Source organism: Cyprinus carpio, chromosome A25 (assembly GCF_018340385.1).
Source record: "Cyprinus carpio isolate SPL01 chromosome A25, ASM1834038v1, whole genome shotgun sequence".
Taxonomy (NCBI): domain Eukaryota; kingdom Metazoa; phylum Chordata; class Actinopteri; order Cypriniformes; family Cyprinidae; genus Cyprinus; species Cyprinus carpio.
Window position 1 is genome coordinate 7,258,250 of NC_056596.1, and position 144,179 is coordinate 7,402,428.

The 144,179-nt window shown below is 37.2% G+C and overlaps 11 protein-coding genes across 18 annotated transcripts in view; 5 read left to right on the forward strand and 6 right to left on the reverse strand.

Moving 5' to 3' along the window:
- LOC109080347 (sphingomyelin phosphodiesterase 3-like) overlaps positions 1-18,612 on the reverse strand; it is a 38,894-nt gene extending 20,282 nt beyond the window's left edge. Inside the window, exons 1-4 of one of the 4 annotated variants that reach the window (XM_042715194.1) lie at positions 18,452-18,612; positions 3,345-3,447; positions 2,798-2,834; positions 71-1,781 (exon numbers count right to left, since the gene is read on the reverse strand). In XM_042715194.1, coding sequence (XP_042571128.1) covers positions 71-1,480 — 1,410 coding nt within the window. In that variant the 5' untranslated portion in view covers positions 1,481-1,781; positions 2,798-2,834; positions 3,345-3,447; positions 18,452-18,612. Of the gene's footprint in view, positions 1-70; positions 1,782-2,797; positions 2,835-3,344; positions 3,448-18,451 lie in introns of those variants that run through there. The other 3 variants (XM_042715193.1, XM_042715192.1, XM_042715195.1) reach the window with 3 other exon arrangements.
- An 11,709-nt stretch (positions 18,613-30,321) lies between these two features.
- On the reverse strand, positions 30,322-32,362 carry LOC109051153 (olfactomedin-4-like). The gene is made up of 5 exons (XM_042715196.1): positions 32,204-32,362; positions 31,922-32,085; positions 31,597-31,804; positions 31,335-31,467; positions 30,322-31,186 (listed from the first exon to the last, which is right to left on the reverse strand). The coding sequence occupies exons 1-5, from the start codon at positions 32,234-32,236 to the stop codon at positions 30,375-30,377; spliced, it is 1,350 nt and encodes a 449-aa protein (XP_042571130.1). The 5' UTR covers positions 32,237-32,362; the 3' UTR covers positions 30,322-30,374.
- A 1,922-nt stretch (positions 32,363-34,284) lies between these two features.
- Positions 34,285-36,960, forward strand: LOC109051154 (olfactomedin-4-like). Its single transcript, XM_019068710.2, has 5 exons — positions 34,285-34,444; positions 34,614-34,742; positions 34,884-35,102; positions 35,746-35,899; positions 35,987-36,960. The coding sequence occupies exons 1-5, from the start codon at positions 34,331-34,333 to the stop codon at positions 36,853-36,855; spliced, it is 1,485 nt and encodes a 494-aa protein (XP_018924255.2). The 5' UTR covers positions 34,285-34,330; the 3' UTR covers positions 36,856-36,960.
- An 844-nt stretch (positions 36,961-37,804) lies between these two features.
- On the forward strand, positions 37,805-40,956 carry LOC109051342 (olfactomedin-4-like). Its single transcript, XM_042715955.1, has 5 exons — positions 37,805-38,215; positions 38,372-38,494; positions 38,614-38,829; positions 39,174-39,324; positions 39,712-40,956. The coding sequence occupies exons 1-5, from the start codon at positions 38,159-38,161 to the stop codon at positions 40,539-40,541; spliced, it is 1,377 nt and encodes a 458-aa protein (XP_042571889.1). The 5' UTR covers positions 37,805-38,158; the 3' UTR covers positions 40,542-40,956.
- Positions 40,957-41,682: 726 nt separating this feature from the next.
- On the reverse strand, positions 41,683-44,605 carry LOC109051170 (olfactomedin-4-like). Its single transcript, XM_042715197.1, has 5 exons — positions 44,494-44,605; positions 43,904-44,062; positions 43,611-43,823; positions 42,864-42,996; positions 41,683-42,696 (listed from the first exon to the last, which is right to left on the reverse strand). The coding sequence occupies exons 1-5, from the start codon at positions 44,524-44,526 to the stop codon at positions 41,885-41,887; spliced, it is 1,350 nt and encodes a 449-aa protein (XP_042571131.1). The 5' UTR covers positions 44,527-44,605; the 3' UTR covers positions 41,683-41,884.
- Positions 44,606-44,687: 82 nt separating this feature from the next.
- LOC109051158 (olfactomedin-4-like) lies at positions 44,688-47,475 on the forward strand. Its single transcript, XM_019068714.2, has 5 exons — positions 44,688-44,943; positions 45,090-45,212; positions 45,330-45,548; positions 45,916-46,069; positions 46,161-47,475. Exons 1-5 carry the CDS (start codon positions 44,887-44,889, stop codon positions 46,988-46,990), a joined length of 1,383 nt encoding a protein of 460 aa, XP_018924259.1. The 5' UTR covers positions 44,688-44,886; the 3' UTR covers positions 46,991-47,475.
- A 2,607-nt stretch (positions 47,476-50,082) lies between these two features.
- On the reverse strand, positions 50,083-73,132 carry LOC109051162 (protein NDRG4). Of its 5 annotated transcripts, XM_042715198.1 has the most exons (17): positions 72,978-73,132; positions 71,415-71,488; positions 66,169-66,259; positions 63,472-63,510; positions 58,872-58,977; positions 56,435-56,555; positions 55,803-55,865; positions 55,664-55,724; positions 55,419-55,562; positions 55,060-55,163; positions 54,892-54,948; positions 54,764-54,815; positions 53,446-53,493; positions 53,308-53,343; positions 53,077-53,128; positions 52,759-52,797; positions 50,083-51,877 (listed from the first exon to the last, which is right to left on the reverse strand). In XM_042715198.1, the coding sequence occupies exons 2-17, from the start codon at positions 71,486-71,488 to the stop codon at positions 51,723-51,725; spliced, it is 1,242 nt and encodes a 413-aa protein (XP_042571132.1). In that variant the 5' UTR covers positions 72,978-73,132; the 3' UTR covers positions 50,083-51,722. The 5 variants fall into 5 exon arrangements, with proteins under 5 accessions (XP_042571132.1, XP_042571133.1, XP_042571134.1 ...); XM_042715199.1 differs by lacking the exon at positions 52,759-52,797; XM_042715200.1 differs by lacking the exon at positions 71,415-71,488 and having other exon boundaries at positions 72,978-73,130.
- Positions 73,133-76,647: 3,515 nt separating this feature from the next.
- Positions 76,648-82,593, reverse strand: LOC109051343 (DNA replication complex GINS protein PSF3-like). Its single transcript, XM_019068892.2, has 4 exons — positions 82,292-82,593; positions 81,296-81,514; positions 80,363-80,634; positions 76,648-76,687 (listed from the first exon to the last, which is right to left on the reverse strand). Exons 1-3 carry the CDS (start codon positions 82,460-82,462, stop codon positions 80,404-80,406), a joined length of 621 nt encoding a protein of 206 aa, XP_018924437.2. The 5' UTR covers positions 82,463-82,593; the 3' UTR covers positions 76,648-76,687; positions 80,363-80,403.
- Positions 82,594-84,641: 2,048 nt separating this feature from the next.
- Positions 84,642-114,006, forward strand: LOC109051185 (E3 ubiquitin-protein ligase znrf1-like). The gene is made up of 5 exons (XM_019068739.2): positions 84,642-85,742; positions 102,458-102,553; positions 109,233-109,338; positions 110,172-110,263; positions 112,273-114,006. Exons 1-4 carry the CDS (start codon positions 85,355-85,357, stop codon positions 110,227-110,229), a joined length of 648 nt encoding a protein of 215 aa, XP_018924284.1. The 5' UTR covers positions 84,642-85,354; the 3' UTR covers positions 110,230-110,263; positions 112,273-114,006.
- Positions 114,007-114,095: 89 nt separating this feature from the next.
- Positions 114,096-121,279, reverse strand: LOC109051297 (probable D-lactate dehydrogenase, mitochondrial). Its single transcript, XM_042715203.1, has 11 exons — positions 121,066-121,279; positions 120,536-120,648; positions 119,836-119,977; positions 119,495-119,636; positions 119,082-119,241; positions 118,788-118,987; positions 118,167-118,295; positions 117,630-117,757; positions 116,648-116,738; positions 116,449-116,560; positions 114,096-114,750 (listed from the first exon to the last, which is right to left on the reverse strand). The coding sequence occupies exons 1-11, from the start codon at positions 121,144-121,146 to the stop codon at positions 114,585-114,587; spliced, it is 1,464 nt and encodes a 487-aa protein (XP_042571137.1). The 5' UTR covers positions 121,147-121,279; the 3' UTR covers positions 114,096-114,584.
- A 2,594-nt stretch (positions 121,280-123,873) lies between these two features.
- Positions 123,874-144,179, forward strand: part of LOC109051186 (SNF-related serine/threonine-protein kinase-like) — a 21,775-nt gene continuing 1,469 nt past the window's right edge. Inside the window, exons 1-6 of the mRNA XM_042715204.1 lie at positions 123,874-124,143; positions 130,939-131,614; positions 138,992-139,133; positions 141,653-141,865; positions 141,976-142,092; positions 142,243-144,179. The exon at positions 142,243-144,179 is cut by the window's right edge and continues 1,469 nt beyond it. Coding sequence (XP_042571138.1) covers positions 131,026-131,614; positions 138,992-139,133; positions 141,653-141,865; positions 141,976-142,092; positions 142,243-143,428 — 2,247 coding nt within the window. The 5' untranslated portion in view covers positions 123,874-124,143; positions 130,939-131,025 and the 3' untranslated portion in view covers positions 143,429-144,179. The remainder of the gene's footprint in view (positions 124,144-130,938; positions 131,615-138,991; positions 139,134-141,652; positions 141,866-141,975; positions 142,093-142,242) is intronic.

Here is a 144,179-nt window from a genome sequence, read left to right on the forward strand (position 1 = left end):
AGAAAAATGGCTTAAAATTTGACGCTCTAAGTCTAAATAAAGCCATAAGTAAGGAGTATAACAAGCTCACCTTGGCAAAAAGAACTCCTTTAGCAGCCAGAGCATCCTCGCTGCGCCCATTAGGGAAGCACTCATAATGGGCATCCAGAATAGGGTAACGACTGGCCAACAGAAGCCCGCTGTTCAAGAACTTGAACTGGGAGCAACAGCCTTTCCAGCCATAGCGTCCCACGTCGCTCAGCACAAAGGGAAAATAGCGGTGCAGCTGCCTCCTGAGCCTGTCTGCAGCTCGCCTTTCGAAGACTTCCTGCAGACAAAGAAAGTCCAGGTTGGCTGGAAAGAAAGCAGAGATCTCATGGTCAAAGCCGTCGTCTCCATGACGGCGTTTGCGCCCAATCGGCCTTTTAAAGACTGAGGTGCGGTATTGTGAAAGGGTGTTGTTGGGGGAGATGCCTCCATCAGCTGCGTGGAAGCGAATTAGGGATTCCCGGGAGGCCGTACGGCTTTCTAGGTTACCCATATCCCCATCCCCAGTCTGATGGTTTCCTTTTTCAGCCTCAGTCGGCTCAGAATCAGGAGAGGTTATGCTAATTTGCACTCCAGCCGGATGGAGAGGACAGTCTTCTGAGTTCTGGATGATGTTGCTATGTACTGGACACTCAACAGAGGAGTGTGGGTCTGCAAACTGGTGGACGGCACAGTCAGGAGCATGCTCTTCTCCATTGGGGTGGAGAGGACACTCTGAGGAATTCTGGGCCCCAGTGCTGTGGACGGGGCAATCCGAGCCTGTACCTCCTGAGGGGTGAACAGGACATTCAGTTAAGGCCTCAGTCTCAGTTTCAGTGGTGACCACAGGCTCGGGACGATGGTCCAAAGATGAGGTGCGGCGGAAGCCCTGGGTGGCCAAACTGCAGAAGGATGCCGCACTAATTGATGTATTAGTTGGCGAGTCAATGTATATCTTGATCTGGGGTCTGCTGGCACCATTACGGATTCGCTTGCCCACTTCACGAGCTCGGCGTTGAGTGTCCGCAAGGTTGTTGAAGCGTGCGAGTGAGTCTGGCAGCAGGCAAACATTAGCACTGCCAAAACAAAAGCTGCGACCTTGTGGACGCCACTCAGCAAGTGCTGCCCTGGTTCCAGCCGATGTTCCTTGCTCAGCGCCATGCTTGTCTGCTTTCTGATGAGAGTAGATGTAGGGGTTCCTGACGGTCTGCAGTGGGGCCCAAAACAGGAAGCCAATAAAAGCAAAGGGTAAGGATGCCAGTAACAGCACCAAGTAGAGCGGTGTAGAGATCAGGACCCCGAGTGCCAAAAAAGAACAGGGATCTTGGGAGCGTCTACGCTTTTCTAGTGATGTTGCTACACAGGAGGCCAACAACCGGTCCAACAGCCAGTAGCAAGGGAAAACAAAGGCCCAAGACAGACGGCTCAGAAAGCTGAGGAAGGCACTAGGGTAGGGAAAGGTGTGCAAAACCATTTCTGGCTCACCTTGTAGACCAACTCCCAGCCAAAAAAAAAAAACAGTACAAAAAAGAACTACAAAGTTAACCCTCCCCCCTGTGGCAGAAAGAGTCACACTACATGGTTCTTGGGTCCTTCGCTATGTCCGACTGAATTTGGGATATACAGGGTTCTGTGCCCAGCCTCTTCCCTCCTTGGTGGAGTTCTGTAGTGCTAGAGTCTCCTGAAGAATCTGATCATGGTGACGACAAAAAAATCTCCTCCTGGGATCCAGAATATTTCAGGCATGGAAAGGGGAGGCCTCGTCAGTGCAGAGCCTGCAGACAAGCAAAGGGAGGGGGAAACAGAATACACAGGCAATCAGATGAAAGTAGAGGATAATGTGCAATCAACAAATTGGATTCCAGTAAAATTTCAAATGTTTGAAAATCATGATGAAGAATAAATAATAATAGCTTTTCACAGAACGCAGAGTGTCAGGTCACCAAATGTAGCCTGCTTGTAAGAATGTAGTTTTTGCTACTAAAAGACACATTTGTGTCACAGATGTATGTTTTTTGAATTGGTTTGGTAAAATATGTCATTTAAAATAGCGTATTGTTTGTAAATAAAATAAAAACTTGTATGAAATACAAGTGACCTTATAAATGCTTGTTATTCAAATCTGTGCAACCACAGTGGGATTTTTTAGAAGGAGGTTCTACCAGATGTGGCTTATTATCCCAAATGACCTTCTGACTTTAACAAAGGAGAAATTAGGATAATTATCATTTAAAAAGCTACCACTGCACAGGTGTGTCAGGCTATAAAATATGACAGAGTGGTGGTGATTTTGTAGTTGTTCCTCATGAAATAGACAGAAACAGGCCTATACAAACAAATGGAGCAAATGATGAGGAAGATTAGACTACAACCTCACATGAAGACAATTACATGGATTAGTTGAAAAGATGATACAGAAAAATTTTCTCTGTCTTTGTCAAAAGGAAGTACCAATTAAATGTGCCTTGTTCTTAAACAAAGAACTCAGATAGGTGTTATGGTTCTTTTGTTTTAGACCCTTTATTCAGTGTGATTTAAAATAGCAATATTTTAAATAGCAAAATTCTAAAAATATAATTAATATAAATATAATTAAATATAGACTGAAATGGAGCTTAACATAAGAAAAAACATTTAAAATTGTTTTAAAACAAACCTGACAATTAAAAACAAGACTTTTTTCCATAATTTTCGAGATTCTCATTATAATAATAAATCTAAAGAGCTATAAAACTTTGTTTTAAAAGCAACCATTGACTTAGCTGTCCTTTTATGTTGAGATGCTGGATACCTTTTTTTTGGCAGATGCTCCTGTTCGAAACCCTGACCTAAATCATCAAAAGATTTACCACAGATCAATGAGGACAGGTCAGTCTTTGACACAACCAGGAAATGTATTTGTTACTGTTGTGGTTTTCTAACTGGGTTGACAGTTGACACTAATATCAAGAGACTAATTAACAAAAAAACGGAAAGACAATTTCACAAGTCGTGACTTAACATCATATTCAAATTGTCACTATCTAGTTAATCCCCAGTAGATAAAATCAAGTCCCATCACATATATTTCTCATTGAATATGCTGTTTCACTCAGAAATACACCACATTACAGTATTATAATAGGTTGTGAATACTGAATACCATTTAATGTAGATCAGCAAAGACACCTCTTGCACATTTACACATACGAATGACCTTTCTCAGACAAAGTCCTCTAAAAATTCTACTAAAGCGCAGATATAAGTCTGTATTTTACCCCATAAGAGTACAGCAGTTTCCCTAGATATGCATAACACAAAGCTTGACGTACAAATAATCCCTTTGCATCCACACTCACCTCATCTGCACACACACTCAATCTGTGGAATAATAATTTCCAGGGTTTTATCCATCACCACCACCTAATCTGCGCTGGACTGCTGTGTCGACTGCATAGTAGCCTAGACGTGAAGAAAAAAATCATTGGTTTTTTTTTCTGATTTTGACAGCATGCTGTGAGCACAGGGTTATGCTCGGGAGAATTTGAGCCGTCCAACTCATAGAGTGAAAGACGGCCGTCAGTGCACGAGAACAGGAAGAGGAAGAGTGTAGCAAATGAATGTGTGGTAGTTTGCAGCTGTGCATGCTGTATACATGCGCATTACCACACACACACACACACACGTGGGAGGGGGGTTAAGCGACCGTGTCTTTAGGTTGAGCTTGCCTACTGTTGAGCAGCTTTCAGGTCACACACAAGCAAACACACATACACAAAGCTTGCAAAAGGAATCTGGTGCAACAACAATATCCTTCACTCTTCAAAGATTCCCAGAGACTGTCCTGCTGTTTTGCCCCTGAACTGAGCTGCCATATGGTTGTGTAAAACACACATATACCTAACCACAAATTCACACTTAACTCTTTACTGAAACTGAGAGTTAAACAGATGTAAATCAGTCCCCAGTTAGATAATCTGGGCCAGCCCAGAGGAACATTTTATTGCCTAAAGATTGCAATTTAATAGCTTTGGAGATATATAAGTTCACTTTTATTTCATTTATTTCTTTTTGTTTCACTTCTTGCTTCCCATATATGGGCTGTCCTGTTAATATTCAAAATGTCTGATAGATAGAAAATGCCTAAACAAAAAAATCTGACACATCTAATTCACTTAATTCAGTTATGTCAGATGCAATATAATATGCATATTTGTATGCCATTCCATAAAAAATACTTGGAGCAACTTTCAATTAACATGCACAGCATAGCTCAGATAATTTTGGAATTTGGTAGAATTTGGTAAGAAATATAAATTCATGTTAGTTTTATTTTACCTTATTTACATATTATAGTATTTATTCACATTTTGAATAAAAAAACATCTATTAAAATTTCTTAAGTGCTTTATCAATTTTATCAGTTTCTTTTTATATTGCTATTTAGCTTGAATTCTTATTTTATTATTTACATACTGTTCTAGTATTTGTTAATGTTTTGATTTACATTTTAAAATACTTCAATTTGGCTTTATTTGTTTTTGTTTTAGTACTTTAACTTATTTTTAAGTTAGTTGCAGTATTTTTGTTTTAGTTTTTCATCTAATATTTTTATTTCATTTTATTTCAATTGTACCTATCAGCTAATCAGGCAGAAATCATTGCCTTTTCCTCATTATTGGCTAGGCGCCTGATTCTTCTCAGCTGTAAAAAGGCAAGGCCACCATCTCACAAACACTGGGTAGTAGAGGTCATGTCTTATCTTAAACTTGAGCACCTTAAGTATAATATCCGAGGCTCCTCTGGAAAGTTTTACAGGGTCTGGCAGCCTTTATTTTCTTACGCTGAATCCTTATGGGACACTATTTCACAACTGATCATATTAAAAAATTTGTAAAGGGGTGTGTTCGTGTTTGTTGTTATGTATTTTGGTGTGAAATATGTGATTTAAGAAGACTGTTGTATATGTTTGTGTGGCTGGGATAATAATGAAAATCAATAAAAATATTTGAATAATAATTATTTTATTTTAATTCAATTTATTTTAATTCCTAAAAATGATTTTAAAGGTTTTAGTTAACAACAAAACAACCACAACATTACCGAGATCTCATTTTTCCTTCCTATAGCAGATATCATCTGTTTTCTCTGGTTGAAACAGTTCTCATTGTGTTCAGGAGACTTCTACCTGTGGTTTTCAACAACCGTGCCCCTGCTCTGTGTGTTTACTTTAAGTGTATGCACTTAAATGTTATGTGTACCTTCAATAAGTTTCCTATGTGAGTCAATATTGCTCCAGTACAGACCAGAAGCCTGATAACCAAGGCAATAAACTAAATGAATGCAGGCACCAACAGGAAGTCTGTTAGCTATTGCTATAGATCTGTTTAAACACGAATCCTTCACTTTAAAATCAATACTGATCACAACTTTCCCCATGAGGAAAGAGAGAGACACTGACAAAAGTCACGTCAATGACTGTGACTGTTTACCAGCCAATTTAAACCTATAAACACAGAATTTGTTTTGTAGAAGCTAATAATGGTTTTTGATTAAGTATTTGATCGAAGTGACTTACAAAAGTTGTCAAGAACATGTCTGGGTCAAATATTTACCAAAAAAAAGAATATATATACATATATATATATATATATATGAATATATATATAAAACTAAAATTAGAGATTAGTTTAGCGATATGTAAATTACCTCCAATTAAGACAATAAAAGTGATAAGGTTACACTGTCTCTTCAAGAGAATGTTTTGTTTAAAGAGAATAATTAAGAGAATGTTTCTCTTTAAGAGATGTATTTCATTAAGAATGCATATGAATACTGCTGTACATATGTGCATGTTTTAGTGTTGGCCTTCCAGTGAACTCACTAATTAATTTGTTTGTGTGTGGACAGTCTTGGTGTTTGTGTGTGTGTGTGTGTGTGTGTGTGTGATAAGGCTGATAAGTGTACTTGAGGTGCTGGTTTTGTATCATGTAGCTTCAGAGATCAATGCAAACTCATCAGCAGCTGTGCTACTTTTCTATTGGTTCATTATTAATGAACCACAGGAAGAGAGAGATAGCCATAAAGGAAGAAAGAAACAGCTTCAACTTTAAAGGCCTGAAACATGATTTGTACAGATATTTTACTTTTTCTTTCAAAGAATCAACAAGGATAGCTCAATAAAACATACTGTGACATATGCACAAGCTTAGAGGTGCTTTTTAATTCACTTTTATGACAGGTTCATATATCTCATCTTTTAATTTCCTTTGCTTATTCTTTACTAGTGTGTGTGTGTGTGTGTGTGTGTGTGTGTGTGTGTGTGTGTGTGTGTGTGTGTGTGTGTGTGTGCGTGTGTGCACCAGAGCAAGCGAGTGACACAGCGCTGAGCACACTCAAGGGAGTTTGTTGCCATGGCGACACTGCACTCACTCATGAACAGTATTGGAGTTGTCTATCAGTCTGGTCAATGCCCCTTTTGTAAGACACAAACACACACACACACACACACACACACACACACACAAAGACATTTTTTAACTCTTTCCCCGCCATTGACGAGTTATCTCGTCATTTTGAAGACAACGCTTCCCCGCAAGAGACAAGTTTTTACGACTTTACATGTTTTCATTGTTATACACTTGGGGGCGCTATTACACATCTTTTAAACAAGTACAAAACCTCCCGAACAAAAAACACACGTGAACAGGATGGAAAAACTAGCGATATCTTATGTAAAGAGATGCATATGATAAATAATGCGATCAGAATACAAAAGAATGCAAAAAAATAATACAAACCTACTTCCATGGTACAAGTCCAAAAACATTGTAGTATTGCCATGGTATACAGGCATAAAATAAACAGTAGACCTTTACAAGCAGAAGTTGCCATATAAAACAAATTTTGTGCTGTAAAAATAAGCCTTGTTAATTATCAAATATAAAGCTGCCAAATTAAAGTTACCCATTCATATAAAGAGTTCACTAATTTGTGAATCAAATTAAACATTGATTTGTCGGAAAATTGTCATTCTCCACATAGTTTAAATTATCTGAAAACCATTTAAAATATGTTCTGTTCATGTTTAAATAAATTACTATTAATATTCATGTACAAGTGAAATAAACACAGAATTTATCACATACAATACAGACAATGGGATTTATATATTTAACAAGGTTTTTCACAGTATAAAACGCGCATGAACATCTCATAAAAAACATAAAGTTCTATGTTAATTGTAAATAAATAAATACAGACTCACGTTAGTAATAGTAATATTTGGTCACATAATATTTGGGCAACAACTATTGTTAAAACATCTGAACGTTTTGACCAGGCAAGAGTCTTCAAATCCCATGTATTCAAGGTGTTAATGGAACTGGGTACAGCTCTATGGCACTCATTTAGCCATACACATTACACAATTTTAATGAGAAGAGGAAATTCCAGTCAAAGCATTGCCTCTCTTGAGTATTCTCTGACTGCTACCAAATATAGGCTATTGCAGTAGTAAAATGGTTGTGATATAATTTAATCCATCAACAGATCAAATGGCATTTCCTCTGCATGGTAGATAAAGCTCATTTCAGATGCTAATCAATGTGCCACCTTTGTGGAGGGATTATGACCATCAGATCCTCAATAATCTGCCATTGATCAATGCAGGTGTGATCCTTATCAATCTGGCAACCATGGGCTCTTTCAAAAACAAACCTCCTACTGTTTTATGGTTTAATTGTGATAATAAATTTAAGCTAGTAAAGAAAAAATTGAGAGGTGCTTGACTGTGCAAAAGTCACCATCGTAGGTGCTGTGCGTGTTTTTTTTTTTTAACATGTTGCTATGGATATTCTTTATTTTTACAATAAAAACTGAATAAATGTAATTATTTATATATTATTAAAGTTATATTTGTAACATTGATATATATATATATATATATATATATATATATATATATATATATATATATATATACATACATTTATATATTAATACATTTACATTTTTTAATACATTTATGAAAATAAAATAAAATAATGAAACCTTAATATGTTAACATTATGTTATGTTACATTATGAGGCAAGGCAGGGTCTGTCCCTCCTTTGAAGAGTTTTACCTTAAACTAGTCCTGAATTTAAAGCTGTTTTTACTTCCGTTAGAGGAATGATCATCATGATTATCTGTTTTCCAAAGAGCAGCAGTAACTCAAGTCTGATTGGGCCACCATTTTCATTGAGCAGGGAGCGACCATTACTCACCCAGACTCCCTGACACCTGGTTACACAAGGTGATGAGTGCTTTTACTGTGTGGGTGTTTTTGAGATTGAGTGGCATCCAGGGGCAAGACAGACAGTGAGTGTTTGAGTGAAGAAGTGCGTGGGATGGCAGAGGAGAGCCAAGGTGCTATTAGATATGGCTGAGCTAGTTTTTCTCACTGTTCATTTCTTGTGATTTGGGTATGAACATACTGTACAGTGGGGTCCAACACTGTGAGAGCACAATGAAAATTAATTTATACAAATATATAATTTTTGTTAATATTAACAAAAAAGAGTTTATGATCTAAAATGAACAAGAAATATTTAAGACCTTACACTATTTCTAGGTCACAAATCAAAATGTAAGCAGATTTGTGACTTTGACTATGTTAAGTCCTTTGTACAAAAGGTCAGAACAACAGAGCAGATGCTCTAAAACATTTTTTGAGTCATGCTGGATAACATGGATCACCAGGTTTCGAAATACTAATTAAAATTAATTTGCAAATCAATTAAAATTACTAAATATTTTAATATAAATATTTTAAATAAAAAATAGATTTAAACTTAACTAAAAGCCAAATATTTTATAAATGCAACTTTCACTTAAATTGTTGATTAAAAAATATATTTATAAAAAAATTAAAAAAAATGCAACAAGTATTTTCTCATGCAGGCCCCGTTGTACTTATGTGTTTGTATTTAAAGGAATAAAGCTGATATGCACAGATCCTTCAGTTTGAGGAATGATGGCAGAGGATTATGATGATGATTCAGTATTACCCATCATGCTCTTGGGCAGTGGCCCATATGGGCCCCCCCATCTCTACTGGGTGTTTGCTCTAAATATACTCTCAAATCTAGATCATGCTGGATCAATACTCTGCTACACACACAAGCACACACTTTACACTACTATACGTATCATACTGTGTCTACTAGAGGAATAATTCCTCCATGACATTTTCTCTGTGGTCATTTAACCTGGATCTCCTCCTCCCCCCGCTCACATCTCTCAACATCTCGATTGCTTTTTCCATCTGTATGCGTGACCCTAAGTGACCCAACACAAACACAAATTGCTTTCAGACTTCTGTGGCTGAACACAAAGACAACTTGCAAATCAATAAACCCTGACCTGCCTTCGAAAGCACACATGTGAGAGCAAATGAAAATAAAATACGTTTGCATGCACACACACATAAATACAACAAAAACACAACACAAGTTCAAATCCATATACTCTCTCAAGGAAAAAGGCTATAGATTTATGATGTGGATTGATTTGCTCTATATCACTCAGGTTGACTTTTTTTTTTTTTCCAGTTTTTCCAGTAGATTTAATATGGTCAAAGGTATTTTGAAGACAGATTGAATACAGTGTACAGTCAACACAGTGTCATCCAAACATGAACAGGAAGGGAAAACAAGCCACAATCAAACATCTCATCCAAATGTTGCTCAGCTCTGATGCAAATGAGTCATTTGCTTACTTTATTCTTCCAGGATTTTTCCCACAAAATGCAGAGCACAGACATGGCATTCTGACTGATACCAGTAGTCAATTATTTGTATGACTAATAACCATGACAAAATTATAAATATGTATTGTTTGGTCTGTAAAAAAACAGTTATATCTCAAATCTAAAATTTCATATGCTTAAAGTAGATAATACTACAAAACAAACAACAAAGACTGAAAAAGTGCAGCATTTTTGTAACCTGGAAAAAACACTTTAAAAAAGGGGAAAACATATACCCTGATATTATCTGCTTCTGAAACCTGGCAACTACAAAAAGAAAGAAACAAAATATATAATACTGACCAATAGCAGGATGTCCATGGTACATGCTTAAACAAAACAAAACAAAAAACAAAACATTCCATAACATAATATAACATAACATAACATAACATAACATAACATAACATAACATAACATAACATAAAACAAAACAAAACAAAACAAAACAAAAAACAAAACAAAACAAAAAACAAAACAAAACAAATATAAATGCCAAAAATAATATCTAAAAAACAGAAATAATGTCGCTATATCTGTTTATAACAGCAAATAAGACATACAGAAATATTGGGATTTTGAATTTAAAATTTTACATCCTTTCTCAAGAACTAGCTATAATGATGAGGCTGTTGGTAAATTTTGGAACAGGCACCAGGCTATAAATAGGCTAAGACAATAATATCAAAATAGCATGACTCTAATCTGTCTGGTTAAAAATACTGGCCTATAATTTAGGGCCTATAACCAGATTTCTCATGATGGAATACAGGATGGGTGGTCAAGGGGTGGGCAATATGACCACGATATGAGAAATTTGATTTCATGATATCTAGTATATGATATTCATATAGTTATTTTTGTTATATAATCAGTAGCAAAGAAGCAAATTACAAACCATTAGACAAAATAAAATCATTTTTCAGTAGGTTTATTTAAAATGTATACATTTATGTATCATCTTTTGTTGTTTGATTAATATTAATGCCAGACAGGTATAGCCTATTTAATGAAAATGCTGTCCCTTTAAAACCAAATGCATGGATGCAATATACTGACACAACTCTATGTGTAGCCTATTTGACAATTCAGGTGCAAGGAGAACTATCAGAGAACCAGGATCGCGCGCTTATGGATGTGTGTCATTCAGCATGATTCCACCTTCAACTGCAAGTTAATTGATAACGAATTGTGACTGGATAGTAATTTTGTAATACGATGAGCTTGATTACCTTTGATTAGGTTGTTCTCGCTTGACAGAGCACTAGGCCTACTACTACTCGCTCTGATCACCCAGTCCAGTGTTGCCAAGTCTGCTGTTTTCCTGTGGAATTGGGCTACTTTAACATGTTTTTCATGTCCGTGGGTTGAAGCGACCCCAATAACGTGATATTTAGCCCTTGGAATGCAAATTGTACCAGGGGAACCCCGCCAAAAAAAGTGAATTTTACCCACCGAACGCAATTTTTAGTGGGGGACCCCCCTCGAAACGCGATTGGGCCACTGATCTATAATAGATAATATATAGATCAGTGGATTGAGCTAGTTTTGGGCTATCTTTGAGTGGCAATTGGGCGGGGTTTTTTCAGAAAACCTGGCAACCCTGACCCAGTCGCAGATACTTTTTGAAATATGAGACAGAACACGATTTTTTCAAAATAAGTCGGGACACTAAAAATAAAGCTGAAATACAGGACGTCTGGTCACCGTACTATAACTACTTTGCGGTTCCTCAGTATCTCAGTGAGTTCATCATGCGGTTTCAGACAGTCAGAGTTGATGTGTCTCGTTGAGAGCACCTGATCCTTCATGTCTTATTACATCACAGCTACAGCAGATGAAAAGAAGAAGACAGGCGCAGCCCAGAGTGCCAGCAGAGGACGGGAGGGGTGGAAAGGGGGCGGCTCTGTCAGAGCGAACTCAAGCATACAAGAACAGAGTTGCCAGGGAAACCGCCCTAAAACCCAAACGGCAAAGGAAACAGAGGTGAGCGGTAGGTCATATGACCATGTGGCAGGAAAAGAGAGAGAGAGGTGGCCCAGCAGGGCAGAGATGATACACATGTTCTTTTGGTTTTCCTGCTGGTCAGAACAAGTTATGTGACAGCATATCAGCACCTACGACACCCTCTCCTGCTGCCTGGCACTGCAGCAGCCCACATTAACATCCGTATGTCTCTGATGTGTAGAACTGCTACTGATTTATAATAGCAGGAGACCATCAAGTTTAATTACACACACACATATACACTTGCCTTTAACTTGCCTTTACCATACATACAGTGGCCTAAAAAGTATTTATAACCCAACCTTAGTATAAAAACACATAAATCATCACATTAGATTATAAAATGTCACAACAAATGGCAGAAAAAAACATTTATTTCATAAATAGATTTTGCCCTTTTTTAATTTACTTCAATGAAAGGTTACATTTTTTCTGATATTTTTAAATGAAAGATCAAAAAAAAAAAAAAAAAAACATTTTATAATGAAACTCAAGAATAATGAATTATCATGTAAAATAATAATATTAACATTAATAATAATAATTTCTTACATTGTCAGAGTGGCCCAAGACATATCCAATATCTAAATTAATACAAAATTATAATTTATCTCAATGTTAAGCGATGATAATATCTCATTAAATTATTATTAAATAGCGCTAAAAACTAAATAAGCACAAAAGTTACAGTACACATCAGACACTTGCGAATATACAGTTTTTTCCTGCATACTCAATGTGCTCCAAAATGGAAATGTAACAGCATCAGCCACTAGGGGCGTCACACCCACAAAAACTGGACCCCCAGAAAGTCATTTGATAATTTGCACACTAGCACACATTTCCAACCCCGACCTGCACACATTCACATCTCTTCACCAGAAAAGCCTCTCATCTGTTTTGAGGTCAGTTCATATCCTGCAGGTAATGACAGACCTCATCCCTGAACCGAGCGGCCCCTGACAGAAAGAGCAGGGTGCATTAGGGTGGTTCTGAACCGAAGTGCCCTCTGTAATCTACCAGCAGCCATGGCCTTGAGTGCATACACCCACAACCAGGCTGGGCTGAGAGTCTTAACTGGAGGTTCTCCCATAACCACAGCCCTAAAATAGGGACGGAGACAGAGTTAGATAGAACAAACACTGAGCACGAATCCTAATCACATACTCCAGCTACCAATCATGTCAAACAAATGTTACCTCTATCTATCTATACAAGTGTTTCCCACAATTATTATGATTATCATTGTCACACAGCTAAAGCCATCCTATATCAAAATAACATATCACTTCACCAAATGCGTGTCAATCCACTAATGGATGGATGACTAGGTAGTGTTAAAACCAGAGATGAGCACAGAGCCGATGTTCTATAAATGACCTACAAGGACACACACACACAATCGTATCGCGCTGCTCTGACAGATTAACTGAACAAAAACCAAATCCTTCTCTTTCGTTGCATTCATATTTCCCTGTGTACCAGTGCAGGACAACTAATCTCTTCATGTTAATGCAGACTGTTCACAGAGCACTGCCAACTTCAGCCAACACACATATACCCACAGGAGAGAGGTCTGGCTCAGAAATGGTAAGGTAAATATCGCTCTTTGGGGAGATTTAAAGGGATAGTCCACCTAAAAATTAAAGGCTGCCGTTATTTACTCTCCCAGATGTCATTCCATTTTTTGCAAAACACAGAGATTTTTGCAGAACACAAAGGGAGTATTTTTCACACACTTTTACATGCAATAACAATGAACGGACACTGAAGATTCAAAAAGGTTGCAGAAACACCATATTCAGCACCAATATCTCCCCCAGTGACAATCACATTCATAAAACATAAGACGTATCATGGCACTGTGCATATGCATATTTTTTAATCCAACTGAAAAAGTAGCCTGATTAAAAGGTTTACACAATTCAGATCTTCCTGTTAAACTTATTTAAAGAGATAGTCCAACAAAGAGTTTTGGGTCCCACTGACTAACAAAATATTTTTTATCCATTCCATACTGTGGAAGTCAATGAGAGCCAAAACCATTTGCTTATCAGCTAAGGTTTGGAAAAAACATGAGGGAGGTTTTTTTTTTTTTTTTTTTTTTTTGGACTATCCCTTTAAGATCTATATCACCCCTTTCAATCTGAATGACATATTATTTGAATCAAGCTCAGTCGGATTGATTAATGAAGGCTTTCCAATGTGACTGAGCCATAAATTAAATCTGATCATTAATAGATTTATTAATGTCGACATGAGCTGAACTAGAGAACCAAATCAGTGAATGAATCATTCTCATTTGTTTTGTGAATCAAACCAGTTCATTTATGATTGTTAATGAATCAGACATTGCTGTTTGATTCATAAGTGAATAATGTTATTTTATTTTGGTGTTTTCAATATGGCAATATGCAATATGGCATGGCCTCAGAATTGCATTAAATATTTTTGAGAAGTTTATGACAAAAATGCACGAATAAGTACTAAATGCATCATCCTCCAAAACTCACTAGAAAATTCCCATTTGAAAATTTGTCAGGACTGAAATCAATATCAATCGGACTGATTTTTTTAATCCAATCAGCTGATTCAAATGAGCGGTTCACTGAATTGGACATTGCTGCTTGGATATAGGCTTGAATTTTGGTGTTTTTGGTGAATTTTGGTCCTTGCACAGCACAATCAGAATGGCTCAGAATGTTGCACTCAAATCATGTGGATCATGTTTATGATACTTTTATGAAGCCTGCGAAATAGAAATGCATGAATAGGTTCCAGAATCAGCCATTAGGGGTATCATCCTTTAAAATCTCATTTGATTATTTGTGAATGAATCATTTGGACTGGTTTTGTGAATCAAATCAGCTGACTCAAATGAGTAATTCATTGCATCAGACATTACTGCTTTATTATCAGCTTGAATTTTGGTGTGTTCTACCCATAGCGCTATCATACAGCTTCAGAATGACCTGCAACATAGTGCACAAGTCATACAGACCATGGTTATGATACTTTTATGATTTGTAAAACTTCAAAACCTCAATGCCCTTTCTTTGTAATTTTACAGGAAAGAGCAATCAGCACAGTGTTCAGAATATCTCCTTTTTTGAGAAAGAAATTCATACAGGTAGTGATATACAGGAGTAGCACAGTTAGTACAGGAGTAGTGAGTAAATGATGACAAAATTGTAATATCTGGATGATCTATCCCTTTTAAAACCATGTCTCAAAACTAAGATTTCAAGCATGTATTTTTGAATATATTTGTCTACCAAATTTCCATGTGCAAACATTGCTTTTACCCCTCACAGAAAACCTCACACAGAATGGATTCACTGTTCCCGCCATGTCATTCAGCACAGTGAATGAGCCTGAACAAGCTGTGCCCAAACTCACACATTCACACAAACACAAGTGTACTCTTGTGCTATACCTGCCCTATTTCTGGCCCAGCACACGCCTATTGTAACATCTGTTGACCTGTAGACCTGTAAACCTGTCCTAAAAATAGACTGCCACGTCAATAGACTGTTTAGTTAATGCAAATGGCCTTGCACAAAACTCTTGCATACAATCCAAAGATTTTACAGCATGATCCGTGCAAACTTTTGCAAATTCAGCAACTAGTTGTTGTGGAACACAAGCCATCTGAAACGAGATCTAAGCAAATCCAGTCCATGTTGTTGAATTATAACCACTCCAGAGATGCCAGGGAGACAGTAGTCACACTTTCCATTCATGATCAAGCTAAAACACAATAAAACAGAGTAATAAAAAAAAGAAGCAAATCATGTGGATATATGGATGATTCTTCAATTAGAGGAACTGTCCCCTAGGATGGTATTAGAAGAAAACAATAATTTTAGTTTTCATGGATATGTTGTAATAGAGTGCAGCAGTTGTTTTTTTTCCAGAAGTAAAAATTCCATTAATTTTCTCATATGGGGAATTGATTTTTTTAAGATAACTTCTAAACCATTAAAGACAGTTTAATCAGTTTAGTCGATGGAATGTGCTTTAGCCTGCATTATTTATGCATCAGCCTGCATTATTTCAACTTATTTTATAAATAATCATATTTAACAGCAGAATTCCAGGTGAAAAGCTACATTATACATTTAATTCAATTACGTCATTCATTCAATGCTTTTTGGGGTTGTAGTTCTTTGCAAAGTACACAGTATTGTACATTTATCTATTAGTCTGATTTTCAAATATTTTTGCTTCAAATCAAAGTTTGTAATTGTGAGATTCTATAACAAATAAACACTGTGCTACATATAGGCTATTTTCAGCTGATTTAGTACTTTAGTACATCAACAATGGTAAAAAAAAAATACAAAAAAATACAAATGTTAATGAAAAAACAATCCATTTTTCTATTTTAATAATAAAGTTCTTAATTAACTGACAGATAACTAACTTCAAAGTCAAAAACTATGTATCAATCTATGTATCTAACTTTCTCCAAAAAGTGGTTTACAGGATAAAAATGAATAAAATGATGCAAACAGAAGAAACAAGAAAACTGAAGAGTGTAACTGAACTTTAAGAATTACATTATGTCATTCAAAAGAGTATCTATTTATTTTGTGGCTTCCACTGAAGCACATCCTGCTCAGGCAGATTAAATGTATCATGCTTTTCAGCTCTTAAAAAGCATATTAGGATGACACAATCTCCTCTCAGCTGTTCTTCTAATGGTTTCGGCATAACTATTGGGGGTATGGCCATCTGCCTGAGAAACCCACGTGAACACTTCCTGATAGCTGTTTTGGCACACTGACCATAGTATTTGACATGAACCGGTGTTGTTTGATGTACTCAGCTTGTCTCACATTCAGATAATGTGCACTAATGAAGAAACTTCAGCAAATCCATTGAGAAAATGACCAGCTGTGTCGGATTTGCACTGCATCATCACTCATTTCAATACAGTGACCACATTTCCCTCGCCCACTGTCGTGACTTGGCCTAATGCCTATCTTGAGAGGCTCTCTAAAGACTGGAGGAAAAATGGACCGCTATAAATCTGGAAATAACATGGGAGGTTTAATGGCTAAGCCAAAGCTATCTACCAATAATGATGCTTAACATTACGCAGGTGGGGAAACGGCAATAGTCTATTAGTGAGAAGTGCACCTTAAAGGGACAGTTCAGCCAAAAAAGAAAATGCTTTATTTATTCACCCCAAGGTTGCTCCAAACCTGTACCAATTTTTATCTCACAAAAATCTAAATGACTTTGAAGGCTTGAAAGTCAATAGAGCACCAGTCATATGAACTATTAACAACATTTTTGTTGCATTTATGTGGAAAAAATAACTGAAAATTCTCCTTTTGTGCTCCATGGAAAAAAGAAAATCAGGTTTGGAACCACATGAGGTGAGTAAATAATGCCAGAATGTATTTGAATTGCATATAAAATACCCACCCATTTGGATTATACGGTTTTAACTTCAACAAGCTAATAAACTTAACGTGATGCATATTTGTCATACATAAATGAAACTGGTAAGAAACAGGTGAGATTTCTGCACTAATAGTTTATTATTACTATTATTATTATTATTTGCATCTATCTGATTTTCTAGATTTTTATTAATATATTTTCGATAATCATTTTCAAAATGAATTTATTCAAATTGCAATTAGTTAGCATGAAAACAATTACATTTATTCAGTTAAAAAGTATTAACATTCAGCATTCAGTTGTATATAAATATAAGAATAAATGCATTCAGTTTATTATACTATCACAGAAATCTTACCCGTTTCATTTATGTATGACTGACAAAAAAGTTTGTTTATGCTAAAACTGTGTGATCTAAATACAATTCAAATAAATAAATCTTTAGGACTGAATATATTTTTTCATGGTTTGTGGAAGTAGATGGGAAGCTTGGTCAGAATCTCACACCAACAAGACTTTTAGAGAGTATGTTGTTCAAGACTGCAACTATCAGTCCCTTGTCACTGTGAATAATGTACCTCTTTTTAGCTGGTAACATTCTAAAGACTAGACAAATAGGGTTAAAGAAACACAGATGCTGTAGCTGCCACACCTTGATCTGTGGTTTAAAATGAAACACTAAATCACGCCATTGCACAACACTACTCAATTCTATGCAGTCTTATTTGACAGTATTCATATGAAAACATGGATTTAAGCTAAAAACACTTAATTTCATGTTGCAACTGAAAATTCACCTTTCATTTTTCAATTAAAAAAAACAGTAAACACTGACATTTACCTACACGTCAAAATATATGCTGTAAAGCATACCTGACTCTAAATGCATGCCTTTCCTCAAACTGATGGCTGTTGGTGGCAACTCCATTTGTCAGAAAAGCATGGCTTTCTGGATAAGTGATCAACCATACGAGTCTAACACAGACAGGTTCAAGCACATGCAAATATTATTCAAATCGCTTCCCTCCAATAGTACCACGAAAATAAGGCTTTAAAGCCAGAGACTGAGCATTTCTGTGAAACAAATAATCAATAAACAGCCTAACAGTTAAATAGAACAAACCCCTTCCAGGCGCACAAAGAAGCCTGGTAGGTGATGCTGAAACACTCGCAGGCAAAGCCTTCTTCCCGTTTCAGCTCGCTTCTTAACTTTTCCTTTTAAACAGGTCGAATGGGGGATTTTCAGTACTCACAATTCAGTAGACTAACAGGTGAGTGTCTCCTTTTGCGCTATTTCCGTGCCAGTTTCCAGTTATATGGTTTCCCTCGCCGTGGTCCGCCTCTCCGCCCCGCGTTGGAACTGCTGACGACGACGCTGAGTTTCTTTCCAGCACCAGCGCGCTTTGAACAGCTCCACTGACGTCACTCCCCGCGAAGCCAACCGACGCCACGCCTATCAGGCTCCAATCCGCGAGCCGGAGACCCCACCCAACACACACTAGCGGTGGAGATTCCGATTCATCTACACGATTCGAATCTTTTGAATCAATTCACTAAAAGATTTGTGCAGTGACTGAACGTGGACTAGCATAGGGGCCGACTAATCTTACGAACTGTTATATATATATATATATATATATATATATATATATATATATATATATATATATATATATATATATATATATATATATATATATATATTTGTTTTTGGCATGTTGATTATTAATTAAAGGTTTTTTTTTGTTTTTTGTTTTTTGTTTTTTACAAATGGTCTGAATATGGTACTATAGTAACAGCAATGTTACATTTATGTGCATTTTGATTTGACTAAAATACCACTTTTAAGACCCGTTCATAAGTTTATAGCATCCACACTAACCAACAAAAGCATTCTGCTTATTTTATACGTTCACTGCAGTTTTTTTTTCCTTGTGTGTTTATTGTAATAGTTTTGGTGTGGGCTATTCTCATAGACTTTGTAGTTATGGTCCTTGGTGTAAATATTCCTTTATACCACCTAAGGCCTGTTTACACCATGCCCAGTCAACAATTTGATCTCACCGTGAGCTCTCAGGATACTCATGATGTGGTCACAATGTGAGGTCACAGTGGGCTAAAATAGTAACCTCACAGTGCACTTGCTGTGTGCTTAAACTATGGCCACAATGTGAGGTCACATCTGCACTCACTGAGCACTCATACTGTGAGCTCACCGTGATATCTCGTGAGTTGTGTGAGTTCACTGTGATCTAAAATTTCTCTTAATATCAGTCTTTTATATCACAAACATCATGCAGAAGTTCATCACCAACAAAGAATTAAAAAAAAAAAACCAGTTTCCTTGTTTAATTTGTATTCTTTTCAGCCTGGTGTTGGCATTTGACACAAAATTGCTATCATTCTCAGTGTAAACCGACCTTCTGCTATAAATCCGATCTACTCATCCCGCACACTGTATGCAGTACAATGGTGTTCACTTCTTTATTTATGCTAATACGAAGCTAAAGTTGAACACTCTCTTGAACGCCCCATATGCCAATTGGCGTTTGAGTTTGATGATTCATCCATTTATACTGCATATGTTTAATTCATGATTGCTCACTCACGTGAAGATTAACGCACTCTGCGGCTGTCATATACCTAAACTCTATATCATTATAATGTACCCTTCGTTTTTAACAGACAAAAAGAAAGTGATGTTTGATGTTATATTATGGCAGAATTTAAATTTTTTGGTGAACTATCACTTTAAGAACCATCAAGAGGGGAAGAAAGCATTGGAACATACCATCAGAGGTGTTGTGTTGGCATTGCATGTTCATTATTGGGGACTCCAAATGTCCGATGCCGAGGCGGTGCCCGATGCCGAGGCGGTGCCCGAGGCGGTGCCTGATGCGGTGGCCGAGGCGGTTCCCGATGCAATGTCCGATGCCGAGGCGGTGCCCGATGCCGAGGCGGTGGCCGAGGCGGTGCCCGATGCCGAGGCGGTGCCTGATGCGGTGGCCGAGGTGGTTCCCGATGCAATGTCCGATGCCGAGGTGGTGCCCGATGCCGAGGCGGTGCCCGAGGCGGTGCCTGAGGCGGTGCCCGAGGCGGTTCCCGATGCAATGGCCGAGGCGGTGCCCGATGCCGAGGCGGTGCCCGTTGCCGAGGTGGTGCCCGATGCCGAGGCGGTGGCCGAGGCGGTGCCCGATGCCGAGGCGGTGCCCGATGCGGTGGCAGAGAGTGGCCGAGAGACGGTTCCCGATGTAATGCCCGAGACTGAGGCTGTTCTGGAGGTCAGGGCGGTGCCCGATGCCGTTCTGGAGGTCGAGGCGGTGCCCGATGCCGTTCCCGATGCGGAGGCGGTGCCCGATGCCGTTCCGCAGGTCGAGGCGGTGCCCGATGTTGTTCCAGAGACCGAGGCGGTGCCCGAGTTGGTTCCGGAGGCCGAGGCCGTGCCCGAGGCGGTGCCCGATGCGCAGGCAGAGGTCGTTCCCGAGGCGGTGGCCGATGCGCAGGCCGAGGTCGTTCCTGAGGTGGTGCCCGATGCAGAGGTCATCCCGAGGCGGTGCCCGATGCCAAGGCCGTTCCCGAGGCGGTGCCCGAAGTCGAGCCCGAGGTCGTTCCCGAGGCGGTTGTCCGCCGTTCCCTTGGCCCAAGGCCGTTCCCGAGGCTGTGCCCGATGCCGAGGCCGTTTCCGAGGCGGTGCCCGATGCCGAGGCCGTTCCCGAGGCGGTGCCCGAGGCCGAGCCCGAGGCCGTTCCCGAGGCGGTGTCCTTGTCCGAGGCCGTTCCCGAGGCCGTTCCCGAGGCGGAGCCCGAGGTCGTGCCCGAGGCCGTTCCCGTGGCGGTGTCCTTGTCCAATGCCGTTCCTGAGGCCGTTCCTGAGACCGTTCCCGAGGCGGTGCCCGATGCCGAGGTCGTTCCCGAGGCGGTGTCCTTGTCCGATGCCGTTCCTGAGGCCATTCCCGAGGTGGTGCCCGATGCTGTTCCGGAGGCCGATGCGGGGCCCGAGATGGTTCCGGAGGCGATACCCGTGTCCAAGGCCGTTCCCGAGGCGGTGCCCTTGTCTGAGGCCGTTCCCGGTGCCGTTCCCAATGCCGTGACCTGGCCATCGCCACAGCCTGCTCCTTACTGGCTCCCCGATTGGCAGGTTCCATTCGGGCCACTCAAATGGCGAATTCCTCCCTGGCCGTCTGCACAACGAGAATGGACTGATCCACCGTGGCCACCTGAACTGCCTGGCCCCTCGTGGTCCCCTGAACTTTCGGGTCCACCGTGGCCACCTGAACTGCCTGGTCCCTCGTGGTCCCCTGAACTTTCGGGTCCACCGTGGCCACCTGAACTGCCTGGTCCCTCGTGGTCCCCTGAACTTTCGGGTCCACCATGGCCACCTGAACTGCCGGGTCCCTCGTGGTCCCCGGAACTTTCGGGTCCACCATGGCCACCTGAACTGCCTGGTCCCTCGTGGTCCCCTGAACTTTCGGGTCCACCATGGCCCCCTGATCTGACCAAGCCACCTGGGCTGCCAGGGGAGCCATCGCTGCCGGTCCCAGTTCCCCTACACGGGCCTGGCCCGCCATCCCTCCCCCTGTTCTGCCTCCACCAGTCCACCTCCCTCCTGGTCTCTTTGTTTTGTGTTTATTTGGTTCTGAGGAGCATCTGGAAGCTGCTCCTTAGAGGGAGGGGGTAGTGTCACGGTGTCTGTTCTGTGTCTCCCTGGGTGGCCACTAGAGGTCTCACTTCCCCTTATTGTCACCTTCGTCAGAACTTCATTTCCCACTAGCCTTAGCTGCTCATCACTGTTCATTGTATTCAGCTGTCACCACTTACCTTGTTTGCACCTGTCTTTAAATACCCTGGTTGTTTCTGTCATTGTTACGGAGTCCTTGTTTAATGTCACCCTGGTTTCGTGTTTCCTTGCTGTGTTCGTGTTTCTTGTTTTGGACTGATTACCTGGATTTTGACCATTGCCTGGCTAAGTTTATGATATTTGGATTGCCCCAATAAAACATACTGCACTTGGATCTACCTTTTTGTGTGCGTGTCGTGACTCTTACTAAATAACTTGACTAATATCACACTAGAAGTCCAAAATAAACTTTATTTGCCACACTGGTAGCCATTTATAATTAGATATAACTGGGTGGGTAGTTAAATACCTGTTGATTAATCTTCTGGGGCCTGTAAACACAATGTGGGCTGAGATGTGAAATACTGTTGTAAGGATTACAAGCATCCCACCAAACAATGTAAATATCACAAGACATTTGAGTGTTATTTTGGATTTGGAAAGGCCAAATCTGTGCAGGTTTGGTTCACATCCTAAATACATTATAGCATAGCAAAATATACACCAGCAAATTACTACAAACAGACTTTCATTATCTGAAGCCTAGTAAGCAGCCTTGCTTTCACATTTTTCAATATAAAATTACAGATATTTAATGAAATATAATTTTATTAATATGTGTTTTATTAGAATGTACTGTAAGATCATCACTCTCAGCTGGTCTGCCATTGGATTTATTTTTCACTGAGATTGTTGCAATACTTTCTGGGATTGCCATCTCCACCAAGGATATATACAATAGAATTTGGCCCCAAAAAGGTATCTTAGGCAACATAATTAAGTTGTGTACCTTCTGGAAAAGTCTTTGCATCAGAAATGTTCCTTAAAATGCTTCCTCCGTTGGCAGCTGACTTGATTTTAGAAAAGCATAAATATCCCAAATTGCCTCATACATGCCTATACATTTACACCCACACACACGCTAATTCATTTCAATCCCACTTAGCCTCTTTTATTATCTTGCTTGCTTTCCCTTCATTGATGTTTATTGATTACTGAGTGCTGTATTCCACTTCCTTTCTGCATATTAACTCCGTCCATGTTGTTGAAATATTATCTGAGCTTTTATTGCTCTTACTCCACAAAATATGAAATTGTAGAGCTAGCACGATCGGGAATATAGTTCACGTTTCAGCCTCCCATCGTGTTGTCCAGGAACTCCCAGTCTTAATTGAATGGATTTTTTCCCAGCCAGAGCTCTGCAAACATCGGTGTGGGGGGTGGGTCGCCTTGCACTGGCTTGCACCAGATCTATGAGTGTTCTTGAGTCTTCTGCTTTTTTTTACATGACTTTTCTACAGGCAGATGTTCTGATTTTTTGTGCTTTGATGACATATACATGCATATATTTGTGTGAGCATGTATGAATATGTAGATTGTCTTGATCTTGCAGATAAAGAATGAGGATGTTCTGCGGGCTGTGGTGGCTCTGTTGGACAAATCCTTGCCTGATATTGGCCCCAGAGGTGTGCACGAAACTGTGCACTACCCTGGGATGCATACTATTATTTTGTCACGAGACCATGCAGGCACAGTGGGTACGGAAAGTATTCAGACCCCCTTAAATTTTTCACTCTTTGTTATATTGCAGCCATTTGCTAAAATCATTTAAGTTCTTTTTTTTCACTCATTAATGTACACACAGCACCCCATACTGACAGAAAAACACAGAATTGTTGACAGTTTTGCACATTTATTAAAAAAGAAAAACTGAAATATCACATTGTCCTAAGTATTCAGACCCTTTGCTCAGTATTTAGTAGAAGCACCCTTTTGATCTAATACAGCCAGGAGTCTTTTTGGGAAAGATGCAACAAGTTTTTTGGGGATCCTCTGCCATTCCTCCTTGCAGATCCTCTCCAGTTCTGTCAGGTTGGATGGTAAACGTTGGTGGACAGCCATTTTCAGGTCTGTCCAGAGATGCTCAGTTGGGTTTAAGTCAGGGCTCTGGCTGTACCATTCAAGAACAGTCACTGAGTTGTTGTGAAGCCACTCCTTCATTATTTTAGCTGTGTTCTTAGGGTCATTGTCTTGTTGGAAGGTGAACCTTTGGCCCAGTCTGAGGTCCTGAGCACTCTGGAGAAGGTTTTCGTCCAGGATATCCCTGTACTTGGCCGCATTCATCTTTCCTTCGATTGCACAAATCCCACAGCATGATGCTGCCACCACCATGCTTCACTGTTGGGACTGTATTGGACAGGTGATGAGCAGTGCCTGGTTTTCTCCGCACATACCGCTTAGAATTAAGGCCAAAAAGTTCTATCTTGGTCTCATCAGACCCAGAGAATCTTATTTCTCTGTTTTTTAGCAAACTCCATGCGGGCTTTCATGTGTTTTGCACTGAGGAGAGGCTTCCGTCTGGCCACTCTGCCATAAAGCCCCGACTGGTGGAGGGCCGCAGTGATGGTTGACTTTCTACAACTTTCTCCCATCTCCCGACTGCATCTCTGGAGCTCAGCCACAGTGATCTTTGGGTTCTTCTTTACCTCTCTCACCAAGGCTCTTGTCCCCCGATAGCTCAGTTTGGCCGGACGGCCAGCTCTAGGAAGGGTTCTGGTCATCCGAAACGTCTTCCATTTAAGGATTATGGAGGTCACTGTGCTCTTAGGAACCTTAAGTGCAGCAGAATTTTTTTTGTAACCTTTGCCATATCTGTGCCTTTCCACAATTCTGTCTCTGAGCTCTTCAGGCAGTTCCTTTGACCTCATGATTCTCATTTGCTCTGACAGGCACTGTGAGCTGTAAGGTCTTAAATAGACAGGTGTGTGGCTTTCCTAATCAAGTCCAATCAGTATAATCAAACACAGCTGGACTCAAATGAAGGTGTAGAACCATCTCACAAGGATGATCAGAAGAAATGGACAGCACCTGAGATAAATATATGAGTGTCACAGCAAAGGGTCTGAATACTTAGGACAATGTGATATTTCAGTTTTTCTTTTTTAATAAATCTGTAAAAATCTCAACAATTCTGTGTTTTTCTGTCAATATGGGGTGCTGTGTGTACATTAATGAGGGAAAAAAATTAACTTAAATGAATTTAGCAAATGGCTGCAATATAACAGAGTGAAAAATTTAAGGGAGTCTGAATACTTTCCGTACCCACTGTATGTACTTCACCTTGGTTGGGCAATAGAGCATAAATTATGCTAGTGTCAGAAATAACCTACATGATTCCAAATATACAATGGGCGTTGGCCTGAGGCTTTTTTATGATGATTTCTCTTTGCAGATGTTTTAGAGGACTATAGAGGGATAGCATCCCAAACAGGGGTTAAGTTTGAGACCAGTATTCTGTAAAACAACAGTCAAAGCTGATTCCACACGCAAGCTGTTGGCTGAGCTATAAAGCGACTCTGAAGAGAGATAATAGGAACAGAGACAAGTTTTTATAAGTAATTTTAAGTGTGGTCACATTTGCCATTGTCCTGCAAATTTTTGTGTGCGAAATTCAGTTATTTGGAATCCACGTAACTGGGAATTTCACATGAGAGCGAAAGATTTCCCCATGCCGATTTCGCAACAGTTTCAAGTTGGTCACATGGAAAATTGCTGAGTTTGTAAGTTACATTTTTGTGAGTGGTGTTTCATACTTCACTACATGTTGACAGCGGACAATTTTTTGCCAGGAATATTTTGCTAATGTGACTGCGCCTTAACTTTGAACTTCAAATGAACAGTAAATCATAAATTAAACCTTTTTCAACATTTACTGAACTTTTTGTTCTTCTGTGAAACACACAAGGCAGAATGTCTGAGCTGCTCTTCCCCATACATTCTTAAAAATAAAGGTTCCAAAAATGGGTTTTAACAGTGAAGCAATAGAAGAACCATTTTGGGTTCCCCAAAGAACCTTCCAGTAAACAGTTCTTAAAAGAACCATTATTTTCTTCTTGTGAAGAGCATTTGAATAATCAGAAGAACCTTTTTCCCAATAAAGAACTGTTTATGAAATGGAAAGGTTCCATGGATGTCAAAGGTTCTTCATGGAACCAAAAAAGCTAATAAAGACCCTTTATTTTTAAGAGTGTACAACAAAAGTGGATGGTGGTTTATAATGTCAAGCTTCAAAACAGATTTAAAAACACTATATAAGTACCATAAAAAGGACTATGTTCAAAGTCTTCTGAAGTCGTATGATAACTTTGTGTGAGAAACTGAGTGAAAATTAAGTCATTCACCGAGTCATGTTTGAGAATGAATAAGAGTGAATATGACATGACTCGGCACAAATCGTTTATTGATTCTGTTAAAGATATTGAGATTACAAAGGCTTTTTACCAGATCCACTCTGGCAAACATTTTGCCAAGTGTTCCTTATCAGCTTTATCTCTCCTCTTATAAGCATAGATCTGGAATGAAGTGAAGTTTTATATATTTATTCATTACATTTTGCAAGGACATTGAACAGAGATCATCATGACCTTATTATGGTCAATTACAATGACAAATGTCACCATGCATTTATGTTTCTATGACAACAACTGTGTCATACAGGTTTAGTGACAATTGTATCCTATTATGGTCACTTACTGAGATGATATTAGTGCATAGTGTGACAGAATATTGTTGCAAATGATTAAAATTTGGTTTTGTACAAAATTTCTACCCATATTCACAAAATGAATACAATTTTTACTTGGATTATAGTTAAAGTATAGAAATGTGAATATCCAAATAATTATTTAAAATTTTGAATGCAGTCATAATGTTGTTGGAGCCTTAACATACATTGAGCTTTGGTGCTCATGTGGGAAATGGAGGTTCAGACCTGTCCTAATCCCGTTTCCTCTGTCTGTTCTTATAGTTTAAATTCAAGTGTTTTCGTTACTGTTCTGTTACTAAAAAAAAAAAAATTCAAGAACATTTTTTAAAATAAAGTTTGTTCTCTGTTCTCCATAGTTGGTCTTGGGAGCAATTCTGTGAAGGCCTACAGGAATTTATGGATGGAGTAAAGCATAGGAAAGAAAGAAGAGCAGTACAAGAAGAAGATAGAGAGATCCCACCATCCTTAGGAGCTGAATCCCTGACCGTGGCTGCTGCTTGCTATGAACTCAAGATAATGTAAGCAAAGTACAAGCACTGCGCATGATTCAATCAAACAGCTGTGAAAGAGCCATATAATACTATTTTGTGAAATAAAACACTAATGCTTTAAAGCAAGATACTTTTCTTCTGTTAGCATCCCATAACATCATCTGACAATGCAGTAGGCCTAAATCTTTGTCAATTGCATTTTATAGTCATTTTTGCAATAAAGAGGAAGTTACAAAGGGAAAATATGGATATTACACAAAACGTAAAGTATGGTCAGATAAACTTATTATTTATTGCATTCTATTTATTGCATTCTACAAATCATTTATATATATATATATATATATATATATATATATATATATATATATATATATATATATATATATATATATATATATATAATGTATTATATATTTTAATCAATTTTATTAAAAACAAAAGCCCTGGTGTGTGACAAAATACATGATTTTGCATACTTAAAATTTATAATGACAATCCCTTAAAACTCCACAACTGTTCACATACGTTTCTTTGTAATTGACGGATTTATAGAATTATTTTGTCTACCTCACAGAATATTTTCTGTACAGAATCATCTTCTACCTACAATCCACATAGCCAAATCAAACTATGTCTAACTGTAAGAACAAGCGCCTGATTGTCCCTCCCATAGCTTCAGTCAGCATTTCAGCTCTTTATGAGTGGATTCCATCCAGGATTCCTAAAAAAGACTTTATTTATATAATCAAACTGAAACGAGCCTTGTCATTATGAGATCCCACTGAACGATGTTGCTCCACCCTGAGTCTATTTCCAGTCCAAAGGGGCTGAAGAGTGGAGAAACCTGCCCTGCCCTGCTGGCTGTGGGGTGTTATTACGAGTCAATGAGAGACTATGGCTTCCTGTCTCTCTTTTTTCCATGTCCTGCACTCTGTATTTTTGCCAATGGCTTCCACATGGCCTGTGGTTTAGTTTAACCTCAAGTTTCTGCCATACACACATCCTTACTAGAACGTCTCGTTGTGACAGTTAAAATGGATGTTTCTCAGAAATGTAATGTGAATTAAATCAAGAAATAGGCTGATTTAATAAGAACAATGATATGGAGTCTGTTGTTTCTGTCTGTGAAATTGTAGATCTACAGGAGACATGGTTCTTCAGCTGTCTCTTTTGGCTGTTAGGAAACACCACCAGCACCTTTGGATTGTCAGCTACATCATTGTTCTACTTTGTAAATGACGTATATCAGTTCTGCTGATTTGTCTTTACAAATTACTTAATGAACAGAGCCTAGAAGCTTGTATATTGCATAGATACTGCCCTCTGTTGTTTGCATTTAGTTTAGTTCTTTTTTTTTTTTTACTTGTTTTTCCCATATTTTTTGATTCAGCTTTTGAAGACTCAGTCTGTAGTAGGGAAATATGATACACTTGTTGCCCACGCTGACACTGATGCAATAGGTTTCTTCAAATGTCACAGGCTCATTGATGACCCACTGCTAAATGACCAGTTCAAGTACCAATAATGCATACCACAGTCACACGGATGTTGGAATTTAAATCTAAATGTATAGCAATAATTATCTATATACAACTTTCTAATGCATATCGCACAAAAAAGTATATAAAAAGGTTTCTCAAAATGCCAGTTATATTTATCACTTGGCCCATGTATCATATAAAACAAGGCAGTTGAACATATTAAACAGATGGTTGATCTGAGTGGCTCGTTCTTGGCCAGAAAACTGACTTCAAACTAGACTTTATGCTGACCATTAAACATCTGGTTCTGTCTGTGAGACCAATATGACAGCGGAAATGAGGCAGCCAGGGGTTTCTGATTTTTTTATTGTTTAAACAAACAGTGCCATCTATAGGCCAGGTGGTATATGACTGGTAGCACATTTTAAAGTTTTGTCCCTTATCTCAAGAATCAGTGATTTTGAGTCTCTCAAAACTTCATTCCCTAACTCTAAATTAATTCTGAGTGTTAGATGATAGAAAAGGTCGTCCAAATGTAAGAATAGAAGAAAACAAGATGCACGATTAAATATCCCTCATCAGACAATACTGCTAAATTATAAAATATTAGCTAAAAGTTTACAGATTAAAATGTTTTTTTTTCTTTTTTAAGAAATTATTAAAAAGATTACTGAACAATTTATTTTATTCTTATTTACACAATCTGTAGAAAATTGATGTACAGACTGAAGAACACACAAGAATTGTTATATAATATACCCTCAGACTTAGGTGAGTGTTTGTTTTTTTTTTTTCTTTTTTCTTCAGCTGTAACCAACACATATGAATTGTGATACACTCCAATCTCAGCAGAAAAACAGTTGCTTTGAAATGCTCATGTGCTATAATGGTTACCCACAAGATCCCTGCCTGTCATATTGACTCAGCAACCATGCTGTTCTTTTGAAGCACCTGAACAATAACAAGCTCAGTCTGACTTTTGCTCACACCTCCAATTATAAGAGCCACTTGTCTTCTAGCCTGTGACTCATAGAGCAGTGTGCCGAGTTATAATGACTCATAAAGCACTACTGGCTCCACAGTAAAGGACAAAGAAAAACCCATAAGTTTGATCCTGTCTATAAAATCAAAGCGAAGAGAGGCACAATAATGAGTGCCCTAAATTCACTGTACAAAGAGGTCCACATGGCCAGTTTTCTCCAGTCAAACTAAGAAGACATTTATTGAAGTAATGAGCAATTTTAGGCAGAACATGAAGTGGAGTATATGATTAAAGATACCAGTGTTCGATAAAAAAATACTCATAATCACAATAAACAATTCTTTCGACCATGTAAAAAAAGCAGCAGATGATGTGTGGTCACAAGAGAGTGAACATCACCTATTGTACTACAGATTCAAATATGGCATATCCAATAATATGCTTTGTAATTGCCTCAGTAAAGCTAACGTTGAGTTGTAAGTACTGACATTAAGCATGAAGTTTGTAGAATATGTTGGATTGTCTTTGCATTTTCGAGATGATCAGGAACAGAACAACAAGAGCATTCACAACCAGAAACACAAGACCAAGAAACAGCACAGTCTGTAGAGCCTTCCATCCAAACACCAGAGGGCTCCAAATATCAATTCTTTGATGTCCATTCTCACATTTTTGCTTTTATAGTTTCTGAATGTCATGTTTTTAAGAGGCACTCTCTTAATTGCGAGTAGTAAGACATTTCTGAACCATCTACATAAAAGCTGTGTGAAACAAAACAGACTAGTTTTGAATTTGAAACAACACACTTTTTATTGGGTAACTGCATTTGAAACACCCTTAGAAGAAGGTATCATATGATAAAAGATAGGCATCATTATACAAGTAGAGTTTCCCATCAACAGGATTGTAGTTCAGATTAGCTATTCCAGAAGAAACCTTCTCAAAGGGCAAAGACAGAGAGCTTATCTCTTGACCAGTGGTTGTATCAAAAGCATAAAACACCTCTTCTTGGAAAGTATTAACAAAGCGTGTAGCATACAGGACCCCGCACACCATAAACGTGCTGGTGACGGACCTCTTGAAGAGATGCGTCTTCCAGGTATGTGTGATATTGAGCTCCAGCGGATCTAAACGGCTCACAACAATGTTGCCGTGGTTCTCCTCGGTGGCGTATATCACCCACACGGCGTCCGGATCAGCCTCCAGGTCGATGTCTGTCCAATCACGGCAGCTGTAGTAGCAGAAAGGGAACTTGTTGTCGATTCCAGCCCCATCCAGTTTCATACGCTTGGTTGTTTTTGTAGTTATGTTGAAGCTGCAGATCTCAGCGGTGCCGTAGCATTGGTAAAATACAGTGTTGTCGTACAATATAGTCCCAGAGCCCTGAACAGCATTTTTGTCGCTGTATGATGGTGCTATCTGTTCGTCCTTGTAGTTCCTGTTAGCCATGAAGTCTTCACGTGAGGTGTACATCCTGATTGTGTTGCCATGCTTGTGTCCACTCACCAGACAGTGTTCCCAGTAGTGTTCCTTACTGCTTAGCAGGGCATCACGGCCCCAAGCACCTGAAATATAGGACTTGCTGATGGAATTGAGCTTGGTCATGCTTGGAGAACTTATTCTGGTCATGATGCGCTGGTGGCAGGTACCTGCAAGTGATTTAGTAACACAGTTTTTTAGTCTGTTAAAATCTTTTTGGACCATTTATAATTTAGAAAATGGCATTTGAAAGCACAGATGTTTCTATGTCCTACCTTCATGAAAAAAAGAACTTATAAAAGACAGTAATGTACGTACTTCTGAAATCATTTGGTATGGTCTTGCAACTCTGTGCACGGTTGTTAAGGTCACGTAACCTCTTCTTCATGGTCTCTAGGTTGAAGAAATCATCTTTGTACATCCTCTGGACATCATTTTTCGCCTTATTTAACTGAGAACATCAGATGGTCTCATTAAATTGGATACCTTTTATATCGTTGAGATGGTTGTTATCTCTAATTCAAGATTGATTTGAAAGGAGTTTAGAAAAATATTTGTGATCTGGTGTTGCAGTGTCTACCTCACTGAGTAGGTTATGCGTCTCTTTGTTAGGGTTCTGCTTGTGTGTTTCATTGACAGATTGATGGATTTCCTCGAGTTCCCGGTTCAGCTGTTGCAGTTGAAGTGCGCTGTACAGTCCACTTGTGTGAAGGTAACCAAATGCTTTCAGACGGGCTGAGATGTTCTGCAGAGTGGCTTCCATCATCGGCAGTTCTGCATTTGTGTTCTAACTGCAAGTCAGTACAGAAAGTTAACTGATATTCTTCTCAATTGTACTGAACATCATTTGAAAATAAGTACAGGGTCCATTTAGTTCTAATTGTCATTAGAGTCTTAATCGATACCTTACCTTTTCCTCAAACTCATTCAGGTTGTCCTCACAGATCTGGACCTGTCTTGTGACTTCCATAAACTCTACAGCAGGGAAAGTCCAGATAGAGCTATTTATTTTACACAAACATGAATCAGTCTTCTGTTGACCTGGAACTCGCTGAGCCTCGACAGTCACCTAATGTACAAACACAATCAGATTATTGTATCATAGATAAATTCTTTCAAAATCATTATTTTTCAGAGTTGTCGGAATGCTAGATACATATGACCTTATTCATGGAAGAAAAACTTACAATGACTGTGAGGAGCAGCAGGTAGACGAACATGATGACCAAATGGGCTGAAAGACTAGAGATCTGCTTTAAATCACCACACAAGCACTACGATGTTGCAATTTTAGCTAGTCAAATCAGCAGTTTTGAGGGGCTGTTGAAAAGGATGTGAAAATTGCACTTATGTCTCATTTGTGAAATTCAAGAAGACATTTAGTTGAGAAACGTAGGAAAATTCAACCACAAGTTCTCTAAAAAAAATTACCACCCCAGATCATCCTACATTTTATGCAGATATCTGCACTTTTATTATGCTAATTTGTTTCTGTACTGCATCATCATAATGAAATAGCAGAAATCAGTGAAACAATCCCTTAGTTATGTTTCCTTTTTTTTTCTTATGTCAGTGCAATATTAAAACTAATAGGCTTATGTATATATACATGTATTTTACTTATGACAGTCTCAAGAAAAAAGGCAATTCATGAAAAAGAAATTTCTAACATTTTATTGTTATGTCAGCAAAACTGGTATTCTCCTCTGCTTTCAAATAGTTATGGCAATGATATTATTTTCTAGTACGTGCCTATCAATCACATACATGTGCAGCTCAATAAATTAGAATGTCATGGAAAAGATCATTTATTTCAGTAATTCAACTCAAATTGTGAAACTTGTGTATTAAATACATTCATTGCAGACTGAAGTAGTTTAAGTCTTTGGTTCTTTTAATTGTGATGATTTTGGCTCACATTTAACAAAAACCCAACAATTCACTATTTCAACAAATTAGAATATTTCATAAGACCAATAAAAAAAAAAAAATTTTAGTAAATTGTTGGCCTTCTGGAAAGTATGTTCATTTACTGTACATGTACTCAATACTTGGTAGGGGCTCCTTTTGCTGGCTAGTCAAGCACACCAACACCATGGTCATTTAACCAACTTTTGGTGCTTTTGGCAGTGTGGGCAGGTGCCAAATCCTGCTGGAAAATGAAATCAGCTTCTTCAAAAAGCTGGTCAGCAGAAGGAAGCATGAAGTGCTCCAAAATTTCTTGGTAAACGGGTGCAGTGACTTTGGTTTTCAAAAAACACAATGGACCAACACCAACAGATGACATTGCACACCAAATCATCACAGACTGTGGAAACTTAACACTGGACTTAAAGCAACTTGGGCTATGAACTTCTCCACCCTTCCTCCAGACTCTAGGACCTTGGTTTCCAAATGAAATACAAAACTTGCTCTCATCTGAAAAGAGGACTTTGGACCGCTGGGCAACAGTCCAGTTCTTCTTCTCCTTAGCACAGCTAAGACGCCTCTGACATTGTCTGTGGTTCAGGAGTGGCTTAACAAGAGAAATACGACAACTGTAGCCAAATTCCTTGATATGTCTGTGTGTGGTGGCTCTTGATGCCTTGACCCCAGCCTCAGTCCATTCCTGGTGAAGTTTACTCAAATTCTTGAATCGATTTTGCTTGACAATCCTCATAAGGCGGTTCTCTCGGTTTGTTGTGCATCTTTTTTTTTCCACACTTTTTCCTTCCACTCAACTTTCTGTTAACATGCTTGGATACAGCACTCTGTGAACAGCCAGCTTCTTTGGCAATGAATGTTTGTGGCTTACCCTTCTTGTGAAGGGTGTCAATGATTGTCTTCTGGACAACTGTCAGATCAGCAGTCTTCACCATGATTGTGTAGCCTAGTGAACCAAACTGAGAGACCATTTTGAAGGCTCAGGAAACCTTTGCAGGTGTTTTGAGTCGATTAGCTGATTGGCATGTTAACCATATTCTAATTTGTTGAGATAGCGAATTGGTGGGTTTTTGTTAAATGGGAACCAAAATCATCACAATTAAAAGAACCAAAGACTTAAACTACTTCAGTCTGTGTGCATTGAATTTATTTAATACACGAGTTTCACAATTTGAGTTGAATTACTGAAATGAACTTTTCCACGACATTCTAATTTATTGAGCTGCATCTGTATACTATATGATGACAATATGAACAAAAATCAGTCTTGTTCAAAATATTTGCAGGATCACATGATAAACTTCCTCATTTCGTAATTTCTCTCATGTCAGCAGAAACAGTCAACTCACTAAGCAATCCTGGGTTTTTGGCTTTAAATCCGAACGTCTGACATGCAAAACTGTTCTTTATTCTCGAGGATACAGGATACCACCTGTCCTATCTCAGACATGAGTCAGTCGAACCTATTCACTTTGATGGTTGTCATTCCTCTAATTTTTTCACAGGTAAAATTAAATTTTCCATTATTATTTTTATATTATATTTTATATTATTATTATTATTATTTAACATTGTTTCTGACATCTTTTTTATATAATTTTAGTTATATATTACAATATTTAAGGCATTATATTGCTTGTATGTTGAATTTACCTATGCACTGTTATTTCATAGTCACACTCAGCTAAAGAGAAGGACTGTGTGTGTGAGCTACAAAATTCTGGTCCTGCTTTCCCTGTGAATAAACTCAATAATGTTGAGTTTACTGCTACACAATGCACTTGGAACATCACTTCAGAAAAGGTAGAAATATGGCAATATTGTGATGTTTAGGGTTGCAAATCTGGCATGCATGACAAAAAAATGTTTATAATTTGCAGTTTAATTTTTTACAAGTCTATTACTGATGGAAAATGTCTTATTTAATTGTTACCTATTCAATAAATGACAGAGGTTGACAGACTGGTGTTGGGTCTACAACACCGTATACGGCAGCTTCTGGACAATGTGTCCATGCTGGAAAAAGAAGACAACGGAAATCTGTATGCAGCCGTGTCTCTACGCATTATTGAATTAGAGTTAGCTGAGATTCAAGACCTTCTGGACAAACTCAACAGAACCACTAACAGTTACCAGCAGCTCAGTGTACAAGCTGCTGCAGAGGTGAATTTATGTACAGTTTCCATTTGTATTATAAGTACAGGAAATGAGTTTATAGTGATGTAGTATGTAATGCTAGAGTAATATAATTCCTCACCAACACTGATAATTTTCAGTCATATTCATTTGCATTCATAAGAAGATTACAATACTAATAATGTTGTTTCATACGTTAGATGTTGTAAAACATGATACTGCTCAAAATGATTAAATAAATATTTCCTTGAATGTTTATAATATATATTATTTATAATATATATATATATATATATATATATATATATATATATATATATTTTTTTTTTTTTTTTTTTTTTTTTTTTTTTTTTTAATTAAGGTTTTTTTTCTTTTCTGCAATGCTTTGTGATATGATCATGAAATGTATTACATTAAAGAAAATATTTATTTAATTCAAAAATTCGAATTAAACTGAAATATATTAAATAAATTTATGCTTAAATATTTCTTTATTTTAATTATTTTTTGTATTTATTTCTGTGGTGCTTTGTGATAAGTATAAATATATGTCACGTCAAGAAAAGTGAATATTAACATTAATCATGATTAATTAAATACTTCTTAAACAGAGATTTTTAGATGAATTGTGTGCACTTTGCAATTACTTATTTAATCCCTCATTCTACAGCTTCAGGATATGGAGAACACGATGACAGAGCTGGAGAAGTTTGACCACATGCAGGTGATGGTGCAACAGCGTGAGAACCAGCGTATTAAGAGGGACCTGGAACATTGCAAAGCGGAGCTCAATAGTACATCACCAGCCCCTACACTTTCCCCAGGTAAATATGAACTAGTTTATCATAATTACGTAACCACAGCTACAGCGTTAAAATATTAGACTTACATTTTTGCTTCTATCTTTTTAGGTCACTGTGGTCTGGGCAGCATGGTCAATGTATCAGGACCTAAAACATATTCCCTCACAGTGTACGGAACGTCCTACTCTTTTGGTGCTTGGGGTCGAGATGCAAATCCTGCTCCAGGAGACGAGAACAAGTACTGGCTGGTGGTGCTGTCCAGTAGTAATGCATTTGGCAACTTTATCCGCCAGTATAGTAGTTTGAGTACTATTATATTAGGTATAGGACCAACAGATACATACATATCAAGCTCCAATCCTACAACAAACACAATTCAGGGGCCAAACATGATCATGTACAGCAATGCACTCTACTATAACTGTTACAACACATACTCTGTCTGTCGGTTCAACATGACGACTCGTTCTGTCAGTACTGTGGCTTTACCTAGTGATACAGGTTACAACAACAAGTTTCCATTCGGACACCTCGCCACATCATACAGCTATACTGATATGGATTTTGCCACAGATGAATCTGGGGTCTATGTTATATATGCGACTACAAGCAATTACGGAAATGTGATTATCAGTAAAATCGAGACGAGTAACCCGCCAGTTTTCAACCAAACATGGTTCACTTCTCTTCACAAAAAAACTGTGACAAACACCTTCATGGTGTGCGGTGTGCTTTATGCTACTCGTTACGTTGATAAAGAAATAGAAGAGATCTTTTACACCTATGACACCAAGACCAACGAAGAACGCTATGATTTGAGAATTCACATTAAGAAGTTGCAGACTAATATTAAGTATATTAATTATGACCCCAGAGATAATTTGCTGTATGTCTTCAGTGATGCCTACATTGCGACATATGAAATTGTTTTAGCAAGTTCACTGATTAATAATATCTTGTCTTTTATTCACCAATAAGTGTAATGATTTTGCATATTTGATATTCTAAATATGATTGTTTTGAAAATGGAAAATCATTATGTATCACATTTTGGTTCTTGAAATAAAATTTGAGTGAAAATATTAGTGCTGATTTACTTAATTATACAGACATAAACACTACACACACAGATACATTTGCAGAACATAATGCTTCCATTATGCTTGATCTAAATATTCATATAAGGGGTGGCATGGGGCACTGCCTGCACAGACACTACTTTCTTCTCATCTTTACACTTCATTTTAGGCAGTTTCTGTCATGTTATTTTAATGACAAATGTCAAGAGCACATTATTGTAACACGATTGCACTTCTATGTACAAACAATTCATTGTGGGAAACGATTAACAAAATTTTGTATCATAAAATAATATTAATAATACCATCTCATAACATAAGATCTTTGTAGACCTAGGTTCTGGAACAATTACGGTCACCTGACACACATGTGCACACTCTGTTCTGATTTTGAGACTTCCAAACCTCACAGCAGGGACAGATCTATCTGGATATGAGAGGGAAAAGAAATGACCAACAGGTAGGCTATGACAGTCTGATGAGCAAAAGATCCTATTTTTTACCTGCACGCGACACAAGATGTTGCAAACATTATATAAAGCGACATTGCAGTGAGATTGTGAGGCAAGACATTTGTTTTACTTTACTCATGGACCTGCCAAATGTGTCCACGGCGATAAGACAATACATCCTCTCTTATTTCTTCATGCATCATTTTTTTCCCCACATTAATTTGAAACTGATCATTAAAAAAAAAAAGTTTGGTATAAAGAACTATTCAATAATTAAAAAAAAATAATTGCTAAAGGAAAACAAATGAAGCATAGCAAAGCATTTTATAAACAGTGATCTAAAATGCCCATTTAGGGTGAAATTTTACTGTTAATGTAAAATTACAAATATTATTGCATTTTGTACACCCTATAAAAGACTAAAAAAAAAGCTCAATGTGCTAAACCTTTGAACTTGAGAAATAAATCTTCAAGACGCTGTCAGTCCAGTTCAGCGTCAGTTAGACAGTGAGACAAAATATGAAAATTAAAAGCTAACTCTGTTGCAAAACTAATGTCGAAACTAATTACTCATGGACCATCCAAAGGTGTCCACAGAGATAAGATGAAGATTGCAAAGGGTCACCCAAAGAAATTAAGAAATCTGTCTCGGTTTTTATTAGTTATTTCATCATAATGATATGGCTTTAAAACTCTGCTGCTGCCACACAAGTTGTTTAAGGTTATAGTGTCCCTTTGCAACTTTAGAGATGAGTCAGTCCCATATATTCATTTTGATGATTGTCATCCCATTAAGTTTCTCTCAGGTAAGGAAGATAAAGTCATTTACATCAATTATTACTGATACCTTATTTCTCCAAGTACTGTGTCTAATATATTGTTACAGAGAATGCATAGAAATTTTATTTTTATTTTAGTTTTTTAAATTTATCTTTTAAATTCCTGTGATTTGTTCATTACAGTCAGCAACAGGGAAAGAATGTGTGTGCGATCTAAAAAATTTAGATCCTCCTTTTCCTAAAGATGAACTTACAAAAGTAGAGACTGCTGTCTTGAAATGCATTGGGAGCATCACTTCAGAAAAGGTATTTTTTTATTTTATTATTTAAACAAATTTTTCTTTATATTTCATTCAAATGAATTCTAAATAGTTTTAATAAATTCAGTCAAATTCAATGAATAATGTTAATGTAATTATCTGCAGATGACAGACTTAGACAGACTTGTGTTGGGTCTACAACAACGTATCAAGCAACTAGAGGACGATGTGGTCATGCTGGAAAAAGCAAACAGCAATCTGTATGCGGCCGTGTCTCTGCGCATCATTGAGTTAGAGTTTGGCGAAATTCAAGACCTCCTCAACAAACTCAACAGGACCACCAGCGATTACCATCATCAAGGTGTACAGGCTGCAGCTCAGGTGAGTTGCTGTACAAAAAAAAGTTCGTAAAATGAAAACAAATCCATAGAATCATTGCAATGTAATATATTCACATAATAACACAAAGAGGAAATTTTAGAAAATCATCTAATAATTTAAACTATAAATGTAAATAAAAGAAATACACACAAACAACTAATATAAGCTATATATAGAGGTGAGAAATAAAACAATGTAAAAAAAAATGACATTGTAAATAATACTGTATGTTAATTAGTGTTATCTAAATGAATGGGAATTATTTGCTGTTTTGTTAAAGGATATTTCATTACTCATTTTTTTAACGGCCTAAATTCTTCTTATTTTCCCTCTTTGTCTTAAAGCTTGATGATATGAAGGGTGCAATGGTGGAGTTGGAGAAGTTTGACAAAATGCAAGTGATTAAAAAGTATCGAGAGAACCAAATGAAGAAGACGTTGGAACAGTGCAAAGATGAGCTCAAGGCTTCATCACCACCTCCTACAGCTTCCCCAGGCATGCTAAAGACCTCAATAGTCCCTTTTTTCATTATTAGCTACTAGTGTTGAGTATTGTTTTCCGATTAACTGTTATCTTAATTTGTACAATCTTAATATCGACTGTCAGTATTTCCTGCAATGCTTGTTAGCGGGGGCGTGAATCTGTGGTGCGGCTGCTGAATATAAAGCCACATGATAAAAAAACGTTACACTTCACCAGAATTTAAAATTAAATTAAATTAAATTAAATTAATGCATTTAGCAGACGCTTTTATCCAAAGCGACTTACAGTGCATTCAGGCTATCAATTTTTACCTATCAATTTGCAGTAGAAGTTGAACATGTTGAGATAAGAAGAGTGTGTATCACAAATAATGGCTACTGAGTTTTCTGTTTTTTTCAGGACGCTGTGGTCTGGGTCAAATGGTCAATGTGGCAGGACCTAGAACATCTTCCATCACACCATACAGCACCTCCTATGCTTATGGTGCTTGGGGTCGAGATATGAAGCCCGCTCCAGGAGACGAGAACAAGTACTGGCTGGTGGTGCTGACAAGTAGTAACGTATATGGCTACTATGTCCGCCAGTACAGCACCTTGAGTACTCTTTTATTAGGTTTAGGACTAAAAGATACATACATATCAAACTCTAATCCCACAACAAACACAATTCAGGGGCCAAACATGGTCATGTACAGCAATGCGCTCTACTATAACTGTTACAACACATACTCTGTCTGTCGGTTCAACATGACGACTCGTGCTATCAGTACTGTGGCTTTACCTAGTGATACAGGTTACAACAACAAGTTTCCATTTGGACACCTCGCCACATCATACAGCTATACTGATATGGATTTTGCCACAGATGAATCTGGGGTCTATGTCATATATGGAACTACAAGCAACTTTGGAAATGTGGTTATCAGTAAAATCGAGACGAGTAACCCCCCAGTTTTGGGCCAAACTTGGAAAACCTCTTTGTACAAAATAACTGCCACAAACACTTTCATGGTGTGCGGTGTGCTTTATGCTACTCGTTACCTGGATAAAGAAACAGAACAGATCTTTTACTCCTATGACACCAAAACAAACAAAGAGCGCTATGATTTGAAAATTAAATTTAAGAAGATGCAGACTAATATTGAGTTTCTTAACTATGACCCCAGAGATCATTTGCTGTATGTCTACAGTGACGCCTATATTCTAACTTATGAGCTCATCTTTCAGTAGATCTCTAAGTCAGTATACTAAAAGGTTTTGAGATTTAGCAACATGCAAAAGCTTACATGCAAAAACAAACAAGGGGACTGTGTTATCAGAACAATTGTATAATATAATGTCCAATTACTATTTACAGTAATTTCAAAAGTACTTTCCTATCACCAGTGGGGTATGTACATTTACTGTAAATAAATATGATTTTACATATTTTAGATGCCAGAACTGCTTGTTTTGTGGAGGAAAAGCATGTGTTTTTATGTACTGCTCATTTTGGTTAATGGAATCAAATCAGAATGAAATTAAATGTTAGTGCTGGAAAACCTACAAACACAGATGCAAACACATTATGGCTGATTTAAACATTCATATGCAGATTTCAAATATGAAATGCACACACAAACATGCGGGTTATGTAATATTCCAAACTTTTCACATATTAACCTTATTTTACTGCAGTTGACAACTGGAAAAACATATTTTCATTGTAATGTAGATCCTATTGGGTTCTGACGCTTCCCTCTGTTGTTTGTATGCAGTGCTGTCATTTCGGTTAAAAGTTGTCTAGGCTACCTGTGAAGGTGGTCAAATGATGCTGAGTAAAGTTTCCCAAGCAACAAGTAGCTACTTGAAATTAGCTTTTCAATACTCAGTCTGTGACATAACAGTTTGATGTGCTACAATTATTATGTAAAAAGCAGGATTTTGCCATTATGCATTATTTTTATTAATGTCCAATATTTTATAACATCAATTTTGTTTAATATTATCACTTTAAAATGATCTTTTAAACACCATAATACAATACACACAATTGCATGGAGCTCTAAAGTTTTCTTCTTACCTGAATGCACATGAGCACATCTGCTGGGTTCCCAACAGTTTTTAATGCACAAATCAAAACTCTACAGGTCGCAAGTTTGATTTGGCAAATTTAAAGGCCTTCTCTTAGCAGCAATGTCGGATAGGATAATGGCTTTAGAATGTGCCATATAGTGTAATGATGTTGCATTTTGGCTCTTGCCAGTATCTGTTATTGTTAACCTGATAACTGTAATGTTACAGTACTGAAAGAAATAGTTGAGTTTGCAGTACAGTAATTGGTAAAGTTGTAGAAAAGGTGAGTTAAAAAAAAAAGAGACTGACAGAGAAATGCAGTACAAGCATATTTATTGAAATGACAAAAGCAGACAAATTGGTTCATCTGACTTTAAGTACTTCAAAGTCTCACAATCACATAATGATATAGCGTAAAGCTTTAGTTTAACCACTGTGCATATTTTGAGATTTTCAGCATGCTGTGCAATTTGGACTTTTGGATTACATCTTTTTTATTATCTGCGTATGAAAGAACCTCATTTAAAGGTGTTATATGCTAAAAGATAGCCATCATTATACATGTAAAGTCTCCTGTCAACCGGATTGTAGTTCAGATTAGCTATTCCAGAAGAAACCTTCTCAAAGGGCAAAGACAGAGAGTTTATCTCTTGACCAGTGGTTGTATCAAAAGCATAAAACACCTCTTCTTCATAAGTATTAACAAAGCGTGTAGCATACAGGACCCCGCACACCATAAACGTGCTGGTGACGGACCTCTTGAAGAGATGCGTCTTCCAGGTATGTGTGATATTGAGCTCCAGCGGATCTAAACGGCTCACAACAATGTTGCCGTGGTTCTCCTCGGTGGCGTATATCACCCACACGGCGTCCTGATCAGCCTCCAGGTCGATGTCTGTCCAATCACGACAGCTGTAGTAGCAGAAAGGGAACTTGTTGTCAATTCCAGCCCCATCCAGTTTCATACGCTTGGTTGTTTGTGTCGTAATGTTGAAGCTGCAGATCTCAGCGGTGCCGTAGCATTGGTAAAATACAGTGTTGTCGTACAGAATAGTGCCAGAGCCCTGAACAGCATTCTTGTGGTAGTAGGATGATGCAATGTATTCATCTTTGTAGTTCTTGCTGGCCATGAAATCTTCGTATGAGTTGTACATCCTGATTGTGTTGCCATACTGGTTTCCGCTCACCAGACAGTGCTCCCAGTAGCGTTCCTTACTGTCCTGTTTCGCATCGCGACCCCAAGCACCTGAGATGTAGGACTTGCTGATGGAATTGAGCTTGGTAACAACTGGAGAACTTATGTTGGATATGATACGCTGATGACAAGCGCCTGCAAGTGGAATCGTATGGATTGGTCATACGCTTAAGATAAGCATTTTACTGCCTATTTCATGGAAATCCATCAAACCAATCTTCACAATGCTGCTGAAGGGCACCAATGAGACCACAATGTGAATGTCAAAACATTTCTCCACTCACTGAAAGTTGTGTACTTACTTCTGAAGTCTTCAGGTATAGTTTTACAGGTTTGCACTCGGTTGTTGAGTACACGTAGCCTCGATTTCATTGTCTCTAGATTGAAGATATTATTTTTGTACATGTTCTGGACGTCCTTCTTTGCATTAGTCAACTGAGAGGAAAACATATGATATAATGGTCAACAAATACATTTTTGTTTTCCATTTTTTTTCAACTTTGTCTTTTCTAATCTTCAGTTCATCTTCATGTATACATATAACTTAAATGAAGAGTAAACCATAATCAAAAGATATTTTTTTTTATATGAATGCAGACTGAACATGAGCTTCGTGGAACAGCAATTGTACAGAATAATGACTTAAATTTCAGTGTTTCTTACACTGAAAACAAAACTTTCATTGTATGGCTTTTCAGCTACTAAAATTGTTTTCAGTAATTGAAGTAGAGCTAAATAAAATTATATAGATAGATAGATAGATAGATAGATAGATATAGAAAACATGAAAAACTTTAAATGAGAAATGAACTGAAATATATTACTAAAATAAATTAATAAGTAATAATAATAATAAATAAAGCTAAATAGAAATATTTGAAAAAAATAATGAAAGACAAAAACACGTAACAAAATTACTAAAACTGAAATTAAAATGAGAATTCAAAATATAAAAATAAAAGTTAATTCAAAATAAATGCTATTATATAAATAATACCAAAAAAATTTCGAGACCTGTTTTTTGATGTAGGATTATGAGAATGATTTACCTCCTTGAGAAGGTCATTTGTCTCTTTGCTGGGGTTTTTCTTTTGAGCATCTCTGGCAGTATTATACATTTCATCAAGTTCTTGTATCAGCTGTTGCAGGTGAAGAGTGTTGTACAGGCCGTTTGTGTCCAGATACTCGAAAGGTTTCAGGCGGGCTTTGATGTTTTTAAGACTGAGTTCCATCTTAGGCATTTGTACATTACTGCCCTTTATCTGAAAGTTACACCGCATATGAGGTCATTGCCATTACTTTCTTTTAGAATCGAATCTAACACGAATTTAAAGAATCTCACCTTATTATGATACTCAATAAGGTTTTCCTCACAGGTCTGGAGTTGTTTTTGAACTCCCTCAAACCTGGCCGTAGGAAAAGCCCAGATAGAGCTGCTTATTTTACACATGCAGGAATCATTCTTCTGTTCACCTTTAATTATCTGAGCCTCGACAGTCACCTGATTTACACACACAAACACATTTACTGCACCAAATGATAGTGGACGCAATTCTGCCATTTACTAAATTGTTTTTAATGGTATTGAAACAATTATATGATGACTTTTAATGCATGAGTTACATTGTTAATACATTATTATTACTTCATTTTATTGTTGTAGATAAATTATCTTGATAATTGTTATCTTTATTAATGCTTTCGGGAGTAATAAAGTGATCTATTATATAACAACAGCAATATCTACAATCAATAAATTAAATTAAACATAATAAATATAAAGAAATTTAATTGAACAATAACAATTCACCGTATATATTGTTCAAAATAATTATGTAAATATACATTAAGTAACTATTAATACAAAGTAATTTAATTCCAATAAAAAAAAAAACTTTCAGAAATCCAGAACAGGTAAAAGATGGGACTTACTATGACTGTGAAGACCAACAGGTATGACAGCATGATGAGCAAATGACCCAAAAGACTAAAAGTTCTGCTTTAAACAATGCAAACCTTTTGATGTTGCAAACACTATATGAAGTATAACAAAATAAAAAAAAATTATAATTGTGGTCAGACAGTGAGGCAAAACTAATGTCGAAACGCAGCTGGTAAACAGTACATTTTTCCATTACTCATGGACCATCCAAAGGTGTCCACAGAGATAAGATGAAGATTGCAAAGTCTCACCTAAAAGAAATGAAGAAATCTGTCTCGGTTTTTATCAGATATTTCATCCTAATGATATGGCTTTAAAACTCTGCTTCTGCCACACAAAGTAGTTTGTTCTGAGGTTATAGGCTGCCCTCTCTGCCTTCAGACATGAGTCGGTCTAATATATTCATTTTGATGATCACCATCCCTCTAACTTTCTTTCAGGTAAGAAAGATAAAATCCTTTAACAATGAATAATTATTTACACTTTGTTTCTGTCCGAGCACATGAATTATCAGTTTCAGAGTATTTCAGGGTATTGGTTGCTGTATACATAATCATGTTAATTTCCCATGATTTGGTCTTCACAGTTAGTGAGAGGGAAAGACTGTGTGTGCGATCTAAAAAATTCAGATCCTGCTTTCCCTGAGCACAAACTAACAAAAGTAGAGACCACTGCCGCACACTGCATTGGGACCATCACTTCAGAAAGGGTAATTTTTTTTACTTTTTTTTTTTTTTTTTTTTTTTTAATTTACCTGTTGTTCAAATAAATTACATTTACATTTGAAATCAAATTAAATTAATAATGTTAATGTAAATATCTGTAGATGACAGAGTTAGACAGACTTGTGTTAGGTCTACAACAACGTATCAAGCAACTAGAGGACGATGTTGTCATGCTGGAAAAGGAGGATGACAAGAATCTGTATGCGGCCGTGTCTCTGCGCATCATTGAGTTAGAGTTTGCTGAAATTCAGGACCTCCTCAACAAACTCAACAGGACCACCAGCGGTTACCATCAGCAAGGTGTACAGGCTGCAGCTCAGGTGAGTTGCTGTACAAAACAGCACTCATTATTATAATTAGTAGTTTTAATAGGCACAGTTGTCGTCTCAAAAATAATACTTTACACACTTCACATTTACACGGCATTGGTAAAATAAATAAACAGTTTTAATATAAAATGTAAAAAAAACACTGCAATTCAATAAATACTTTCTTTTTAAGAAAAATATTAAATAATAATAATAATTTAAAACACTTTTGTAAGTAATTTTAATTGTAAATGCATGCAAATATTGTAAAAAAATAAAATAAAATAAATGTAACAGGGCGTAAACATAAAAAACCCTCCAAAATAGATATAATATATTAAAAATATATTAAAAATGTAAGTGATATTTTTTATTAAAGCTTGAAGATATGAAGAACACAATGGTGGAGCTGGAGAAGTTTGACAACATGCAGGTGATAAAGAAAGATCGAGAGAACCAGCGTGTTAAGAGGGACCTGGAACAGTGCAAAAATGAGCTCAAGGCTACATTACCACCTCCTACAGTTCCCCCAAGTATGCTAAAGACCTCAATAGTCCCGTAACTCAAGCTTCCAGGGCATTTTCATTATTAATCAGCAGAAATGCTTTTCTTCTGTGTTTTCAGGACACTGTGGTCTGGGTCAAATGGTGAATGTGGTGGGACCTAGAACGTATTCTCTCACGGTACACAGCACCTACTACCCTTATGGTGCTTGGGGTCGAGATGCAAAACCTGCTCCAGGAGACGAGAACAAGTACTGGCTGGTGGTGCTGACAAGTAGTAACGTATATGGCTACTATGTCCGCCAGTACAGCACCTTGAGTACTCTTTTATTAGGTTTAGGACCAAAAGATACATACATATCAAACTCTAATCCCACAACAAACACAATTCAGGGGCCAAACATGGTCATGTATGCCAATGCGCTCTACTATAACTGTTACTATACATCCTCCATCTGTCAGTTCAACATGACGACTCGTGCTATCAGTACTGTGGCTTTACCTAGTGATACAGGTTACAACAACAAGTTTCCATTCGGACACCTCGCCACATCATACAGCTATACTGATATGGATTTAGCCACAGATGAATCTGGGGTCTATGTCATATATGCAACCACAAGCAACTTTGGAAATGTGGTTATCAGTAAAATCGAGACTAGTAGCCCGCCAGTTTTGGGCCAAACTTGGAAAACCTCTTTGTACAAAATAACTGCCACAAACACCTTCATGGTGTGCGGTGTGCTTTATGCTACTCGTTACCTGGATAAAGAAACAGAACAGATCTTTTACTCCTATGACACCAAAACAAAGGAAGAGCGCTTTGATTTGAAAATAAATATTAAGAAGATGCAGACTAATATTGAGTTTCTTAACTATGACCCCAGAGATCATTTGCTGTATGCCTTCAGTGACGCCTATATTGTAACGTATGAGCTCATCTTTCAGTAGATCTTGATTCAATACATGAGAATATGGCTGCTTCCTGTTTCACATACTGTCTGTACTGTATAGTATGCAAGATTAGAATTAGTTATCTTATCGTAAAAAAAAAAACAGATAATAACAGAAGATAGCAATTTTTCTAAATATGTATTCTACTAGTTGCTAATGTATTGGGGGGGGGGGTTACATTAACCCCAACTTAAAGAGATTGCAACAATTTTAAGGGGTCTGTAGTATCAAGACACAATTTTATAAAATCTTGTTGTATACATATGATTACTTGTCTTGCCATTCAGTACATTAAAAATTCTGTACTTTCCTGTACTTCCATACTTTTACTTTTACAAGTATGTGAATTGAAATGCAGCCTATGAATTTTTTTCACTATGGATACGCCTTTAAATGCTTAGCTTTGCCACGTTAGGTGAAGAAATTCACAAATGTATCGCAAACTTCATTTCTTGAAATAAATTACAGCAAAGTTTGAAATATGAGTGTGTTGGATTACTACTATAGACATTACATTACTTTCATTTATGCATTTAGCAGATAAGGGAAAAAATGTTTTTGTTAAATCATACTTATGACATCAAAGGCAAAGTTATGAGAATTAAAAAAAGTTATGAAATTAAAAAAATAGATAAAAAGTCATGGCATAACAGTTATAATTATGACATAATTTAATATCATATATTTTTTAAATTTACATTTTCTCAATCTCAATTTTAGCTTTTTTTCTCATGGCTTCAATTTTAACTTTTTATCTCATAATTTATCATTTACATTTGTCATTATCATAATTTTAACAACCTTTTGTCATAATTATGACTTTTTATATCATTACTTAGTATGTCATAATTTTGACTTCTTATGTCATAATTATGATTTACCAAAGCATGATTTTTTCTTATGTGGCAAAAATGGGTTTCCATAAAAGCAACTTTCAATTATACATTTATATATACATAAATACATACATATATATATATATATATATATATATATATATATATATATATATATATATATATATATATATATATATATATATATATATATATAAATTATTTTCATGGGGAGTTTATGCCAATAAATCTGCAAGAAAACAAAACAAAAGCCCTTATAGGTTTTGTATATCCATTTTTATTTGTTGCACGTTCACTTTTTTTTTTTTGTACACAGACTGTGACAGCTTGTATATATGTGCTTATTATTAAATAAATTTGTTTGTTATGGTTTTTTTTTTGTTGTAGAGGGTTTTAAGTGTGTCTTACTATATCTTTAGACAGATTTGTAACAACCAGCCCCCATCCAAAAAAATAAACATAAACAACTTATTGCTTAATATAAAACAATGGCTAATCGTAACAATTGTAATCATATTCATAATAATAATAATCACTGAATCCTCACAAGCATAGATGCAACACATGGTTAAATAAGAACTACTGTATAATAAAAAAGAGGAACTCATGGGAAATCCAATTATAACAGTTCCACATAACAAGGCTAGTGGTACAGACCTATTTTTAGATTTATGCCCTAAAAACAGCGAATATCTACAGCATAGAACATAGACTGGGAAGGGAAAGGGTGCAAGGGAAGGCAGGTGTGGCAGGTCAAACTGGTGTGAGCCCTGATGTAAGAAAAGGTGATATGGGGCCACATTGACAATACTGTACAGCACTTCCAAAAGACATAATACATTCAGGGCCCCCAGGCAGAAATCAGGGATCAGGAAAAAGGGCACCTTCGAAAGGTGGGCATGCTCTTGATCTCTTAATAAGAGCTGACGACTGCATACTTCAGACAGGAATTCAAGGAAAACGACACAAACACAACGTTGCATTATCAAAACTCATGCAAATCAATACTGGGGAAGAACGTGTGTTTGTCCATTCAGTCTTTAGAAGGAAACCCACTGATATTTTGCATTTGACTTTCACCCTCCCGCTTTGAACACCCACCACATGTCCTTTTGTTCCCCCTCTCCCTCTCTTTCCTCTTCCACATTCACTGTTTATTCCGTATCACACTTTTATCTTTCTCTTTTTACAGTATCTACAGTACTGCGCCCAGCCTTGCACGGAGTGAGGTTGATCACGATGCGTTGCCTGGGTCGATAGCCCTTTAGGGGTGACTGGAGGTGTCTGTGAGGGGAGGGGCACCTTGTGTTTTGGGGGTTGGGTTTGTTTGGGGTGTGGGATTTGCCCTACATTCCGAGCTTGGAGCATCATGCTCCAGAAAGCCCCGCCACTTACAGACAAACACACAGGAAACACCCCTGAGAAGTCGTAATTGTGCACTTCCTGTTCGAGGAAGCAGCAGAAAAAGTGACATTCAGTTAGACAGAAAAATGAGTGATGGATGGAAAGAAGAAAGTGTTGTGTGGTGGGAAGACGGTGGTTGCTCCGTCGTAGTTTGTTCGTTGTTTGCTTCGTCGGATAATATGTTATCTTATTATGTCAGTCACCTCTGGAACTTGATTCAAATAATTTGTGCGTTTGTTCATTTGTTTAGTTCACTAGTTTAATTCGTGCAATTGTTTAGATGGGGTTTTTCTCCAATAATTTTGTGCAGTTCGTGCACATAAATCAACAATAGATTTTTACAATTATGGACCCTTTTCACAGATTTTGATCACACATTTTCAGTTATTAACATTGCAAATCTAGCCATTTTTTTTTATAACGCTATACTTTGTGTTATATTACCTTGGCTGCTGCTACAGTGTATTTCTAACAAAATGGGAAGTGACATCAAATTGGACATCATTTTCTCTTCTGACACCATTATCAATCTCTCCATTTTTTCCACTTTTGGAAAGTTAGTAACACAATTGTGGCTTTTTCATTTTGCTATTTGTGCAAATGGGAACATGAAAAATATATATATTTGTTGTAGTTTCCATTCACCACTTTAGAACTTGACCAAACTATGATGAAAATGTGAAAATTTGAGTCCATTTAAAAAACAACAAAAAATAACTAAATATGAATCCACAGATCTACAGTAAATTATGAAATAAGCATGCACTGAATATGATTCTAATGCATATGCAATCTTTCAGTATTATATGCAGTGTGTGTGTGTGTGTGTGTGTGTGTGTGTGTGTGTGTGTGTGTGTGTGTGTGTGTGTGTGTGTGTGTGTGTGTGTGTGTGTGTGTGTACATACATACAAAAGCTCTGTTACCTTGCAGAGCCCAGCCCTCATTGGGAAATGTTTATGTGTGCATTTGTGAGTGCATTTGTATCAGTAGCTTTGGTATATTCTTGGTTCGGGGCTGGGTGCTGTAAGGGAAGTGTGAGACCTTGATTCTGTACCACTAACGCACTGCAAACTCTATCACACAGGCTCTGCCTCAGTCGACGGTTCCGGTTTGGTTTGGGTCGGAAGCTGATTGTCTATAAAATGGAGACCATACAGAACCAATCCCAGACAAAGCCACTTTCACATGACAGTGAGTGCACATTAAAAGGGTACTAGGCATGTAGTATTTAATGAATGAGACTTGATTTGAAAGTGTGGTTAATCGTATTAGTGCTTAATATGAAAGGAATGGCAAAATTAATCATTCTAACATGAAAAAAGATTATTTAAGGCAAGTCAGTGGTCAAGTCATACAACTTCTGTTCCTACTTTAATGGAGCAAAACACTTTAAAACTGTTTTTCATGCTTTAATAACATTTTAAATGAGAAAACCAATCATGGTATCAAATAATCATTTAAAAAAAATTTTAAAGTTATTTTTTCTTACAGTTTGTGGTGAAAAATACACTTCCAATGGCTGAATGAGCTGAGATGATTAGCCGAGAGCTACTGTTTACTGGTTAAGAGATTTACGCCCTTTTCGACTATACAATCGCTTTCCTTTCACTCAAAATTGAGAAGGAGAGCTACAAATGTTACTTATAAATTGCTCTCTGATTTAAGAATCCTTTCTTTTGTTTTATTTCATGCTGTTCCTCAAGACCGATCCCTTTTACCTGCGACCCAATCCATCAGTTTCTCCTCAAAGACTGTCACAGGACAGGAATGAGTGAGAGCAGGGGCTGATGGGACTTGTAGTTTTGTCTTAGGAGGTGAAGGCCAGAGGCAGCAAGCAAAGGGTGCAGCAATACTGACATGTAGAGCAATAAGTAACCGTGTTACAAAGTTGGGGGAAACCAAACACTGTTTTGAAGGGGAAAAGGACAGCAAGTCTTCATTTAACAGGTTAAAGGAATAGTTCAGCTCAAAATGAAAACCTCAAACTGAGGTTCTTCTAAACCTGTATGGCGTTATTTCTTCTGTGGACAACAAAAGCAGATGTTCAGCAGAACGTCCAAGCTGCTCTCTTCCATACAGTGGAAGTGAATGGTCTTCTGAAGCCAATTCATGAAAAAAAAAAAGGTTGTTGTTCACTGAAATTTAGTTGTGGTCACCATTCATTTTCATTATATGGAAAATAGCTCCTTGGACTATTTATCTCATTTTGTGTTTTACAAAAGAAATTAAGTCATACAGGTTTCTAAATACATTTGTGCGAGTAAATTATAGTTTTATACTTTTTTTTTCATTTTTGAGTCAACTGTTCCTTTAAGATGGCTAACACTGAAAAAACTGAGAGAGAAAAGGACATAAAAAAATGGCTGAGAAAAAAAGAATGAAAGCAATATGAGACCTCCATTCTTCTCACACCTTCCTTCCATGCCACATCTCTCTAAATGTGTGCATGTGAGACAATGCACAAGGGTTCAGCAGGACACTTCCATGGTGTGGCTGACCTGCCCGATGCCCTCACTGCTATTTGAGTGCGTGCATGCGCGGTTGCGAGAGCCATCCACGGAGCCGGCGCTGGTCAGAGAGGCCGTTCGCGAGCGAGCAAGACGAGTCATACTGGCCGAGGGCACTGAGAAAAAAAAGGGAGAAAGAGAGATGGAGATAAATAGTCGTTCCATATCCACAGGGAAATTTTTCCGGGCTGCATGATGTGTTGCAGAGGAGGCAGGGATGACATGCTTGAACTTTTTGTCGAAAATAATTTCAGCCTCAAGCTGATGACATTCCACTGCAAATATAGAATGACTCAAATCCAACATAAATAGGCAACCAGAATCTTTCCGTATATCAAAATTTCCTTATTTCCAGTGCTAAAAAAAAAAAATATTTTCTCAATCAGTATTTTTCTTGTTTTTTCAGTAAAAAAATAAAAAATAAACATCCTTAAATAGGAAAAAGAAATGTTAGCAAAATTGTGTAGAAATAATAATTATTTTCCCTTATTCCATTAGAATTTTTCCTTTTGTTAAGCATTCAAAAAAATATGAGTTTTGACCCCCCCACCAAAAAAAGAAAAACAACACATACACATAAAAATACTATAATTGAATTGACAATTGTTCCAATGATACTTCCAGCCTACAACTGCTCTCTTAAATGTGAAGTTTCTGAAAGAGAGTGCATAAAACAGCAAGTTTCACAACTTTTACAAATAATTCTAAGCTAGAAAGAAAAAAATTGCATTTCATGCCATGGTTTCGTCAACGATTTTGTTTTTTTAATGGTTCAATTTAAAATCACTGCCATGCAGAGAACATGAGAGCACATTCAAAGCACGTTTTTCCTTCAGAGGAAAAATCACTGATCAATAAAGTAAATAATGAATGAATGGCAATATCAGTCTGGGAAGGATAAATACAGAAATTAAACAAGGCCAAACAAGGGATTAGAAGACTAAATGTGTCATCTTAATGAATAAGAGGGCAGGCGTGAACAGGAAGCAGGAAGTACCTGGCCCCCCACTCATTCGCCGATCCTTCATATAAGCAACTGAGAAGGGGCAGGAAAATACACATAGGGTACAGATTATACCAAATACAACACCTCCACACACACTTATTTGCTTGCATACACTCACAACTCTCTCATCGTGGGAAATAGACACACATGGGAGAAATGTCCAGACTGAACATACTGGATCACTTTACATTTGTCAGAGAACGAATCATCAATTGGACTGATTTGGGGTTCTGTTTTACCCAGAAACATTATTACTATTATTAATAAATACACTGATGATCAAAAGAATATGAAATAAATTAGACTTACTGTAACCCATTCCCTGCAGGAAGTATTTGAAAGCCTCTGAGAGTTTTCCAGGCTGTAGGATTCAAAACATTAACATAGTTTATTAGTAATTATTCATTAATAAATTAAAATATTTGATTTTAAGGACATTTTGATCTCATTTGTACAATAAACAATTTTGGTGTTGTGTTCGGTCACCACTGCAATACTGTCAGAGACTGATCTGAGATCAGACACATCAAGCAGTCTCACCTGTGTAATTTGAGGCATTCCACCTGAATCAGCCATCTGAAACAAATCAAATATGTTTTAAGAAATTATTTCTAAAATTTTATGTGCCAAAATGGTCTAGGTTTGGCCTGTATTTCTACAGTATGTCTGTTCACTTGCCTTTAGGAATGTGGTGTTGGTTGGATCCAGTTTAGAGTTGCACTCAACCTAGGAGTAGAAAACATTTATACTGAATTTTATAAATGTTTGTGAACATTTACATATCTATCAGGGCATTTACGGAGCAGTACAATTGAGAAAAATGGAGAAGATTAAACAAGTTCTTCCATAAGCTGAATGAAAGGCTGTAAGATGGATGGAGTGATGGAGGGAGGAGAGTGTGTGAGTGTGCATGAGTATGTGTGTTTTTGAGGTCTGACCCAGATACTGCAGTACTGCAGAGATGAGTCATATTCCAGTGCTAAAGAAAGACAGCTGCGCAGCGGCATTGGTCTGTGGGCTCTGTTTGGACCACCGCAGACACTTTCAGAATGGGATGGGTACCCTCTTTCTAACATGTTCACAATTCTAATGAAAACTCTCACCACAAGTGTCTGCATTAGTCAATGAATGTGATACTGATGGTGGGAACACATCTTTCCTCATATGGAACACTCCCCACCCCCCACCCCCAGCCAATATTTTATTATTTAACATTTTATTTAAAAATTACATCTCAATCCTTTCCTATATGTAAATGCTTTATACAAATATATTTTTACTCATATATATATATATATATATATATATATATATATATATATGCACACACATAATTTAATGCATGAATGATTTGGATTAGAAATTGAAGGAAAATCAGTCAAGTAATGTTACTATTGTTAATATTATTCTAAAAAGGGGAATATATTGTAATAATCAATAATTAGTTGCTTTCACTAGAGGCATATTTGCTTTTCTAATCTCGCTTTCTGCTCACTTAATTTCCCATGATTTTGCTTCATTTATTTAAATTTTTCACCCTAATCTCTACCTCATCCTTCTGTTGTTTCCTCTGCTCCCACATTTTCATTTTCCTCCTCTTGCCCTAAATTACTCATATCCGTCTCTTCTCTCATCCTCTTTTGGTTTACCTTAGTCTTTTTTTTTCTTATCTCTCGCCCTGTGTGTCTGATTAGATGTGATGGGGCACTGACCCAGCTTTCATATGCTAGATTAAAGGGCCATGGTGCGAAATTAAAAATATCCAGTGCACACAAGCTGGCAAAGCCTGGGAGATCAACCCCAGGGCCAGTGCCATCTGCTCCCGTGAGACAACCAGAGAAAGAGGAAGGAAGAGAAAGAAATGCAGAGCAGATATACCTGTCTCTGAATGACAAAAAACATCCAAGTTTGGGATATATTAGGAAGAAAACATGAGAGACAAAAATGAGAAGGATGGGGAAAAACATGATATATAAGTCTCTTATCAAAAACTCACCACGCCTTCCTCAGCCGGAGCATTGTCACCAACAACCAGCATGACCGGGCACCTGCAAGAATGAGATTTTAGAATTCAGTCTTATTACACAGGCATATGTAAATGATTCTAATTAACTAAGTTCTCACCTCAGGGTCTTAGCATTTAGCACAGAGCCACTGCGATTCATTTCCAAATCCCTGCGGCTGTAGAAAAAATGGAAATCCTTATTTTAAAGCAAGTAATTTTTTTTTCTTTTATTCTACTCATGCATTATGCACGACTCTTTATATATTAATGAGGTAGTGGGTGGTTACCTGTTATACATGTTCCAGAAGAGCTGTAGGTTGAACTGGTTGATGGTGTTGTTGATCTGTTGACGGTAAGTCTGAACCACTTCTGTGTTGCTCATAAGCTCTTCCTGTGATGCAGTGAATGTAATGTTAGCTAAATATTTTGCTTAAGAATTCAATTGAAAATTCTAATAATTAAATCTTTGATATGCATTTATTATTATTTTAAAAATAAAAAAGTAGCTAAATAATTTTTTTACATTAAATGCCCCTGAACTGAATGCATACATTTCAATCAATTTTAAGCCTTGAAATTTATTTTTAAAGGTATACTGTATACTGTATCCACAGTTAAACATAATAAATGTAGATTAATATTGTACCTGGCTGAAGAGATGGGCCAGGACAGTGTCTGGTAAAGTGCTGGTGAGTCCTGACAATTTTGTGGCGGCCCAGTCGATCCATCCCTTCCCATTGGGATCAATGTTGAGAAGAACCAGACCCTCCACAAGATCAGGGAAAATCAGCTACAAGTGGAGAGCACAACTGAATTGTATTGAATGCAAACCAATAAAAAAAAAATAAAAAAAAAAAAAAAAGATACAGTGAAGAGCTGAGATTTACTAACCGCAAATTTGGCGAGGATGTAGGCACCAGCCCCCACTCCAATTCCAATAATGCTCTTGAAGCTAGAAAAGGAATGGATTATCATCATATTACATTATTATTACAGCTCATCATTTTGAGTAAAATCCAACCACACTCACCCAAAGTGTTGCACCACACTAGGAAGCATCCCAGCTAGCTGATCCATGGTGGGATACTGATATCTAGGAACAACAAGATCAGAAAATATATTATACATGATATCTCAAGTTTAAAGTTTTTACATGGCTCTCCGCAATACTTGATTCTGATTGGTCAGTCGCGGCGTTCAACGCTTAGAACATACATTACAATATACTCCCATCTCAAATCAATATTTCATACATACCCACGTATTAATTTATTTGCTGTATGTAATAAGTGCACTACATTATTAGGCTACATTACAATACAATTGTAGCTATATTATTGTGCTATAAAGACTGACCGTACATACCCTGCTGAAAAAACAAACAATAGAAACAATGCAGAAGTTATAGGTTTCGACTACAAATAGTATTACAAACATTACAAACCAACAACTAAAACAGTGTGTTTTGGGCCATATTTGGGCCATTAGGATTTAGGCTAGTGGTTTTTACAAGCCACCAATAGAAGAAAGGGACCATTACAGTTTCCATTAAAAATACAATCCATTATAACTTTATTTTCAGCAGGGTACAGCCGATTCCTTACATATCATGTAAAATGGCAAATACTGATGTGTATATACTCATGTGTGCATTAATCATACCCTTGTGGCATCTGGGGGGCACCAATGTGCTGGCCTGGGGCATCTACGTGGCACACCACAAAATGTTTAGTGATCTCCTGCATGTCTTCATTGTGGAAGAACGTGTTGAAGCACAGCTTGTCTGCTCAGAGAAAGAAAGCAAGACATAGAAACAAAAACGTATTGCGCTGTTCCCTTGGTAAAATGATATCAGATTGAAAAGAATGTTTATCATGTTTTATACTCTGTTCATGGTATTTACATGGTGCATCTCTAACAACCATATATAATACATTGTTATCCCAGATTCTATTGGATCTCATTATGTAATATCATACATTATATAACATCATACTTATTATAAAAGAATACTTCAAAAATGGGGCATTTCTGTAAATCGTGTTCTCTGTCCACTTATCTCTCATGCCAGAATCACTGGCCTACTTAGAACATGAAATAAAGACACAAAACAACTTCAGTGTTCTAGCTAGCTACTCAAACGGCACTAATAACTCATTTTAGATCATGCCATCTCCCTAATCACCATCAAATGGTGTTTTGGCAGGTCTTCAAGCTATTTAAAAAAAAAGATCGTCCAAAAATACTGACTCGTCCTTATGCCGTTCCAAACCCATATGCTGTTACCTATTCTGTGGAGTAGAAAAGTAGACATTTTGGAAATCGCCCATATAACTTGTGTGCTGTATTATAAGTCTGCAGAAAATCAAATAAAAAACAAATTGACCTTTCTCATGGCACTGAACCCTAAAAAGACTTGCAGTTTTAAAGGTGCTGCATTGTTGCATGAATCATAAGCTTCTCTACCCTGTAGTAAGTGACCCAATTTTTTTACATTTCCCCCCGGCTGTATTGCTCACTTTACATTTTTTATATAGGCAAGCGTTTCCTTTTGGTGGTCTATGTCTCTCTCTCTCTCTCTCTCTCTCTCACTGAGTCATGTTTTGTGATAGAGGATGGCCATGCATACTAATAAATTAATCCGCAGTGGAGAGGAGAGTTAGAGTTACTCTATGCCGCAGTGCTGACCTTCCCCGCTCCCTTCCCCATTACTGCATGATGGGTATGTTTTTGTGACCTATATTTCTCTCTCATACAACACTGCATAGGAATAAGAACCGATAGACAATAATACACTTCAGGACTAAATAATGAGAAATGGATAGAGGTAGGGAGGAGGAGAGATTGGAGAAAAAAAGGAAGGAAAGAGGAGCAGTAGATGACAGGAAAGCATGCTGTGAGTGATGAGAAAAACGCTCGGCCAAGGTTTCGAGTCATTTAATTTTGTCACACTGACAGAATGTGGAATTCAATATCAAGGTCAATAGCAACTTGGCCACCTTTGTTCTGCTGACCCATAAATGGATCTAATATTCCTTATCAAGCCATAGATTAAAAAACGTTCTTGATTAGACATTTATTCTTCTTTAAATAACTCCTGTAAAAAGTAGCTACAAGAAACAATTGAATAAAAATTATAATCATTAACAGTATTTATACATATTTTATTTATAATGTAACTATTATAAATTTATATAATATAAATATGTATTTAAATGTGTGTATATATATATATATATATATATATATATACACATACATACATACAAATAAGCTGATCCTCCAAAAGAAGCCATATTTGCAAATAATATATTTATATAAATAAAAACATTATTTATAATATATAAAGAATAAATATATTTTATATATTAATGTAAATAAAAATATAAAACTATATACAAAAAATAAGTTGAAGCTCAAGTATAAGCTAGTATGTACAGTACTACTACTCTGCAAGACAGCCATGTTTGTAAAATGTAATTATTATAAACCTATATAATATAAATGCAGAAATATAGATACATATATATATATATATATATATATATATATATATATATATATATATATATATACCCACACTAAAGTATAACTATAAAATATAAAAAGAAATAAAATGAAGCTAGTTTGTTCTACTAATCTCCAAGCCATATTTGTGTTTGCCTTTTTTGATCATTTGTATTTTTGGTATATTTGGTATAAAAAAAAAAACAGTGCTTAAGCTTTCCCACATATGTGGCGCTGAGATCACCTTCCACCTTTGATCAGCTTCGTCTCACACTGCATTACAGTTATCTGTTAACAGAACTGATGAACTGCAGTCAGCTGGCATCCAAATTACAGCTCTGATCACAGCCCACACTCATCACTTCCAGAGGACATTTGAACATGCACATATGCAAAAGTACACATACTGACACACAACCATGTCTTGTTGGTTGTGAAGATGAGGAAATTAACTCCGGGTCAATGCTTGGAGACAGATGGTCTACCAAGATGGAAATCGTGCAATACGTGTTGCTTGGGGTATTGGAGAGCAGCTTGGGTGTAGTTTACCTTGGTACACAAACACACACACACAAAAACTCTGTTTACTTACGATTGAGCCCAACATCATGGTAGGTCAGGATAGCTGGCTTGTTGCCCTTGGGAGCCCCACGGATCACTACGTGCAACATCCCATAAGGGGTTTCAATGTCATGTTCCTACAAAAAAAATAAAAATAAAAATAAACAGTTTCAGTAAACAGTCTCTGAAGTAAAAAAAATTTAAAAAAAATTAAGTCTTTTGTAAAAGTCATAATAATAATTAATAGTAAATTTGTGCAGTACACGGTAGTATTTACAAGAAATAGCGGTCCAGAGAGTATTAAACCCACACTACTGTTTTGACATCATTGCTTTCTGAAAAGGAGTAGATGGCGGGCTGAGTGGCTTTAACATGCTGTCTTTCAGAAGCTGTAACGTACCTAATACATAACGCACGTGAGAATAAATTTGTTCTTCACACACTGAAATTGACAGATTACTGATCTTATAACATAGATCAGTATCTTCTCAAATGTTATTAAAGCATTTACCAAAGTTTGATAAAATGTTGTTTAATTTTCCAATAAAAGATGGTACATTTTTACAAGCTCTTTTACATTTAATTACACCTTAATTAATTATTGACTTACAATAATCGACTGCTTTCACTGGGTAAAGAAAAAATCGGTTTAATCAAGAGCGGCAAGAGTTAAAAACAAGACTAATTAATATCTCATTAAGCTTCTCTGATCCCAGATTCACTGCAGACAGTCATGTAACAGCCTTTTAATTGCCAGTTCCAAAGGCATTTTAATCTGAACTGACCCACATTTAGTCTGAGACTTTATTCCGAGCAGAGGAGCGATGGATGTATGTGTGCATGTTGTTTTTCTTGTCCTGAGGATTACTTCAGCATCTCTAGCTTTCCAGTGTTATGCACAAATCCTAGCAGACACCTCGCAGGCAGCCCACTTCAGAGCTGAAGGCAGATCCACAGAGAGACCGGAAATAAGTCTTCTTTAAGCCCCTGTGAGTTGGTGTTTTTGATGCTGGAAAAATCGTGGAGGGTCAGAGCGGATTTGACGGTCTTTGTATGATTGTGTATGAGTTTAGGACAGCTGTTTGTGTCTCTCTGTGTTTATATCATGATAAAATCTTATGGCAGCTGTCACTGTGCTGAAAAACATTGAGCATGTTTTATAGGGAGATATGCAAAAAGCACTGGCAGGATAAACAGGAAATTTGACCTAGATTCAACAATATTATGCAAATATGGGGCAGAAAATAGTAAAGCTGTTCATCGTAATCTGTCAAGAAATTCTCTTCTGCTGATTTTTCATTCTCAAGGTCACTCAACTGACCTTGTATGAAGATTTTTATTATTAAATTGCAGACATAAGATTCACTATCAGCACCACATGCGCAAACAGAAATTTCTGAACACACTGCAGGTTACTGCAGAGATACATCAGAGTGCACGTTCCACACGTTCCACGTGTCAGTGTGTTAGTGTGTCAGTGCAAATGGCCAGCTCACACATGACTGGACATTTCTGCACAACACAGAATTCTAACATCACAAGCACACTTGTAAAATATATGAAATATTTATTATTTATTTATTTTGGTAGAAATAAATTTATATTTTTTACTTATTATATTGTTAATAATTTCCAAACAATTTATAAAATGTTAAGTTTTTTTGTTTTGTTTTGATTTTTACTTAAGTTTTTTTTTTATTTTTAACATTTTAGTACAATAATTAGCCATTGTAAATGCAAATAATCATAGATTAACATAAAATCATAAGAATATTTACCCATCAGGAAAATGTGCAATGTAATTAATCCACAATTACCAGATCAGTAGGTCACGCTCATAAGCTCTGTAGAATTTTGTTTTATGAATTATTTTATTTATTTGTATTTTTTCTATTAATTATGTATTTATTAAATATTATGACATTTTATACATTTACAGAGGATGCTGTTTTATTTCTGAGGTTTTGACTATAATAATTAGCCATTAATAAATTAAAATAATTTAAAATTATTATAGAATGATAACAATAATTAGCCATAAGGAACATATACTGTAAATGTGCAATGGAATTGTTACCAGTTCAGTCTAGTCATTTCTGACCACAGGGCAAATTAATAGCAATTTATTTAACCAGCCAAACAATTAAGAATGATAATATAGCATACATATTGTTATAAAACACCATTTAAGCTGTTTATTAGTTGAAAAAAAAATCATTGTCTCTCGCACTCGCTATTTGCATTCTGTAATCACAGATATCCCACTCACCCCATCCCAGCACTCTGGCATGGCTGCTTGCAGATTGTGTACGCTTGCTTAAAGGCGTATATGAGCAGGCAGAAGACAAGGTCCTCTCCGGGAAACTAGACTCGGATGCAAGCAACCAGAGAGATGCTGCGGTTGCTACGGCGTCTCTTTGTCTCTTCTTGTTCTGGTCAGGGGAGTTCTGCGGTGCTGCTGCCCCTCCCCCGGAACCTTTCATAACCCACCCCTGTTCCCTCATTGGCTGACTGCAAAAAAGGCTCCCTGTTATTGACTGGGCTTTATGTCACTCTAAATCTGTTGTGTTCTGTCTGTTTTTGACCCATATTTGCTATCTTCATCTTCTGCATGCTCATGAAGGCCTTTAATATAGATAATCTATATTTTTGCAGCGATATAGTACTCAATTTTCTATGAATAAATGTGTAATTGTTTACAATTTAATTACTTTAAAATCCTCCTACATGTGCAATTTTTTATCCAAAGATTATTAATAGACAAACACACAACACAGACAGAAATTGGACCATGTCAAAGGTCAGTGAAGATTTCATAGGTTCTAGCATCAGAGTCGACATGACATGAGTTGTGTTTGTGACAGTGTCTGTGTATCCGTGCGCATCGACATGAGCACAAGTTGATGGAGTGCTGAGACATGGACACATGAGGCACATGGCCTACTTTTGAGATGAGGATGTGTTTGCATGTGCTGTATTCTGTAGTAAACTACCTCTATTTGAATTTGAACATTTCCTGTCTAACAGGACCATGCTGACTCAAATGCGCCCTTTGAGTTTTTAATTTGTTTTTTCTGTGGATGTGGAAGACTAATCCCCTTGTGGCTGACTTGGCTTTTGCTGTCTCGCTTAAATGCACAACCTCTATCTCCCTCTCTCAATTGCAGATCCCATGCATGGGTGTAAATACAGCTGAACTGTCATTGTCATAAAAGAATGGACCCCACCCATTACATCATACCATATATATATATGCAGATAAATGCTAACAGGTTTAGTGCTTAATCTAATGTAACAGCCATTAATAGTGTGCAAACAAATTAAATTTCAAATTAAATTATATTTATAAAGAAGAGTATTTTAATTGTAATCTTTAAAAAAAAAGTTACAAAAATGTGTTTTAGACATGTTTACAGCCTTGAGTGCTGTATTGACACTATAAAATAGTTTCTGCCCATCCCATTACAAATAAACAGTACTAAACTCTGGGGTCAAACTCTGGTTCTAACATATTTTTATATATTATTGTATTTAAAATGTATTTTAAAATCAAAATTTAAATTTGGGAAATAAATTGCATTTCTCTGATTTGTGTTAGTTAATTTATAAGTTGCATGGTGAAAACAATCAGAATATGTTTGGCTTATTAACTTTAATTATCATCTTTATAGTGTCACAAATTTGCCTTTAAACATGAAGCAGAATTTTTTTACGATGCCATTACAGCGGTTTATACCTTGGGTAACATATTTTGGGTTCTGCGAAAATATATTGTTTTTTAATATGGCACAAGCGGACTGTATTGCCACATCTGATTTATAATGTCGCATTAGGTAACCATATTGTGCTAAAACCTATTTAATTATCTGTTCTCTATCACAATTAAAATCCCTCACTCGATGAGCGTACATCTTCAGCCCCCTTTGCTGTTTGGATTTCTCGCTGTTTTATTCAAAATCTTCTCTCTGTGATTTAGTCCTATTTCTGTCAGAGGTGTGAAGAGAGGATGCAAACCGTGAGACAGAAACAAAACTGAGGTGATAAAGTTCTTTTACCTCAACTTTTATCACAGTAGTTTGACTTCAATTGCAATTTGATCTCTGTAACACAGTGTAACTCTTAAAAGCAGTATATTATATTCAATTATATTATATTATATTATAAACATAATAAAACATGCATTACAAATAAATTTTGATGTCATGTTGACTTTAAAGAGATTTATGTGAATAATTACTTAAAATTCATAGGTTTAATAAAAATAAAATAATATGTCTTATAACTAGCTCAAAACCATTAAACTTCCATTTCCAACCAAGAGGTTGGTACTACAGGTTGCTGTTAGTGCTCTGAAAGGGATATTGATTGAAACTCAGGAGGTCATGGCAGCGCCTCCATGTTTTTCATTCTCTCTCTCGTGCTCTCTCATTAACTTTAATTGTTAGCGCATTCCTCTCTCTAACCAAGACAAACAATAAGTCTTTAATCATCAAATGCCAAAAATGAATAATGAGGTTTTGTCATCCATGCCATTTTAAATCTGACATGACTTAAATTCCTTCAAGGACTGGCTGTTTAATTGTAAATGTTAAGTCAATATTTTAAATATGCACAAGGAAGAGTCACCGTACCTTCCAATCTCCCTCAGCCACATAGGTCTCACAGTTTTCCTGCAGGAACACAAAAGGTCAGGTTCATCAAAGCCAAAAAAACATTAGTTTCAATATGCTATCAGAATAAAATAAGCAGCGATTGGAGCAACACTCTGCAAGGTTCCGCCAGCGAGGAAAAAGTTTCTGTGATGGAAACATTTACTTGAGCTGTTGTTTCTAGAACATTGTGAGTTTTTGTCTGGGGTGCAAAATTACTGAGAAATTATACTTAAGCTAAAGTACAGATACAATGCCAACATTTCACTCAAATGTCAAAGTATCCAGCCAAAACCATTTAGAGTGAAAGCAAAACATTTCCTAAATTTAACTGGTCAGTTCAGAAGCAACATTTTAAATTAAATCTGACTGGATTTTCAAGAAGACAATCGTGACGTGAAATGTAGAGTTACATAATGATGAGCAGATATATACTTTAAAGGTCTGAATAGAATTTTAAGCAGTTAAAAAGAAATGGTGCAGCTATTCATTTTAAACCAAATAAAGTAAACATGCCCCAAAATAATTCCACATACAATAATACAATAATAAAGTATAATTACTCAAGTACTTTACACCCCTGTTTGTTATTTCACTAGACATGGTTGGTTAGTATGTGGGTGGCTTAGCTGGCTTCAGATCAGCAGCTATTTGTGGAAATTTAAAACGTGCAAGCTGAGCTTGCTTCAGTGCTGATATGAGGCCTGTTTAACTCCATTATACATTTAAGTATAATGGTTAGCATTTTGATTGCCTGAGCTGGTCCAACCCCAGTATTAATGAGGAAAGACACTGTTAAGAACACACTGTGCTGTGGAAAAAAGGTGAAATAAGTACAAAACACAGTTGTAAAAGAACAGCTTGAGAACAGGACAACATTTCTCTGCCAGACAATTGTATCACAATACAATCACAACAGGAATAAAATAAAATTCCATCTCATTCTTCTGAAAAGGCAAGGAAATATGAGTTAGCACAATCTAAATAAGTTAAAAACAAAGCATCCATTTTGGCAAAGCAAGTATCACTTATAATGTGATTCTTGTGCAGATTTGCAGAAGCAGGAAGAAACCCACAAACCTAAAGAAAGAGGTTAGTGCATGCAGTTTTTGCTGTTGGCAGCAGAAAACCAAAAGCAGTTTTAATGTCGGACCAGCAGGTGTCACTCCTTTCTCCTTTTCAGGGTTAAAATTCTAATGCAGTACCTCTAAAGTGTAAAAGGGGGCAGCCTTACTGGTAAACAACAATGTGTTGTTTTCTTCTTGAGGAACTGAAACCTATGACATTGTAGTATATAAAGCTTTGTTCACATTGCACATAAAGCTGATTTGTTTTTAAAATCCTATCTTAAGCAATGCCATTTTGCAGGTGATCCATAGTCAAAATCCAGCATATCTACATAGATTCCCATAGCAATGATATAGGTGTTTGCACAATGCTCGACAAGAGTCTGTGTGGAGAGGACAGAGAACTGGATTTTGCCTGTGCTCATGTCCATCATGATATCATTATGACAAATCTGTCATTTTCCCTGAATCAGACAGTAGGCTATGTGAAACTGGATGAGTTTTTAGGTAGAGACTTGGGGAGAGGGAAAATATTAGGCCTTGTCTGGTCTTTTCTAACAGAGCTAAGATAAAGGAATTGAGAAAAATGACTATCTTTTAGTTGGAAGCATGGACATGCTCTGTGCTGTAATCAGCCTACCGGGAAGTACCCACTGGTCCGACGGCGCGTCAGGCCGAGCCAGTGTCGGGCAATGGCATGCCAGCGTTTTGGGGGGCGAGCCGTGGGGGGGGAGGGCGTAGCACAGGGCAGCGCGTGCACACACTGTCCTTTAGCCTGCCACGTTACACACAGACACAAACACTATTACAGCAAACTACAGCAGACAGTGCCCTCTATTGGACCGGAGGACAATTTTTTGGTGGTGGAAGCGGCAGACACAATATCCACACAACAAGCTTTGATGACTTCCAATCATTTGCGAATAGTTAATGCAAATTTTTATAATCTTTTTTATAGGGATTACACTGCAGTTTGACAAAATGACAAAATGTTCTAGAACTGTACATGAATAGAAAAATATCAGTTCGGTATAGAAATTTCTAGATTTTTTTTTAAAGGTTTTGTATGCTGTAAAAATACACATTTTTCATTTCTTGTTCATGACACCTTATCAACTAATGTGAGCATATATCACTTTATTGTTACATGTTACTAAGAATTTATAAAATTCCTGGCCTGGAAAATCAAAATTTTAGCACATAAAATGAAAACTTAAAACCCAGTGAATTTTGTTGATTCTCTACATTGATTTAATCATATAAGAGATAGGAATTACAGCAGGCTGCATCATTAATCAATGGATTTGAAAAGCATAAAAGTAGTACACCACGTATTGTCCAATGTCCCAATTTTTTAACTGATATTTTAAAGACATTTATTTTTACTTGGCATTTAACACGTCATGCTTTTCATTTCACGTTAGCTTAATACAGATATATGGATTAAGATGAAATGTGGTGTTTGGTGAGCATAGATAAATCCTTTATCATGCAAACACACACATCCAGTTTTTTTGTTCTCTTGCCTAAAATCAGGGGGGCATTTTTAACTGGTCTACTATATTTAGCAATTCACACACACTCACTCACACACACTCACACACATACTCACCATCTCTGTTTCCTGTCCCCTGGATTCTGGCAGTAGTGGTTTCTCTTCAGTGAACTGCTGATCCTTTATGCCAGCCATCCTGGAGAGCAACCTGCAATCACCATGGCAACACACACACCTGAGATTAACAAGGCTATTCGAGAGCAAAACAAAATCTAATCAAATTTGTCTGGTGCTCCAATATTGTAATATTACCTACACCACTCAAACCTTGCATACAGTCCCTGCTGAAAAAAAAAATAAAAAACTAACAAAAAAATAAAACCGGATCATACCAGCTTAAAGACCCCATCATGATATCAAAATGATAGTTCATCATGAAATCAAAATTGTAGTTTTGTAACTTTTAGCCCATGTCTGTTAACTTTGAGATCATCTATATTGTAGAGTACTTGTAAAGGTTGACTAAATTAACTTTAATCAGATGTGCACATTTAAATGGACAGAATTTCTCTTTCTGAAAAACAGACAACAAATGTTGATGACTCATTCTGCACTACATATTTTTGTCCAATCAGATGTTCTCTAGAATCCAAATGTCCCTTTATACCACCTGTAACCAATTCACAAATGCGTAGGTTTATGGCTGAGACGTAACCTCTTCAATATGCCCTGCCTAAACTTGTTTGATGTCATGTTTCAATAGGAAACATGTACAACGGCACTTGTTAGACAGTTTCCCAGGGGTCTTTAAGGTGATAAAGCTGGTCAAGCTGTGTTTTGGAACATTTAGTAGCTAAACTGGCAGGGACTAGGTTGATCTCGGCCCCACTGGGTGGCAGGACAACTAAACAGTTAAACCATTTTGCTTGGAGCAGCTACCATGGCTGCGTATCTTTCCACTCCCTAGTTCTTTATGGAAAGAATCAGTATATCGTAAACATGATTTCAGGCACAAGCAAGGACTTTGATCCAATAAACATTAGGATACTAATGACTCAATTACATGCAACATGTTTATGACATCATGCATTTAACATATCAACAACATCATTGTTCTGATGACTTAAAGGACTGAAGAAGACAAAGTTTTTCAGAAGGAGAATATACTGAGCAGCTTATGCTTTCAATGAATGAATGTTTCAGTACACTGGAACGTCTTAGAAATGGCTGACTACCTGGGTAGTGTACTAAATACTAAACTAGGGAGCGGATTGAGACACACTTCATGTAAAACAAGCTACAATCAGAAGTTGGTTTTAACCAGCAGGAGTGCTAATCTGGATCCAAACAATTTAAACTACACATGGAGGTTTGTGGACTTAAATGAGGTGGCATTGTGAACATGGCTTGAAGGATGTTTGGTGGTTAGATTCACGATGACACAAAAAGGCACAGACTTGTCAATCTCCAGGAACACATGGCCAATTGTGACATTAGCTCACAGGTTTCTGAAGGTATACGTTAATGGAAGAGACAATGTGCTTTTCCATTAGGTACTTATTAAACTCCGGCTGTGCAGCTGAAGTTAGTCGGCTCATGGGAGCTCGTCAGTGTCAACTGATATTTCCATAACTTGATGCTAAGCTAACAAACACCTCCACAGCATCCTGCTAACTTTATTGGTCTCTAATAGTTCTGCAAACATATGCATATGTAGATGAAAATTATGAAGCATGCCTTTATTTACAACATTAATGGAAATATTGCTAGCATATTCATTTAGGCTAAGCAACAGTCATTAGCATCTCTTAATAGCATTTCTGAACCTCTAACATTCCTTAAAATGAGCAAACAAAAACATGAATGAGAAATAAAAAAGGAAAAACAATCTCATAAAATATTAGTGCAGATAGTTGCCACCTTTACTCAAGAGATGGCAGAACACTTTGATATCTCTTGGAAGAGTCGCACAATAACTGGGTTTAATTCAGAACACTTCAAGTCAATAGAAAAGTCATTCCACTCTTATTTCCTGTCAGTGCCAAGAACTGCATGAATCTGGAATCATGAGCAGTGTAGATCAAACACCTCGGATGTGAACGGATAGAATGATTCAGAGCCCTGCAGGGAATGATTATTTTGGTTGCATAACACCTCCTATGAGGTGATTATACCAAGGTCTAGACATGACCACAATACTCTCAATTGCCTCTTTTTCTCCCACACTTTCTCTCTGTCACGATCTCTCCGTTAATCTATCTCGCCTTCCCGCCTCCCCCACATGTACTAACCTTTCTCAGATCATTATTATAATCATCAGTGCTGTTTTGCTACACCATAATAGAGCAACATTTTTACTCTTTCTAAACAGAACGTGAGTGATGCTTGCCAGTGCCTCCATGCAACCACCATTGCTATGTGGTTTCTAAGGTATTCTGAGTGTTTTTTTAGCTTGTTGCATGTGGTTATTGACTAGCCTAAGTCAACAGAGTCCAGCCCAAGTCACTAGATAAGTCCAATAGCTTATAAAAGAAATACTACACAGTTTAATACTAAGAATTATGGATTCTAGTATGAGCAATAGTAATAGCAACCATAGCATGTACCAGTAACTAAACTCTGACTAGTTTTTGGATTGTGTTGGTATATATCAAATTGGGATCTATGATTTTTAAAAGTCACATTATCTGTGGGTTAAATATTACACTTGATGTTTAACTACTTCATGATCAACAATATTAATATCATCCTATACTAAAATTACAGTATAAAGAACATAAATACATTCATTACAAAATCAACTTGTTTGCAGAGATTTTATTTATTTATTTATTTTTTGCGGGTTCTGTACCCCGTCAGTGTTGCCATAGTAACCTCTATTAATGCCAGTAGATGCCCCTGCAGTCTTCAGGGAGTTGGATAACCTTTATCTTACCTTCTTTATCCTTTTTGACAGTATAACTGCTAGTCCTAACTGCAGTACTAGAAAAGTTTGGAGGTTGGAGTCACCAAGATAAAGTGGTCACTCTCAGACATGTTTAGAACATGCTGGATCTAGAGTTCATGTATTGAGAGAGGTTGAGCAGATGACATTAGCCAGAGCTGCCATATGACCCTGTTCAGTGAAAAAAAAAAAAGTGTGCATAAGAGAATATGACGATGGAAAGACCATTGGAAGAGTATTCTGTCAGACACCAAATCAATAAATCTGCTTAAAGGCAAGGGTCTGACCTAATATACAGAATCCCAATCAATGCTTGGAAACTGGGTTAGGACAATGTGTGTTTATGCTGTGCGCAAAAATAATAAAAAATAAGTAAAATATTACAACTAAATCTATGTTAGACGGAATTCTAAAATCATTCTCTGAACACAAAACAGGCGAAGGATCTTGGCACAAAATGTCAAGAAGCTGAGCAGTACAGTCTCTTTGGCATTGCTACTAGGATACAAGTGACCAGAGTTTTAATTAGCCATTTGGGTGCTAACATAATCGAGGTAAATAGAAAGAACATGGCTGCATAACCAAGGTGCAGAGAGTGCTAAGTACCACCCACATGCTGGCAGAATCAAATATACCAGGAAATAAAAATAAATTATTTATGTCAGTGTGGAAGTATGGAAAAATCAGTGGAAGACCTGAGATATTGTAGTTTTTAAAAAGCACTTGTTGCTGCCTGGAAAAAAGTCAAACATCAAGGCAACATCTTCCATTTATGGCAACTGAAAACTGGCTTCATTGCTGAGGTAGTTTTCTCTGTGTTTTTATAGAATGAATGATCTTTGTGTAGGTATCACTCATGCCCAAGATTCTTATAAGGATCCACTTTATAAGGTCAAATGTTGAGGGTGATGGAAGAAAAAACATAACTAGCACAACTAAAAAAACAACTAGTTCACATAAACCTCACACTAAATAGACTGTTCCAGGATCTTCACAGTCATACACTAATGCACACCCCATTAGACCTGTGTTTCTTCCCTCCAGTCCTGAGGACCCACCTACCAAAATGTTTTAGATGCCTCATTAATAAAACACTTGAATCAACTCATCAGATTCTTAGTGTTTTAGATATGAAGGCATCTAAAATATTCTAGGAGGTTCATTAGGACTGGACTGGAGGACTGGAGTTGAGAAAAACTGCAGTAATAACAGAATATGTCTTAAAATTGAGATAAAAAAAGCAGCTGTGGAACTCACAAGAACTAGTTGTAATCTCAACCCCTCAGAGAGCTCACTTCACACCTCCAGTGGGATTCCTGGTAACATCTGAAGAACCAATCATTGTTATCTGGCTTTTAAAGACACTCTGATAGTGTTGTACCACTAGAATCAACCATGTTTCCAACCCCTGACACTGCCTCTTGTCAGGAGCTGCCTAGTGCTGTAATCCAGGCTGACAGAAGGTGAGTTGGTATGTGGTCCTCAATAACGCCATTTTACCTTGGCCAAAAGTACAGTAACCTGGCCAATACTTTCCTTAAAAAAGGTTTCTACTGTATGGATCAGTAGGAAACCAATCCAGGGATGTTAGGCGTGGTTTTCTTCAAATATTAATGGTTCCATTTTGATAAATAGCCTGTATCTAAAAGCTTTCATGAAGGGATCTTTCGCCCCAGCCTGGGCATTTATCACAGCTGCACACCTATTTAAATCAGAACAGAATACAATCAAGCCCATAATAGCTTTCCTCACTCATGTGCAGTCAAATTATTCATGGAGATTTTTCATTTATTGTAGTTCATTAACATGAAATTGGTGTCATGCGGCTCAGCTGATTATAAGATAGATTGGGGGCACTGGAGGTCAAGAACTGCAGAAGGCAGAGTTCTTGAGTTGAAGAACCTTCTTGAACAGAAAAACATCCAAAGTACCAGAGCCACCAATAACGAACAATGGACACCAAGGTCGATATGTATCTTTGCATATGAACATTTTCATTATCAAATAACATGTAGCTCAGGCCACAATTGATTGAAAAACATTCATAATTCAGATTCCTATATAGTGGACATGAGACTTACAATAAAGTATAAAATAATCTTTTTACATTAAATCAGCTTGGACATATAAACCCACATGAATGGATTGGTCAGCGACTGAAGGCTGGAACAATCAACAGCTATCGGGCAATGAATTATGAATAATGATCTATAGCAGAGTAATGGTGGTTACTGACACTTGACCTTGTTTGGCCATTGCCCAGTGATTGGTCGATAAATCAAGGTGTGATCATTATGTGGTCAGACACAGCAACAGGCCATGGAATTCACAAGCAAAGAGACAAACAAAAAATGAAAGAATGGATGCTATAAAACGGAAAAGAAAGGCTACAACTTCGGTTACAGGCGGAACTACGTACATTGTCTGCAGCAGGCTCTGTGGAACCGTGCAGCTAGTCTTGGATGGGAAGTTCCAGAACAATCCGGGCCCCATCTATCAGTACAAAACAAGATCCATTTGTAATTAAGCTATACATAATATTCTTTATTCAGAAAACTCTCACAGTAAGTATGTTAACCTGGGCAAGATATTGAGGAAGCCCCCTCCGAGTTTAGCGTCTGTACACTAAAATACAACCTTGTCCCAGGGCATGCCTCTTACAAAGAGATGTTTTATGAAAAGGTTCCAGGCAATTTACAAAATCCTTTATAAATGACATTTTTTATATATAAATCTCAAGCCAGGAGAATTTCTATTAAAGTAAAGCTAAGATTCAGTTTATTGAAGAATCTCATCCCATGCTCAGTGAAGGAACATTACAACGGTTCTAACAGGGAAGGCTTCCAGGAGGTATGGGTTTTGTACGGGTGAGACAGAAAAGTTTCCAAGGCATCTGTTGCATTGTTATATAATGTAGAAATGGGGGCATCTTGTTTTCTTGCAAGGAGATTTAGCCAAAAAAATTTGAAAAAATTAATCACAGCCTTGCATCAAATTGCGTCAGTAATGCCATCTTTTTTACGAGGCTGAATGTATCTGAAAGATATCGGTTCTTTTCTTATTTTCGAAACCATGCCACATATTGTCAATAATCTTTACAGCTGTAATCATCCCACACATTAGTAACTGAAGTACATGCTTGAATTTCCACCTACATTTCAGTTACATAGACAAAATGTATTTCAACTGCACGATATGTTGTCAACCAAGTGTGACAAAGGTGTGGCAGTTGCCATTAGCTGTAGCATAAAACAGTTTTATTTTAAACTAAACAAATGTTCTCATCTTAAGGCACATGCTAACAGCATCATCCATCACCCCTTTAAAACTGAAAGTGTCAAGGCTTACGATAAGTCATAGTCTATCCACCCTGAAAAGTTCCACGGCCCTCCTGGCCTCCTATGCAAGCTGGCACCCAGCCAGATACACTGGCGTCAGATATTCTGTGAAGTGTTATTGAGATTAGGAAAACAAAAGCTCTGTTTATCTGTTATTACACAGACCTGAATACTTCTCAGCACAACAGCAGATAGCATTACTCCAGCGAACAGGAAAGGACACCTGTTAGTAGACTTACCCTGAATTTAAGGGGTGGTTTGGATGGACTGCGACTGGCTTGCTGTTTTTGGCAAAGCTTCCGTATCTGACGCAGTTATTTTGCGGGGTTAATAAATTTAACCTGTCGACCTCCCATTCATGCCAATGCAGAGGCTGGAACTATGAAGCCTGGCATATGACACAAGCGCTGTAATACTCGCAGCAGGGACTCTAATGCTTCTCTTGAGATTGAGTCACTCAAGGCCCTGTGTTGAGGCACTTTTTGATCTGATGTGTCTGTATCATTGTACAGTACACCTTGCACCAAAACAACCAAGTATTCAACATGACCTAACAACAGATGTCTTAGAGTGCTCTTGAATGATCATTCTAATTTGTGCCTCTTTACAACAATGACCACAGTAAGTAAAGATATATTTCTTACCTCTGCTGAAGAACTGTTCTGTTGTCGTCTGAAAGGATTCTGATGTGTTTCCTCTTTTTGTTTGCTCGTGAGTGCGTTTAGAAAGGATGCTGTCTACCCAGTGATGGCTATGCTGTGTGAATCTCTCTACCTCTGTTCCACCCTCCCTCATTCGCTCACTCTTCCCCTCCCTTCTTTTGCTCTGTAATAAACAGAGAACACGTGTCCTCTTGGATGATGCAGCCTGAGCCATACCAACAGATGAGAGTGAGATAGAGGGAGGGAGAGAGAAAGAGCAATCACAGAGAGGGACAGAGAAGAGGGACACACAAGGAAAGAGACAGAGAGATAAGACATTGGATACAGGAGAGGAGTGAAAGAATAGCGAAGGGCAGACAGGAAGGAAGAAACCAAGGAGACAGTGAGGAGAAAGAAATAGTGAGACAGGGATATAAAGAAAAGCCTAGAGGCTTACAATGAAAGGCTGTCCAATTAGACCACAAGTGGCAGCTCTGTACAAACAATTCTTACACTTCAGGGAGAATGCACACATTTGGCAGCATGAGCTTTTATCAAGTCAGTTTTTACTAGAAACTGTTCTCCCAAGATTATAAGTACATAGTCATATACAAAACCAAACACTGCTATAACAAACCCCCACATTTACTTATCACAGCATTATTTGAAGATACAGACATGTATACCCTTGCACATGTTGGTACAGAGCAGTTTTCTTCTTTGGACTCTTTTATAGCAATCTGTACTTTTCCTTGAAGACTTCTAATGTTAGTCAATGAATCTTGCACCAAAAACAGTTGTAATAAGCATATTTTTTACCCTCTCCCTAACTCTTGGAATTAGTCCGTTTTTGCTAGTATACCTTCTATAGCTAAATTGGCTTGGCTCAATGCACTGAGGCATTTAAGGGTTCAAGGCTGGTTAACATGGTCCAGTTAGCCAGTTTTGTTGGTAGATACTGTAAATACACCAATAAAATTGTCCAGTTAAAGTCTATCTAAAGGCAATTCAGAGAATTGTTTCTAAACATGTTAAATGTTGCTGAAAACACGTTACAAGGACTGTGAACTATGTAGTACTGAATTTTGGAGTTAGACCAGAACAGTTTTTCACCATTTTTGTGTTCAGGATTTTTTGGATGGGCCTGAAATCATGTCTCGATGATGAATTGGAGCCACTGAGCATGGCCCCTCCCCTAATGAATGAATGAATGAATGAATGAATGAATGAAGCAAATGCTTTATTGTGTATTTCTGTACACCCAAAGCACTTTACAATCATAAGGGGTCTCTCCTCAACCACCATCAATGTGCAGCATCCACCTGGATAATGAGACAGCAGCCACAGTGCATCGGTGCCAGTATGCTCACCACACACCAGCTATAGTTGGAGAGGAGAGATAGATATTTTTTCAAGTTTTTGGTAGCTTTTTATCATTCAGATTTAGCTGGGTGGTTAATAACACATTTTTTTCTGGGGTGTGACAAACTCAGAACACATATTTAATACTGCTTTACACAATCTTTAATGGTCATTCAAAAGTAGCTGCATGCCTGACTACATACTTTTGATGCAAACAAATTGATAAATGTTTTGGGTGGTGGTAATATTGATGATGATGAAGATACTGATGGAGATGACATAGAGTGTGATAACTGTTTGTCATTTGCAAGACGCCAAGAGCATTTTTTATTCATAGCAAATCAATATCCTAATTAACACATCCAAAAGATGGAAAAATTGCACCAAGCCTTGTTTCCCCCTACGGTCTCACTGTCTTCATTATTCTTTAATGTTGTACTGAGAGAAATGTTTCTTGCTAGTCTGACTCAGCCAGTAGCTTCTGGCTGGAAATTGTCAGCAAATTTGAAATGGCTATAAAACTTTTTCCTGGCAATTCTGAAGGACTTTTGCCATTGGAAAGTCCATATAACCCACTATGGAGCCAGTATCAGGAATCTAAATAAACTTTTCTCATTATCTTGTTGGCACAGTTGAAAGTCAAGGAGGGAAAGGGAGCACATGGCAACCCACTATTGTTCCTACTGTTCCTACTGGTCATTTTAACAAATGTTTATGTTCTGATTTGGTGACTGAATCAACAATGGCAGCCTCCAGTCAATGTTTGAGAGAGATGTTACAGCCTGAAATACCTACAGTATTTCAGCACACTTGTTGAGTTGACTGAATGAGAGATGTCACATATAATCTACTGCAGTCTGACATCTTCTTTGCTGAAGGCTGCTTTCTCGCATTTCAACTTAAAACTTGCTAATACACTAGCTCGAACCAGCCCTAAATAATTATGTTTACCTTCGTTAGGAATTATGGGTTAGTTATCACTACATACTGTACACAACAGTGCAGCATAGTATACATTTCTCCCTGCTTCATTGTTTGTTGCAAATTAAAGACAGTCACAAATTCTTGGCTCACAGGCTAATTGACCCTTATTTGTCCCTGTATTAGCTCTGCGATAAGGAGAAAACAGGTCAGTTGCCTTTTTTGGAAAGGTCTAGAACAGTAGATGGACACTAGCCAGGTTTTAAGTGGTGAATTGGGAGAAACCTGGCAGCGGAGTGGACCACAGTTGATAGGCTAAGCATGTTTTGATTCCTTGTTTATCTGAGATTTGGTTGTCTGTATTTGTGCCAATGTGACAACCTTAAACTGCTCACTGGTAAGCAAGACATACCCAAGGCAAGTGCTATCACAGAGGCAACACAGATGGCTCACTGCAATGTGGGGAGTGTCAATATTATACATCTTTGTCCAGAGTATAGAATGGTCAGAATAAGGAGTGTCAGAGGGTGAAGTACAGTAGAAGTTGACAGAATCCCCATTGGAACTCTGGTTCAGTAACTTAGAGATGTTCTTCTTTGTTTTTGTTAATTATCATTTGCTTGAAAATGGACAGGCAACAAATCCAGACAATGGTCATCACAATTGCAATGCCTTGTGTGATGTGTAGTTTTCATTGCACATATAAGGGCTGCAAAATAAATGGAAATAAATTGAGATTATAATCCTGGTGTGGATTTCAGTATTACATTTAGGTCTACAATCTTTACATTTTCTATTTACAGCCTGTTCTTTGCATTGGTAGTGGAGAATCAACTTTGCTTTGAGTGTGATTTGAGTTGCTTTTAAAGAACTGATACTTCCTGTGCCAGCAATCAGCACCTTGTTGTTGAATCCCATGCAGACTGAAATTACCTCAACACATGCTTGAATGCAGAACCGGATTTTGTCTGAAACATACTACATTATTGACACAAAAAAAACATGAGAAATGCACTCACGGGTTAGGTCTTGCTCAAGGACAATACTATGACAGCTTATGTCTGGCCACTATGGCACACCACCCCAAAAAAGAAGTAGATTGTAACTTTTTTTGAAGACAATGTGTGGTTGCCCATGTAAAAATCACTGCCACAAGCTGTAGGTTGTTGCTATGGGGTTACTAAGGTTTTTCAGCACATAAGTTGTCTCTGCGCATGCAAATTGGATTCTGTCTGAAGCATGATGCTTCTTATATGTGGTGATGTGCCACTCGAATGAAGAGAAAAAGAACACGAGAGATGGACAGCTGAGCTATGACTCACCCCTCCATTATAGCAGGAACGAAGGAGAACAGGTCACTCGACACTGATATTTATGGATGTTTTTTTTCTCATCATCCTGATCGCACTTGTCCGTCAAACTGGCACCACCTGGCATTGATAGAGAGAATGGAAAACAAGGTGAGGAGAGAGGTGGTGAGACAAAAACATACAAAAACACAGGAAAAGCCACCATTTAAGCATATCCAACACTCACTCACACCCTATTTATAAAAGTCACTCTCTGCAGTGAGAAATACTGCAAACAAAACAGATGAATGAGGCATTTTAAGTGGACCTCAGAAAGAAAAGGGCGATGTCTTCCAACACCCTATCCATTCCGACATATACAACATCAGCAGAGTTTCCACAAGGGTTGTTTTTTCCAAAAAGGCAAGGAAGGCAGTGCCTAGTCAATAAAACTGAACGAATTTGGTAAAGATCTCACCTGTTTTGGCATGTTGGAATCTAAACAAACTCAAAATAATGATCTGTGGATGAGCCATATTTGAGCTCATTTAAACTGAAGGTGCACCATATGCAAATATTTTTCACCTGTTGTGTTTACAAAAGGTCGGTTGACTAATAGTTTGAAAATAAGTTCATTATTAATAATAAGCTAGCAAAACCAAGTGGTACAAATAAAAGTTATATAAAATATTCCATATGCCATTAACCTAAATACATTTGTGGAAAAAAATGTAAAAAAATAAAACAGAGGGGGGACTTCGCCTCCTCATTTTAGAAGTCCACCACAGGTTCCACCATCAAAAACATAAAAAAGTGAGGGATAAATCACTGTTCTTATCCTCCCACCTTCTTTAGTGCACAGGCTTGTTTGAGCCAGTGTTTCAGACCAAATGCAAACCCAGTTGGGGAGAGATTAGCCACATCTGAAGAGCAGCGCGGGGGCGTTAGCTTAGATACAGCTAATCCTGACACCTCTGTTTCTCTCTCCATCTCTCACTCTTATGCCTCCAAGTCCTGTCTGTTCTTTTCAAACGGGAAGGTCTGAAAATCAGCTCACAAATGAAGCTCAAAGACAGATATAGGAACAGTAGTGGATACTTTTCCTCCAACTCTTTTAAAAAGAGACGCAACACACTCAGCTGAGGACAGATGGGATCTCAAATTGTTTGCAGGATTCTCATACAGATAAAAATATGAATAATTCTACAATGAATTAGAGGTCTATTGAGAGAGGAAGGGACTGTGGAAATACGTCAGTGCTTTTTTAAAAAAAAAAACCTTTTTGAGTTCACATCAGAATATTTTCTGTGTTATTCAAATGAAATGCAATCTTAAGGAGCAATGGTATGTTCTAGCACACAGTCTACACAAAATATGCAGCGTTGCTTTGTGCTTGCATACAATCTCTGTGGAAGCCTTGGTTTGGTAATGAACTGTCACTGCACTTTTTAATGCACTGTAAATAAATTAGCTGTAAATGCCACTGTCACAGATTCTTAACAAAAAAACAGACTATTAACAGAGTTGTTTGGCAGTAGTTGGGTCAGTTCAATGTTCGTGACTCTTAAGAGGAGTAGTATATCTCCAGCTCATGCCAGAAAAGCCACACTGTGAATCCAGGTCAGGAGTCATTCATTGAGCAACAACAAGAAATAGTAATGTTCTAGGAGACCCAGCATGGGTGATGGTGAAACACTTGACAACATTCACTAGGAAGCTAAGGAACGGCAACCTAAAATTTTTAACTCTACTGTAGATACAATGAGATTTAACTTATATAGGTAGTGTGATTTCTAAGATGATAAATTTTTTTTTTAGTGCTATGCAGTTTTTTAGTATGTTGGGTGGGTGCTTGGAAGCCCAAGAAAAATAAATCATTGCCCCATTTTTAATAAAGCCACCAAATTATGTAACTTCAAGGTAACTGTAGGGCAATGAGTTATTTTTCTTTAGTTTAGACCTTTCAGAAAGTCAATATATCCCTCCTGCCCTACCCAAGCCAACTCAGCTGAGGCTGCAGAGAGAATACAAGGTCGATATGACCATCCCAGAGGGACATATCAATAACTTCCATCCTGAAATCATGGATGAGGCCGTCAACATCAGCTGACCCACATTTTACACATGAACAAGCAGCTAGGACTCTGTATTCATAAACATGCTCATTAAAATGAAGAAGACTAAGACATTTGAAATCTGATCCTGCAGAAAAGAGATACCCAATTCAAATATACATAAGATCTCAAGGATAAGTGTTTGTTTATAGAGATGAGAAAGGGGCACTGAATTGTGGAGACATGCAGTGATTTGATTTGATTTGATTTGTCCTTGTGTTTACTGATGCTAATAAGTCTCGCTCGCACACACATAGACACAAGCAACCTGATGACGCATACACATGTCAACTCCAGTATTCTAAATATAAGAGCTCAAGGATTATCAGAAACCAGCAGTTTTAAATGAAAATTACCCCATGATTTACTCACTCTCAAGCCATCTTAGGTGTATATGACTTTTTTCTTTCAGACGAGTACAGTCAGAGTTATATTAAAAAATGTCCTGGCTCTTCCAAGGTTTATAATGGCAGTGAATGGGTGTTATTTTTCAATAGTCCAGCGTAAGTACAAAAAACTATGACAATCCATCATAAAATAAAAAGTGCTCCACACAACTTGGGGGTTAATAAAGGCCTCCTGAAGCGAATCGATGCATTTTTGTAAGAAAAATATCCATATTTAAAACTTTATAAATGGTAATCTCTAGCTTCCACCAACTGTTGGATGAACGCGGAAGAGGAGAGATCAAAACACCGGTCATGAATTAGAAGTACAAAACTAGGATTTGTAAAGAAAAATGTTGGAGGATTTTGGTATAAGCCAAGAGGAGACTGGTTTTCCTTTGCTAAAAAAAGGAAACTTTGCTTTCTTTGCTCCTGTAAACAAAACTTGGTATTCTCCCTGGAGCTTACGCTGTGTCTACGTCATCTGCTGGAACGCCACTCTCTCATGTACGCACATACCAGTTATTGGAAGCTAGATTACTGTTTATAAAGTTTTAAATATGGATATTTTTCATACAAAAACACATCAGTTCACTTCAGGAGGCCTTCATTAACCCAACGGAGCTGTGTGGGATACTTTTTATGATGGATGGACGCAGTTTATTGGACTTCTATTTGACTATTGAATATCACCCATTCACTTCCATTGATAGTTTTCAGTCACATGACTGATTCGAAGACCTGGCAGGCAAAATATCCATAGAACTGCAGTACAAGCCTGTCGATTTTCTATCTGTTCCAATCCATCTCTCAAAAGAATAAAACAAAGATATGTGAACAAAATGCAAGTTCTGGCCATTAGCAATCCATATAAATCACCCACCGCAATATTTAAATCACTAAAAACAGTGGGACATTCTAAAACGTTCCAGTCTGAACCCCAGAAATAATCTTTGTTAATATGTTTTAGTTATTGACTTCCATGATGAGCAAATTCATAACTCCACAGGCTTTGAAAAAACAACAACAAATGAAACATGTTTAACCATAAATGGAAGAATCAGAAACTGCTTCATAAAAGCATCTCTGGGAAAAAAATACATATTTGTAAAGATAAAAAGAACTAATGACCTTTATGAACTTTCAAGGAAGAAACGAAGAGTGAAAACAACAGAACAAATTGATTTTTGACCATACAAAATTAAAATATTGTTTATATACACAAAAATATTACAGTAAAAAGTACATAGGCAACTTACACAAGTCTCTCAATGACACAAACATCATACATGTGACCCACTTTCTCACACACTCACAAGAAACTCTTCTTAGTCCTTCTTTGTAATCTTTTAGTCTTTCAGGCCTGCAGGTCTGCAATTTTCCTTTTTCTGTAGTTGATAACTAGACTAGAGGCTGTGAGGTGAGAAGACCGGCCCTTTTCCCACAGCTGGAAACCGTTTAGTCCACTCTGCCCTGCTCTAAACAAGCTCCTCTCTAAGCAGTCTAAGCGCTCCACCAGCGCTGATGTGTCTTCATTGTAGGCGTTCTGGGACGAGTCCATGGTCCGACGGAAACGACCAATGAAGGTCTGATAAGAGAGATGGGGACAGTATATAAAATGTATTGAAGCATGTGTATATATGTATATAGGATGCAGGGACAGTAGCAAGCTAGTTTTTATCAGTTATAACAAACATTCAAGTCTGTTTAGCTGCAGAATATAACTTATAAATTTGAATCAATTTCACGACTAAAACTTTTTTGTATTTGCAGTTCTATAGACAGAAGAATGTATGTTCTCGCACAAAGTTCAAAGCTGCTTGTTATATTGTAATAATCAATATACAGTACCAGCCATAATAACTATGCAGCAGACATTCAAAGTCCTTCATTTTCCCCAAACTTAACATGGAGCTTTAACGGTGTTCACTGATTTAACACTACAGAACTGTACGTCCTGTTCAACATGACATATCAGCCTGCCCAGCAACTGGTCAGTACTAGTAATGACTTTAAACGCACTGCTCCCTCTACTGGTTGAGCTAAGAAATAACAGATGGATTACAGGACATAAACAGACAGGATTTCAGCATGTGGACCTCAAGGCCAAGCTTTCTTCTAACCACCCATTACTAACAGCTTAAGGTAAATGAAACTCATATCTTGTATGGTCATCATTTAGCTTGAATTTGCATGCTTTTTACAGCCATTATTGTGAGTTGGATGACTACCTATATAGACATGCTCACCTGGAGGATGGTATTAGCAATCTCTGGGTTTTCTGGGCTGTCAAAATGTAGCATCTGGGAGCCTAAACCATAGTAATACGGCCCCATTTTGTGCAAGTCTACAACAATGGGATCCGCCCCGAACACTGTTCTCCATTCCTCACGATACACCTTTGGCAGCTCCACAGACAGCACTCGCCTCTTCCTTTCATACAGGCCCTTGGCAAGCCAGAGTGGCATCTCCATAAAAAACACAAGTGTATAAACCAATCATGTACACAACATATGTGTGAAAGGACAGAACCTCTTTCTCATATGAACTTGACATTAAACCACCTTACAAATATGTATTGGTCAGGGACTTATATTTAATGAGTATGCAAAGAACTGTCTATTCATGCAACACAGTCCAACATCAAACCAAATTAACCGACTTTTTGCAAGTGCCGATATTAGTGTCAACAACATAATTTCTATCATGAATATTTATCAGTGCCACTTGCATTTGTAACAGTCATGGAAGTTAACATTTGTGTAATGAAACAACTTTTGTCTTGTTAAGGCTAACTTCATAGTTAATATATTTTCGCAATTTGATAAATTTAGACGCACTATTAAAATAAATGCACAGAAGAGATATTTATCTTTCATGCTCTTCACTTAAACTGCTGTCTCACTCAGAATAATAAAACCTTGGTGATAAAAAAAATTGTTGATCGTCTGGAAAATTATGCTACAATTAAGAACATTTTTTGAAAAATGTATAAAAACAATTGTAAAAATATATATATATATTTTAAACGTCAGAATTTTTTAATGGTTTTCATAGATTAGGACTCCGGATCTGGAACAAGATCTAAAACAATAACATTTGAATAGCAGTTTTAATGTTACCTTTATACAACAAACTTAGTTTCAACCTATTGTTCACAAAAGTGTTCGAAATGTGATTGAATGCCCTTCTTATGTTTGTTTTAAAAAAAACATTAAAGATATAAATGTATTCGAGACGAGTACCTCTGGTATGTCGCGGGTCTCGCTGGATTTCTCGAGGAACCCGAGTCGCGGGAACGCGCTTTCAGTCCTGCACGGCAGTCGCTCGTGAGAGAGCAAAATATCATCCAGAGAGAAGAAATTCTCCTCCATTCTGATACCCGGAGGAACGGGCATGTAGGATTGCAAGTCCATTTTTATTGTTTAAGATACGTGATCTCTAAATGAGCAAACACAAATAAAGAGACAGTAAAATAAAGACGAACATGTCAAAACAAAAGCACTGTGATAGCAGCATTTGGCGCGCAACTTCAAATGAGAAGAAGTAACAGAGCATCGAGCACAGGGAGCATCGAACAGGCGCGAGCGGTCGATAACAGAGTGATGAAGACAGAGAGCATCTCAAATCCTCTGTTATTTACAGAACACTTATACTTTAAAAATATGCTAAAGAGAAAATACCAGGTCAGTAAAAAAAAAAAAATCTAGTTTGGTTGGCTGCTTTACTTATTTTATTACATGTTAAAAAAATTTAATCAGCAACGCTCTTTTTAGAAAAAATAAAACAATTTAAAAATAAGGAGCAAAAATTTATAATACTTTGTGCATTATGTTTGTGTGGATAAAACGTATTCATACTGATTGATAAATCTATCATGTGAATTTATCGCTTTGGCCGTCAGATGTCGCTATAGCTTTAATTTACCCACGAAACAGTCTGTAATTGCAGTGATTACCACTGTCTGTCAGTTAGAACTAAATATCATTCCATGAATACTCTTATCTAAACATAACAATAGTTTACCAGTGGCCTGCCATTAAAGAGAATTATAATATTAACATCTTATTAGTATGTTGTAAATTCAAAAGTTGTTTACAACACAATTTAAGTGAACACTTAATGAAACTTTAAGATTTTGTTTCGTAACTGCAAGTCAGTTCTATTCTTAATTAGAGTGTCCCTGTTCTTTAAAGGTCCTGGTTAATGTATTAAATCTATCTGGACTGACACATGCTTTTGTGCTCTTCATCTTCAAATAAATGACATTATATACTCAAATCCACTTTGATTTACAGCACAAATATGTGAAAAATAAGTTCACCATAAGGCAATACCAGGTCACTGTTTTCTTTTAAAGAGAAAAGACAGAATAGCAGGTCTAAAGGTAACAGCCAAATTTACAGAACAGACTCAGTACTCTGTTTTATTTCATCTTTCTAAGGACATAAATTATGGTTTTATTTATTGTGCACATTATATAAGCTACTCAAAATCCACAGTGTGACATTGCTCAGTGCCCTGAACACTTTATAGACTACTTTAACTAAAATGTTTTTGTATTGTGAGATAGGCAGGCAGTAGGAAATAATATAATAATCATATATTTTATGCTAATTTTAAATAGCCCCAGGGGAACCAAATGTAATCATTTACATCAGTGTCTGTGGTTGTTATGGTCCTGTTTACAAGATCATGTCTACTTAAAAGATTTATGCAATGCACACTATGATATTAGTGATGTGGTCCATACATAATTTATGAATGCAGAAATATTAATAAGCATGATATATTGATTTACTGCAAGTGATGAGTATAATACAGCATAGATGCTTTGTCTTACTGAAAGTTTATTTGACTGTATTGCATATTATTTGATTGTATATTGCAATCTATCAGCATGGCTTATATTTGTTATATATATATATATATATATATATATATATGTGTGTGTGTGTGTGTGTGTGTGTGTGTGTGTCTATAATGTGTTCAGGGCACTGAGCAATGTCACACTGTGGACAATATATATATGATTATAATAATATTATATAATTTATAATATATATATATATATATATATATATATATATATATATATATATATATATATATATATATATATATATTGTTTTTAACTTTTGTACTACTTTACTTTTTCCTGTTAATTATGATGTGTGTGTGTGTGTGTGTGTGTGTGTGTGTGTGTGTGTGTGTGTGTGTGTGTGTGTGTGTGTGTGTGTGTGTGTGTGTGTGTGTGTGCATTTAATGATTTGTCAACAATCATGCCAATAAAGTACTTTGAAACTGGAAAATGACAGAACATTTTGCACATATCAGTTTGTGATCTTTAAAATAAATTATGGTTTTCCTTCTGTCAGTTAATGCCCCGAGATTTCATGACTGCTGACATACACTCTCATTCTTTGGCCCCATTATGGAGATGAAAATCTATCACTTTCCTCTAGATAGCAACTGAAGCATTTATTAGGCCTCAGACTGAAGTGTTGCAGATGAAAACATGAGGAGTACCTAAATTAAATCATGTCTGAGTGCCGCCTCTGTGTTAACTTCGTTACGGCAACGTTACTGGGTCACATCTCTGTCCTCCTTTAACACCATATTCAGATCACCAAGCGGCTGTTGGAGGCGAGACGCTGTCTGCGTAAAAAAAGACAGGAAACTTCTTAATAATTGATTGTTTGGGCTAGATATTGTAAATCCGTGCTCGCGTTTTCAGCACATCTCGCCGCTGTTAATCCGCGTATGCGCAGTAACCGCCTCTATTGTCTCCCGGCAGCAGCAGCAGCAGCAGCGCACGGACGGATCTGCGCGTGCAGGGGAGCGGCACACGCTGACCCGAATCTCCAGGCAGACAGAGGAAGGACGAGCGGACCTGGACGTGTGCACTGTACGGGTATCATGGCTGGTGTATTTTGAGTCACTCCTCTCTGAATAAGAGAGAGCTTTCTGCATTCAGAGAACTGCGGATGTGTTGTTGCGCGTGGTGATTTTGGGCTGTCCTGTCAGTTGCTTATAAGCGGAGAACGTGTTGCGTTTTTGCTAGCGCGAACGCCTTTATTATCACCCCCTTGTTCCCTAAGGTGATTATTAAGACTTTAAGTCCATGATTCGACCAGGAAAATGGGCTGTTGCGTCTGCGAGACACAGCTGTGTTAGTCAGACTTGACAACCGCGGATTTTAGCGCTTGTTTTGGTCGCTTGTTGGAAGGAGGCTCGAGAAGCGCCGCAGGGAGATCCGTGACACCCTTTCCGCGACACCCCCACCCATATTTAGCGGATACTTTTGGATGGGGGGCAAACAGAGTACGGCGGGGCGGCCCCGGGGAGCTTTTCCCGGTGTCTCGACAGATGACAGCGCGGTGCCACCCTCGGCCCACTTTGGGCACTACCGGCCAGGTGGCACGATGGGACTGCGCAGCCGCTCGGTGAGCTCCGTGGCGGGGATGGGCATAGATCACAGCGCCACGGTGCCCTTCGGGTTTTACACCCCCAGAGGAACAGACTCGGACAGAGCTGGAGGGGGGTCTGGCTCGGATCCCGCTCATAGCGGGAATGGATACCAAGAAACGGGCGGGGGGCACCACACGGACGGTATGCTTTACCTGGGACCCCGGGCGTCGTTGGCAGACACGTTGCCCCTGCACATTGCTCCCCGATGGTTTAGCGCTCATAGCGGTAAGTGATAACTTAAGCATAAACAGGGCGCAGTGGCACAAACCTATATCGATGCCACCACATGTAGTACGGAATATCTCTTGAGGGCACGCTGCTGCTCCAGTTTTCGCCCCGGTGGGAGGGGGAATGCGCACGAGACCTGTCTGACCAACGACTGGACTCTACTGGCGCGAATCGCCGTTAATAAGCCAGGTTGCCAGATCTTACTGGGACAATTAGCCGGTGATTACAAAGGGAGGGGGACTCAGTGGGTATCATCCGCTTAGCTCGAACCACAATATATCTCTGCGACTGTGGTAGGGATTTTGATTAATGACAATGACTCGAATCTTTTGAATCACTTCACTCAAAAGATTTGGTTTGTTTAGGTACTGTTAAGCGATGTCAGTAGGTTGCGATCATCAAGGTTTGTGTGTGTGTTTGTGTGTGTGTATGTGTGTGTGCGAGAGTCCGATTCGTAAAAAAAAAAAAAAAATATTTTTGCCTCACTCTTTGTCAGCTTCAAAACATAACAATTATAAACAAAGTACATTGAGTTTCAGTACAGTACATTATTTTAACCACAGTTGGTTACAAGTCAATATATTCATAGATAGTCTGCACCTTTTTCTTCTCATTGAGATCACGATTAACTCACTTGACAAACTAAGTGACCAATAGTCAGTTGGTCAGCATAAATAAACATAGATGCCCAGTCTATCTTTCGCGACTCATTGAGTTTGTTCTCAATGAAATGTCTCATTCTTTGTTGCTCTGAGTCTTGTTCAGACTTGTTCAGTGATTCGTAAAGTAGTAGTTTAACTAGTAAAATGCTCTTCACACCCACTACTCGAAAGCTACATATTCATGCTATATCAGTCCTTTAGGACAGTCACTTGCATCTAAAGGAAGAGACAGAAATATGAGTCAGCACTTGAAAGTGAACAAGAACAATTCGTTCTCGACTGAAATACCACTTCTGGGCTTGTCAAGGCCTGAGCCGCAGCTCTCTGATGCCTTCCAGCCTCAGTCCCTCAGTGCTCGTTAAGCAAGCCCCAAATGCGGCCTCCAGAGGAAACCTGCCAGATGTAAAAAATTCAACTCCGTTTTCCCTTAAAGGTTATTTCACTGACATCAAATGAGGTTTCCCCCATTTTCAGGGAACATAGCTCATGTTAACAGGTGAGGCGTTCAGCCTTGAATGTCATGGTGTGTGATTTGGCTTCTAAACAGTGATCACCCACAGGTTGCCAGGTTGCTACTGTGAGTTAATGAATGTCACAGTGAACACAAGCGAGGTCAGGTGCCTTTATGAAGGGTGGGGCTCAGGGATAATGAGGGGAAACTGTTCTAGGAAAAGTACTGCCTGTTCTCCTGTGTTTGAAAGTAAGACTTGGTAAATAGGTATATTCTCATGTCAAACACTTAATGAAATGGGAAAGACTCATCTGAAACGCTGAATTAAACATACCCACTCATATCAGCCCAGTTTATCTATAATTTAAACCTGCATAAATGTGAATACGTTGAAATTGCAGAGTAAATGTATTTTAAAGAGATAGTAATCTTTTATTCACTCTCATGCAGTTCCAAACCTGTATGATTTTCTTTCATCTGTGGAAGACAAAAGCAGATCTTTTGAAAATGATTGGGGTTTTCTGCCCATACAGTGTCAAAAACAAAGTCATTCTTCAAAATATCTTCTTTTGTGTTCCACAGAAGAAAATAAGTCATACTGTAAGTACAACTGTACTGTAACTGTAACAGATTTGTTAAAAAAAAACATTCATTCTTTTTTATACTCTATTTTGTAATAAAATGGTCCTTCACAACCAGTATACTTGAAAGCTGCATGTTTATTCTATAGCAGTCCTTTAAGACAGTAGTGTGTTGGTTTGGGCATCCTTTTTAGCAACAGAAACATCAACCAACGGTGTGAGTTCACGGTGGGACTATCTGTTTCGCTGGCCAATGGCAGATGGAGGGAGTGTTCAGGAAACCTGTTTAACACTTTCTTTTTTACAGTTGGATTCAGCAAGTGCCACAGAAACCTCACCTTTAATTAACGACTGCATATTTATGGTTTAGAGTTTTGTTGTTAGACTTTTCAATAGAAACCATAACTGTATAGATTTGATATGTAAGCAGTAAGTTTATAATAACTGTAAAGCTCAACCCCCTACAGGCTCCACAAGGCGTGATGAGGCTGGATTCAATCAGTGTCTTACAAGTAAATTCTGTTTATTCTCACTTGGCAAACAGAAGTTGTGTTTACATGAGTGGCTGGCCTACTTGCGACACATTGTAGAGAACTTTAAGCCTACCTGCTTTATTCATTTATCTCCTGTGTCAAACTTCATCCATGTTATTTACAGTAACTGTATTACCATTGAACATATTTGGTGAGGTAGAGTCTTTCTTTCTTTCTTTCTTTCTTTCTATTCATAAAATGTTAATTTCATGCGATTCTTCCAAATTGTTATGTACATCCGAGTGAATGGATTACTAAAAAATGAACGAATATGTAGGGAATGGACTTGGTTCAGTCCACTGGTTGTTAATTGGATCAGATCTGAATTCAGGCATGTAGTCAATCATAAGAAAGGGGTGATATTTATGCACAATGAATAATTACAGCAGTCCAGCATTTGTTACCAGAGAGATGACTGTCATTTCACTGGAAGATCCAGTTAATGGGTTTTGATTAAAAAGTATGAAGTCAAAAAAATTTGAATGTATTAATTGTTCACAATAAGATCATTAAAGTGCCCCATTATGCCTTTATGAATATTACCTTTCATGTGTCATGTAGCTGTATGTGAACATTAACCAACTGCAAAGTTGTGAAGCCGACAGTGCACAATAAATAAAGTTATTGTCTATCAAAAAAAAAAAAAGAGTCAGTTCTTAGTCGCCTAAATGAGTCGTCAGGAATTCGAATCTTATTCTGTTACGGCTCTACGTCATGGAGTAACACATTTGCATAATGTCCACCCACATTCTACGTTGCCAACTTGCCTGGCCACAAACATAGTAAAATTTCAGTGTGGTTAACATCATGTTGAGAAGACGCTGTACCTGAAAACAATATGTACCTGAAAAAAGAAAATTGTGCTAACTCTGCAAAACTTACTGCCACACTGTAGTAGTTGTCTATGATTTTTCTGAATGGTTTCTGAATATAAAAAATTACATAATATTTTGAGATATAAGTGAATATTTTGTCTCATATTTTTCAGTATATGAAAAGTGGCAATTCCTTATGTATTGTTAAATATATTGGAATATATTAACACAATATATTCATTATATTTTTGATATGCAATAAGTTATTTAATATATTGATTGTTAATATATAGGAAAATATGTTTATATAGGGCGTTGCTAGGATGTTCTAAATGGTTGCTAATGTGTTCTGGGTGGTTGCTAGGGCGTTGCTAGGATGCTTATTGGTTGCTGGTGTATTCTGAGTGGCTGGGGTGTAGGAATGTTCTTATGTCCTCAAGTTTTTTGATGTTCTGATCTTATAATATGCCATTTTTATTGCCTATCAGGAGAATATGATTGCTTAGAAAAGTAGCACACCTCTCCTCAACAAGTCGCACAACTTGAGATGTCATTCATGCTTGTAGCACAAACATGTGGGATGAAGTATGGGCTGGAAATTAAGTATGAGCAATAGTAGTTGTTATGTTTTTCTTAGCAAGCACCACTAATCATCAATAATTGTCTTTATTTTAAGAGTAAGCATGCTGGTGATTTAAAGTTGGCTCATTGATAGTTGTTTATTGAGAGGAAGTTGTTCAAAATAATTGTAGGCTCATTGAGTTAGTAACTGTGTTTAATTTCCAATTAGAAAGTGCTATTTCTTGATAATCTTTTTGTCGAAATAATGAATTACATTCTCTTCTGTCATGTCAGTCTTTACATAATGTAACTAGTTTGCTTATTTCAAAGCTGGTTCATTCATGTTAGAGATATAGCATCTGTGTTGAAGGCTGGTCAACTCATTGAGGCTTTCACTCACCTGTTTGCTGCATGCAAGCAGATTAAAAGCAACAGTAATCGCTCTGCTAAAAGTGCTCTGTTTAATCATTATTGCTCACCCTTTAGAAATCTGAGTAATCATTCACTGGCCTTTACTGCTGCATGTTTTCTGCTTTTAAAGCAGCCCTCATATCACAACGGAAGTCTTTAATATGACATTTTAAGTCAACATTTTGCATTAATTGCAACCGAAAAAGTGTGTTACGGTGCTGGTTTTGGTGGCAAGTCTTTTAGGAATGTTGGAATTGTGGAACATCTGTGCTGATCTGTCTGGCAGCAGGATTCAAGAAATATAGGTCACTCTCTCAAATTGTTTCTGCTGTTTCTTTGCCTCACTGGTCTCTCTCTCTCTCTCTATTAGCTCAGAATGTAATACATTTATGCAAAGACACAGATGCACATACACTTGCACTGCATCTTACTGACACAAAAGCAAGTCTCAAAAACAAAATCAGACACGCACGTATGCACAAATATATAGGTTGTGTTCCACTCACCCAGTGGTGTCATCTGAAGAGCATTTCACAGGATTTTCGGCAATCTCCATCTTAAGTAAAAAAAGTTGAGGGTCCAGCTGAAATGAGGGGTTTGGAGTAAATAATTTGTGTACCATATATAAATATACTGAATGTCTTAATGTAAATAAACTATTAATTTAATTAAATGTAATTTTAAAAAACATTATTAAATAAAAAATTAATAGTTAATTTGATATATTTAATTTTACATAGAGAAATATATTGAATATGTTAATGTAAATAAACTATTATTTCAAATATTTATGAGAATAAATTTGAGGGTCTAAATTTAGGGGTTTTGGGTATTTATGGGTATTGTTGTAAGTATTATATATTTTGATATAATATAAAAGAACATATAATAAAAAATTATGGGAAATATTCATATATTCATTCAATATTAATTGTCAGTATTCATACATAAAACATATTGGGGAGTATATACATCTGTCATCATACTTTACCCCTATTTTGTTGAACTCAAGTTTGACGATGTTGCCTTTGAACTTCTACACATATCCCCTTCTCAGTACATATAGGGAGCAATGTACACTGAGTAGTGCCCCTGTGAATCGGAACGCAGCTACACACACCGCAGAGTTGAAGGAGGTCGGCTGTTGCTGTGACAACCCTGTCGTTTGTCACCGCTGTTTTCAGGCTGCAGTCTTACATGCGGCCTCAACAAGCCTGCCACCCCCACAACACTCAGACACTCATTTCACTGAGACCCAGAGGGAGGGAGAGAGAGAGCGAGAAAGAGACAGACATTTCCCCCGCCCCGTCACTCACACTTCCTGCATGTAGCGGCTCCTGTGAATGACAGCTGCCAGAGCTCCTTCAATGAAGGAAGAGCTGCTAGTGCAAACGACTGGCCAATTAGTAGCGCCCAGAGGAGGCCATGACAACAGTTTCCATGGAGCGGTGACCAGACCTTGCCATTATACAGTGGAGACCAGCTAAACATAAACCTGGGTTAAGCACAAGGGTGGCTTGTGTCGCCCCAGGGACTTCTGCGATGTAGTTTACAATGGTTTTTTGCCATTGTGTGCTCACTTCCTTGTCTTTTGAGACCTTACACAGTGTTACGTGACTGTCTGCATGCTATTGACGAGAAAAATATACCCCGTCTTTTCTCTCAAGGGCCAAAACAGCATCCTGTAATCAGGAAGTTTACAGAGGAAAACAGTATGTCTGCATCTATAACCACACACAGATATATAAACACACTCAAAGACACTCCTTTCCCTCTCCATGTCATTACCTCCCTCTCATTCTGCTGTTGCCATGGAAACAGCTGTTCTTTACCCACTGAAGGTAATAAGTTGAAACTAGTTGAGGAGAGTTCGTTCTCATGTCATGTGAACACGGCTGCACCCATGTATGGGCATCCAGGCCGTTCCATTCAGGAGCGTCAGAGGCTGTGATTCAGATGGCCCTCCACCGCCGCTGGTGTCAAGACACAATAAGCCTCCTTGCAGACAGTGTTCTTTGAGAGCTGATAAGTGGTAAAAACAAACATGCAATATTGATTTGTTTGTTTTTTTACTGCTTTCGGTTTCTTTTATGCGCTATATCTCTGTGCTTCGCATTTAAATGCATCTGTGTCTTTTAAAGGTGCCATAGAATGGAAAAATCACTTTTATAATGTGTTTGAACACAGTTGTGTGGCTGCTCTGTATGAAAACAACCAGCCTATAATGGTAAAAATACACCCACTCATTGTTTTATAATCCCAATAAATCATAAACAGTCTCTCCACACTTTCAGTTCCAGATTTCTCAGTCATACTCCGGGAAAGTCCCGCCCATTTGTGACGCTCTCTGCCCTATTAGCATGTCAGCACCAAAGAACCATTAAAAGTGTCGTGTGTTGGGATGCACCAACAAACATCTGTGGGGAAGTCGTGGCCTAATGGTTAGAAAGTTTGACTCCTAACCCTAAGGTTGTGGGTTCGAGTCTCGGGCCGGCAATACCACGACTGAGGTGCCCTTGAGCAAGGCACCAAACCCCCAACTGCTCCCCGGGTGCTGCAGCATAAATGGATGCCAAAAGAGCTTCTTGGCTCTCTGTAAGGCTAAAGCTACCATTGTCTCTGCCTGTTTTCACTAATGCTGCCTTCACGTGCTACCAGAATGATAGTAAATAGTAATGTGGTAGTTAAAAATTGCATTTGGAAGCAATGTGAGGCCAGTATGCTACATCTTGGAATATATGACCCAAATAAGAATTTTCATCGGATATTATCGTCTTGTCTTTAAGTTTGTCTTTAAAATACAGATCTTGTGTACTCCCAGGCTATCTGTTATCAGAAGCACATTTGAAACTGGAATATGATTTAATTTCATTCACATGTGTTTCATAAACACATAAACCTTTCTGGATTACAATCCGCCATCAAAATGAAAAAATGAATTAATCTAGCTGCTATGAGAAAAGGCTATAAACGATCCACCACCTACAGGATCCTCACCTGCGATAGCCTTGTAGCCGGGACAGCTTCTTTATGTTTACAGACATGACGTAATGACGCAGCAGCATGCTCGAATTTCCCTCAAAAACCTACCCATACCACTCAAATTAGAAACATTATTATAATCTTACCAATGTGAATCGTGCTAAAGTAAGGCGATAGTTTTGAACACTGGCTGGTTATGTACTTTGCTCAAATATTGATTTCAGATCATTTTTAACCAAAAAAGTTATGGACTGCAGCTTTAAAGTTAATCTTTAAAAACTTTGATATTTTAAGAACACTAATAAATGTAACTTTTAGCAAATCTCTTTGGTTTTAGATTTTGGTATTTCTTTACACTACATTCAAAAGGTTTTTTAAGGTGTAGTCCGATTGTAATCAAGGTTTTTATGTTCTCTTATGTTCACCAAGGCTGCATGTATTTGATCAAAAAATATAGTAAAAACATGTGATATTGTGAAATATAGTTCCAATTTAAAATATTTGCTTTCTATTTCAACGCTAATTGTTTTCAGCCATTACTCCAGTCTTCAGTGTCATATGATCATTTAGAAATCATTCTTATATGCTTATTTAGTGCTCAAGAAACATTTATTATTATCAATGTTGAAAACACGTGTGCTGCTTAATATTTTTGTGGAAACCATGATACATTGTTTTCAGGATTGTTTAATAAAAGTAAAAAAAAAAATAGCATGTATTTGAAACAGAAATATTTGGTAACAGTATAAATGGCTTTACTGTCACTTTTGTTCAATTGAATGCATCCTTGCTGAATAAAAGTATTTGTTTTTTTTTTTTTTTTGTTTTTTTGTTTTTTAACTGACCCCAAACTTTTTAATGGTAGTATGGTTATTTATTTAGATTTTTTTTTTTTATCATCTTATCAGTAGCAGCCATAATTTAAATATAACTGTATCCCTACTAATCTCACATGTGTATTTTCTAGAGTTTCAAATTTCTACAACATCTCAAACTGTGCTCAGATTTGCTAAGACACCAATCATAATCAATATTTCAGATTTCAAATATTTCTGGTCACATTCCTCCTGGACCAAATGATCAGATCTGTGGTATTCACAATTATTTTATAGCTCTGTCCTGTTTTATTTAATGAATTATAATTAATTTTTTGTTAAATATTTTAGGAGAAACATCTGAGGTGGAGCTGACATAAATGAAACGCTCCTGAGCTATGAAACAGCAGCCGTTGAGCAGTTAAAATTTCCTCTGGGACTGTGAAGCATAAACACTTAAAATTGATATTTTGTGTAACCTACAAAAAGATATGGAGGCACTTGCACACACACACAAACACACTTTTTGAATAAGCTAATACTAATACCACACTGAATAAGCTAATACACAACGCCTTCACAACTAATGACAGGGAATGCCCTTGACTCATCTGCTCTCGAATCCGAGGCTTCAAACGGCAAAGCTGCTTGTTGTGAGGCAGCATACAGATGCAGTAATACTGTCCTGATGGGCACTACTTTAAAAGAAGCTGTCATGCTGTCTTCTCGCTCGCTCGCTCACTCGCTCGCTCTCTTCCCTCCTTCGACAGTGCTGTGTCACCATGTTTACGTCCTTGTCTCACTCTTCTCTAGTACTCCTCCCCTTTTCCCTCTGCTCTTTCCTTTCAGAGTGTTGAACTAATAATACAAGTATACCATTGATGAAAGTGATATGTAAACCAACCAGCCAATTACAAAATCCCTTGTGTTTTTCTCATAATTGGAGAATCGATTAATTCTGCATAAATTAACAATATTCTTCATGGATTTTATTTGAATAATTAACCCATTTGGTGAGAACTTCAGAACAAAAAGTTTTCAAATATTTTTGAATGATTTTTTTTTTTTTTTTTTTTTTACCAAATGTAGTGTAAAATTAAGTGTTGAATCATGTAATCATGTGTGTAGAGAAAAATTATATTTCTAATAAAAAATACTTTATTTATTTATTCATATCTCATATTTCAGGTCTTTAATACATACAGGCCTATACATCATGCTCATTAATTTATGATATGATATATTGTTATATGAAGGCTTCCAAATGTATTTATATCTACGAATACCTGTTTTCTCATACTTGCAAAATTAATTAACTGTGCATGAATTAACAATATTCCTCATGTAGCTCAGTTTTCAAACATTTTTTGAGTACATTTTTACAAAATATTTTGTACATGCATATTTTGATATGTAGTTGATGAGAAAAATGTGTATTTTATGTGCTTTAACATATTTAAAAGTGCATATATATATATATATAGAGAGAGAGAGAGAGAGAGAGAGAGAGAGAGAGAGAGCCTTCTATATATTTCATAATACATATAGGCCTATGTTTGTCCATTATTATATAATATATTGTTGATATATGCAGATGTATGTATATTCCTAATTTATTTAATGTATATTCTAACACGTATTATCTATTTTTGTATGCATATTATGTATATCTCTGTTTTATAATATGATATACTATATGGCCGCTGAACATAATATCACACATATTGAATCTATAAAAAAGGAATTATGATAACGTTTTAGGCTTGTAAATCCCACTTTAAACATTATATCATAAAAAAAATATATCTGAATATAGATTCTATTGTCTGTCTACTTATTTGTTTCTTTATAATATGATCCATTGCTTACTGAACACTGTTTGAATCGATGGATATATATTCTTTGGTTGGAAAAAAATAAATTGTTGCTGGATATTCTCTGTCACAGACCTGTATCTGTTTAAATGGCCTCTATTCTTTCTGTTTGCTGTCAGAGTCATTGTATGATGGACAATATACAAAAACCTCACCTAAGAAGAGCAGACAATGAAGTACTGCGATTGTATCGGTGCAGATGTGCGTCAGCTGTGTCGTCCTTTTAGAAACCCGAATGAAGGTCAGACTGGGAGAAATTAGCACTGCTCGTCAAGCATTAACTGGAAGGCGGGAATTTTAATGGCAATTAGACATTAAACACCAAGCTCTCTGACTTCAGCGTTAGAGATGGTTCACTTTGTCCCCAGAGTAGTTAGTATATATTTTACAGATCAATATTTTGTAAGGAAAGAAACTGGTGACTGGAACCTAGCTTTTAGGTTCTGCTTGCATTGATGGATGTGTGTACGGCGCTAAGCTGTAGTGTGTTATGACAAATGAATGGTCACAGGAAGTCATCATTTTCTGGCCAGGTGGGGTTTCTAGTCCTGAGGCGCTTAACACATTTTAAAGGTTTGACCTGTTTTTGTATGTGGTTTTCTGCTGAGTCATGCAGTGTTTCCTGCTCGTACACAGGCCTGTTTGTCTTTACAAGTGGCTATGGTTCATTTCATAGCTTTGTTTGAAACATCATGATATATTCCTATATATCAGTGTATTCTTAATGTTCAAGCTGTCTAGAAAGCAAACTGGAGGCGCAGTTCACTCTGTGGATTTATTAAGACGTCTCAAACTGTTTGTCAGTCGTGCTTCGAGTCCTTCCTAATGCAGTTCTGTGATGTAATCATTGAGTCTTTCACAGACTCATGCTGCCACTGATTGATTAAGCATCGCTACTGTCTGTAAGTGGCCTCATTGTAATCAACCCATTTGTTTGAAGACTGTTTAGGAAACACTGATCTTTTCAAGCCACCCTGTGAAGAGACACAGATCAATACTTTGATTGAGTGTTGACTAGGGTTATTATCGCAAATGAAAACAAAGGTGCAAATTTTTTTTTTTTTTTTTTTTTTTTAATATAAGTATACAAAATTACACAGAATTACAGCAAAAATAATATATATTAATAATATTGATAGTTTTATTCTGTTCGATTTTTTTTGTTTCAAACTTTTTATTTATTTTAAAATTTTATTCCTATATTTTTCTTATCTCTAGCTAAATTAAACGTGACAGTGTGACTATACTGTAGACTATTTATCACTGATAGCAAATTTTTATCATTGTATATAGCAATCTGGTTTATATATTTAAAAATAGCACAAACATTTTATTAGCATTGCCTTTTTTTAATTGCTTTCGTAAATGTTTACATTTGCATGCTTTTCTTTGACTTTATACACTGAATAAGGTCCCATGTTTTCAATTTTGAAGAAAAAAAGGGTATTTTGTACAGTGCAACACTGTCGGTGAGTCTTGGGAAATTTGTTTAGCAGGAGTCTGGCATGAGCGTCTGTCTAAGTTTTTTGAGTTCTTCATCTTGGGCTGTGGGGAACAGAGCAAGAACTATATGCGGAGGTATCATCAAAAATGCATGGATATCAGACGGAGCACTCGGCTTTGCTTGAGGAATGCATCAGCTCGAAGGACAAGAGCCAGGGGACACTTTAACGGGTGCGGAGCATCAGACAACACAACGAGATGCTGTCTGAGTCTCGAGCCTGGATTGTTTTACGGATGTTGATTGGTGCTGCAAATGAAGGACATATAGTAAACAACTTTGATATAAAATAATTATACAAGACCTTCCACACTGAAAGAAATTAAGTTTTTAAAGTGTAGTCTGATTGTAATCAAGGCTAAATTCAAGTTAAAGTGTCTTTTTGACTATTAACTGTCCCCACTGACCACTAAAACACACAACAGTAGCAATTAACCCACAAATACAGACAAAGTTCCAAATGCTCAAGTCTCCCATTAATGTCCTGACTTGAGCCAGAGCTCATTAAGACCAATAGAGTGTCTAATTAAGCCACGCACCGTGAGAGCAAGCAGCTGGTCTTCCCAGCAGCCTTTAGGATTTCACTGACTGAGGGGCCCATGGCTCTTTTCTGGCCTTTTTACATAGACTCTTCCCCTCATCAGAGCCCCAACCCTGTTTACAAAGGTTCAAGCCATGCTGCCTGGCATCTGAATTCATATTCAAGTGACAGTTCACTCAAAAATGAAAATTAAGCATTATTTATTCACATTTATTCATCAAATTTTGCACAAGTCACTGTTTTCCATTTAATTACAATGAATATAGTTTTGTTTTTTTGTTGCACTTTATCTTACAGTACTTGTACTTACATGTACTTACAGTGTATTTACCTAAGAAATTACTGGGTAATATAAGATAACATTACATTTATTCATTTGAGACTTACAGTTGAGTAGATTCAGGGTTAGTACCTAGTTATTACCCAGTTATTGTAACAAGAACATAGTATGTACATGTGGAACAGGACTGTAAAATAAAGTGCTTCAAGACAAAGATCAAAGAACGTCATACAGGTTCAGAACGACATGAAGATGAGATTATAAGATTTTTTGAATGAAAAGATCTTGGAGAGCAACAATCTAATTGGATGAGGTCAGTTGAGGTAATTTACAAATAAGTTTAATAAGTCTAACGACTTGATCTCATAAGCTCATTGTCATTATGGCTGGTTGGGCCTGAAAGACATCTGGTCTGTATGTTGCTTTGGTGAGCTGCTGTTGATATTTTCGGTGTCATGTGATACTCGCGGTTGTGGAGACAGTTGGCCTTCTCTCGCATGTGCGACTCGAGTTCTGTGTATTGACAGATGGAGCCCCATCGCCCCCCTTTAGTAGCATTGTTTCAGTGAATCACACCTCTTAGGAGATGGGACATCCCTGTCAGAGATTTCCACACCTCCGTTTTCCACTTCAGTCTTCTTTCTCTCTCTCTCTCTCTCTCTCTCTCTCTCTCCATCTGTCCCCAAGGAACGCCTGAAAATAGCAGCCTAGGGAAAACTGGGTCAGTCATCATCATGGGTTCCTGGGGTGTGATTTGGAAGTTTGGGTGTGCGATAAGTGAAGAGTCGGGGGGCGGAGAATATCAAACCTGGGTTGTATTGACCGATGGAACTGTCTTCATCCCTATATTTTTTGTGCTGTGTTTTTACTGACTTTGCATTTTGGCTCTGTTTGGATTCTTATTCTGTCTCATTCGTTTTCCTGGCATGGCTACTTTTGTTCTTTAGACTGTCTGCACCTGTTTTTTTTCATTGAAGTTCACCCAAAAATAAACATTTTTTAAAGTCATTCCAAACTCATTTGCAGATTTTTCTTGCTGTTTAACACCAGAGTAGACACTTTTTGAAGACAGCTCTCTGGTTGGGATAGTAATTCATATGGGAAGTCGTGGCCTAGTGGTTAGAGAGTTTGACTACTAACCTTAAGGTTGTGGGTTCGAGTCTCGGGCCAGCAATACCACAACTGAGGTGCCCTTGAGCAAGGCACCGAACCCCCAACTGCTCCCCGGGCACCGCAGCATAAATGGCTGCCCACTGCTCCAGGTGTGTGTTCATGGTGTGTGTGTGTGCACTTTGGATGGGTTAAATGCAGATCACGAATTCTGAGTATGGGTCACCATACTTGGCTGTATGTCACTTCGCTTCATATTTTTGTGTGACCTGCCAACATTAGCCCTTTTCACACATACTTTTTACTGGTAATTACCATTAAGAGATCATGTGTGAACAGGAACTTTTCAAAAATACCGGTAATTTACCAGTATGAGATGTCATAACATTACCAGTAAATTACTGGAAATGTGCTTTGTGTGAAACAGATTGAGATTACCTTTATTAGCACGTACTATTTCAGAACGCTCTGACGTAAGATGTTTACTCTACGATCAGGAGCTGCGTATGTTTCCTCGTCTGTTTTCAATGCAGCTAACCTCGCGTCACTTCATATCATCTTCCTACTCATTAAACTGTGACAGGTGAGTTAGTCATTGCAACACTGTAAAGGGATGAAACTATGTGCTTTTTGTAACTGTTATCATAGGTTTAATGTTATATTATCAGCTCGGAAAATATGTTAATTTGACTAGAAACACAAGAGAACGGAAATGTAAAGCATCATTCCAGTCGGACTTGTGCATTTAGGAAAAAGGTGGATAGTTCAGTAGTTTGATTTGAAGTCGTCTTAATACGATGTCTTTGGGCTAGAAGCAGCTGCATGAATATGAATGTTTGACACAAAAACTCTGACCGCGTTTACCCCTCCATGTTTGCAAACCCAACATTGGGAGACGCAGCCGGTAAGATCACAGAATTTATTTTGAAAGTGATGTGTGAATGATGCTTTACCGGTAAAAAGACAGAACAAATGAATGTATGTATTCCTTTGATAGCAAAGCTGAATTTTCAGCATCAGTACTCCTGCCTTCAGTGTCACATGATCCTTCAGAAATCATTCTAATATGCTGATTTTCTGCTCCAGAGCCATTTCTGATTATTATCAATGTTGAAAACAGATGTTCTGCTTCATGGATTTTTTTTCTTTGATTAATAGAAAGTTCAAAAGAACACCATTTATTTGAAATCAAAATATTTTGTAACTTTATATATATATCTTTACTGTCACTTTAATGCATCCTTGCCGACTAAAAGATTGCTGAATTATTAATTTATTAAAAAAAGAAAGAAATGTAAAAAAAAAACTTACTGACCCCAAATTTTTAAACAGTTGTTTGCATATATTTATATATTTTTTAATAACTATTAAGTCTTCTTTACAGTTTTTTGTTCACAGTTTTTCTTCAAGAAAAGAACGTGCACTGGAAGTTAAACAGCTATAATGTAACTCCATATTTTCATAAACACACTTTTGCAGGAAAATTATGGCATATGATGAAAATAATTACTGATTGATTTGTACTTTCCTAATGATGACTGTGTGACAATAATTATTTATTACTTGACAATAATTAATGATTACATCCTTGAATAATTAAAAAAAAAATTGTATCTGGATGAACAATTTTTCTTCAATGCTGTTGCTTCTTTCTACCTCATTTAAATAAAAATATATCTAAACAAAATTCTACACTCTAAAAAATGCTGAGTTGTTTCAGCCCAACTTTGGGTCAAATATGGACTAACCCAGCTGTTTTGGTTTGACCCAAAGTTAGGTTGAAATAACCCACCTTTTTTTAGAGTGTAAAGTTAACCAGAGATCTTACACAGCTTATGTTTCAGGCTGCTCCCACAGGGCAAACAACCTGTCTTCACCCTAAATAATTATCAACATATGCACTGAAATCATGTAAAACTGCTGTTAATTAGATTTTACAATGCTCCCCTCAAACCAAGGTTCCACATCATGAACACAGAGAGCTTCTCTCGGCAGAAATCCAATCAGGTTTTTCTCTTATGTTTACAATTTCTAAAAATCCACCCTCCGGGCAATTGTGAAACGGCATCCTGTTCAGTGCTTATTCCTAAACTTCATGAATACTCAGAGCAACTAGTAGTATCCCAGTTCTGTAAGTTACAGAACTGTAATTTGCCTGGTTTTGAGTCTTTTCGGGCAAGGCCATGCCCTCATGTACAGTACAGTTTCAAAACCACACCTGCACCTTCTCCAGTGGAAGTCCCCAAACTCGTTTTATATAGCCATGCTGATGTGGCAAGTTTTCATATAGTTTGTGAAAGTGAATTCATTTATCAAAGTCTGCTAAGGAACAACACTTTAGCTTGCCATTTTTCACCCTAGAGTTCAATGCATTGGGATACATTGACACGAATCATGCGAAAAGGCCCGTAGGCTTTGCTGTCTGTTTAAAAACAAGGCCTGTGGGCTTAACGGCGGGATGTAAGGTGCCAAACAGAGTCTCAATGACCTGACGCTGCGTCTGTGTTTATGAAGGACACAGCCCAGCTCAGTGGGACTCAGTGTGTGAATGGCTCTCTCTTTCTATCTTCCACTACGGGCCTTTGGTTGATGTCAGAGGACACGGTGTTAGCTGAAGCTCCCTTTGGTTGCTGATTTGACGCTAGTGTTATGGTTTATTGCATAAACGACTGGTTAGACATACTGTAATAGTTAAGTTAGATGCTATATTGAATTTATTGCAGATAAAAACGATGCTTTGAAGGAACAACTTACAGTCTTTACAATAGACTGCACTGTATAAAGGTCCCAGATCATGTCATTTTTGCCAGCTCACAACTTTCAAAATTATTTTATAGAGTTTTTGTTTACTGATTTAAAAAAATAAATTAAAAAATTGTCAGCTGAGCAATCTACGCAACACTCTGCACTTCTATCCCTCACAGCCTTGTTTTCAAAGTTACATTAAGATTTTGTGAAGCCTACAGTAAATTCACTTGATTTAAATTTTTGGTGTTTTATTTTTAATTTACACTACTGCTTAAATGTTTGGGGACTGGAGTAATGATGCTGAAATTTCAGCTTCATAGACTGTTTTAAATTGTAATAATATTTCACAATATTACATTTTTTTTTTTACTGTATTTTTTAATTAAATAAATGCACCCTTGTTGAGCATAAGAGACTTCTTCTAAAGCCATGAAAAAATCTTACCAGTCCCAAGAAATATTGAATTTTAATATCAGCCATTTCTGCATTATTAGACTGTGTAACTTGATGACAATGCTCTCATATGTGAGTCTGTTTGTTTGCTGATACCAGCCTAACATGAGCCTCATGTAGCTGCCGATGTCATAATGACATTGGTGAACAAGTGACATTGATGTATGTGTTTATAAAATGTAAGTTTAAGATAAAAAGCTTTGTGTCAACGAAGTTACTAAAAGCCAAGCTAATGCATTTGCAGCAGGGCGATAGAAACATAACATGTTGCGCAGGATTATGGCATTGGCAGTTATCAAACTGCTGCATCACTGTCACAGCTCATTCCACTGCCTTTGCCGGCTTCTTGCTGCTTCAAGAGTTCTGACAATGCTGTTTCCTTATTCCTCTCCAGGATTCAAGTGTCCTGTCTGCTCCAAATCAGTGGCATCCAATGAGATGGAGGTTCACTTCATCATGTGTCTGAGCAAGCCTCGCCTCTCCTATAATGGTAAGCCACGCCCCCACTGTCTCCACCCACTCGTGTCCCGCAAACTTCAGCGGTATCATCTCAATATCTATCCTCTGCAGTATTTTCCTTTCCTTTCCACTGTATCAGTTTATCCTTTTATTCTCTATTTCATTCTGGTCTGTGACTCCATTCTGGACCTGAAAAGAGTCTTTGAACTGTGGATGAACTGTGGATGACCCTTAAATCTAGGTCTCTCTCTCTCTTTCTGTTTTGCCGTGGGAAATCACGTTTATCACCCTTTGTTTTGTTTTGTTTTTTGCTCTCTTTTTTCCCTCTGCCATCACTTTCTTATTTGTTGTTTCATGGCATCTGTAAGCTGTCTAATTACAATATTTTTACATGTTTGATATTACTGTTCATAGTATCTTAAAGATATGAGTGAATTTACATTGCATTAAAATTCCAAAATATGATGGATATCTGAGTAACATATAATGTTCAGTGGGAAATAAATAGGGCAATATTAGATTTTTTTTCACAGGGTTTTCATTGAATCCTTTCAAAAATCATCCCAAAGTTAAATGTAAGGCTATACTAAATATTAAATATTCATATTATTTATTGTCCATGGTTACATAAGATAAAAGGGTGCTTCAGAGGCAGAGAATAATTTTTTTTTTTGAAAGATTGTATGAACTTTTTCTTTAGAACATAGTTTTGAGCTTTGATGAATTGTGCTTAATTAAAAAATAAAAATAAAAATAAAATATATGTATATATAAAGTCAACTTTGATTAAATTTGATATTTTATGCTTTGGTTAATTAATTTCAAATTGAGCCATAAGTTCAAATAAACTGACTTCTAACATCTAAAAAAAATAGTTTTTTTAATCATCTTAAAGTAATTATATTATATCATTTTATACTTTATAAAATAATTACAATGTTCAAATTCATTTTAATCTAAACCTATTATCTATTACATATAGACCTATTTTATTATATTAAAATAATTTAGATCTTTTATTTTTTTTAGTTCATTCATTTTATTATTTATTTTTCTTTTCATTATTATTTGTGACCCTGGAGCACAAAACCAGTCTTAAGTCGCTGGGGTATATTTTTTAGCAATAGCCAAAAAAACATTGTATGGGTCAAAATTATGGAGTTTCTTTTATGCCAAAAATCATAAGGATATTAAGTAAAGATCATGTTCCATGAAGATATTTTGTAAATTTCCTACCATAAATATATCAAAACCTAATTTTGATAAGTAATATGCATTGTTAAGAACTTCATTTGGACAACTTTAAAGGTGATTTTCTCAGTATAAGGATCTTTTTTTTGTTTTTTGCACTAACCCTGAGCTCCAGAGGAGATGATATCAAAGTCGAGAGGATTTCATTATAATAATATTCAGCAGATAGCAAAACATGAGTGTGATTTTACAGATCTTACAGTCACAAAATAATGGATGGATATTTTATTGTTTTGTTCTCTATAAAATACAGTGATGTTCAAAGTGTTAATGTTCTGAATCAATCTGACAAATCACCTAATGAAACAGTCCAAATAATTAGTGAGTTAACAACTCCTTTAGTCAATCATTTGTTGACTGAAGGAACAACTTGTTCGATAAATCAAAGAGTTTACCAAGTAAACAACTCATTCATCTAATCGTTTAGTGAAACATTGATATTTATATGTGCAAAAAGTAATTGTGCTGTAAGACTTACATTGAGAAGTATAATAATACTGAATTAAATTAAAAGACCTCAGAGTGTTGTTATTATCACTGAAAAAAGGTAAAAGGAAATTGTAACACATGAAAAATATTAACCCATTTTTTCTTACAAAATAGTTTTATTTTATTATTATCATTAATTGTTTTAAATCAAGAATAATGCATTTAAAGCAAAAGTCAAAGTGGGAGATTTAAGTATTATTTAAATCATATATTAATTATTTAACTATGAAATAGATTATAATTCACTGAATTGTTTAGTGCAGTAACAACTCACCTATTGAATTTTATTTTCATAATAAAAAAAAAATTGAAATGTATTTTTTTTTAAATGAATTGTATTTAATTTTAACTAATTTTATCTTTTTTATATTTTTTTAAATAAACTCATTTTATCTTAATAGCACACAGAAATAAAGTTATAATTCACTGAATTGTTTAGTGTGGTAACTGATACACTGAATTATTTTGAGAATTCATGGAGTTAAAAGCTCACTTCTTAAATTGAACATTGAATAACTTACTGAAATGTTTGTAGTGTTTGCTGAGTCAACATCTCACTAAACTGCAAATCAGTACATCCTGTGTTGTGGTATTTTCTAAGCTGTTTTAATAAATGTTATTTATTTTTTAAAAATGCTGTGTTATACCAGATTATAGATAGATAGACCGACATAGATAGATAGATAGATAGATAGATAGATAGATAGATAGATAGATAGATAGATAGATAGATAGATAGATAGATAGATAGATATATAGATAGATAGATAGATAGATAGATGGATGGATGGATGGATGGATGGATGGATGGATGGATGGATGGATGGATATTTTTCTTTCAGCCATGAGACTGTGAAGAAAACATTGTGCAGCAAAAATGTTTTTCTGCCCTCTGAAAAACTCTCTCTCATCCCCCTCCCCATGTGAGAGCTAAATTTAACAGCAAGTATTAAAATATCATCATGCATAGTCCTGGCTGGGAAAAGACACACTAGTCAGCTCACATGGGCCCTTCAGAGGGTGATACACACACATACACACACAAAACTGCTGTCAAAGTATAGCGTTAACATTTCAGGGGCTGAACCGAAAAGCCCAGACACAAATTGACAGCTAGCAGAAAGAATGGGTAACATGATTACCAACAAGTTGAACTAAAAGGCCTAACCAGTGACTGATCTCTCTCTCACACACACACCAGTCCATCCCTGTAAACTAGTGCAGCTCGCCTGAGCTGCTGAAGTCATCGGCCCTAAGAGGATAACAAGCTCAAGTGCAGGAGGATGTCGTCCAGGGATGTGTGGGGGAAAGGGCAGCATGTTTGGCTTGCCGGGACTGGCGTCTGGAAAATTGCGACAGCATTTGAGAATTTTTTGAAGAGCTAGAATAGTTGCAGTTTTTTACATAAATCCCTTTATAACTCACAAACAACTACACATCTGTCTAATAAATTTTTAATAGAAAACATTTAAATGGCAAAAAGTAACTGCACTATTAATACTTAAGAATTAGAATAAGAAATAAATAAGTAAAATTCTGTTTTCCATGAAATTTTTAATCACCAAAACTGTTTTCAACATTGATAATAATAAATAATAAATGTTTCTTGAGCAGCAAATCAGCATATTACAGTGATTTCTGAAGGATCATGTGGCACTGAAGAGTGTAGTAATGCTGCTGAAAATTCAGCTTTGCATCACAAGAATAAATTATATCTTAAAATATATTCAAATAAAAACAGTTATTTTAAATTGTAATAAAATTTCACAATATTACTGTTTTACTGTATTTTTGATCAAATAAATGCAGTCTTGGTGAGCATTAAGATGATATTTAAAAATATTTTTCAAAATTCACATTTTTTTTCATAAACTGGTGTGTGTATGTAACTGGTGTATTTATGTACTTAACATATTTAAGTTCAGCCTAACTTTCAAGAAATGTAGCATGTTACAATTGCCCCTGGTCTCCCGTACTGCGTCGTCTCGCTAAGCTGATTTGTATTTGGAGCATATGTCTGCCGTCTGTTCTCTATTCATTCCTGCCATCATCTCCTGTTTTTCCCAGCTCACCTCTTCTTGCTTTCCAACCCGTGTTGTTCTCTCTCCCTCCATCGCATCCTCTCTAAACTGCAATCTATCTCTTGTCCTGTCTGCCTGCTCCCTGCACACAAAACAATGGAGCTTCATCTCCCCATCTTCACCTCAGGTGCCCTATACGTCGCTTTTTCAGCAATGCAGATGGCTGTCCGAAAAAGTTATTTTGTTATTGTTCATTAAAACTAAACTGAAATAGAAAACCTGAATAAAAAAACTAAATATACCAATAAACTATTATAGAAGAAACAGCACAAACATATTTGTGACATCTTTCAGGTGATATCGCACCTCTGTAGTGTGAGACTGATCCGTAAGCATTCTGGGAAAGCTGGGTTAACTCTCAATCAACGTCCTGAATTTGTATGAACTCCATTATCCTGTGATGATTCTTTAACCTTCTGTAATTGCCACACTCCTTACCTTTACACCCACAGAAACACACACTCACACACAGGTGTTTCCAAGGGAAACTTTGCACGTTATACGAAAGGATGTGGTCTGTTTCGTTTTCTGGCACATTTCCTGTGAAGAAGACTTTAACTGGAAACTAAAACAGGCTGAGAACGGTGTATTTGTGTATGTGTGTGTGTCTGAGTCATTATGCTGGTATAGGGATGCAAGTCAAATCGTGTTGGTAGTTGCCCTTAAGCTTTTAGCAGAAAATATGTATACACCTGGTCATCATCTCTTCACCACAAACATACACACAGCAATGAAGCATGAGTAAATGTCTTTAACTACTAGTTATACTAACTGCCAACCCATCTCACTTAACCAGCCATCACTGTGAGCGAGGAAGCAGAGGAACACTGTAAACGGCATTTCATGCGTTTTTACTCACCAGTGCTCCCTGCTGGCAAACAAGACATTTTGAATAATAAACACTGTTTTCATGATTCTGCGGTATCAAACATCCCAATCAGACATACTGTAGGTTGTGACATTTTGGTAACGGTACCACAGTTGTGCAGCAAAAAAAAAAAAAAAAAAAAAAAAAAACCCAAGACTGATGTGTTAAAGTTAGTTTACACTGATTTTATAAAATGGCCAGAAATATGATAAAACAAGAGTTTTCAAATGGGGTCCATGTACTACAAGGGGAATAATACTGTTTTTATTTTTATTTTTTTATCTCACCAATCTCAAACTTTTGAATGGTAGTTTTTACATTTTTTATTTTTTTTTCAGAAAACTATATGGAAATATGATTCTTAATAAATACATGAATATTAGTGCTGTCAAAATTAGGGTGTTAATGCAGACTATTAATTTTTTCCGTTTAATTAACACAATTAACGCAGCGGCGGAGCTAGGGCCACCCCACTCACAACTGCTTCTTCTGTCACTTTTTTCTTGACAAGAATTGCATTTATTACATCTTTACGACCACATCAAATGAGAAACTATTCAGACACGCGCTCCAACTTCACCTCAGCACCAGGTGCTAGTCAAACACACACGAAATAAAAGGTACAGGTGACAAGAGAGCTAGAAAAACAGTGAACTGTGGTCAGATGAGATGTTGTCAGGCCATATGTCAGTAATAACTTATTTTCCTGTCCTGTTAGCCATTATACTGTGCTCGTAGCACAGTGCTCTTCAATTGCACGCACAAATGCAATGGTGCATGCTGTATATAATTCCTTAAAGCGCAAATTTATCTACGAGCATGAAGTGTCATAGTTATGTCATCAGTAAAGTCAGTGAAGTTACCAAAAAGGCGATTAAAGCTGCCTTAAAGCCGTGCATGCATGTAAGTATTTGTTATATATGAGTCAAATGTCCTGGTCTGGAGCAGCCCAGCCCTCCTCCTCATATAACACACCCGATTTAACTCGTCAGCTCATTAGTAGAGACTTTAAGAGCTCAAGTGGGTCAGAAAAGGTAAAGAATGTGTGTCAGATCTGCGTCATGCAGTGGCAGCTCTTAAAGCAGCCAAAATTATCTAATTATTAGGTATAATATTAGGTTTAATAACCAGCTGCTGTGGAAAAAAAAAAAAAAAACAGGAAATCAATAACTTTTTTTGTAGCTTTAATGATTTATCTATATTTAATTTTGACATTCGTGTTTGATAACTTTATATTTCCTACTTGCTGAAGGGCATACAGTAGGTAGCTAAATATGACATTTATTATAATGGTTCATGTGAACTTTGTACATAAGTGAAGTGTAAATAAACCCCATTTGAAAACTATGTAAAAAAAATTATGTACTTTTCAAATGGGATGAAAGTGCTCTGAAGTGAATACATAAAATTTAAGTTATATTTTTGTGAAAAGTTATATTTATTTATAAATATATATATGTTAAAATATATATTTATTTATACTTAATTGTATTTATTTATTTATTGCCATATTTGCATATAGTATTTTGAAAACCTCTTTATTTAAATAAAAATCACATTCAAAAGTTTGGGGTTGGTAATATTATTACAATTTAAAATAACTGTTTCTACTTTATTAAATGTAATTTATTCCTGTGATGCAAAGCTGAATTTTCAGCATCATTACTCCAGTCTTCAGTGTCACCTGATCCTTCAGAAATCATTCTAATATGCTGATTTGCTGCTCAAGAAACATTTATTATGTTAAAAACAGCTAACATTCGTGTAGAAACTGTGATAATTTTTTTAGGTTTCTTCGATGTATAGAAAGTTCAAAAGAACAGCATTTATTTGAAATAGAAATCTTGCATAGCATTATACATTTTCTTTATTGATCAATTTAATGCATCCTTGCTGAATAAAAGTATGAATTTATTTTGAAATATCTAACTGACCCCAAACTTTTTGAACGGTAGTGTTTATATATAGTTTTTGAGGTTTGCATTATGTGCTCACTGTGAGTGTCTGTTTATGTGTTATAGATGACGTGTTGTCAAGAGATGCAGGAGAATGTGTAATATGTCTGGAGGAGCTACAGCAGGGAGACACCATCGCTAGACTGCCGTGCCTCTGTATCTATCACAAAAGGTGAGATGGACAGCAACAACACTTTAGATTCCCCATTTTAATTGCGCGGTTTATATGGTTAATACCTATTTAATCAACACCAGTACTGGTAAAATGATTGTGATAATGACAGACCTCATTGTGTCCAACCCTGTGTCAGTCTGATCTTAAACATGATGGGAAATATTATAAATGAGCTTCGGTCTCAGCTCTCAAACTGCCTGAGAATTTAAATTCTATTTATTTTTTGTTTTTTTGCTGATCATGAAACACAAACCTTGTCATGTCCTATATATCATTATGTGATTATGTAACTCTATGATTGACATTTCATGTCTGTATATGGTGTCTCAGCAGGAGGCTTCTGGGTATTGAATAGCACACGTATTGGAAAGTCTGTCTCAAACCTCAGACACCTTTAAGTGAACCACATGTCTTGCTGACGTACTTTTGCGGCTCACACTTGAGATGTTTTAAGATGTTGAAGCACAATTAAAGAAATTTGCCACAAGCAAGTTATACGCTCAGTCCCAACCTGGCGAGGCAGAATAAAGTGACAACTGATAAATCCTATCACTGCTAAAATAATCGTAATATTTTTGGCCTAACCAGCTGCAACCGGCAAGACATCCTGCTCTACATAGCTGTATATTAAACATCAAATATGTTGGCTGTGATTTAGTCATTTCTTGCACTTTTAGCAAAGACAACAAAATTATTTAAAGCTGGAACTCATTGTGGCACAGGACACTGTGACAATCTTAATAACCATTAGTAGAATCATTTAAAAGCATTATGCTAATGGAAAGGTTGTATTTCTGTATTTCTGACATTGTTAGCATCTTTTTCATTAGCTGTATAGACTCCTGGTTTGAGATCAACCGCTCCTGCCCTGAACATCCTTCAGACTGACCTCCATCATCTACTTCTGATACCACTGAGAAAGGTATAAAAATATTCACCTACATGCAAACATGTATCTCAGTAAGCTGATATTTCAAGTAATCCTTTTATATTGGAATTTTTGACTTTATCAAACAGTAATTAGCAGCATTATCTCATTACTTCAGTGCACCACTTTTAAATAGACTATAGAAAGCATTTTCCAGAGTAGCAACACAGGATTTTTTTATTATTTTTTTTATCGTGAACGCACTTTTAAACTTGTCAGGAGCATTTTTAGACATGTAGTAAATGTGAAAGTATCACCTAAAGGTTTTCACTCTTGAGGCCTCTATATATATATAATTGTGTTCACGGAGCTCTAGAACACTTTTTATGATTATTATTTTGCAAATTAAACACTTTTTAACACTTAAGTCCTCTAAAAAAAATCCATGTTTTGTAACGGTCTAGAACTCAGACCACTTCAATAGTATATTATTATTTTTAATTATTATTAATGTTATTAAAATATCACAAATAACTAATAATATGCAAATGCAAGTTTTCACACTTTTGTCCTCTAAAAAAATTTTACTTTCACAAACATCTAGAACTCAGACAATTCTCCTATTATTATTATTATTATTATTAAAAATAATACTCAAGTATTATTTATTTATTGATTTATTTTTAGTAGCAGTAGAAGTAAGTTGAATATTGCATAAGATATAATACTATACAATTATTCTTTTTATTTTTATATAGGATTTTTCCCCTGTAATTTATTGATTTGGTCTAGTATTGAAAAGCAATCTGGTTAAAGCTTCAAACTTGAGTTTCTATGTATAGATGCATGTTCACCCACACCACTGACTTAATGCAAACCATTTGCAGACTAGCACCTGAGACCCCGACATAAACCAAGTGTGAAAACCCCCACGGGCTCAGTATAACTCATATTTCTTCTGTCTCATTTCCTCTCACATCAGGGCACTTTGAAGACCTGAAAAAAATCAAATTTACAAAGATCTAGACTTAATACCACTCTATTAGTGTATTATATTTTTTTCTTCATTGACATGGTATTGAAAGGTGGTCGTGTAAAAGCTTCAAAATTAAACCTAAACCTAAACCTAAAAAAAATGCTACAGTCAGTTATTCTCCTTTGAAAATGTGCATTCACAACACAACAAGGAAGTGACTAAAACTGCAATTCATCGAACTGGCCGCTAGAGGCTGGCTGCAAAAGGGAGTCAGTCCCATAGACTCCCCATGTTAAAATGCCCAACTTTACAACAGAAAAAACATGTTTACAGCCTGGTACAAAAAATGATTTTGGTCTATATAGTTAATTTTGCCCTTCATGACAACTGTGAGGGGGGTGAATTTTTTTATAAGTCATCCGTTTAAATTATATTAAGCCTTAAAGTTCTGCATAATTAAGGGCGTGACCATTTGAGTGACAGGTGGATTGCTGCTGCTGACACTGCCATCAAGCTAGGTGGGCGTGGCTTCAGCAACCAGTTCTCACCTTTTTGCCCATTTTCGATGGTCCGGGAGTGACACGTTGCCAAGATGGCGACGGCCCACTCCGCCCACTTTGAGCTTCAAAAACGCTCTTCAGAAAACTACGGGTGACGTCACGGACACTACGTCCATGTTTTTATACAGTCTATGGTTCCAGGCCGGAATGTGTTTTGGTTTGTGAAACCCACCCACTGCCAGTTTACCCAATTGTATTTCGGCACCCCCGGTTGCCAGTTGGCGGAAAACACAGCATATTTCATTTCATTCATTGTCAAGTTTGCTCGTTCATGTTGGTGTCATCAATCTGGCAACCAAGTCTTAGGAGGAGGGGCCAGGTGAAAAAAACCCTCTCCAATATTTTGAATTTGGACTGCAATACCTAGTTTAACCACTCGGTGTCAATCCTACATACAGCACCTTTAAACATGCTTTTCTTTCTATGTATAAATGCACTATATATGTCACCCACACAGCTGACTTACAGCAAACCACATTTAGACCACCTCCCGACTCTCATATTCCATCTTTTTTCTCTTACTATAGGGCACTTTATGGACCTAAACCTGGATATCCTGACACAAAAATAACCAAATAAATCAATCTACCAACCAATTCGATCAAAACCTATGGAAACGGAAATGTGTCATCGCAAAACTGAACCAAATAAAAGCGTTCATCCAGCCAACGCCGTCATTACCACCTGCAGAATCCCAGAATCTCCTGCCTGCTGTGCTAGAGACTGCTAAACTGCTAACCGGCCCCTTCACGGCAAAACCACCAACACTGGATCTCTGGCTTTGGGAAACGTCTCGCTTTCTTGCCCCCTCTACATAGTCTGTGTTCTTATAGACGTGTGTGTTAAGTCTGCATTCTGACCAGTTCCTCTCTCCTTGTGTATGTAATCAGATGGAAGGAGATGGGGAAGAGGGGGCGGGGCAACACAAGGGGCGGGGCATATGCAGTAAACAAGTAGGAAGTAGACCATGCTTTGCAAATCGATCCAGAGGCCACACCTGTCCTGTCAATCAAACGATGCTGATTAGAGGGGTGTGGCAGGGGCGGGGTTTCACACCTGGTTGGTGGGAGGAGTTTTGTGTTTGCAATTCACTCGTTAGTGATGTGTTGGACAGCTGGTGGACGTATATTTAGTTATTCTGTGTGTGCATGTGTGTGATCATGTGTCCACAGGCGGGAAAATGTGTAAATTGTGTTTCCTGCTAGTGCCAGAGGAAGTCCAAGACATCAGCACATGCGTTGGGATGGGGGTATACGGTCATAAATGGAGAGAAAGATACACTCTCGGTCTATCTTCAAATGTTTACAATTCACTGTAGATGTCTTTCCCCTACAGATTCTGAAATAATAAGAAGCTCAAAGCTATTTTCCTAGTTTCATCTGCAATTTTTGGGCAGTTATTATGAAGCGCCGACCATAATATTCAGACAGTTTCCCTGTAAAAGCCTTGAGTACGTATTCAGTGTGTGTGTGTGTGTGTATGTGTGTGTGATTTCAGCTTCTGTCATCCTCCCATGTTTTCTGTATGTGACCGACCAGCTTGCGTCTGGTAGGCTAATGTTGCTTCACTACTGTATGTAAAGCCCAGATATACTGGTGTGAATCTATTACAAGATCATTTCTATGATCTGCATTAACTTTTTATTTTTGAAAAATCTGTGAGAAACCTCACGAGAAATCTATTTAACCTTCAGGATGCCTCCGTCTACTGTATAAACAGCAAGCACTGTTAGAAAATAATGTTGCTGTAATTGTAAAAAAATTAATAAATTCAAATCAAATGAAAAAAGAGAAAGGAGTAAAATGGAAATGGTAGAAAAAATAACCGCAATTTATGACAACCTATTACTTTTTATGTTGGATAGAAATAGAGCATTTCTGAGTTTTTTTTTTTTTTCTGCTTTGTGCCTATAAATGAGGGCATACAAACACCATTCATCAAAATAATGGATAACAATTTTGCCTCACCTTTTAAAACAAATCAAACAAATAATAAAAACAGAGTCAGGTAGCGTAGTACTATCTTGTGCAGCATGGGCTGCGGAAGTGACTCGGCACTCTCGAAACCCATCCTTTTCTTATTTTTGCATTCAAGTCAAGTCATTTTGTATGTTTTTCTTTTAGTTTTTTTTCCAGGGACATGAACGGATGCCTGTTTCTAGGAGTGTACAAACTAAGTGTCTGATGATTTCGATGTGCAATCTGTGGGACAAGTAATAATGATAATGATCATACATATAATTAAAACAAGATGAAATAAGACCAGATGTTTTCTTTTATCAACAAGTCCACTGCAAACACACAAAAAAGGTCAAATAAAGTCACTTAAGAAAGAACAAGAGACAAAACCATTTGATGTAATCAATATATTTTCAGTTTATTAAAATGCATTTTCTGTATCACATTTATCTTAGTTCTTGTTTTGAGTTCTGCTTCACAGATTCTGTTCTGTTCCATATAAATAAATATATTCACAGAAATGTAGAAGGGCAAATGGCCCAAATAAGCACAAGTTTGCCAAGGCAAAATGATTTCACTTTAATTCATATTTAAGTGGTGTGAGTGCCCCATGCAAAAGAAAAGGATGGAATAATTATTTTTCAAGGTTCTTAGAAAATTCAGCCCTGTACATTAATACTGTGTATTCACAATAATACTACAGAAGAATTTATTTCAATCATATGCACTTTTCACAAAATTTATATTTTTCATGTGCAGATTTTGAAAACACTCTATAGTCTAAATCATTATCATTCTTAAAATCTAAAACAAACCTCATTCTCCTGACCTCTAGTGGTCAAAGCCTAGTACAGAGTATCTTCTGTGTTGGTTTGCATTATTTATAACACCTTTCCAGGATTCATGAGGTTTTTGGGGTCCAGAGAGGCCTTGAGGCCCAGCATGACCTCTATGGCCGATGGACCGACCTCTTCTCTGAGCAGAGCCCGCTTTCCTAGACCAATCCCGTGTTCACCAGTACAAGTTCCGTCCATCGCCAGTGCCCTCCTGCATAGGGAAAGACAACGAGGAAATAAATTCATCCACTGTAATTGTTACTGGCAATAAATAGGGTGAAACCAGTAACACATCTGGTCATCTTGATCAGTTTTAAGATGCTTGGAATCACCAGATCTGACATTGTTCCCTGAAAAGACCTCAGTGTGGCTGGCAGACTGGAAGAACATGTTAAGCATTCTGCAACCACCGAAAGACCAATGTTTCCTCAGGAAGAGGAATCTCTGCAACTGAGCTGTCTGTCCAGTCCAATTCATATTCCCAGGTGTTTCCACCTCCACATTCTCCAATTAAATGATGAAGACTGGTCTCAGAGGCTCCCTGGCGCAGCAGAAATCCAACACCTACTCATCCTGTTCATGCAGGTTCTCACTGTTCAACATGACAAGGTACACCTTGTATTATATACTTTAACCACAATTTGTAATGCAATAGGAAAGTCTGAATGATTTTGTGAAGTAAGTGAAATTATGGACCAAATGCTACCGATTGAGCTTTATTTAATGCTGATTTTTGCCCAGATTTGCAGTCTGGAGGAACTGCCGATTTGAGAGAAAAAGACATAGTTTCTGATCAGTGATGGGGAAAGTTACTTTTTAAAGTAATGCATTATAATACTGTGTTCCTCCATAAAAAGAAACTGTGTTACTTAGTTACTTTTTATTGGAAATGAATGTATTATGTTACTTTTATGTTACCTTTTGTCACCTGGGTTGTGCTTGCTTATTTGTTTTTTAATAACAAAAAACCTAAAAGCTATATTTTTGGCAACTGAAAGGACCCTTTCACACCAAAAGTGAAATTAATAAGCCTCAGGCTGAAGAAAGTGTCTTAGCCTCTGGACCTCACTCCTAATTTCTCCCAACACAGGGACAGGAGAGGTGTCAGTGAATAAATGAGACAACAAAGTAACTTGCATAGAAAAAGTAACTCATATTTAGTTGTAAATTTGTTACAGTTACTTGGAAAAAGTTATCTGATTACATAACTCATGTTTCTTGTAATGTATTACCATTTCCAGCACATTCCTTTAACAGACAGAAGGTTATTGAAGCTGAATTGACTGAACAGATTCATCTAACTAGGCCTGGCCAAGTTCCTATACACTTTAAGGTAACAAGCCTGAATCCATTGTTCTGCTGAAGTTTCCACACAAATTCAACTCAATAACATTTCTTCTGCTCTCAGAGTTGCAACTTCAGCGTGCATTGGCAGTTAATATGGCTATAGTCTTTACAAACCTGTGCTTTTACAGTAAAGTCATGTCTGTCGTTCACAAAAAGGCCAAGTCTAACTCCATTTGCTCCTGTCAGGAAGAACTTTTGAGTATCAAGTCAGCCAGGTTTCGTTGAAGCAAATGAGATCTCAGTTTCTGTCTTCTTTTTGGCTGCTCGTCGGCGCCAATCACTTGTCCATTGTATCCAACAGAGACTGCACTTTACCCATAATGACTTACGGCAGGTAGGACCTTTATTATTTGTGCTTGTTTCCAAAGCCAGACACTAGACCCTCTATGTCTGTCATTGTCAATAAACGCTCTTCAGATAGCAGAAGACACTGAGAAATAATCCTGATACTGATTGCTACACGAAACAAAACTGACAATGTACACAAAAGCTGCAGCCAAGACCCTCTCAGCTACCTCAGAAGATCATTATAAGGGAGCAAAACTGAATTAAATAGAAATACCTGGCTAGTCTCTCAGTGAAGGAGTGAACCCTTTGCACCTCGTCTGGGTCATTAGGATCCAGTACTATTAAACAATGGAAGTTTCCATCGCCCACATGACCTGCAATAGGACCTACAGTAGGAAAAATGTAAATATATTATATCAGCAGGTAAAAACAATTCTCAACACTAAATGAGAAAATCAAACTTGGTAAACTACCGGTAATATTGTTTCTGATTAGATCTTCCTTTGTCTCCACTATAATCTGAGGCAGTCGTGAGATTGGCACACAGACATCTGTAGAATATGCCTGTAAGAAAATGAGTGCATTTTTATAAAGTTTTGAGTTATGAATATGTAATCCTTTTCTAACTTGATATTCATAAAAAGCCATTTTAGGCTGTTTTCTCTAAATAGAATTTAACTGTGGCTGTGTGGTGCTTTTTATAACATTGCTCTGTTTGCTTGAGCATTCTGCATAGCATCCCAGCATAGCAACTGGTACAGCCAATGGTGTGAGTTTGGGGCGGGGCTATTGATTTGCTGACCTATGGCAGAATGTTTGGGAAACCTGTTTGAAACAGTCATGATTTTTAAGCAAGTATATGTACTGTTATGAACAGACTGACTGGAATAAGAAATAAAAATATTATTTATATTATAATTTTTATGTTGTTTTATTAAATTCTAACATAGTTATACTTAAATTACTTTTAGTAAGTTTTTATTAATTAGATCTTCTTTTGTCTACACTGTAACATGAGTAGTTGAGACAGCACTCATAAATATGTAGAATATGTCTGGAAAATGTGTGTAATTTTTTAATGTTAAAAATACTTTGTCTTAATACAACTTTAAATTCATTCATAACTATAATTAAGCCATTTGTTGGCTAATTTTCCTTAATAAAAATGTGTCTCTGTGGTGCTAACAAAACAGCTGTTTGAGCATTGCAACCAGCCCAGCATAGTAACAGTGGCTCAACCAATGACATGAGGGGCTATCTGTTTGTTTGACCAATGGCAGTGTTTGGGAAACCTCTTTGATAACAGCCATTCTTTTTACAGTGCACTATGCACAATTGCAAAAAAATAAGAATAAAATCATGATAATTATAAAATAATAAAAAGTCCATTAGTCAGTATTAAATTTATATCCTAACTTACAAGTATCAGAATCATCTTGCAGTGATTGTTCCCACCTTACATCCAGGCCTCAGGGCCAGGGCAGCGTACCACGCATCATGACGGGCTTTCCACAGCCGGCCACGGGTCTCCTCATCTTCTGCCCAGGCAAAGTCTGAGCCTCCGTTGTCCCGCGTGATCTCCTCTGAACACACAGAACATTATTCTATCCTGATGACACATCCTTTCACATGCATTATCTGGATATACAGCCCATTTGAGGAATTAAATAACTATATGAAGCATTTCACAAAGCAGTTTGTATTGGTTTTGCAGAGCATACAACATTTACAGTTCATACCAGATTTGTAGTGCATTTAAAATACTGTGTCCTGTGTCCATATTGCTTTACTTTAATAGTATGTACTTCATTCAATGAAGAACTCGACTGCTGTTTAAGTACGGTCAATAGGTAGATGTGTCATATACTAAGAAGAACTACAGTACAGACAAAAAAAAAGAACCTAAACAATTAGTATGCAAACACTGGATTCAAGAGTACTGTTAAAATACTGTTTCTGTAGAAATGAGTTGTATGTTTTATCCACATATACCTGTGATGGACACCTGCTCCTGCATGCTTTTGGAGCTCCCGTGGAACTCCAGAAAGAGGGTGGGAGTGACCACATAGGACAGGTTGTTGAAGCGATTGCATGCGTTTATCATCACGTCATCCAAAAACTCTGCAAACGGAATGTATCAGCACAGATTAAGCCTTGTGAAGCCTTTGTGGGTAGAAAGTCAAGGCTTAAAAATCAATGCCTCAGTGCAGCCTCGATTTAAAAATCTAAGAGAGCGGTCATGCCTGATTACTCATAAATTGGATGGAGCTACTGGTGGAATATTTTTCCCTGAGCGGACTGCAAAAGAAGAAACACATTGTGGTTCTGAGAATCAAGCAATTCATTAAACCCTTGACTGCGCTCGGTGTTGACTATGAATAAAGGATGGTGTTTCCTTCTGAATTAATGTTTGTTATTGCAAGAGGCTTCTGTGAATAGATCAGAAAGAAATTAATAGAGTTCTGCACTAAATCACACAGCTTGGCTTGAGCACCACAGTCCGTGATTTTACAAGTTTACAACACAGGAGACCAAGTGTTCTTTTGTTACGTTAATGGCAACAGAGGCAGCAAACTAAGCACATTGTGACCATGTGCTTCAAACATCACTCACCAATGCGGGCGATGGACACTCCAGCTTGCAGGATCTGAACGGTGCTGTCCACCGCTGATTGGACGGATGGAAAGGAGCAGACAGCTGACACCATACTTTCAGGAATACCGTACAACCGAAGCGTGGCTTTGGTAATAATACCCAAAGTTCCCTCTGAGCCCACAAAAAGGTTTGTCAGGTTGTAACCGGCAGATGTCTTTCTGAAAGGGTTTTGCATCAAAAGGGGGGAAATTAAATGCAGACAACAAAAGATTTTGTTTAAAATACGCTTTGATTGTAATTTTGCAATCATACCTTGGACGACGCCCCTTCCCTGCTGTGTGGAGGACCGTTCCATCTGCTAGAACCACCTCCAGGTTCAGGACGTTCTCACGCATCGTGCCGTAACGGACTGCATTGGTGCCTGATGCGCTAGTTGCAGCCATGCCACAGAGAGACGCATCGGCACCTGGATCTGTAGAAATATTTTCCTTAACCATTAATCATTTCCAATAATATAACACATATGGCAAACATTAAATTAGGCTTGAATTATTCTGTGTATTCAAACATCCAATCAAGTGTTATTTTAGTATGACTGACGTTTTTTTAGATATTTTATTTCAGTTATTTTATAACATTTATTTCAAGTTTTTTATGGTATGCATCCAATTGATTTGATTTATGTGATCTATTTTGTACCCATAATGCACAAAGATTTGACTAACCGACAGGAAACCAGAGGCCAGTATCACGCAGGTATGAGTTCAGGCCTTTGCGCGTCACACCTGGCTCCACCGTCACATCAAAATCCTCTTGGTGAAGATCAAGAACCTGCTCCATCTTTCTCAGACTGAAACACACTCCACCCTAACAAATACACACAGTTATGTCAAATCGTGTCATATGAATTGGCATGCAAAATTTGAGGAATTTTTATATACAGTCTTGGATGTTTACGAAAGAAAATGTATCAAAATTTCTAAAAATAAGGTCAAAACTAAGGTTAGGCTTGAACTCTTAACACTGGCACAGTCAAATCCTTGTCTCTTTTTCATACTGGACAAACCTTCAGAGCACCAACACCTCCCTCCAAGCCTGTCCCTGTGCCAAATGGGATCATGGGTAGTTGGTGGTGGTGACAAATTTTGGCAAGAGCACTGACCTCCTCTACAGACCGAGGAAACACCACCACATCTGGGGGTCGACATCTGACATGGCAAGACAAAATACCACAAATATATAAAAAAAAATATGCAAATCAAATTTAAATGTGATATAAAGTCACGATGAAATGGTAGTAGTGACAGATCTAATTGTGGCGTCCATCCGAGTGTAACGGATTATTGAAAAAGAAAAAATATAAGGTTGGGACTTGGTTTTATCCATGAGCTCTTGATTGGATTTTAAGATGTGAGCATAGCACTCAAAAAAGGAGGCAGATAAACAAAAGCTTGCTGGGGTGAGGATTAAACAGAATAAATGATTGGAGAAGTCCTGCATAAGTTATTAAGTGTCTGTCGTATTCACCGCATGATTATCTGTGTCTGGGAGAAAAGAGAAGAGGTGAAAATAAAGTTCCTCGTGCATGCTGAATGGACCCACTAGATAGTCGATTTCATATTTTACTTACATTAGGACTACTGCTTTTAATGATTGACTCAAGACGCTGCAGTTGGTTTATTTATAACTGTGGGTGGAGCTACTGCTGCACTGTTTGCATTTGATTAAGAGGCAGGTGACCCTCAGTTATGGCAGTGAAATCTCACCTGTGCACAGACTCATCCCTGCCGTGCTGTTCTCTGACCGCTGAGCCCACAGACACGCCTTCATCTCCACTTACAGAGCGAAACGCTGAAATGACCCGCTCGACGGCTCCAACCTAGAATGAACAATGTGAGAAATATACAGAATGTTTACCTGCATGTCTCTGGTGACACGTAAGTTAATATGTAACGTTATATATTAAAAAAAAAAATAAAATATATATATATATATATATATATATATATATATATATAATATATATATATATATATAGATAGATAGATAGATAGATAGACAGATAGATAGATATCATAACAGTAAAAAAAATAAAATAATGAAAAATACATTTTCTAATATATATATATATATGTAAGAAAATGTATTTTTCATTATTTTTAATTTTTTTTTTTTTTACTGTTTTTAATTTCTCGCGCTTTGTCATCCGCGTAAACAGACTGTCTCCCTTGGTGACCACGTCTTTTATTATTTCTCAGAATTATGTAACAATGAACAGGATTGATCCCAGGCTTACTTGAGCTGAATATGTCCTGCACCTCCCGCAAATAAACGGCAGCCGTGAAGTGAAGCGTAGGGCTTGTCTGAACAAGATCATTTTCCACTTCTCACAAAATCCGTTCTGAAATAACCAACCTTTCAAACATATCGTCAGTTGTTAAGAGCTTGTATGAAATTTTCTTCCGGATCAGTATAACGGCGTCACGCTTCGTCTGAACCCTCAAGCCCCGCCCCTAGATGAGGAATTCTGCTATGGCTAACGCATAGCTCATGAATATTAATTGTTTAACGTGACGTTCCCACAGTAGGTTTATCTGATTTGATGAAAGACCGAATGTGTATGAATATGTAAATAGTTAGACTTGATGCTTCACAGAGCCGAATGTTTCTAGCTTAATATTCATAAGCTAAACTTTATCATAGTTCGTTTGAGAATATGTTTATTTTCTAGTCTCAGGAATGTTTTCAGACATGATAAAGTTCTGTACATTCGACAGAACTATATAAAACTATATATTTTTTGCAATGTAGTTTATAGGTATTAGAGAATGAACCACAAGGTGGCGGCACTACTGCACACAGACAGTCCTCTGTTTTGACAAGTAGACATCAGCATCATTTTGGAAAAAAAAATAATAATAATCCAAACACAGATACATATTTCTTGAAAATTTCTCACAGATTACTTTATTTCGATGATTATTTTAAAATGGTTTAAATAGTAACTGCTACTCCTTTGGTCCTCCAATATACAACTAATAGGCCCTACTCTGATGCACCATTTCATAAACTTATAAAAATTAAACACACATCCCATGACTTAAGGAGACTATTAGTTTTGAAATTAGACTTCATTTTGAACTTGTGAAGATTTTTCCTCTTTGCTTATGCAATAAAATAAACAAAAATATGCCACATGATGTTGTCATTTTGACAGGTTATATAAATCCATAATCATACCTGCATTATGAAATCGTGCAAGTGTAACAGTATATCTCAATGTAGAAATGCCCCTGAAATCCGTTCAGTTGACCTTTGTTAATTTGTCAGTGTACTTTTGAATTTACATATTAATGCACCCTCATATGCAAGTCTAAATGAAGATCCGGTGGGCTTTGTAACCTGCGTAGATCGAGCTGACAAGTTACGCCATTGGTTCCCATAGTAACCAGTGTGTTCTCCACCATGTACGAACATCATTGGTTCCCCATAGGGAGAGCCTGTCTTTCTCTCCCTTTAATAGTCACATTGTGCTGGTGTTGACTAACACAGATGAAAGCGTACACTCATTGCAAAGAACTTCCAACTTGATCATCGTCAAACCTGTTTCTAATAAAACCTCCATGCATGTGCTTTGACCAATGACATAGTAAATATGAAGAGATGAACAATGCAAGTATAGTATTCTTATTAACAGAAGGCCTTGTGTTATTTATTATAAGTATGTAATTTTCCGATTGTTTAAATGAGATTCAGACGGAACTTTTGTGACAAAAGCAATTCACACTTGGTCTTTGGATGATATCTCGGTCTCCTTGACTCCAGTGTTTTGAGGATGTCAGTCAGTCAGTTCCAGCTGAGAAAGGAAGTGAGTGAATGGAATCTTGATCAATTGCTCTAGTCTTCTGGAATCTTAAGAATGTCCTCTGTTCTGGCTTGTACAATTGCCACTATTAACCCTCATGGCCTGTTGAGACCAATTTTACGTCTGGAGTCCCAGACACAGCAGTGATTTAAAAATAATAGTAGTAATTCCCAAATGAACCTCTTATTTACCCTTTAAAATCTTTTATTATACTACTCTGACCTCATAAAAACTCATTCAACTGCTGTTATTGAAGCTTTAAACTCTGTTGTGTCACAAAGTTGGCATGTACTTCTGAGAGGTGCACAAGGCAAACCTGACCCAATGAGTTTTCCGTAAAACTCCATAAATCTGTTCTGTAAAAGTGCTCATTTAAATAAATAAGAATGTAAAAGTGCCAGTTAACTGTAAGTTACCTTACTAAATACAGAAAAATATGTATTTAAAAAGTAAAATATTAAATTATGAAATCCCTTGTTTTTTTTGTATCTTACTCTTACCAAGCCTGCATTTATTTGTTCAAAAATACAGTAAGAACAGTAATATTATGATATTACTTTTTTCCTATTTTAATAAATGTTAAAAAATAATGTATAACATATTTATAATTATAATTTATTCCTGTGATGGCAAAGCTGAATTTTCAGCAGCCATTAATTCGGTCTTGTCACATGATCCATCAGAAATAATTCTATAATATGCTGATTTAGTGCCCAATAAGCATTTATTACTATTTTCAGTGAAAATAATGGTTGTGCTACTTAGTATTTTTGTGGAAACGGTACATTTTAGTGATGCATTCACTGATGAATAGAAAATAAACAGCGTTTATTTGAAATAGAAACCTTTTGTAACCTTTTATAGTTTAAAGACAAACTTTCAACAGCAATATTTTCACTGTAAATTTAACTAAAACTATTTTAGTATATTTCATTCTTCAGTTGCTCTCGCCATTTCTCTGTATCCTATATGCTAATTACAGACCTTGTAAGAATGTTCAGATTGCACAAGTGAGTCAGCTTATTTGCATATACATTCTGGCATTAAAGTGATCCATTCAGACCTCACATAAATGAGCGGAATGTCAGTCCAAGTGCTGTTTTTCCATTCGGTCCCTTCACCTAATTATAGCCAGTTGCATAATAGTGTTCTTGAGACTTCAGAAACATTTCATGTGGCCCTGCCTCAACTCTCTCTCTCCCATACTCGCTCAAGTCCGGGTAAGCTGGAATGCATTGACGTCAGAGGAGGGAGAGCGCTCGAGCGCTAGAGCAGAAGTGAGCGCGCGAGCACTGCGGAGCGACGCGCGCACCACTACATGCCTTGTACTGGTCGGACAGCGGGCATCGTTTATTGATCAAAACAACAGTGAGCGGATGTTTGAAGCCGTAAAGAAGCGATTTTTTTTGTGTGTAGCCTCCAGAAAAATACTCGAGGGAAGCTAATAATATTTCCAACGGATGCTCGTTTACACATAGACGTCTGAAACGCTACGTACCACTTTATATGGTAAGTTATTATAGAATACAAATGCGTTTGGTGTATTTACTATTTGTTGAACTCAATACTGAAGTCGTCCTTAGTGATTTATATGTAGGATATCAGAAGCAGGGTTTAATTCCATTGAGTTTCATTTGAGATCGTTGAAAGCGTGCCAGAGTGTAATAGTTTGATGTTATTGTTTGTGTTATGGTTAATAATGGTGATTTTAATTATTTTAGATATGTAGTTATTGTTTTATATGTGTCGTTTCATATAGCTAGCAGGTCTTTTGCTATTAGAGAGATTGAATTATTAAAGGTGAGTTGGAAGATGTGGTTGGCAGAAAAACATTGGGTCAGAAGCTTTGCATTGTGCTGGCCTGCATTTCGGTTCTGTCTCTCCTTCACACACACACACACACACACACACACTCAGCATGGAAGTCACCCTATCCTCCTCTCTGTGTATTCCTAGCCCTTGAAACATCCAGGGGCATCTGACAGCATGGCACACAGCAGGTAAGGGTAAGAAAACAAGACAAAGAGACAGATACAAGCATAGAGAATGAGAAGGGGTCAGGTTTTTATTATTATTATTATTAATATTTTGTATTAATTTATGTACAGTAGCCTATGTCTGTTTTTGTTTTGCACAGTTTTATTGCATGTAGAGAAACTACAAATGCTGTGGTAATATGAATGTACAAAGATTTTAAAGGTCATAGAAATGCTTTAAAAATGTTTTCAGGATTTTTCACTCACAAAGAGCATTTCCTAGCTCATGAAATATTTATTTTATATTTACAATTCATTATATATTTTTAATTATGTGTAAATATTTTAATTATTTAATAAATATTTAATGAGCTAGTAAATTGTATATATTTCTGGTTCTTGAAATATTGAGAAAAAAAAGTATATTTTTATTTTTTTTAAAAAATCATGAGTTTTTTTCATTAGTGTGAGAATCCTGTAGCAATGGAAACTAAAATAAGAGAGATGCATTGCCATTGTTGAACTGAGATGTTTTATGGAAATTTAAATGGAATACTAGGTGAAATTCTCAGTAATACGATCCAAAGGATGCTGGATAAAGTCATTCGACTGTTATCTATTCGGTCTTCTATGTTCTGCATCACTGTAGATTCTTGAGTGTGTATATATAGCATGCAGCTAAAGTCCTAGACTCAGCAGTGTGTTTGTTTGTGTGCACATTCATGTGTGTGAGCATATGTGCAAGAACATGGTGTATGCTTCTGCTGGCAAACTACCAAGTTTGTGGGTTACACAGTGATTCTTTTGTGCTTGAGATTAAAAAGGAGAAGATGGATATGTGTGTGTGTGTGTGTGTGTGTGTGTGTGTGTGTGTGTGTGTGTGTGTGTGTGTCACAGTAGTGTCCTAAGACACTTCAGATCCATCACAAGACAGGCCTGAGGGAATCGGGACAAGAGGGTAGCGCAGGTCACCTAGATCAAGTTTCTCCTACATTGTAGGGACCAAATTTCTTCCAACTGGCTGTTGTTTGTCATGCTGGGCAGCAGATTTGTGTTTACAGACAAACTGCATGTCACTGGAAATTTGGGTTATGGGTTAAGTTTAAGGATTTAGTTTTAAAATTTAAAACCAAGTGGAAAGAAAGAGACAAGTAATTAAAAGAGCATATAATGAAGTCTCCACATGAGCTTTGTATCAAAATGAAACAAGCTACCTCACTGTTTACCTTCTAAGATAGCATTTTATGTCGTGAAACCTCATAAGTGATGAATTTGCAACAGTCTACAGTACATCAGCAAACAAATAGCACACTATGGACTTAACTTGCCATTTTTTTCAATTGGAGTTCGCCATTTGCATTAGCAAAGCTAAACACGATATTCTAAGCACTGTCCACAAATAACAGGTAAAATAAATGATCTTTTACAAATAATTTTCATCATAATTGTATAATAAATAAAATAATTATAAATATGTGATTTATTAAATTTTTTTTTTTTAAAGATGAACTTTTAACTTTAGTGGCTCATGGAAAGCCGTCTTGTGTGCAAAATGTAAGCTCAGTGGTCAAATGTGTCCATCTAGTCATGTTTTCATAGAAAAGTAGAACAGTGGAATGCAAAAATGTGTTTTGTGTGAATGGCCCTTGAGTATATTTAGAATAAACATTTCTTACATTGTCCTCCACCTTGAAGCTAATTGCAATGCATTCTGGGATTACCTTCTCCCAGATTTCTCACACTTCCTTTGAATTTGGACTACATTTGGTAATTTGGGAGGCAGATACTTACCTTTTTAGAACAGTCAGGAGTGTGCCCTTAATAGTTTCCCTCAGTAGGCAGCTTACTAGGATTTGCAACACTGGATCTCATTCGGCCCAGTTCACAACACCTGTGTATGCACATGAATTTGTTCTTAACCTCGTTATTCTAAATGAGCGACCATGTGACCCGAGGTTAGTCATTTGCATAAAACCCACCCAAAACATTTACATAAAAGAGCTTTACGAAGAACCTTTCATTTACTGCTTTTAGTGACTATTAGCAAACTGACACTCTCTAAAGGCCTAAATATCTATATATAAAATTTAATCTTAATGTACCATAATTATAAAGCCACCCAGAATGTTTTTTGCATATGTGTGGTGTAAATTTTTTCTTAATTTACAATACATTTTTAAAATGAAACAAAAAAAATGTCAAAAAATTATTTTAAATCATGGTTTGTTCGTGAAAATGTTTGCACGCTGATTTCAGGTAACGTATTCAGACCCACTGTCTGAACATTTGCATGTTATTTCTAGTACTATATGATTTTTACCAATAGACCTGAGGTTTAAATGTTTTACTGTTTGTGTGAGTGTACATGTTAATGCACTTCAAACAGCAGGCACACAAGCTCCCACTTTGCCACGCTGACTTCATCACCTTGAATGTTGCATGATGGGAACATGGGACGATGAGATCATATCTAAAGGCAACCCCATTATATTCTCCCCAACTCTGCATCTCTTTCACATCTCTTCACTCTGCTCGTCCATCAGCCCTCCCTCCTCCAAAAGGGAGAGAGGGATGACTCATCCTTTCACACCTCTCCCCTGGTGCCTCCTGTCAGACCGCGAGCCTCTTGACAGCCCCGCGTACGGGTTTGTGTGTTTCGTTTCGGCGTACAAATGAGTCGGGTCTGTTTTCTTGCCTTTGACACTCATGCAGAGGGTGACAAAAGACCCCAGCGTCTCAGGCAGTGGACATTTTCTCGCAGAAACGCTGAGCCTGCTGGATTCCCAACGCCTCGACGTGCAAGTTCCTCACTTGCAGGAAGGCGAGGAAATGCAGGAAGTGCCATGTCTGCATATGTTAGCATGTATGCGTCTTGTGTAACTGTGAGAGTCATCCTAAACTGCGGATGCTGGATTTCTGCCTAAGCACTATCAGGAGGAAGCACCATGTGTGCTCCCCACTCCCTTTAGGAAATACTGCCATGCTTTATAAATGATAGAGCTGAACATGGAAAGGGTGGACAGCCCTATCCTTCCTCAATATGGAGGCCAACCGGTCTTTGTTAAATCCTTGTACTGTTTTTGCACTTTCATTCTTCTTTCATCTGGCTCTGTTTTTCTTTCGGTCTCAACCACTAAATAAATACATCTCACAAAAGGCAACAAAACGTCATAGTTTTTGCTCTCCAGTGTGTCTTAGAAAAAAACTAAAACAGTGACTTAGAAACAAACTAAAACAGATCTAATTCTCTTCTGTCAAATGAATCATTCACCCAAAATTAAAAATTCAGTCATTGAAATCACCCTCATGGCATTACAAACCTCCTTTTTTTTTCTTTTGGAGAACGCAAATGGAAATTTTATGAAGAATGTTCACGCAATGAATGTCCACACAATAAAAGTTCTAATTTTTCAGTGAACTGTTCCTTTAAAAACACAACATATCATTCATACATGCAGCTTTTCTAAAATATAATGTGTATGTGGAGCGCAAATATTTGCATGTGTGAGATGTTAGCGAATAATAAAAACTTTTCATGTGTAATTTTGTTCCGATCCACCACAAAACAATCAGTCCGTCAGACAAAGGGCAGGTTATTATTAGCAGCATTGATTTCATGTTCATGCGTGTGCTTGTGTGTGAGCATGCATCATTGTAGTATTGTAGTATTATTTATGTACTATTTTAGTATTTATTAATAATTTGACTTGTCATTTTAGTTTTAGTAATTTTATATACTTGTTTTTTAAATATACTTCCATTTAGCTATTCTGTTTTTGTCACAGTACTTATTTATTTCATTTTAATTTTATTTGACTCATTTTCAGTTAGTTGCCAAGGCAGCATTTCACCTAATATTTATATCGATTTTATTTCAGTTGTATTTCGGTGAACAAAAACAGTTTTTTAGTAGTTTCGGTTTTAGTTAACAATAACATTGGCATCTTAGACGGGATCATAGCATTAGTGTACTGTTCAGCCTCAGTCATTAACTATTCAGCTCCTTTCATCAAACCACACACACACACACACACACACACACACCCTAATAATGGTATTGCATTACAGGTATTGATCTACATCATTTGTGCTACGCCTCTGTCACCCGACTCCTCTGACGCTAGGTCCCAAAATGCACTCTTCTCCTCTCACTCCCGTCTTTTTCCACTCTTCTCTTTGTATCCAATCCATTAGAGCATATCTATAAGTTTTATCAGGATTCCCTCAGTTATCTCTCTGTGAGATTATTTAATTTGATTTAATTCGATTTTTAAAAATGTTTTGGTGCAGTTTTGTTTGTTTGCTTTTGTTTATGTTTTTTGTGCTGTGGTGTCTTTAGCGGGGCGGGGGGGGGGGGGTTGTTTTGTTTGGTTGGTTGGTTTTGGTTGGATTTTGTTTTGCTTGGGTTTTAACTCATTTATGATGTTTAAAGTCCCTTAAATTCTTACATTTGCCTGTATACCAATTGTTTGAATAACATTTTTCTTAATCAAATGTTTGGAAATTGCATAATACAATGTAATTGCAAACAATTTGTCTAATACAATAGGTGACCTCAAAATTAATGTCACTGCCTGCAATCGCAGTATTGAATGTGTTTTGTCTTGTCTTATGGGTTCTGCTGAAATTGTAGTAGACAGTCATACTCGTGCATGGACATGCAGTTATTGTCACTCCCTATAAGTCTGATAATAGAGGAGTTCTCTGTTAAGTGAGAGGGTGGATTTGTTTGAATTTATTAGTAATAGCAAAGTCCTTTTAAGACAAGTTATGTCATTCGGCGGCCATCTTTGAAACGCCTCTCGGGCATGCAAGTGCAACTCCTATCTCTTTGAATGGGGAAACATAAAATTCTCCAAAATTGTTCACTAAGCTTACAATTACATTTCATATTTGAAATCAGCAAATAAATCTGAGAACAACTGTGTCATAAATGTTATTACTTTTGCTCAAATAGCGTTATAAAAAACTTATTTTTCTTGCTAGATCATCCAGTGCGCATGTGCATTCCTAAGCGCACGTCTCAGAACGCTGACTGTTTCTATAGCAACCTGGACGCTTCTAACGGCAGCTGCAGTGACACACTGACTTTACTGTTTAGCGACTGGCTCTTTCATTCAGAAGTCGAGGCTTCCTGCGATTGAGCGGCCATATTGGCCATTGCATTTTTCCCCATTCAAAACTATACGAGTGACGCGTCTTGGGTATCCTATAGTTTTTGGTAACAGTAACTACTGTACTATGAAGTAATCCCAGTGTGGCCATAATAATAATTTGCTTCTGAGACAATTGGTTAATTGGGTTTTTTTTCAAAAGATTTAAGATCAGTGTCTGGCATTCTTATAGGCAAATACCAACAGTACTTGTCTTCTCTTGAGCAAACGCATAAGATCAGTATATAAACCTGTTAGACAGCTTACCTTGTGCTCCCTCCAAACACTCGTCTTCCTCTCTTCAATAACGCTGTGAATGTGAAAGCAAGTGCAGTTTGCATCTATATCCCTCCACTTCCCACTCCATTCCTAAAAGGGTTTTCCAGCCTGATGCCTTACACAAAAACCTTTTAACATTCTATTAAGCTGTACCACACAAGTGAGAGTGCTGTTTTATGTTTGTTGGCACGTTCCTATACAGTTGCTAGGTTGTTAGGGTGTTATGGGACATTTCCAGGCTATTATTGGCTATGTTGTTGCTAAGGTATTCTCATATAGTTAGGATGTTGGTTTGAATGGTGTTTTGACTGGCAGTTGACACATTGCTATGTGGTTGCTAAGGTGTTGCTATGGGATTGCCAGAATTTTGGATGGTTGTAAGGGTGTTGCTATGTTGTTGCTACTGACTTCTGATTGGTTGTTGACATGTTGCTATGTATGATGATATGAAACTTTCCAGAATTTTTTGGAAAAGTTTGTAAAATTTTGGAATGTTTCTGAAAATTTACTGGAAATTTTCCACCCTGTCACAACCCTAGTGTAAAGAATGTTTATTTGGCAGGTTATTTATTTTATGTGGGTTGGGTTTTGATTGGTTAACATGTCGCTGTGGGGTTTCAAGGATATTATATATGTTTTCCAGGGTGTTACTATGTGATTGCTAATACTGCTGTGTGGTTGCTAGGGTTGCTAAAGGATGGTTGCAGTGGCATTGCCAGGTGCTCTGATTGGTTGACTGTATGTTGCAATGCGTTTTCAAGGATGTTGCATCACAAATTAGAACTGTTTTCCCTATACATGAGATAAAAAATCATCATAACTAATATGTGTAAGGTCTGCTGTTTACATGTGTCATTTCTTCACTGTCATTATCCCTTTTTTTTGTTTTTCCACAGGTGATGTCTCAGTAGAGCTCCAGTTTCCTTCAGCTCCCTCTGGTAAGAGGCCAGTCTTTCAACTGTACCTCCACTGCTTGATCCAAAATGGCTACAACCAAAAGTGGTTACGAGGGCAAGATAGCTGGCCTGTATGACCTAGACCGCACACTGGGCAAAGGCCATTTCGCCGTGGTCAAACTAGCCCGTCATGTATTCACAGGCCAGTTAGTAGCAGTCAAAGTCATCGACAAGACAAAGCTTGATGACTTGGCGACTGGCCACTTGCTTCAAGAAGTCCGCTGCATGAAACTCGTCCAGCACCCCAATGTAGTGCGACTGTATGAGGTCATCGATACGCAGACAAAGCTGTACCTCATCCTAGAGCTGGGCGATGGAGGTGACATGTACGATTACATCTTGCGTCATGAAGGAGGGGTGGCCGAAGACACGGCGAAAGTGCATTTTGCGCAGATCGTACGAGCAATAGCCTACTGCCATCGTCTGCACGTTGTCCACAGAGATTTGAAGCCGGAGAATGTGGTGTTCTTCAGGCAGCAGGGGACGGTGAAGCTGACAGATTTCGGCTTCAGTAACCACTTTCAGCCTGGGACCATGTTGATGACCAGCTGTGGTTCACTGGCATACTCTGCCCCAGAAATACTGCTAGGTGAAGAGTATGATGCTCCAGCAGTGGGTAAGTGGCAAAACTGTCTTGTGTTTTTTGTTTTTTTTCTGGATGTTGTTTCATTCAGCTAGTCAACCAGAATGCATTTAGAATCCCTGAAGATCACATTTGATTTCTCATTCAAATTCCCATTCATAGATTCAAAAGAGATTCTAAAGATAAGTAGTTTCAAAGATTTGTAGCTTTTAAGATTTCAATTTCAAAGATTGAAAGTTTCTCTTCTATCTGTATGTTTCCAAGTGTGTCATTTTATTCAGTCAATCAGACTTCAGTAGATTCTGTCCTTTCGGACTCTTAATTTACATGCAGCGCTGTCAAACTAATCCATCAAGGGATTAAATCGTGGAGGGCACAGGCCTGTACATCAAACTCTGTGTCTGTGTCCCAAGAACACAGGGACGCTTCGCTCTCCTCTCACAGATGATCCTCCCCTCTCCCCACGTGCCTCTTCTGGGTTTAATCACTGTTTTGCCAAGCGGAAATCTTCTACTGAATAAACAGCACATCTGTGCTCTAGCAGGGGTCAAGCTAGGAGATTTGTGTCAGGTCAGAACTACACATGAGTCAATTGACTGCATTCAGAATCCCTGCAGCAAATTGGCACAAGAGCCAAATTCTCAATGAATATCCAGAAAAGTAAGGGTAGTGAAATGGATTCCAAACAATATTTACTTTTGACATTGACAAAGAACATTAAAAACCCATATCATCTGACCACAGTGATGTATAGAATGTTTTTGCTGTCTGCTGTACATTTTTCTGTTGTGTCAGGCAGTGCTTTGGTCTGGGATTTTCTTGTACAGTATGTGCTTTTATGTTGTGTCTTTGAAAATTGTTTGGAGGATGAATGTGGCTAGACGTGAACTCACGTTCCTTCTATCCATCATCCGTTCCATTGTTCAGACCCAGTCACCTTATTAAGCTCTAGAGACTCATTGTATGGCAAAGAGAGGAGGAGAAATGAAAAGAAAGCAGATTTAGAGAGAGAGAGAGATGGGTATGGAGAGAGAGACAGATTCAATGAGAGAGAGACTGAGGCAAGCAGAGAGACAGACTTTAGTTTAGAGAACAGTAACATTGACTCAGACAGGAGGATGAAGAGTAACAGGACCGACAACAAATTGTTCTGTCTCTCTTACTCTTTCTTGTTACTTGTCTTGATCCAGTTCAATAGAGCTTTCTAGAGCACAGATGTGAGCTGAGTGTAGACTTTGAACTACAGTATGTACTGTTCCATTTTACTTCTCTGAGATTCTAAGATTCAAAAAATTCTTAAGATTATTTGGTTCTGAAGATTCTAGAATGCCAATGATTCCAAGATTCCAAACATTCCAATATTCCAAACAATCTTTAGAATTGCAACATTGTAAAGATTCCAAGATTACAAAATTATGAAAATTCAGTTTCAAATAATTAATTATGTATAGATTCACAGATCCTGAAGATTCTAATGATTTAAAAGACTTTAATAATTTGAAGATTCATTGTTTTAAAATAGATTTAAAGATTCTAAAGATTACAAAAATGTATGGTTTCAAAGATTCAAAGATGTTAAGATTCCAAAGATTTATAAATAAATACATGCTTTCTGCAATTTTTTGAGATTCTAATTATTCCATAGCTTTTACATGCTTCATAGATTTAACATAGATTCAGAGATTGAGATTCTAAAGATTCATAGTTTTCAAAGATTCACAGGTTTTAAAATTCCAAAGGCTGAAAGATACATACAGTAGTTTCAATAGATTCATGGATTAAAATATTAGATACACAGGTCTAAAGATTCTCATCTAAATATTCTAAAGCTTCATAGATTTAGAATAGATTCTGTAAGGATTCATAGTTTGACAGATTCATAGTTTCAAAATTTAATAGATTCATAGATTTACATATTTATAGATTCACAGATTCAGAAGGTTCTAAAGATTTATAGATTCAAAATAGATTGAAAGATTCTAGAGATATATAGTTGTAATGATTCATAGATTATGAGATTCCAGTAGATTGAAAGATGAAAGATAGTTTCAAAGATTCTAAAGATAATTTCATAGATTTTAAATGGATTCAAAGATTCTGAAGATTCATAGTTTCAAACAAATGACTAATTGACTATTCCGTCTTGGAGAAACTTGGAATAATTAGGCCGGTTTTGGGTTTCCCTGACCTTGATCTGATGTGTTTCTTAGGGTGCATTTATATAGCTCAAGTCCTTGTATTCAAAAATAGTTGGAGTGCAACAGAATAGAACAGAACATAGGGATCTAGGGATGTGTTTTGCAAGTTGGACTATTTTTAGCTTGACACACTGTCTTAAAAACGCAACACTCATGACAAACGATGAAAAAATGTCATGAAGCCGGAGACTCAGTGTATGACAAGGTGAAGAGCCAGAGAGAGAGACAGACTTTAGAGGACACTTAAGCTTCACATTGTGACACAGACAGGAGGATGAAGACTAACAGGACTGACATTGAACCTGTCTGTCTCTCTTGCTGTCTTTCTCTCGTTCCAGTTCACTAGGGATTTCTAGAGCACAGATGTGTGCTGAGCTGCCATGTGTACCCTTCCGCTCCTCTGCTCTGACATTATTAAAATCATATTTGTATGATATTTTCTGCCAGAGTGTCATGTGACGGTGGGACAGTAATTCTCACTGAGGCTGCATGTGCCAGGATTAGATCGGCACAAACTGGGTCAGTCTCTGCCGAGACCCAGCAAGGCGTGCAAAGGAGGCTATACTCACACACACACGCTAGGATGCTAGAAGCGTGTGAACCTGAGGGCTTGTCTCACCTCTCTCCAAGCGAAATCTACCCATTGTAGAACTAGAGCAGATAAGGGCTGAGTAGTCATGCTTTATAAATGTTTAACTTACTGGGCCAGGCAGAATGAACAGTAAACACGCATATAAACACAATGGAGAAGCTTTCCTATAGCTGTAGTTTAACAGTTAGCATATTAAACCGAATATTCAGGTGACACAGGCTCATCTCACTCACAATGGTTCCTGACTCCATATAATTCATGGTTTTTGAAGATGAGAGCATGTCTCACAACCTGCCCATGTTAGCATCTGGCTAATTTAGCTAGCTTCTACCACGTTCACAGGTGCATTTACGGTAAAATACTGTAGAATTGGACGCATATCCTTTGTAGGGCTACACAATTAATCAAAATAAATCACAGCACTAAGCTATAGCGTAATTTTGGTTTCAAGTGCAAAAAATATATGCGCAGCATGTTTCAGAGTGAACTCATGATCTGCCGTGTATAGTGTCTTGGTTCACAGTAAATGCTGCTTCACATAAACTTAAGATCCATCTGCTTTACAGTAAATCCCTTATAGTGTGCATTTGGGAGCATAACATGTAGCAACCATCTTCCTAAACTAGCTGAAGCAAATGAGAAATACTTATAAACTGGCTTTGGATGTTGTCAACAAACGAGAAGCTTCAAGGTCTCCCTGCGGTTTTTCAGTCAAAATAAAAGCTTGATGGTTTAATGTTCGAAAATTAAGAAATTCATAAGAAAGAGGTAAATAATAGTATTGTATTTATTTATATGTTGCAGTGTAAAATAAAACTGTTGTCATAAAGTAATATAATAATTAAAATTATAATTTATTTTAAAAAATTATTTTCATTTTAAAGTGATATATAAAAGCAAAAAAGAATATCAATATTCATAATAAATTAATAATAATAATAGGTCTATGTCTTTGACATCAATGACAACTCCCTTTTGATACTTTATTTTCTATTATAAAATACAATTTAGCTAACTAACAATATAAATGTGCACTTCATAGTATTCTTTGTTGTTTATTTGCATTTTAAAGAATTGTTGTACTTGAAGTGCCTAATTACATTTTATTAGCACCAAAAATAAAGACCTAATAACATACAGTAACAGCTCTGGATGTGTTTGATTGTGCAGTGGTTTGTGTTTTATGTGCTGGTCTGTTCAATCCAGCATCAGCACAGCAGTGCCCATCGGCTGACTCTGTTGCCCGCTGCCTAGTTGATTAATCAGCTCCTGAAGTTTGCTGGGCACAGGCTGGCATATGAAACCTCATCTGGAAAGCTTTCTTGTCTAGCAGTTCTAGGTCAAGCTGATGCCATTAACCCTAGTAGCAGGAGAGAGAGATGGGAAGAGTAGAACACCTTTCTGGGAAGCTAATATCTATAGTTTAAACTTGAAAAGAAAAGAAAAGGGTCTGTTTTCACTGTATGTGCATGTGCAATATATATATATATATATATATATATATATATATATATATATTTTTTTTTTTTTTTTTTTTTTTTTTTTTTTTTTGCCTGAGCCTGTCTATGTTTGTGCTCGGCTGAATATTCATTAGCTCAGTGAGAGGTTTTATCCATAGTCAGTAATCAGCTGCTCGGCTCTAATCCACTCACAAGAGTTCAGTCACTCAGCGCCAGCTCTCTCTCTCTCTCTCTCTCTGTAAGCTGTAATTGCCACTCAATGCAACACACAACATTTAAATACATACGGGTTTTGTAGGTACCAAATGTCTTCGCATTTTCATGAGGAAAATGGCTTGTTATATATATATACTAAATAAAATAAAGAATGTACTGTATGTATGAGTTATTTCTCTATAAACTAAAGAATCTCTATCTCTCTGTAAAAAAACAATAGAAACTCAATGGGGTCATCACAACATTTAAATACCCCCAGGACTACCAAAATCTCTCTATCATCTTTCATGAGGTACCAAAATCATGATTTTCATGAGGAAAATGGCTTGTTATATATATATACTAAATAAAATAAAGAATGTACTGTATGTATGAGGGTTAGGTTTAGGGTAAGGACTAGAAAATATCTCTATCTCTTTGTAAAAACAATAGAAATCAATGGAAAATCATCACCAAGACTGATATACACCCCCACCCCCCCAATCTCTCTCTCCATCTCTATCTTGTGTGTGTGAAGCAGCTCAGTGTCATCAGGATTCAGGTTGCTGATCAGAGATGTTCTGAGATAGATAAGCTGGGAAAGACTGACTCAGTGACATCTCACAAACTCACACACACACTTAACTGATAGCACACACCTTCTCCAACATGCAGTCCTACTCTGCATTAAAGTTGTTTATAATGTTAAAGATTTATTTTTCAAAAAATACTGTTCTTTTGTTCCTTGGTAGCCTTCTTTCAGTTCGTTGGTTGCCTTCAATGTGTATAATGTGTTTTGTGTAAACTACAGTCACATGGGACTCACACACAAGAGGTGTGCTAATCTTAAAACTGTGCTCATGCTTGCTCTGAGGCTCTAAGAGTTGTCTTGCTGTGACTTATTTTATTTTAACAAGATGGAACAAGATAAGAAAAACTTACAATAACTCATTATTTCTGCCACCTCCACACATAACATTATTTGTCAAGGCAGATGTAACCTCAAACCTAAGAAACAACTGCATAACTTATATTTGTGATGAATAAATGCTAAAGTTTAATGTTTAATTGAGAGAACATGTTGAGTACTAAAATTAACTGTAAATTTTTGTTATAACATGAATGCACTTATTTTAATATGGATATCATGATTTTTATGCAGTTTAAACCATTAAATAACATGCTGCATGTATGCTTGTGCCAGTGCGAGACATGTAGTGCTCGTGTCTGTCTGTCTGTATCTGTGGAGGAACACGCAGTACAGAATGCAGAAGAGAGGGCTTATTGTTAGAGCAGTTAAAGACACTGTTTGGACAATGCTGTCTCTCTGGACTGTCTCTCACCCTGATCCTTTGCTCTGATTCATGCTCTTTCACACAGAATTTATACTCTCTCTCACACACACACACACATACTGAAACCAGCATGTCAAATTTGATGCTGTTGTTTAAATGGAAAAACGTACAGCAGAATGAATTTACTTTAAAGGCATTTTTGGGTGAATTACTTTTTTTAATACTATAAATTATTATTATTTAAAAGATACATAATGTAATATATAATTTAAAGTTAATAATGTTTTAATTTTAAGGAGTGTAGTTATTGTTATTATTATTATTACTTATTATTGATAATAATAATAAATGTAACGTTACTGGTGTAACAGCATTTCGTTTTATTAGTTTTGATGATGATGATGATGATGATGATGAAGTAATCAAGGTGGGTCATAGGTGATCCAAGATAGGGTTAATAAAATCAAACCATTAAAAAAAAAAAAAAAAATAAGTGTAAATTAGAAAAAAAAATATACATTTTATTTTAGATTGAAGCACTAAAATAACAACCTAAATAAACTAATTTCAGGGGGATCTAATGTTTGCATTCATCCTCTGAAATTTTTGTAAACGCCAAAATGGAACTCCAAGAATATCACAGCCATATTTAACTGCTGGTCAGGTCAGCGCACTAGACCAAAACTATGAATGAGCACATTCTCAGTACTCTTTCAGTACAGGTTAAATGAAATGTTATGAATATGAATTAAGTGATCTAACTGAGAAAATCTAAACTGATCCTACTATTTTAAAATCATCTCACTTAAAAGAGCAAAGCCTAGACCTCTCACCCATATTTGTAAGTTGTTGATGTTGTTGTTTTTTTCACATGCTCTATTCATGGCACACTGCTGAAAAAAAATTAAAGAGGATGCTTGTTTTCTTGGAACACCACTGTGGAAAAGTATGCCACTAAAGCAAACACATCACTTGTGGGACTTACACGCCCCCTCTCTTACTTTTCTCTCTTTTTCTTTTCCTTTTCACTCTGGTCTTGGTTCATGATGTTCTGTAAGACTTCCTGGGATCTTTGGTTGACACAGAGTTGGATGGAGAAACAGTTTTAAGGGACATTCCGGTCAGAAACATATGGGACCCATAGGCATAGCGATTGGCGATTAATGATTGGTTAAGTTAAGAGTTAATTATTGTCTGCGGACATACATTGACTCTGAAAAGGTTAAGGCTGGTTTTATTTGCGTTTTAGTTTTGCTTAACGTCTCTTCGTGTATTGTTTGGTTTTGATAGTGTGAGCGTGTGTCACATGAGGACTTCTGTGTTGGATAAAAACCCTTGACATGTTTCTTCCCCTTTTTTTGCACAAATCCCAGTACACTTCTCTCTAGGGGTGTAAATATTTACTCTGACAACACTTTGATTTGGTTATTATTGCATCTTGAAATCATATGATAATGTGATGGTTTAAAAAAAAAAGTATGCTGACAGCACTAATTTGAATTTGAGGGATTTTTTATATATAAAGACCTACTTAGTCTATGTATACTATATACTATATATATATTTATTTATTTATTTTTTCATTTAAAATTAATTTTTGCAATATTTTATACAAACTAATGTTTAAACTAAGAAATATTTTAGATAAAGTCTGTTATTGTGTCTTTCAGATATCTGGTCACTGGGTGTGATCCTCTATATGCTAGTTTGTGGACACCCACCCTTTCAAGAGGCCAATGACAGTGAGACCCTCATCATGATCATGGACTGTCGCTACAATGTGCCAAACCACATCTCTCTAGAATGCAAAGAGTACGTATCTAAGCTTTGATTTTCCTCAGACACACACCCAACTAAGAAACAGATTTCTCAGATTTAATCCAGAAGGCTGGAGGTTATTGTGTATTTATGCAATGCAATGCAAAAATAATTAAATAATTAAATAAAAAACCCTCTTTATCAGTATTTTTGTCTTTTTTTTTACTTGAAGCAAAATTGCATTAAATATTAAGACTTGTTTTTCGACAACATGGGCTTTATTAGTTCATTTTTCTTACTCCATTGGCATTTGATATTTTCTTCTTTAAAGCATAAACCTCATTACATTTATGCATAAAACAAGAAAAAATATTTGGGGTATGAATATAATTTAAGATGTATTCTGTGGAAACAAGTAATTATATATTATCTTATGCAATTTTGCTTCTGACAAATTAAACTTGTTTTAATATTTTCACTGGAAAATATATTTTTGCATTGTGTTGAAATCTAAATAGTCTTCTCTTCGCCATGATAGTAGCTGGCCATTATGTAACAAGTTTTATTAAATCTGCTTAGTGTTTTCTTCAGAGTCAGCAGATGTCATGTATCAATAGTCTTTTCTTTCCATGCTGGTGCTGTCGAGTTCACTATTTCTGGACAGCAATATTACCAAGGACATGACCCTGGTAAAACCCTTTTCACAAAGATCTTGCATGCTGATCTGATGCATGCCCACAAAAACATGCTTGAATAAATAGACTAGTTTATAAGATGTCCTTGACAGCTGTGTGCCATTGGAACATAGTGTTTTGTTGTTGTTGTTTTTTTCTGTCTGAGAACTGGCACGATGTAGTCTCTCAAGGTCTCTCAAACACCACATCCTTGCACTCCAGTTTGTACCACTTTCACGCCAAACTTCATACATACGTGTAGACCGGAGTTCATCTGAACATACTGTACTTTATCTGTTTACACCTGCTTGCACCAGCCAATCACAGGATGTGGCTCTCTAAATCATGCTTAAGCAAGCCAACCAGGCTTCTGTTTGAATGAGCAAATGTTCTTGGAGTTTAGATTTAGGAGCAAGTTATGACAGACACACAGAATTTCCATCCTTGGACCAGGTGATTGAAAGTAACAGGTCAAGACGACTCCCTAATTTCTTTTTCATAAGGGCTTTAACTAGATTTTCCAGCTCAATTAGATGCACTTCACTTCTTAACTAAGCTTTAGTATATTATTTGATTCATAACATTGTAATGCTCTAATGAAGGGTTGGGCATGATTTGGAATTTGGATTTGAATTGAAATTAATTCACACAAATGCTTTGCAACAATACATAATTACATGATTAACTGTTGACTAATTATGACTATTAATTCCCTTATATAGAAAACTTTTGTACTCAGATGATGAGATTTATTTCTCTAAACTTTGTTCAGTGTTTTATAATAGATTTTACCTTTAAGAACCACAAAATGTATTAAATATTAAATATCTAAATGGTGCACAAGCCTGCTTTAAATTGTGTTCACTGCAGCTCGATAGTGACCAGATTTTTACACAAGGCTGCCTTTTGTCGGAGTGAAGTTATTTTTAAGTGGGTTTATTCCAGGCTATTTGTAGTCAGAACATCCCCAAAGCAACAGCTCTCAGGCTAGAGTTTAGGTCTGAATCAGTCAATTGTGCAAGACTGTGTGTACAAGTGTGTGTTAGACATCTGGGCTTGGCTGCACAGCCAAACATAATGACTGGGTCACATGATCTTCACCACAATCAGAAGCTTCCTTTAATGGGAAGGGTTTTCTTAGAGGAGAACACTTGTGTCTTCAGGCATACTTTCATCTTGCTGTTCATGTGTAGTTCGCTTTTTTCCCCCACCCATGGCTATTTAAGGTCTTGAGGTTAAACACACCAAGAGACTCTGCTGATGTTCAAGGGCAAAGGAGCATGTAGGATTATAAACACAAACACTCAGAGAACTAAAAAACACACTTCCAAAGGGAAAACATCTTCCCCTGCTGGTCATCTATGTGACATGCACGGTTCAGAAATGTGTACCAGTACCGCAGTGAAATAAAACACTCAAATGCCTTGAATAAACAAGCTGGGTGCAGGCATTCACACATACACATGCAAGCTTGGATTGTAAGAGTTCCAACCAATTTCGTATTCTTTCCATTCGCCTCACTGAAGCAACAATTCTCTACAGGTGCTCATGAATATTAATCAGCAGAAAGATAAGCACTTCCTTTGCATTCCGTCTCCTCTGACGGCAAGATGCGCCTGTGCAATCATCGCCTGTCAGCTAGGCAGAGAATATTTATTAAGATTGCTAGAAAAGGAAAGTATGAAAATTGCAAGTAGAGTGAGACTGAAATTAAGTGAGATGGAGTCAAGAGTGATGAAGGGTGACAAAATCAAGCCTGTTTGAGAAGATGGGATTTTTCTTTTTTCTTTTTCCCCTGACAGAAGGTCATGTCTGTTGTTCTCATTCTGCTCTGGTAAAAAAAAAAAAGAATAACAATCTCTCATCATTCTCTTGCTCTTATTTTCCTTTTTTCCTCAGTTTGATTTCACAAATGCTGCAGAGGGATCCTGCTAAACGGGCATCTCTCACAGAGATAGAGAGTCACCCTTGGTTGCAGGGTGTTGACCCTTCGCCTGCCGGGTACACAGCTGCCCCACTTACCTCCCACCGCAGCTTGTTACCTGAGGAGCACGAGTTCATACTGCAGGCCATGACCAGTGGCTGCATTGCTGACCGAGATGCCATCCAGGAGTGAGTATTTCTTTATTCTTCTTAGATATTTTCTTTTGGTCTCAGAATAGCCTGGCCTCTTCAGAGTTGCATTATGTAAGTTAATAATACAAATGTGTATTTTGTGATAGAGCACTGGAGGCTGACAAATATAACCACATCACAGCTACGTACTACTTGCTGGGAGAACGACTCCTTCGAGAAAAACAAGAGCAGCCAAGTCTCTCTCCTGAACAAAGACATTCACAGTAAGTTCCTGTAATCTTAAAAATATATATCATTTTGGATCTGAAGGTATTTTATCCTTTTATGTGGTAGAATTAATCTTACCACATAACCCTTGGTACATAAAGGTTCCTAATACATTGTACTGAGTATTGTTATTGGCTACATTACAGGAGACCCATGTCAGAACCACTGGACTTGGTAAGCCAAGTGCCCCGGACTGATACACTAAAAGGAACACCTCTAGGTCCCTTAGCACCTCTCGGTTCTCTGTCTTCCGGCTATGTACGACGTGGTGTGAGTGAGTCTGGGGACTTGCTTGCTCCCAAACCCAACCGTCATGATAACTCCTTCAGTGACTTTTGCAGCACGGCTCCATGCTTGAGCCTCAGTCTGCACCCTCTACCTCCGGACCAACCTACTGTCAAGAGCCTTGGAGCCTTACAGCAGATCTGCGAGGAAGAAGAGGACGAGGATGATGAAAACGAGCAGAACAGGGATGAGGTGAAGCTTGAGGTGGCACCAGGTAAATTGGATCCTCTTCCTTCAACAGATCTCCCCTTAAAACCTTCTAGAACATCTTTGCAATCAGAGACTCAGAAGAGAACAGAGAGGCCGTCTTGTAAATTGATGAGAAACTGTGAAACTCTGGCTGAGGAGGCGGAACTTGAGGAAGGGTCGGAAATCACAGAAGAGCAGAAGAAGCCTTTGGATTCAGTGTCTAACATCACTTCTGGCACCATGGAACACCAAGTACAGATGCCCCCAAACACTGAAGCCCATGTGGAAGGGTTAAACCACACAGAGCAACCAGGAAGAGGAAAGGACAAGAGTCTTGTCACCCACCCTAGCTTGTCTTTAGTTGACCAAGAAGGAGAACAGATTCAAGGTCCAAATATAGATGGACCTCCACCACCTCCCAGACTGGATGTTGTACAGTGCTGCTGGGGACAGCGTGAACCTTCAAAGGACACTCTAGAAAACAACAATAACACCCTAGCCAAATCTCGACTGCTTGAAGGTGGGATAGTGTCAACTGCTTGTGAATCCCCAAGGCCCCTGCCAAGGAACCACTGTGTGGACCTGGGTCCTGATGGGGTGGAGATGCGTAAGACTGTGGGTGAAGTTGAAAAACCTGAGGAGGTACAACCTAAACCTCAGAAAGGCCTCCAGGGAACCAGGGACACAAATATTGACCCTGCTATCCGAGCTGATCCCAGCAAGGTTAAGAACGTAAACTTGCGAGAATGTCTGCTGCAGTTCCCACTCTGTGAGAAAGCCTTGTCCTTCAACATTCAGCCCACCTCTAAAGAGAAGCTTCTCCCATTTGCACAGTACAACTGCTGCCATGTGTTGTAGAGGTTGTAATCCAAGATCAAGGAAGAAACTGATATCAACAGAAACCCTCCAACCTCTACAACCCTGCACCTCTCTGGAGTTGTTCAAACAATAAAAGAAAAAGTGTGTTCTCACCTCATACTGTAACCTCAGAGGTGCTTTTCCACACAATCTACTTATTGTATATCTTTATTTTCTTTCCCCACCCAGCATTCCTTGCTGCTTTCCTGTATAACAGTTAACCTCTTGGCAATGCTGCGTATATGAACACCTGTATCTACTGACACTGCTCACTATATTCTGTGCTATCTCAGAGACTTTTATTAGAAATAGCGTATGTCTTGCTAGAGTAGGAGCTTTAATTCACTTCACTTGTCATTTTGCACTGTAATATCTTTACCACAAAGAAGAGTTCCACCAAGTTTAGTTGTATCTCTAAGCGACTGGGTGAAGACCATGCTTCAGAACAACACATAGGAAGCCAACACAAAAACAGATGATAAATAATCACAACAGTGGATGTTTAGACTCAAGAACTAGCCGTTCAGTCGGTGTAGTAGTCCTGAAGTTTTTTGTTTTCATTTGGTTTGTTTTTGCAGGCAGCTGTGAGGCAATTGTCTTTACTCTGAACTTTTAAGAAGTTGCATGCTGTGGCATTGTTGAAGTTGTTCCCACACCACTGTCTAATGCAAGCATGTTTGCTAGCATCTTTACCCTCTGGCAGTGGGGCAGGAAGCAGAACATCTCGCCACATTGATACAAGGACAGTTTG

Bases quoted from the DNA above. Each gene is read 5' to 3' on its own strand.
- LOC109051153 (XM_042715196.1), bottom strand. From the start codon at position 32,236: ATGTTCGTCTACCTGCTGCTCCTCACAGTCATT. The intron at 31,805-31,921 runs GTATCGATTAAG...GACTTGCAGTTA, and splicing joins GAGTTTGAGGAAAAGGTAAG to GAACACAAATGCAGAACTGC. The intron at 31,187-31,334 runs GTACGTACATTA...AATCACTTGCAG, and splicing joins CATACCAAATGATTTCAGAA to GTACCTGCCACCAGCGCATC.
- LOC109051154 (XM_019068710.2), top strand. From the start codon at position 34,331: ATGCAAAACTGTTCTTTATTCTCGAGGATACAGGATACCACCTGTCCT. The intron at 34,445-34,613 runs GTAAAATTAAAT...GTTATTTCATAG, and splicing joins TTCCTCTAATTTTTTCACAG to TCACACTCAGCTAAAGAGAA. The intron at 34,743-34,883 runs GTAGAAATATGG...CCTATTCAATAA, and splicing joins GGAACATCACTTCAGAAAAG to ATGACAGAGGTTGACAGACT.
- LOC109051342 (XM_042715955.1), top strand. From the start codon at position 38,159: ATGAGTCAGTCCCATATATTCATTTTGATGATTGTCATCCCATTAAGT. The intron at 38,830-39,173 runs GTGAGTTGCTGT...TTTGTCTTAAAG, and splicing joins GTGTACAGGCTGCAGCTCAG to CTTGATGATATGAAGGGTGC. The intron at 39,325-39,711 runs GCATGCTAAAGA...TGTTTTTTTCAG, and splicing joins ACCTCCTACAGCTTCCCCAG to GACGCTGTGGTCTGGGTCAA.
- LOC109051170 (XM_042715197.1), bottom strand. From the start codon at position 44,526: ATGCTGTCATACCTGTTGGTCTTCACAGTCATA. The intron at 42,997-43,610 runs GTAAATCATTCT...TTTTCCTCTCAG, and splicing joins CAAATGACCTTCTCAAGGAG to TTGACTAATGCAAAGAAGGA. The intron at 42,697-42,863 runs GTAAGTACACAA...TTCCACTTGCAG, and splicing joins TATACCTGAAGACTTCAGAA to GCGCTTGTCATCAGCGTATC.
- LOC109051158 (XM_019068714.2), top strand. From the start codon at position 44,887: ATGAGTCGGTCTAATATATTCATTTTGATGATCACCATCCCTCTAACT. The intron at 45,213-45,329 runs GTAATTTTTTTT...AAATATCTGTAG, and splicing joins GGACCATCACTTCAGAAAGG to ATGACAGAGTTAGACAGACT. The intron at 45,549-45,915 runs GTGAGTTGCTGT...TTTTTATTAAAG, and splicing joins GTGTACAGGCTGCAGCTCAG to CTTGAAGATATGAAGAACAC.
- LOC109051162 (XM_042715198.1), bottom strand. From the start codon at position 71,488: ATGGGGCCCGGATTGTTCTGGAACTTCCCATCCAAGACTAGCTGCACG. The intron at 56,556-58,871 runs GTAAGTAAACAG...TTCTCTGAGCAG, and splicing joins CCATGATGTTGGGCTCAATC to ACAAGCTGTGCTTCAACACG. The intron at 51,878-52,758 runs GTACTTCCTGCT...TTTTTTTCTCAG, and splicing joins GCGAATGAGTGGGGGGCCAG to TGCCCTCGGCCAGTATGACT.
- LOC109051343 (XM_019068892.2), bottom strand. From the start codon at position 82,462: ATGGACTTGCAATCCTACATGCCCGTTCCTCCGGGTATCAGAATGGAG. The intron at 81,515-82,291 runs GTACTCGTCTCG...TTTTTTATGGAG, and splicing joins AGACCCGCGACATACCAGAG to ATGCCACTCTGGCTTGCCAA. The intron at 80,635-81,295 runs GTGAGCATGTCT...CTCTCTTATCAG, and splicing joins TTGCTAATACCATCCTCCAG to ACCTTCATTGGTCGTTTCCG.
- LOC109051185 (XM_019068739.2), top strand. From the start codon at position 85,355: ATGGGGGGCAAACAGAGTACGGCGGGGCGGCCCCGGGGAGCTTTTCCC. The intron at 102,554-109,232 runs GTAAGCCACGCC...TATGTGTTATAG, and splicing joins GCCTCGCCTCTCCTATAATG to ATGACGTGTTGTCAAGAGAT. The intron at 109,339-110,171 runs GTGAGATGGACA...CTTTTTCATTAG, and splicing joins CTCTGTATCTATCACAAAAG to CTGTATAGACTCCTGGTTTG.
- LOC109051297 (XM_042715203.1), bottom strand. From the start codon at position 121,146: ATGATCTTGTTCAGACAAGCCCTACGCTTCACTTCACGGCTGCCGTTT. The intron at 120,649-121,065 runs GTAAGCCTGGGA...TGTTCATTCTAG, and splicing joins GCAGGACATATTCAGCTCAA to GTTGGAGCCGTCGAGCGGGT. The intron at 119,978-120,535 runs GTGAGATTTCAC...TTGCCATGTCAG, and splicing joins AGGGATGAGTCTGTGCACAG to ATGTCGACCCCCAGATGTGG.